Raw genomic sequence first — 136,653 nt, 5'->3', positions numbered from 1 at the left:
TTATTTGGTTTTCTGAAAACTGACTTTGCATTTCTGATGTAGTCATATTAATGGAGTCTTATAATTTTAGAAACCAATACATTGGCCATAATCACAATGTATGATAATTAATTGGCAGCAGAGGATGAAGGTCTGATGTGACAGGTAGAGGTTTAAAATGTATTAGGCCCATTCATATATACACGATATATGTATATATATAATAATCATATATACCTTTCAAATACACATACATTGTTTTTTTGTTTGTTTCTTTTGACTTTGTTTGGTAAAAGGCCATGGCTTTCCAACTGTTAAAAGATGAGGAAACGACCTATCATGAAAGGCTAATTCAAATCTGGAGAAAGGCCTTTCAAAACTAAACTGTAGGAGGATGCTTCGGGTCAGAAAGAAATTTTTAAGGAATACAGTTAGTTTGAAAAACCTTAAATCTAAGTTTTAAATCTATTTTTCTAAATAATACTAATATTTATAATATAATAATTTTTAAAAATAAAAATAATTCAAAGTATATACAATATTTAATATAAATACATAAAGTTTAAAAATAACAGCTTACATTTGTACCGATTGACCGGTCAGAAACCGGAATCGACCGTTTTTCGCATGATCGGCTGTGACCTGCCGGTCAGTCTCATGTCTTGCCGATTCGAAGCAGATCGTATGTTGCCAGCGACGCGGTCAATAACGTCAAATACGCAAGTAAACGTCCGTTCAAGCCAGCTGTCTTTCACGGCTCATTTACGCTCGTGATTGCGTTGTTCCACCAAACTGCGCGAGTCTCCGCGCGCGTGCACACATATCATGTAGTGCACAGACAATTTTTGACTGTCCAGTAGTTCACCTTCGTTGCCGTCTACTTCGGGTTTGTACTACATGCTAACTGTGATGCTAAACTCCGACACATGCTAAACTCATGTTGAAGTCGTTCACTATGTGTAAAACAAATGTCCAATGTTGAATTCCATTCAACCAGATTAATTGTTTTACGTTAATTTTATGGTAATTTCTCTGAGGAAAATGAAAAAAAAATCAACCAATATTTGTGATATATTTTATTTAAAGATTATTTCATTTTAAAAGGTTAAGTCATACAGTTTATAAAAATATTGCGATGGGTGAGATTGGATATGTAATTTCAATATCTTCAGAGAGTAAGTTGCTATGGTTACTTACATACCCTGAAAGTTATCTCCTTTTTTTGGAACGGAAAGTTGGGGATACCAGTTAACTTACCCTTAAACGTACCTGGGTATATCACATAACCAGCTTTCTGATAACATATGATCTCAAAATTCTAGTTAAATATATTGTTTAACGACAATAACAAAATGAAAAAAATCTTAAATTAATTGAAAGACTACTCAGTTTAGGTAAAGAATATGATGTTTACAATGTACAATTTTGTTGTTGTCGTTAAACAATATATTTAACTAGAATTTTGTTGCTGAACATGTTATTATATATTTACAGTATATAACAGAAACAGAATATTTACATTGCTAAAGGTGTGCAGTGATAAACGGAATCGTTAATAATTTGTGAATAAAACAAAGCTAATGACCAATCAGAATCAAGGACTAAAACTATATGTATTTTATCTCAATTGTTTATTGTTGGAGTTATGGATGTATTATGGGGCTTCTCATCATCCTCCATCACGCTTCTCTTTATACGGACTGTCTGAAGTGTGCAGACTCCCTTCTTAAAGCCTACACAGTTTAAACTTCCCAGTCTGACGCATTATTACAGGAATTCTGATGTATTTTAACCATCCTGTACGATCCAATATAAAACGAATTCTGCTGATTTTTAACCATCCTAATTCCGCTGCATTTTAACCATCCTGTATGATGCAATACCAAATTAATCCTGCCGAATATTACTCTCCCAGTCCGACGCACAATATAAAGAATTCTGCTGTATTTTAACAATCCTGTGCTTTTCAGTATCAAATTAATTCTGCTGTATATAACCATCCTAGTCCGATGCACTATCAAACGAATTCTGCTGTATTTCATTCTGCTGTATTTCATCCTTCCTGTTCTATGCAACAAAAAATGAATTGAACTGTATTTTAACCCTTTTGTACGATGCATGATAAAACAAATTCTGCCGTATATTACCCTCCCAGTCCACCGCACCACCAACTGAAGTGTGCAGGTTTACTACGCCTGACACATTACCAACTGAGGTCTGCTGTATTTTAACCTCCCCATCATCGTTGAAGCCAGCATCATCTGGACCCTCAATGATATCATTGCCAGTGTGGACAGGAGACTGGAGGCCGTCTGCAGGATCTTCCTGCTGAAATTAACAGTAATATAAGTGATGAATTGTCTAAATAATATGCTATTGACACATATTGACTTTCCATCTTCCAGATATCATTATTAAACAAAAAAAAAAATCCAAAAAATGTGTCGGGTGTATAAACATGTCAGTACCTGAAACCACTTGTGTTCCAGGATCTCTTCCAGATCGATACGATCCTCTGGATCTTCTTGCAGACAGGCTACAATCAAATTGCAGCATTCTGTTCAGAAAGAGCAAACTGTGAGTTTTTCTGAATGTCACTTTAAACTCTCATTCATCATCTTATTCAATTCTTTTATTAAAGCACTTGTTTTGTTTTCTATCATTCAGAACTACAGTTGGTCTGATGAAGATCTCACCTCCAGTCAAGCCGTTTTTACTCCATGAGTACTCGTTGATCTGGTCCAGGTCCAAATCAGTGGGAAATCTCCCGCACACCATGGCGAATAGCAGCACACCCAGCGAGTACACCGTCGCAGGCTTTCCATAGTACTCCCCCCATAGTAAGTATTCAGGGCAGGTGTAGATCATTGTGCCTAACGAAAAAAACAAGCAAAAAAAAGTGAGCAGAAAATCTTCATCTTAGTATTAATGTTAACACCTGTTCATTAGGTAGTGATAAAACATACCAATATACTCTTTGTAAGCTGATCTTTTATGCAGATCACCGCACCCGAAGTCAATCATTTTGACCTGCAGGGTTAATCAGGGGTTTTTCCAGTTTTATGTCTCTGTGGAAAACCCCCCCCTGGCAGCATTGCATGCGCAATGTATTCTGTCACTCTGCCTCTGTTGATCAGGTCAGGTCAGGTCCATGCAGGGAGAAGGGCGCTCCAGGACCATGATATATCCGTCCGAATAGTCCTGCCAGTCCAGAAACTGGATGATGGCAGGACCATGTTCTCCCTCACAGGCAAGCATCTGAAGACCGACCTCTCGTGGAAGAGGCTCAGGATGACCCGGCTAGAAGAAAAACAATTGTTGTCATGAATAGATGAAGGTGGTTAAACAAACAAGGATTTAGCTCAGTCTCAAACAAACTGTGAAGATGTTTTCAATTAAATATTAACACAATCTACTTACAATGTTGATATAATCCTCGATCACATCTTTGGTCTTGACCACAAGTTTCACTGCCACCTGATCAACAAAACAAAAAAATTGATTTGTGTAAGCGTTCATCATGAACAGAACTTTGCAATAATACATTTACAACAGTAAAGAGCAAGTTTGGTCAGGTTTCAGTAGATCAAGAACTGAAATCCTGGACACTGGATACATCAAGGTTTGAGAAGAAGATGAGCACAAAACTGAAAAAAATAGAAATAAAATCAAACCTCTAAGCCGTCCTGCAGACGCGTCCCTTCATAGACGGACCCAAAACCACCTTGACCCATACTCATACTGACAGCCATGGATTTCTATTAAAAGAGAAATGCAGCAGACATGAATCTCCAAACATTAGCAATACTTAAACTAAAACTATTTAAAAAGTATCTGTTTAACATGTGAAATACTGTAATGTGTTGTAATACAGAATCGTTGTGTGGATAAAAGAGAGCTATAGACCAATCAGAATCAATGAGTGAAACTATATCTGTTTTCATACGTTTTGTTATGTTGAACTTATGAAAGTAACTCGCATTCAATTCTCACGCCGGCCTTCTGATCATTCTTTCTATCCTTGTGGACTGGAGTCTGCAGACTGTCGGCAGGAACAGGTGTTCCAGGATCTCATCCAGATCAATACGATCCTCTGCATTCTCTTGAAGACAGGCTTCAATCAAATTGCAGCATTCTGTTCAGAAAGACAGAAGAGACGATTATTACCTTAAACTGTGAGTTTATCTGAATGTCACTTTAAAATCTCATTCATCATCTTATTCAATTATTTTATCAAAGCACTTGTTGTATTTTCTATCATTCAGAACTACAGTTGGTCTGATGAAAATTTCACCTTTAGTCAAGCCTTATTTGAACAAGATCTTTTGGTCGATCAAGTACCGGTCATTACAGTTGGGAAATGTCCCACACACCATGGCGAACAAAGTGCCCCAAGTGAGTACACTGTCGCCGGTTGTCCATAATACTCGCCCATTTTGAAAAACTCTGGGCAGGCGTAGTCTCTTGTGCCTTAAGAAAACAGATTTCATATCATTTAACCGTATTTATTAACAAAATATTTTGAAGCCTAAGTGAGCCTAGCAATGACTCTGAATGCTGTCCTCTTATTTATACAAATGTAAATGATGTGTCTGAAATGATAACACATACCCATAAACGTCTTGTAAGACGTCCTTGTAAGCAGATCAACGCACCCAAAGTCGATGAGTTTGACATATAGGGTGTCTGTTATGAGGGGGTGCTCCATTTTGATATCATGGTGGAAAACCCCTCGTCGGCAGCACTTGTAGGCAGCTGTGGTCGCCTGTCACATGATGTCTTTGGCCAAATCCTCATTGAGTTTTCCCCCGTTGCTCATAGCAAAATCAAGAACATCCACGCAAGGAGAGGGGCGCTCCAGGACCATGACGTAGTGGTCTGGATACACCTGCCAGTCCATGAGCTGGACAACCTCAGGAACGATTTCTCCCTTACAGGCAAGCATGTGAAGAGTCACCTCACTTGGAAGAGGCTCAGGATGACCCGGCTAGAAGAAAGACAACAGCATCATTACCGGAGTTTGGATAAACTGAAGACAGTGGAATTGTGTACTTGAAAACAGTGATGAAGATTTTTTCAATTGAAGAATAGTAGGTACTACTTACGATTTTGATATAATCCAGATGCTTAGACGTATTGACACGTTTCACTGCTACCTGAACACAAAAAAACAAGGATTTAAGGTTAATTTCATTTCATTCAAAGCATTCATACTGAGCAGACATGTAAGAGATACATCACACACGAAACTGGACATAAGATTCAGACATTCAGAGGTGTGTAAAGTGGCAGATTGAGATATTAAATAGATGAACACAAGACTATTTGTAAATTATTGTGAGCAAAAAATCAAACCTTCAAGCCATCCTTCACCCGGATCCCTTCATAAATGGCTCCAAAAGCGCTTTCAGCCGGTATTTCACCGATCTCATACAGGCATGAGTTGATTTCTATTAAAGGAGACATGAAATTGACGCAAAACACTTAAAATTAGCAATACTTCATCCAAAATTATTTAAAAAATATTTGTCATTTAACAAACGAGCAGAAGTGTATAGTTGTATGTTGTTGGAATTATGGAAGTAAACTCACCCTGAATGACCACGCTGGGCTCCTCATCTTCCTCCATCTCCTCCTCAGCCACACTGACTGATTCTGGCTGGATTTCTTTATCCCAATCCAACTCTTCCTTCCAGTCCGACTCAATAGCAACTGGATCCTGGCTTGCATCCTGATTCGAGTCTGACCCTAAATGCAACTGGACAAGGGACTCAGAATGGACTGGATCATGTAGGGAATCAACAGTCGAGTGCGACCCAAATTGCACCTGCACAAGGGGTTTAGAAAGGACTGGATCCTGTACGGAATCAGCAGTCGAGTCCAACCCAAAATGCACCTGCACAAGGGGCTCAGAAAAGACTGGATCCTGTACGGAATCAACAGTAGAGGTCGACCCAAATTGCACCAGCACAAGAGGCTCAGAAAGGACTGGATCCTGTACGTAATCAACAGTCGAGTCCGACCCAAAATGCACCTGCACAAGGGGCTCAGAAAAGACTGGATCCTGTACGGAATCAACAGTAGAGGTCGACCCAAATTGCACCAGCACAAGAGGCTCAGAAAGGACTGGATCCTGTACGTAATCAACAGTCGAGTCCGACCCAAAATGCACCTGCACAAGGGGCTCAGAAAGGACTGGATCCTGTACGTAATCAACAGTCGAGTCCGACCCAAAATGCACCTGCACAAGGGGCTCAGAAAGGACTGGATCCTGAGTGCCGAGGATCTTCAGGTCACAGGTGAGAGTTTCCTGGTTTTCCTGAAACTCTGTAGTGACAAACACACAAGATCAAGTCAATCAAATGATATTCATGAAATAATCAACATTTAACGTTACATTCATGAATCCAACACGATACTGAAATGGAAAAACTTACTCAGATTTTCAACAAAGGATATGTGTTCATCCTTTGATCCAAAAACCAATTACAGTAGGTCATGGCAAACACCATTAATAATAACCGCAGTAAAGATAGTTTAGCGGTGTGACTTTCGGACGTTTATAAGTTGTGAATCTGCATCGCGCTGCTGTGTACATGAACACATATTTAAATTTTGCACACAATGATTTGTGAATTCATGTGAATCGGTTTCCCCCTCATGATATCCACTTGTTTTCAAACGCCTATAACTCACGAAGCTGAAGACCTAAAAAGACCATCATCTTGTCCACTTCAATTTGTGAATTTTTTCACAGCAAAGTTTTTCTGCCAAATCGTGTTAAGTTGTTAAATACGGAGGATGACAAATACACAGTCTTTACCATTCACAGCTACTTTCAGTGTACATACACACAAGTTTATGCCAATTTACTTGTTAACTCAGCCTAATTTGGGATAACTTTCACAAATAAATTTGTCTTTTTAATATAATCTTACACCTGTGTTTATTATGTCCTGTAATACTAATATTAACGGTTTGAGATATTATACATAATAAGCCTGTAAATTAAACAAGACAAATGATTCAAGTCTTTGACATGTTGCTTTACTTTATATAGTTAGTTTCACAAATGGCATTAAAAATTTTCTCATGTTCTTATTCATAAAAAAACGCTGCATAATTGTTAGTTCACCATAAAAATGTTCACAAATTGACTTTATTACTTAAAGTGGCTATATAATGCATAACAATACTGAATTGTGGCTTAAAAAGAAACCGAAGGCATACTATTCCTAAAAATGGCCTGCGGTATCCTATCCTATGTACTTTAGTTTAAAATGACTATTTAGATTTGTGAAACATTTCACAGATTAGTATTTGCCCAAAAAAACATTCCTCGAGTCCTTCAGGTGAAAGGAAAATTAGTTAATTCATTCGTCACTTAAAAACCACTCTTTTCAGACAAAACTTTATTTGTGAAAGGCAGTTCAGACGCGCCAAGCGTCCTTCTAACAAGAAACATTACAGCATACTATAGGATACAACCACAATTGGCCCCACTATCAATTCAAGGGATCTTTGTTCTGGAAAAAAATGCACAAACGACTTTATTAGAAAATGTTTTACTGATTATCTTTACCCTTAAAGCCAAAATAAAAATAACATCTTACAAAAATTTGATAAAGACTCAATCACTAAACTAAGAACAATGTATCTAACACTCCCTATTCCTCCTAAAGTGAAAGAAACACACTTCATAGTAATGAACAATATTTACCCATCTAAAAATTTACTGAATCTTCGCTTTGGTATAGATGACAATACATGTACATTCTGTGAAAATTATGTTGAAACTACGGACCATGTGTTTTTTTCATGTAATGTGATACAGACATTTTGTTGTGATATATATAAATGGGTAAAGCAACAGGTGTCTTCATTCCCAACCTCTTTCTCCAGGGACGATATAACATTTGGATTGATATTGCAAAACAAGGGTGATGAGCTCTGTACTAATACAATTGTATGTCTAGCTAAATTCTTCATCCACAAACGCAGAGTTGTGAAATCATTTTTTTTTTTTTTTTAATGAATTTAAACTGTATTTGAAGTCTTTAAAAATGTTGAAAGGTCAACATGAGGTTAATAACTGAACAATAACAGAATTCTCCCCTTATGTCATGTTGTAATTCTCTTAAATTTAAATTTATTAGGGTTTCGAGCACGAAGTGCTGAAAACCTATTGTATTTGTAAGGATTTTTCTTCTTCTTCTTCTTCTTCTTCTTATTATTATTTTTCCGCCTTAAAACCGGTCGCCCAGCCCAAACCGTAAGTCGTAGAAACTTGAGGCTTGGTCAGTTGGTTGTATCTGTGCAGGTTACTCAGATACAGTGACCCAGCCATATCGGCCCATAGGTGGCGCTACAGCGATGCTGAACGTGTTTGGGCTCGTTACTCCTAAACCGTTTGTCGCACACCCAAGTGTTTTATATCATTGTAATCATTGGCTCAAAACTTAAAAAACTTATATCTCCGATTTCATTTCCGGTATGCAAATTTTTCCGCTAATTTGCATTTTATGAAAAAAATAAAAAATGAACTAGTCCCTGGATTTTTGCCCGATCGGAACCAAACCAACGCTGATAAATTCTGTGGAGTGTGAATGTAAATATTCATTGAAAATTAGTTGAAATTTCGATTCAGGGTCGCTAGGGGGCATCAAAACGTCAAACCCGGAAGTAGCCTATTTCATTAAAATGGCTATACCTAGAGAATGGTTTGAGATATCTTCACGGGGCTTAGACCATATGTGTAGACCCTCAGTCCGGGGTCACAATAAAAAAAACTCGGTGTTTGGCCACTAGGTGGCGCTATAATAGCAAAAAACTCGAAAAGGGCTATAACTACGCAACCGTTTGCCCGATCGACATATTTTGTACAGTGTGTCTTTGTGTCGTGAACCTTGACTGTATAAAAGGACATTGGCGTTTCTCAAAAAACATGTCTGCCATCGGCCAATGAAGTTTGAGCACTCATTAGACCGGGTAAATAGAGGCCGATCAAAACGACACTCGCTGGGATTATTCGTCTCAAGGTCCTTAAGGTCTGTAAGAAATGTGAACTCATTTGGCCACCGGGGGCGAAATAACGCTTTTGGAGTGCATAATCAATTCTGTATCACGTGACATTTGACATATACAGACACCATTGGTATCATAAGATTGCTCTTCTCATTCTGAACAACTTTGCCTCTAGACACGCTTCTGTCGATCAAACGGTTCGTGAGTTATCGCTGATGATGTCAAAAACCTACTTTCGCGAACTAGTTCCTGGTTTTTCAACCGATCGGAACCAAACCAATGCAGATGACTCCTGTGGAGTGTGAATGTAAATAATCATTGAAAAAAAGTTGATTTTTTTTTTTCACCGTTGCTTAGGGACGCCAAAACTTAAAATGGGCTGAGCCTATCACATTAAAATGGCCATAAATCCAGAACGGCTTAACATATCATCATGGGGCTCAGATGATATGTGTAGACCATCACTCCAAGGTCACCTACAAAAGAAGGTGGCGCTAAAACGTTAAAAATGGCAAAATGTACATGTCTTTTGATGGCCTAGACAACTTTGTGTCACGTGACAATTGACTAATACACAAACTATTGATATCTAACGATAGATCTCCTCATTCATAACAACTTTGCCTCTTGAACCATTGATGTCTATCAAATGGTTTGTGAGTTATTGGTGATGATGTATAAAACCTACTTTTGCAAACTAGTTTTAGGACTTTCAAGCAATTAAACAAATTCCACCACAGTACATTTCTTTGGACTCTCTAGGTCAATAATCATCAAAAACATGTTGAGTTTTTTTTAGTTTTGTGACCATAACAGGGTGCTTTATGATATTAGCTTGAAACAAGTATGTTGAAGGTCGCTAATCCTAAATAAATAATCCAAATGATTTGCCATTAAGTACTATTATACATATTATGACACTGAACAAGCATTCAAAATGTGATTCTCATTGAAAGAGGCATGCCTTCACAGCAGTCAAAAAGGTGAAAAATCATTCATTTAAATGACTTTGTTAAACATGTCTTTAAAAAATACAAAATTTTCTAATCAAATTGCTAATCAGCCAGTCACATGGCATAAAAAAGTGAACCACTTGCTGAAGTTCAAACCCAGCATCAAACTGGAGAAAAATAAGCTATTTTGAAGAATGTGCATTGGATTAACAAAAAAGACCTATATATCTGCAATAGAATGTGTTAAAAACACAGGAGTTGCTTTGTTTTACAAATGGCTTCGTTTTTTTATCAATAGACAGCTGCCAATTCACGCCATAGCAACCAAACAGATTATTTTAGCAATCGTCTGGCCAGTCCTACATCTCTGCAGTAGAATATCATAGAGACACAGGGCTTGGTTCGTTTCACTTGTGGCTTAGTGTGTTATCAATTGACAGGTGCCATGCCACACCCATAGCAACTAAACAAGTTAATTTAGTGACCATTAGGCTAGCCCTATATCTCTGCAATTGAACATCATAGAGACACTGGGGTTGTTTCGTTTGACTTGTGGTTTGATGTTATATTAATTGGCAGGTGCAATTCTTCGCCATTTTACAGAAACGGTGTTATCCATGCATAATCCATACTATTTATTCATAATTAAATAAACTTGCTCCACTTATTTAAGTCCTCAGTTCACATGCATGTAACATCCATCATGTTCAGCGGTTTCAAGGTAATCACGCATGCTCAATCTCATAATCTTACAGGATCACAAATCAAACATGACCAAAATCCTGATTCACTGTATTGCTGATCCAAAAATTGTTACAACCGATTCTTGACTCCGAGAACAGTGGCATGTAAGTAAAGTGCGCTGCAGATCTGTGTTCACAGTGCAAAGACGCAATTAAATTATACAGTTTATTCTAATTTTCTAATGTATTTTATATTATCAGAATTCTTATATTTAATTAAATTTTCTGTCTTACAAGTTTTTTTATTCGCTTTAAAGTTATACACATTCTCAATATCACCTGCTCATCGTTTCTCAATCAAACACAACCAAAACAAACAACTCTTTCATCTCATCAATTCTAAATCACATGCATCCAAATAAGGGGCCCATTCTTTGTAACTCGCTAACTCAGTTAGCTGGATTTGATCATTGACAATTTCGCACAATCTTGGATCGTTAGGCTCTTCTGCGCTTATCCGGGACTTGATGTCATATTAACGGTTCCGTTAGCTTAAACCTGCTCGGGAGCAGGCTAACTTCATGTTAGCAGGATTAGATCACGCTTTATAAACGAAGGTGATATGGGAAGTTTGTCGCAGCCATGTCCTGTCCATTTTTAGGAGAGCAACCTATTGCTAAAGGTGCAAGGATAATTCGGAGAGCTTTCAGGATTAATAACATATTGCGATATAGACAAGATCCTTTAGCGCAGCGGAACAGTATTAGAAAGATATGGTTTTTCACGTGAGGGTATAATTTATCTAGTTAATTTGTCGGATCCTTATGTGAAAAGTTTAACTCGTCGTAGCCAGGCTTTAACAACAGCACAAACTGTGTGTATTGCCTTGTGCTACTTTGCGAGTGACACCTTCCTTTACATGGTTGGAGATGCAGAGATCATTGTGAAAAGTGCTGTATGTCGTGCCATTCGCAAAGTTTACCTGGCACTCAAGCGGTTTTTGGGTGTTTTCTTGGTTTTTCCAAGCCACTTAAGAGCCCAAATTGGAAAAGAGAGCTTTTTCCCTATTGCAGGTATAATTGATCATAGAGATTATGAAATGACCATGCCAGTAAATATGACACAATGTCTCCAGGCTTCCCTAAATGTGATTGGTGCCATAGACTGCACACACATTGCCACCAAGGCACCCCCAGGCACCAATGAACAAAATGGGGTTCACAGTATAAATGTGCAGGTGAGATTCATAACATTTAGTTTGATAATTATTCAAGGGAATGTATTCAATTATATAACAAATCTCTTAGATAGTGTGTGACTATGTACCATATTATAAATGTGGTAGCGAAATGGCCTGGCTCTGTGCACTACTCAAGTATCTTCAGAGAGTTATGCACATTATTTAAACGTGGCAAGTCAAATAGACTTTACAAACTAACTGGATTACTAATTTTGGGCCTAACAGAACTGCATTTTTCTATTATACATGTGACTATGATGGAATCCTGCTAGGGGACAAAGGCTATGCCTGCAGGCAGTATTTTATGACACCATTACCTGACAACAACCAACTTTGAATTAGATTATTTTGTTGTTTTATCGAGAGGAAACAGCTAGTCATGGGTGTGTAAAAGCATGCAACGCTTCTTTGAGCTGATACTGATAATTTCTATCATTTTTCTGTGTGTGTGGGACTTTGATCCGTCGTGGGTTCGTTGGGGTTTGACCCCTTAGCCTGTTCGTGGATGCATAACTGCATTGAATGGCGCAAATACTCGAAACCCGCTTAAAGGCTGGGTTAGGGTTAATTTTATTTACTTTTGTTTTATTTTTTCTAAGACTGCATATATAATTCCTGTTTGTATTAAGAGCTGCTCCCTCAGGCTATATCTTCTATGTATTATATTGTGAAGAAACGAATGTTATGCAGCCATGTTTGTTTGTAAATCTTGATCATTTCAATAAAAGTTTTTTTTTTTTTAATCCGACGCGCCAAGACGCGGCAGCCTCCTTCCTGCCTGATTCAATCTATACGATTTACGTAAACCATGTGCTCATGTCGAAACAAGACACGTAAGGGAAGATTTACTTGAGGTGTGAGCATAACAACTCTATTTAATAAGTGTATTGTAGGCCCATAGAAGTGAACTACATAGTTTAATTAACTTTACAGCACAAATCCAACATCTGTTCTGCATTTTTGAAGTAGTCCCGATCGAATACTTAAATTAGCGTGGTCAGGTGTGTGATTAGGGTTAAGATCACGGGCCTTCAAGAACCGGATTTCAACAACCCAGCACTAGTTTGATGGAGTGTATTTTAGGTTACCTATTAAGTGTGCTCCGAAGTTTGTCTTACGAAGGACTTTTTTTCCCTCCCGTTCCACACCAGTTGAGTTGCCGTGCGACGTCTGTCGTGAAAACTTTGAAGCAAATCATCCACACTGTCTTCTTCATATTGGGCCATCACTGAGGGATGATCTGTTAACCTTCAACAGGTAAAATTTAAAGTTAAGTTTGAGTTGTAATGCTTTTAATGTATGTCTCACCATGCATAATATACAATATTGTAGGATGTAATAAAAAAACATTATTGTGGATTGATTCTAAATCTGTATTTAAAATCATAGTGAAATTAAAGATATCGTTTAAATAAATGGTTCATATAGCATTAAACATACATTTTTGTGTGCACTGTGCACAATAAGCTTTTATGTGTTCACAGAAATCTGACGTACATTTGAAATTCTTGGTAATTACTGTAAGCCTGTTTGTTATGGAAACTTGAATTTTGCAAATGGCACAATGCACTAAGACTTATTCCACCATTAGCCTATTTAAAAGCTCATTTTATGGTGAAAGCAGACACTGTAATAATGTGCTCAAATGAGTTTGAAAAGAAACACACTCTTAGTCAAATGTGTAAGAAACTTTCTCATGCTAAAGACGAACAGTTTTGCGTATTAAAAAATGTGAAGCTTCAATTGTTTTTTGACAATCATTAAAGAATCACTAAAATTTCAGTTTGGACAGCTCTTGTACTTCTTTTAGTCTAGGACTAGTCTAATCCCTGTCTGGGATACCACCCCAACATGTTTTTAAAATGGAAGTTAAGAACCATTATTAATAATAAAGCGCAAGTAGTAAGCACAAGAGTCCTCGTTCTAAAAGTCTTAATAGTTCAAATCTTTGTATATACAGTGCTGTGCAAGTTTGGGCACCCTTGGCTCTTAATACTGTGTGTGGTTACCTGGATGATCTATGACTGTTTTTTAGGGTTCGAGCCCGAAGGGCTAGAAACCTATTGTATTTGTTGGTTTTATTATTATTTTATTTTGTAATGGTTGTTCACAACAAGTCCCTTTTTTGTCCTGAACAGTGAAACTGAGCACTGTTCTTCAGAAAAATTCTCCAGGTTTTATTGTTTTCCAACATCTTTGGCATATTTGAACCCTTTCCAGAAGTGACTGTATGGTTTTGATAGCATGCTTTTTGGTATGATCTCTCTTATTTTGTTAAAATTATTCACATTTTCACAGATTCTGCCAGGAGTGCCCAAAATTTTGCACAACACTGTACATGCACAAGCACTATATGTTTATGTTTTGAAAATGTCAACGATTCTTACCATTCTCTGCATAAATCCTTTTTCTGCAAGTTTTTCCTCTAGCCTATCTAAATCAGCAATGCTTGCTAGAGGAAAGACAACACTCTCTTCCTCTTCGGCCACATCCATCTGGGGTAAAGCGCGTCTGTTTCCTGTTATAGACTGCACCAGTGAAGACAGGTGGTTGATCTTCATGTCCATTTTCTCCTGCTTTTCCATAATTGCCCTTTCTACAGCTGCAATAAAGAAGATAATTAAATTTGGTATGTAGATTTCATGAATAACAATGCATTTAAACTGAGAAATACATACATGTACATTGATTTCGTGAAGGACCCAGGGCTGCAATTTCCTGTCTTGCAGCATCTGTAAATATAAATTTACTGTGAGGTTTAACATTTAAGATGTATTTTTACAATTTGTCTTGGTGGATTTTACCAAGAACGTGTCAAGTTATTTAGGATGAAATGTAACACCTTTTCATAAAATGATCCAACCTATGTATATTAATATGTTCTAAAACTATTAGGTCCAGTCCTTAATCCTGATTAACAAACATTAACAAAAAAAAACAAACATTCTGTTGCTGTTCATAGTCTATCAGGGACTGTTTTTTCCTGCGGAAGGGAGACTTAGTGATTTTACTTCATGCAACTTGTATTGATGCATATTTTTGCGTAAATAGTATTTGTATTTCATGATAACCATTTTATAAACGCAAAAAGATACTCGAGGCTAATGCTTATTGTAAATAAATTATTACTGAAGGGATTGCCTACACTTGTGTTTTGCATAAACCACGCACTTCAGGTGTGACTTTTTTTACAGACTCTTGTACCGTATTACTTCCTTAACAATTTTTCTGGTAAGAAATGTGCTGGAGTGAAAATTGGTGTTGAAAAGCTATTACTGATATATTTGTATAACATAAAAGTTACCTTGTGGTCTTTCTTGGTGGTCCGCCAAGGGTCTTGGGAGAGAAAAGGCGTGGTCTGTTGAATATAATGTTATATTAATATTTAGTTTAGAGCATGTTGTGAATGGTGTTTCTTTTTTCCTCCATCCTATTCAAATTATTGCACTTACCTTGTGTGTTAGGCAGTGATGCCTGTAACGCGTAACGCGTTAGTCTAATTTGACGACATTTTTCAGTAACGAGTAATCCAACGCGTTACTTTTTCCAAACCATTAGTCAGATTAATGTTATTTATCCAAGTCACTGTGCGTTACTATTTTGTCATTTTTCTTAGAGAAAATATATATTTATTGCTTTCTTCTTGTGTCTCAGGGAGTGAAGTCATGTGCGACAAGTCACGTTTTCAGCACGAGGACAACACACGTGTTATAGTGCCTACCACACAGCGACACAAACGTAAACAACAATGGAGGGAGGAGAGAGATGCGCATTTCTAGCTGGAAATACAGTCACGAGTTTGTGTCCGCTAGATGACAATATTAAGGTTCGTTGTGCTCTCTGTGCTGGTGACAAAGTGCTATCTAGCTTCAAAAACACCACGTCAAATTTGAAGAAACCATTTGAGTCGAAGCACGGCACATTCCAATTTACAAGTCCCGCCAGGTGTTGCTAAGCAGAGAGCAGCAGGTCCCCCACCTACCAAACAACAAATGCTGGACTTTGATGCAAAACCAGTAAGTGGTGGAGAGTTGAAGAAATTGGTCGGGCAGTAGTGATGCGCGGATGGCGGTTAAATCTGCGGGCGCTGCGGATGATCCGCGCGTCGGGTAATTGAAAAATACAATCAGACTAATTGCGGGTGGGTCGCGGATGGAAGATATCATATACAATTTTAAAAACATTTCTCTTAAAATACGAATATGTTTTAAATGCATTTTTCATCAGGCGCTAATTTGCAGTAATTTAAAAGAAATGGAGGACGGTTCTTTTTTTAAAGCACAAATGGGGATAAAACAGATCCGAGAGAAATGTAAAAAGGGAGAATTAAAAAGAAAAAAAGTAGAAAAGAAAAGTACCGTGTGGGAGCGTTTTAGCAAAGTGGTTTTAACAAGGATGGATCACGTGCTGGGCATGTAATATGCAACGACTGTGAGACAGGTACATCATGTGTGTGCTACATCGAAATATTATATTTAAGTATTTATAAAGGACAGTGCTAGAAAATGTAGTCAGTAATTTAAATGACGTCCGGGTCCGGTGGGGATATCTATATGAGAGAAAATTATACGTGCGGGTGTTGTGCCGAAAAATGCACCCCTGCCAGATTAAGCACCCCCTTCAAACACACGCTGTCTGATTGGCTAATTCTAACCACTCCCCTCCCCACACCTCATCCTAACCCCTCCCCTAACACCTAATCCTCACCCTAACCATTGTGGGGATGAGGGGGTGCATAATCTGGCAGGGGTGCATTTTTCAGCATAACACGGGCGGGTGGCGGGTGGATGCTCGTTTCGTGCGTTTTACACTTGTTTTGTAAAACCATTCCTTGCTGCTCTAATGCTGTGAACAACAGGTTCAATGTTCATAAAACATGTTAAAAAGAAATTAATAGTTACATTTATAAATAATGTAGATTATAAATAGTATGTTTTGCCATTATTAAAGTGTTAACAGTTAGTAAGGTCAAGAACGAGTCTTTATCTTGAACACCATCTAGCTAACAATGGGGTTTTGTGCTTTCTAGCTTGAAGAAAAAACACAAAACTAAACACTTAGCCGTACAGCTAAATTATATCCGTTAAGTAAGGAAACCTAGCTGAGGTAACGTTGTAAAGGAAGTTTATAAATAGTGTAAACAAAGCTAAAATTAATTAACCTGGATATATACCTCAATAACATAACTAAGTTACAAAATAATCACAAACAGTTAAACCTTAATGGCTTATTAACATCCGCATTTGGGTAATTTATTAGCCAACTGTCCGTCCGTGTGGTGGATGTGGACACTCGTGGTAGAATGTCTAGATAGCTACTGCTACAGTAATTACGATTACAATAAAAAAAGGTTTGGTTGAAATAAGGTAAACGATATTTAACGTTTACATTAATTTTGCTATCATATCTAATTATTTTGTCATAGCTACTTACTTTACACAGCTGCTTTCGTGAAGAGCTTTCTGGAATCTGGCGGTTGGCTGGGCTTTTTTCGCGCAACAATCAATCACGCGCGTCTTCGCTTCTTCTTTCGGTTTTATGGCGGTTGGCAACTATCTTTAATGGTGCATTTCCGCCACCTGGTGGGGTGGGGTAATTATTGCAATGTATGAATCCTCATTGCGCCTCAAGTTTCAATGTTTTTATAACTTTGACGGAATATGTTAAACTCTTTACATTTATTTAAGATAATAATGAACATGGTTTGGTAATTTGTTTTCTCCATTGTTTTAGCATGTATAACAGATTATCTAGCTGTCTTTAGATTACCAGTTGAAAACATGATCAGTTGAAAACACGTAGTCAAACAGTCCAGCCTAAACTACTTAGTTGGAATGACGTCGTAAACCAGTCCAAGGCGGACCGACTTATTTTCAACCATATTTCAACGTTGAAAGACGGTAATTGTTTACTGGGTATATTATTAACATTTTTAAGGAAATAGTCTTTAAGTTCAATTTAAAATGTCAGGAGATACATTGTTGACATTACTGTTAAAAATACACTTCCAATAAAGTGAGTGATGGCAAAACCGATTGTCATTTTTATGTTGAGGCAGTGGGGGTGTTGGCGGCAGCTGCTAAATGTAACTGATAAAGTAACGAGTAATCTAATTTAGTTACCTTTAAAATCCAGTAATCTGTACAGTAACTAAATTACTTTTTAGAGGAATAATCAGTAATCCGATTACTTCTTCAAAGTAACTATGGCAACACTGGTGTTAGGCGGATCGAGATACCAGCTCTGATGGTGTGCCTGGGAGATTCCTGGAGCTGCAAAGATGGATTAGGTATGATTTGATTGTATCCAAGACATGTAAAAACAGTTTAATAAAAAAAACTTATAATAACAGTAATCATATTATGGGTGATTTATTTTTAATATTAGCTACGTTTCCACTGTGAAGATGTGTCTTTGTTTTGGCCTCTGAGGTAGAAGTCCTAGGGTATTGGATCGACCTGAAAGCCCTGGTCCGCACATGCTCGACACTGGAAAAGTGCCTATTGACATTACCAGCAATCTCAAGTAAGTACATCATTGTTCTTTTGACAACATAAGGATTCTAATTGGTGTCAAAAGGGGATGCAATGTGGATGCTTGCTGTAGTCCAAGTGTTAGTGTGAATGTTCACGTGCCCAGGAAAACCGTAAATTATAAGGTTAAGGGACCCTTAGTGAAACATTGGTTGCAAGATCAAACACATTTCCCTGCCAATACCGATAGCCAGCTATTCATGAATGTGCTAATAGTTTGGTCATAACAACCATATACAGCATTGCTTCAAAAAGGAAAATTCTGTTGTGAATTTTTTATTCTTTATTCTGCCAATTCTTTAGCCTAAATCACCCCAGGTAATATGAGAAAATAAACAAAAAACATTTGTCCCAAAGTGATGTGCTACTACTAGGGATGAGTCACGAATTTCGAATATTCAATAAGTTTTTTAATTATACAATTTCGAATAGTGTGTTATCTTAAAAAAAATCGCCGTGTTTTCATGTGTAACGTGTTCATGTAACCAAAGGGTGGCGCTGCCAATAATGACGCATCTTAAACCTAAAGGTTGTCAATCAAGAGACAATAGAGGAAAACATTTTCTCACAACAATTGTTAACGAAGTTACGCACACTGTAGACCCGCGCGGCATAACCGATACGATAAATTGAGACTGTGTCAAAAATGAGTTCTGTGTTGGGGTCCTTTAATAAAATGAATGAGAATAAAGTGCAGTGCAAACTCTGCAATGCAAAGCTGCCTCATAATGGATCAGCAACTAATTTTCACAGTCATTTGTGGGCGAAGCACCCATCAGGTCCATCCACAGGTCAGCAATCAGTTTCTAGTTTTATGGTCAGACCAACCAATTTGCATGCTAGACGGGCGGAGCAAATAACGGCTCTAATTACTAAAATGATCGCTAAGGACATGCTTCCGATCGGCTTTGTCGGAGGAGAGGCCTTTAAAAATCTTATGGAGTTCGTACAGCCTTAGTTTACTGTTTGTCTAGAAAAACGATCACTGCCAGACTGGAGAAACTTTTTCATGACAATAGAAATGGAAGCATTTTGAGCTGTTAATTTATGAATTCGTTCCGGACTGTTAAAAAATGCCTTCATTCGGTTAACATGTTGTAACACGTTTTAAGTCTGGTCTAAAATCTTTATGGCTGTATTATGTTTTCCTTGATCAATCAGAGTGTTTTTTAGTTGGTATCAATGTGCATGCTCATATTTTACAAGGAAATGTCCTAGCATTATGAGTGTTTGATGCTGATCGACGTACTGTTAATAAATGGCGTCATTCGGTTGTTAATATATTAATGTTTCGGCACGTTATCTTAATGTATAGCGTGATGTAAGATTGCCTATTCCAAAATAAATAAAGCAGTGTGTCGTCATACAAATTTAAAGCGTAAATGGTCTCATTCTCTCTCCGTTTATGTGTGTGTAATACTGTAATGCGCACATGTGGGGGTTGGGTGCGAATATCGAATAATTTTCGAATAGTTCTCATCGATCTTCGAATATTATTTTTGCTTTAAATGCCCATCCCTAGGTACTACATCTGTTCAGTCACTGCCATGCAGCTCATGACTGGAACAGCCATAATTGAGGAGGAGCGCAGTAAATTAATTGCAATTAGGGAACACCTGTCACCGGTGGTAATAAAACGGCTTTAACAGTCATCAATGCTTTTTAAACCGATGTTTTCCCCTTGTCCATTTACCAAAGGTATTCTTGTTTTTATAAGAAGGACATACCAGACAGCTGACATGCGAGTGCAGGGTTCCTCAAATCTTACCCTTGAGGGCCAATTAACTATTTAGCTCCAACCTTGATCAAACACACCTGAGCAAGCTGATCGTGGTCCTAAGGATCACTAGATAATCACATGAGAGTGAGGTTGATCAGGATTGGAGCTAAACTCTGTAGTGGATTGGTCCTCCGATGTAAGATTTGAATTACACTGTGCTAGGGTATCAGACCACTCCCTGTGAGACTTTAAATGCTGAGGCTAAAGTGTGCCACTATTTCCACAGTGCCTGTTTTTGATCATTTAGCCTCCCATTTTAAAGTTAGGTATTGTTTTTATTGTTTAAACCTCCTCAGATATAAATTTAAATTAAACTAAAGGAATAAGCCCCGCAAAGCGGTGGGTTACAGTGCATTTTCACAGAGTGCCTAAAACCCCCTTAGCTGTTATAAAATGCACTGTAACCCAATGCTTTGTGGACTTATTGATTGATTTATAAAACCGTTATTCTATATGCGTAGCAAGGTTTCATAAAATAAATAAAATGATATTTAGGCTATGTATGCGGTCAGCAGTTATAAATCGGCGTAGTTTATAATGGCTTAGAACTCGGCTCAGCCGATCAGAATCGAGGACCAGAACTGACTGTTTTATAATCGGTTTTAACTCGCATTAAGAATTAAAGTAAGCATCAGGGTTACATGTAATTTATGTTTACTGTAAAATTAAAACCTGGATCTAGTTACGGCTCAAATGTAACCTTGCTTATTTTTAAACAAGGTATTAAGTTTGTTGCAACAGAATGATTAAATAAAGCTAATTTAATCCATATTTAAGCCTAATCAATACTGGTGCAACCCAGCCTAATGCCTGCTTCATATTGTCCGCAGCACACATTCATTTTAGCATCCATATTAACCATGGGGATACATTTGATACCAGTGGCTTGAGTCTAGCCAAATTTAGCCAATTTCGAGGTTAATGCTCGTTGAACACTCTCAACTGAAATGCTATAATTTTGTAGGTCCTTAAAGTGATAGTTCACCCAAAATGTTTATGTGAACAGGAATGTCATCTGTGTGGTCAAACAATCAGAATAAACAGTTTCTGTAACGTTTTTACTGTAACTAACAGTATTGGTGTCAGTAACAGTTGAGGGTGTCAAATCGTTCTCATGTTTTTGTGCAGTTAACTAACTTGGTGTTCTTCCTTGGTGGTCCCCACAGGCTCTCAGGACAGAAAAAGTGTGCTCTACGAATTAAATACGCAATGCATTTAGTTTTACATTGTATCTACATGTTGTGAATTTTTCTGATTTCTTCATCCTTAAAGTTCCCTTTTAGTTCAAAATTACTCCACACCTCAAGGCATTTTAGGAGTATATGACTTTCCTCTTTTAGACGAATACAATCAGAGTTGAAATAGCATTTATTCTGGCTCTTCCAAGCTTTATAATGGGAATGAATGGAGGATGAGATTTTGAAGCTCCAAAAAGTGCTCCATAGGATTAATAAAGACCTTCTGGAGTGAATCAAATGTTTGTTTAAGAGGAACATACATATTTACAACTTTTTAAACCGTAATGTTTCACTTCTGTGCACTGGTGGTCGACAGATAACAGAAATTAAACATAAGTTTGAAAAGTTAATGGAAATTTCTTTAAAATGCATCGATTCATTTCAGAAGGCCTTACTTTGCCCCATGGAGTCGATTTTTTTGATGGATGAATGCACTTTTTGGAGCTTCAAAATCTCACCCTTCTTTCATTCCCATTATAAAGATTGAAAGAGCCATGCTTCAAAACATGAATTAAGAATTATAATATAAAAATAGTGCAAGTGAATTAAACAGCTTAATCTTAGCCATTTGAACACATCGAACACACCTGAATCATCTACTCAAGGCCTTCAGGATAACTTTAAAATTAATGGCAGGTGTATTGGAGCATGTTGGAGCTGAACTTTGCAGGACAGTAGATCCAGGAACCAGATTGACTACCTCTATTTAAATCAGAGTTTTGTGGCATTTATTTAGTCCCTAAACTCGCGCGCGTGAAAACCACACGCAGACGTGTGATTTACGCATGCAGAACTGTTTCACAAGCAGAAACCCTTGAGAGCACACGCTCGCGAAGCATAAATGGTCTCTCGCAAGTTTTTTTTTTAGCTCGTACAACTGTTCTCTACGCCTAAATCACACGTACGTGTGTGTTTCTCATGCTCGTGAGTTTAGTGACTAAATAAACGTCACAGGGTTCACAATGTACAAATTGAATAATTAAATATGCCCAGGTAATGGTTTACAAATCGCTACTTTAAAAACATGAATTAAACCACTCATATGTATTACATTAACAATCTCTTTATGAATTTGGAAATCTTTGTAGGATTAGAAATCTCTGTGTTTATAAAGGGGATAATTCAACCAAAATTGAAAATTCTGTGATGAATTACTCACTCTCTACATGTTCCAAACCTGTTTACATTTCTTACAGTGCTTGTAACTAAACAGTTCTTGGACCCCATAAACTACCATAGTAGGTAAAATGACAATCGTAGTCAATAGTTTCTTCAAAATATCTCTGTGTTCAGCAGAACAAAAAATGATAAACAAATTTTTCCTACTATGGTAGTCAGTAGGTTCCAAGGACATTTGGGATACAAACATTTTTCCAAATATTTTCGATGTGTTCATCAGAACAAAGACATTTACTTACTTTTGGAGTTGTTCCAAATCTGTAATGAAGACAGAATCTTTATTTTTCAGTGAACTATCCCTTCAAACCCATATCTTAGTTTCAGAGCACAAATAGTGTTTAGAGTAACATGACTGTGATTAATTGACAGTTCACTTTTCTCACCAGTCAGATACAAGTAATAATTAACCTTGATAGCTGTGGAGACTTTCAGACCAGGTCTGCTCTTGTTCTTCCCTGATTGACAGATAATGTTGCTGATGTACAAATGCTGCTGAGAGTTAAGGAATCATAAGTCACATTCATTTTAGTGAGACATTTTGATCTTTACACTGTGTTCGAAAGTAGGCAAGGATTTTTTATTTCTCACATCTCAGACAGCTTTTCTCGAAAGCTTTTTGGAATAAATATTAGTTGTTTATATGCCATTTCCAGGTATTTGCATTCTTTCATGCTTTTTGTCTTCACAGAGATCTTTCTTGCTCCTCACCATATTGCATGAGAACTATGACTTGCTTAAACGACCTCTTTAAGTAAGTTTTTCATCTACCTAAGATGACCGGGCAAACTATTGAACAAGGTTGTCTGAGATTGATAACGGTTATCTGAAAAAATATGAGAAATATAAACAAAGCGAGCAAGCAAGAATTGTAGATTAGGATTTAAACGGATTGACAAAAGATAGCAAATTCAGACTTACTGCTGCCGAAAGAATGTGCAGCTTTGCTCTGCAAAACAGGACCTAATAAAAGGGACATTTGTTTTGTGTATTCTCAGTTGTGTATTCTCAGTTGTTGTTCATTAATGTTCTTTTCTCATTCGGAGTCATTTCATGTCAAATCAACCAAAGTTCAGAAACTTTTCTGGCTCAGTAAGCTAAAATATGAAATGTAATGGTTGAACTAATATTTTGGCTATCCGCTCAATTTATAGATTTTTCACCAGTAAAGGTGATCTTTTTGTCAGAGCTGGTTGCCATGGAATGACCCTACATTTATTTATATCATTTATTACTTATCACCATTAAATGTATTAGCTTTTTTCTTGTTGTGTTTTGGTGGTTCTAGAGGTTTTGGTGCTGATGGTAGGATGGCTTTGTGTGTGTGTGTGTGTGTGTGTGTGTGTGTTTTTTAGGGTTATGGTTTCTTCATCTGATAAATACAGGTTTTTCTAGAACAAAGAAAAGAGAACAACATACATGCCATTGTGACTTCTGTGATGTAGCTAATACTCTCATAAATGGACAATTCATGGTAAGCTATTTATTTCTCTTGAGACCTGCAAAAGTCAAACTGCTGTATTTGAAACATGAAGGTAAATGATGACAGTTTACATTTGTTAAACCGTTTCACTGGAGAGTACGTAATTATGAACCCTTTTCCCAAGAAGTTCAGGCTCTGAATTGATGTCAGATGGGTAGCTGGACTTCTTCCAGTTCTTGGCAACATTGTCAAAAGATGCTGATACATGAGATGTAATATGGTTATTTTATTCGCAAAAAAAACATGAAAACATGTACCATTTCATTTTGTTTTTTAACAATTGGCAAAATCATTTCATTTCATTCGTTTCATTTCAAGTAGAAAATGTTCTCCTCCTACCAGACTCATGAAGAATTCTTGCTTTGTGTCGGGTCCCCCCTTTCTCGGGCTGTAGTTCCTCCATTACTTTAACACAATTCAGCAACTTGTCAATGTTCTTATATGGAGGCCACCAGGAGTAGCCATCTGAATACCAGGACTTTGCAGCTAGTCCAGTCGTCCCCTCTCCCTCAAACTCCACGATTAGGTACATTTTTTATTTTATTTTTGTAAAGTTGAAGGGACGAAACCTGTATTTTTATTAACATTTGTTTATTATTGATTAATGTTTAACTATGTCTATTAAATGCAAACTATGTTACTTTAACTACACTATATTGCCAAAACTATATGGCCCCCAACCTAATGAACTACTTCAGTCATTCCCGTGAGTACGAATCTTAATATCGCAGCATATAATGATATTGGAAATTGTCGGCTTCTAATTTATTAGCGACGGAAGGGCCACATTTCTGCACCAACCTGACAATGCCCCTGTGCAGAAAGCAAGATTTTAAAAGAAATTCAGTCAATGGGGATGAACATAACTGGTCTGCATAGAGCCCAGAGCTAAACTCAACTGAACAACTTTGGTGTGACTTTATACAGAAAGTTTAAGCAAAAACTCAACTTGAGCCAAAACTCGACCCAACATCAATGGCTTGTGCACAGTAGTAGTCATTTTGGGACAGAAAAAGACACTTTCGAAACTGTTCAAAATTGTATTTCCCAGACCATGAATGTTCTTCCCCATCGACTGAATTTCTTGCTTTGTGCACAGGGGCATTGTAATGTTGGAATAAAGAAGGGCCCTTCTCAAACGGTTGCTAAATTCGAAGCACACAATTCCCTAGAATATCATAATTTACTGTGGCATTATGATTTGTACTGACGAAAATGACAAAATTAGTTAAATCAAACTCTAACTACAGAAAACAAGCACAGACATAGATTTACTCTTTATGTGAAAGGGGAATTGAAACAAAGCAACTATGGTTTTTTTTTTTGCACATTTTGCTCTCTATTTCTTCAAACTTGCAGAATTTGACAGCTGTGGAGAGGTTGTCAACTATGTAGATGCCAAGTGCAGAGGATGGTAGGGGATAGTCAAAAAAGGATTCCTGGTGGTTGAAGGTACTGTAGGCAACATGCATTTCATCCCTGAATGAAATGATGTTGTTCAGTTTAGCAGCTTTACCACTGATGTAAACGAGATGCCTAATCCATCTTGAAAGTGAAAGTGCTTTTTCTTTATTCTTTGTATTGTGCTGCTTCATGAAAATTTGCAGGGATAGGACCAGTTGCATGCAGTTTTGTCAACGCATATGGTTTGGTTTTGTGAGTTTTTGTACAGCAACTTTGCATTTCAGAGAATCTTCTGACTATTTGACTCAGGGGGCACGTTGGTTTCCTCAGAAGTCTTTTCAGTTTGTGCAGGTGATTCTCGTATTTAAAAGCGCTGAATTTGTCCAGGATGCCATGCTGTTTGCATCGACTGCAAGGTGTACAAGTCAGTGTGCATTGTAGGACAGGAATTTTGGACCATACAGCTGACCAAAGTGGGTGACAAATAGAGCCAGTATGTCATTGGCATACTCACAGTAATGTTCTTTAAACTGTTGATACAAAGGATGAAAATTCCCACATAAAGCAACATGAAGTTTTTGTACACTTCTGTGCTGAGGAGATCTTTTAACATGACCGGTCCAGTATACAGTACAAACTGCCTGAACTCCGTTGCCTTCCACCTATCAATTTCCATCAGTGTCCTTGGTTTCCTTGCAAACTCCATGAGTAAATTACTCTGAGCACTCACCAACCTTTCTGTTGAGGTGTTTATTTGAAACCCTGACAGTCTACAGGTAAGAGGACCTAACCATTAACTCATTCCCCGCCAGCCTTTAAAAAAAAATAGTTGCTAGCCTACGGCAGGTTTTTTTTACATTTTCACCAACTTTTAATGGCTCACAGTAAATTTTCTGGAAAGAATATATGGACAAACGATAGGTCAAATGAAAGAACAGAGTCTCAGCTTTTAAACAAAAGAAACCGTATTCTTCTATCTTCTATCTTCATTTATTCATTTTTTATCACTCCGTAGATGAGGGTAGGTTTCTTCAAAAATGTATCACTTTGATTAAACAGCTGAGATAATTAACGTTTTTGTCAGTTTCTGCCCAGATTACACTCATTAAAAACCGCTAAAACATATACGTTCTAGGTTCTGGGATTCTGTACTTTTTCCCAAAGGTGTGTAATAGCGCCACCTGCTGTATAACAGTATAACATTTACATTTATTCATTTGGAAGATGCTTTTATCCAAAGCTACTTACAAGTAGGGTGCAGTGGGCAGCTATCACTGCAGAGCAAACAGGGGTAAGGTGCCTTGCTCAAGGACACTTCATTTCATTTCCTGGTGGCACTGAGAATTGAACCAGCGACCTTCTGGCTACGAGTCGAAGTTTCTAACCACTAGACCACAACTGACCCTGATAAACACTGATTGCCGTACTAACTCGTCTTTGGCGGGGAACCATTTTTTTAAAATGACGAGATAACTCGTCAATGGCGGTGAAAGAGTTAATTACAAGTGCAAAAGCCGCCTCATGATTCCAAGACATACAAGGTGCATGTAATCAAGGGGAAACCCAGAGACCATATCTAGAGAAATTTGTTCTAGAGGTGAGGTACCATGATGATGATCTGAATCTGTCCTGTTCCTTTAACTCTCATTGGTTCTTAAAGGCATGTCATTACTTGGAAATGTCATTCTGTTTTCCAGGTACATGCCTTCTTGTGTGCATTTTTCACATCCGTGATAGCCTGTGTGTCCTTTTAAATTTTGAAGGAATGCACAGGCAGTTGCATCGAAAGCCATGCAAGAGAGCTCTAAAAACAACTTCACACCTTCAAATTCAAATCCCTTAGCAAGTTCATTGACTTCAGAGATGAAGTCTTCAAGATACTCATCCAATGAGGTGGGTTTACAGGTGCCACAAAATAAACCTATTGTCACAGGTTCTTTGTGAGGTAGATGTTGCACTGTACCTAGAATGGGCCAGAACTGTTTTGCTGAACTTTTGAAGAGAGGCAAACCATCAATGTTGACCTGAAGCTCCAACTTGTTGATGTTGCTCAAAATGTAGATGTTCTGGTGTAGCACTTCAGCAAACCATAATGGTAATACTTGCCACTAGCCTTGTCCTGTAGTTCTGTGGAACGCACAGTTCCTAACAATGTTAGAGTCTTTTGGCATAGTTAAATTGTGTTTGATTAGTATGTGATGTAGAGAATTCAATGCCACATGTGTGATTTTGTGTTCAGTAGCCCAGGTTGCCAAATCATCTTCCAGGGAAGTTGAATCAGATTCTGAATCAGTGTCCGATTCGCTGTCATCAAGAACACTTGAAATATACTCAGTTTAATCGTTTGAGAGAGACAGTCCATAAATACATCATCGTCATTTTGACAGGTGCTGCTGCCAGACTCTTCTGGCCTTGGTATTGCTTCGATTGACTGCAGTTGCTTTTACAGTTTGCCCTTCTCCTTAGTGTCCAGTAAGATGGTTTATTGCCAACTAACCCTAACCATACTATTATGATATTAACATTAATACATTGCTGTTGTTTTTGTTTAATTACTGACCTACCAATGATTGTATATGTACACAAATGATCATCATACCTTTGGTAGGTGGATTTGTGGCTGTGGATAACCTTATGCAGTCAGACAGTGCTGAAATGTATATTAATTTGTATAATGTATATCATTTTCAATTAGGTTTTGATTTTATGCAGTTTTTTTTAGACAGAGAATTATGCACTTACGGAAAGTATTCAGATCCCCTTAAATTTTTCACACTTTGTTATATTGCAGCCATTTGCTAAAATTTCCTCATTAATGTACACACAACACCCCATATTGACAGAAAAACACAGAATTGTTGACATTTTTGCAGATTTATTAAAAAAGAAAAACTGAAATATCACATGGTCTTAAGTATTCATACCCTTTGCTCAGTATTTAGTAGAAGCACCATTTTGATTTAATACAGCCATGAGTCTTTTTGGGAAAGATGCAACAAGTTTTTCACACCTGGATTTGGGGATCCTCTGCCATTTCTCCTTGCAGATCCTCTCCAGTTCTGTCAGATTGGATGGTAAACGTTGGTGGAAATGTGATATGGTCTGTTTGACATGTGGCGCTGGTCAAACCGATCGGCCTGTGCTGTCACAGTACCGCGAGAGGAATTTCAGAGGCTCGGGCAGTGTGCTTTGGAATCGCTCTCGCGTTACTATGATGTCATATTCTGATCGATCTGCGGAAGGCCTCAAGAAGTCTAAACACAATGACGTACCATGTGAATTTCCATATGGAGTAATGCAGAAACGTGCTTAAAACCCGCCCCCATTGACCCAGAAGAAAAACCTTATATTAGCCCGCAGGTAACAGCCCATTATTTTTATGCTTCAGAAACAATTACAATAAGGCATATTGAATTTGACATTACAATTTCTAAGAAAGACAAGAGCACAAATAAAACAAAAAAGAAAATACATTAAGAAATACACCCATCCAATTACTGAGTGAAGGATAAATAAATAAAATCAGACACAAAGATAGAAAAAATAAAAGTGAAAATCTATTAACCTACATAACATCAGGGTTTTCTAAAAGCTCAAACACTTCAACCAATTTAAATAGTTTTCTTCCGACTTAAAGATTAACAGTAAATCCAAAATTCTTTTTGAAAAATCTTACACTTATGAATATCGAATTTCCCCAAAATAAGGATACTCCTTTATAATAACTCCAAAAAATATATCCCTTTTGGAAAAAGCCAATAGATCAATTGAATTATTTAGACACTCATACAAATCAGACCAAAAAGCTCTACTGTATTGACAAACAAAAAATAAATGTGCTGTTGTTTCAATTTCTGAATCACAAAACTTACATATATTATGATCAATAATAAACCTATATCTAAGAAATTCCAAGGAAGGATAAATATCATTAAATACTTTATAATGTACTTACTTGGCTTTGGGATGTATAGGAAAGGAAAGATACATGGTTCTTAATTTTTTAAGAGAGCTCTTTGAAACAAACTGAATCACATTATTTCGATTACACTGAGCTGAAAATTGATCATGAATAAGTAAAGTTCGTATTACTTTGTTTGGAAAACTACTCCAGTGTTTGATGCTAAAAAGTTTTTATCAGATTAATTTTTTGGGTCAACAAAAGTATGTCATATTTACCTAGAGAATAAATAATTTTGAGCTCAACTGTACGTGTAAATCATAAATTATCATAGTATGTCTTTCATTGATTGACAATCTATTCACCTTAAAAATATCATTTATTATCCATAATAACGGTTTTCACGATCCATAATTTTTTTCATTACAACACATTTGAACAAATGCTAATAAATACTTTTACTTTAAATAGCCAGGTGTTTTCTTGCTCATCTGGCTGAAAGTCGATGGTACATCTGGAGCTGAGGTTAGTGGGATTAAAAGGTTTTGCTTGTAACTTGTTATATCAGTTCAATATTTTATATTTAATTACAGAAAATGCTTTTTGTAGTTAGTATTTAATTATGGATGTTAAAATTCCTGGACATTTATCCGAGTTTCATTTGTCCAAATGATAATATACATTTTATTTTGGTTACCCTTAGAATTATGGCTTGATGTTTGGTTCACCCATTATCTGGAAATGGTGCCTCCATCTGGATATTTCCGCAACCAGTCAATGAATAGAGGGTATGGATGTGTCGTCACTTTACCACCTGAGCACGCCGGAGCGCGCCCCAATGGGTTGCAGAACACTCAGCTAAATAACTGCTTACAAAGGAATCAGGTTTTCCTGGACACTGAAATGTTGCATGGAATTGCTTTTCCTGATATTGTAAGTCGTAGCGAAGAAATAAGGATCACTGTCAAGTCCAACTGCTTGCAATTTCAGCTTATAATTACGTGTTTTATTCCCGGTTTCTTTGTTTCTCCTATTCTCCTCAGCCATTTTGTTGCGTGTTTTACCACTCAGGGGAACATGTCCTGGACCTCAAGGGGGCGTGTCCCGTCTATGCATACCCTCTATAGAGGACACCATCAGTGGCCATTTGAATACATCAAGTTTGCGACCGGTCCGGTTGTCTAATTATCAGGGACATTTTATGTCTTATAAAATGGTTAGTTCTGGTCCTTGGTTCTGGTAGTGCTCGGTTCTAAGCCATTATATATTTTCTAAACACGCACAAATGACCACATTACATACAAATCACCGTGCCACTGTTTGTTGGTGTGTCTGTGTTGATTTCGACCATTTTGTTCTTTCTGTTTTTCAGGAACTACATTGTTTGGCATAGTAATATTTATTATTAATATAAATACATATACATATATCCATGTAAATCTAATTATTAGAAATGCATGTAAACAAATTACTAGAAAGGGGTGCCATGCTTTCAAAAAGTTTGGGAACCACTGATTTATCCTGACATACTGTACATGTTTACTACAAATATTTTGTGTTGCCTACTTGGAACACTGCACAACCAATCAGAATGAAGAACCAAAACTAACAGACAAAATATTTTGCAGATTTTTAACTGATCTTTATTCTACAGCCAGCACACTACACTTCTTGGATGTTTTAGCTGTGGAAAGTGCGACACATCCACCTCCCAACCTCCTCCCAGGTAATCATTTGTTTAATAGGCTGGTTCCTATTAAAGTCTGGGTAAAGCAATTTTGAATGTGTTCTGAGTATATCGCACCATAAAATATTGTGATATTGACCACTTGGCGGGTTTTATAATCATTCATATTTGGCCAATTAAATAAAATTAGTTGATCAATACTCTCTGCTCTCAAACGCTAGGAGCATGTCAGCTAGTGCGCTTGAATGTTAGGGGGAAGGCCATGCATGCTCAGTTGCACCAGTACGTCATCAAGACCTGATTTCAGGACCACCCAGCAAATTCTGAACAGAAAAACTGTTAACGGTCTAACTCTAGAATTCAGAACAACATAGTTCAGTCTTTGTAAAGTGTTTCAGCAATACATGTATATTATTTATAATGTGTTCAGAAACAATTCTTGTAATTTCCTTTACCCAGTCTTTAAAGAAAAGGTTTATTTTATTACAAATGTATCCTGTCAGTAAATTGGATTTGAAAGCGATTTTCTGGTGAACATGTTATTCCTCATCATGCCAAAGGTTTATTAAACAATGTAGAAGAAATGTTGAATGTAGGCTATGTAGTACATAACTTATAAATAAAAATGCTTAACATCAGGTGACCGTAGTATAAACAGAATAATCTATTGCAGGGGTGCCTTGTCCTGCTCCTGGAGATCTACTGTTGGGGTTGAAGCTGAACTCTGCAGGATAGTAGATCTCCAGGAGCAGGATTGGGCACCCCTGATCTATTGTTAACAGGGTTATTTATATCTGCCGTACAAAATATGATTAGACAAATAAAAATTCCTTCACAACTAGGAGTCATTAGATCTCGACAAAAAAACATGTACTATAATCTATGACTAAAATATATTTATATTGATGCTAAACCAATATCATGACAAAAGCCTAAAACAACAGAAAAAGTTATCTGAGTACTATCTTAATGCTACAGCATATAATGACATTCTAGAGCAGGCTTCTCCAACCCTGTTCCTGGAGAGCTACCTTGCAGACTACAGCTCCATTCCTGTCTCGGCACACCAGTCTGTAATTATCAAGCAACCCTGAACACCTTGATTAGATGCTTCAGCTGTGTTTGATGGAGGTTGGAGCTTGAGAACCATTCTAGAGGATTGTGTGCTTCTAATTTTGTAACCGCAGTTTGGGCAGGACCCTTTTCTATACCATGACAATTCATGATTTGTCGGTCTGGTTTCACTGGCCCAGTTGTCAAACTCAATTCCTGGAGGGCTGCAGCTCTTCACAGTTTAGTTCCAACCCTAATCAAATACACCTGATTCATCTAATCAAGGTCTTCAGGATTACTAGAAACTTCCAAGCAGGTGTGGGTTGGAACTGGTTGGCACAAATCTCTGCAGACCTGCTGCCCTCCAGGAACTGAGCTTGACACATAACTCATGGTAGTTGACAGTTATGTTTGCATGTTGTTTCTATATGATGTATTGTCATTATTTTTAAGTTGGATATAACTATATCAATTGTGAGAGGGAAAAGTATTTAGTAAAAAAAGTGTTTATAAAATGCTCTTACATCTTTAGCAACTTCACCCTACACTTTAGGAAGAACCAGTCTGTGATCTCCTAAAATGCATAGATTCAACTCTGGCCATCTGACCATCACCCTACCTCATCTGCAAACAACGTTTCATGCATGATCTCCATACTGTTCATGGCAAATGTAATTTTAGTTCCCTTCGAGCCTATTAAAAACTTGCATCGAGTTCTCTTATTTGTGACTATACACATGGTGCTTTCTGAAGTTGTAATAGGCTTTATTGATTTCCTTTTCCAATACTAAAAGTGTTGTGATGATGCAGTAATAAAATGAGCAGGTTATCAATGTCAGCTGTGCTGTGTTTAGACACATGCTGCCGTTATGCATTAATATGCAATCATAAACTGGCAGAGATATGGCAGACATCTTTATCAATGTTCAAAGCCAATCTTCACACAATGAAACGATCTTAAGCTGACGTCTCCACGAGGAACGTTTGGGAAATTTATTTTACTTTAATTATGATTCCATTATTAAATGTTTTGTTATTAATATGTAACGATTACAGTTAAAGCATTTTGCATGTAGTTATGTTTGTTGCTGCATGTATTAATTTCAATAAATATAATAGTAAATAGTCGTTATAATGCATTTAATGGTATGTATTAATTATTTGATTTTAATGCGTTCAATTGACTGTGTTAATTGTTTTAAAATAGTGTAACGTTATTTGAAGAATAATTTAAGATAGTTGTCGTTTAAAAGCGCTTGTCTGTGGTCATATTCCGCCATAGTGGACCTCACGTCTGGTTTTAAATATTAAAATACCATTTAATAATTTAAAATAATGTTTTTTTTTTTGATTGAAATTAAATCACGGAAGTGACTAAAAATGCAATTCATCGACTGGCCGCTGGAGACTGGCTCCAAAACAGAGCAGAATCTCATTGAGCCCCATGTTAAAATGGCCTACTATACAACATAAAAAACATGTTTACAGCCTGGTACAAAAAATGTTTTTATAATTCATCCGTTTAGATTATATTACGCCTTAAAATTCTGCAAATTAGGTTCTTGGCCACTTGAGTGATAAGTGGTTTCAGCAACCAGGCGCCTCCGCTCGGACGTAGTGTCCGTGACGTCACCCGAAGGTTTGTGAAGAGTGTAAACGAAGCCTAAAGTAGGCGGAGCCGGCTGGCGAAGGACACTGCGTCCATATTGTTTTTAATCAAATACGGTGCCAGAAAAATTAGATTTTATTTTCGAGAATATGACACATTTACGTAGATTAAAAAAGCCCAACAGTATATTAAATTAACCAACCTTACAAATTAAAAAAACACAATAATGCAATGTTAATTAAAAACCTCACATATAATATTAAAGCACTGAAATTGACCGTTTTTGTGAATTACATACGTTTATTCAACTAAAATATCGAGATTGTTGTGAAGGATACGTTCGTGCTATCCTTAAAAACCGGCGGTAATATTGTCGCATTTTGGGGCTGCTTCTGAAGTAACCTTTGAATTGAGACCGTCTTCAGTCCTGCTGATGTTACGCAATCGGTCTTAAAATGCAGCCTACAAAGCATGCACCCTACAAAGCATGCACCCCCCGAATTGGGCCACAGCCCTCGGCAATTTTAAACCACGAGATGACACATTTACAACTTCTAATGTCAGACATTTCGACCTGTGATCACACATTATTAAATAAATATTTCTGTCCAGAACGATTTAACATGATTTCGTTTAGTGTGCAGTTCTAGTGAATGCAAAAGAAAACTTCACACTATAGTTTCAAACAAATGTTTATTTTTAACAAGTTGTTGTACAATGCTTTAATGTTTAAACTAATGTCTTTTAGTATTATTATTTTTATTTTTTGTTACTTTTATAATGTTTACCTTTTTTTCATTTGACAAAATTAATTTCTAGTGTTTTAGGGGCTGTTGTGATGATTTCATCTACAGTTGGTGGCATTTCAGCTATTAACGTAATTTCTCTTGAATTCATTCACTTTTACTCAGAAATTCCTCTTCAAAGGAACTTTGTCGTCTTCTGAAAAGAATCTCACTGAAAAAAGACGGACAAATTACATTAACATTCAGTCATTTAGCAGACGCTTTTACCCAAAGCGACTTACAAATGAGGGCAAATGGAAGCAATTGGAACAACATAAGGAGAACAAAAAGCATAAGTGCAATAAAAGAAAAACTGGTCTCATATAGCCTACCACAGTATACAGAGCTAAAGGTATTTATATATTATTCGGGGGGAAATTATATGTCAATAGCTATAACCTGATTTAGAGACACCCTTTTGGGGCCATTTTTATTTATTGGGATAAACACAGTAAGGAACTTGGGAAGTCAAAACTGTGTCTACATGCTGTGTTAACCATTTTTAACAGAATTGGTTCTGCCCCAGAATATCATAAACAAGAGCGAATGTCTTCTGTTGTCCTAGTAGGCGCAAGAGGTATGAATGGGGTTTAATCTATATCTCTTTATTCTATTGACAAAACATGTGAAAGCACTGACCTTGCGATTGTGACTGTCCTGAGTCAGAAGAAAGTTTTTCAGAGTCCGAATCGTCATTCTGTAAGAGAAATATCATAAGTTCACAGAGAACCTCAGGAGACTCATTGAATACCAGGATTATCTATCAATCATTGTATCCATGAAATATCAATTTCTAAGAGTTTTCTTCATTAAATAACAAGATAACTTAAATCTTTAATTGTAGGTAAACATGTTTTTGTAAACTGTACGCTTTAGGTGAGATTTGCAGGCTTGTGATAATAACTCACTTCTCCATTGGCTCGCAGTCTCCTCTTCAGCTCGGTGTTCTCGCGCTGCAGTATCTTATTCTGTACAGCAGAGGGAGCTCTCAGACAGGACCTTTCAAAAAATCAAACTGGCTGAAAAATGGCTTAAAAACTGGTTTAGGAATTACCTTGTGTCTCAGGGCCTCCACAACAAGGTCACGACCCCCTCCTAGACTTTCATTCTGTTTACAAGCCTGGAAGGCGTCACCGATTACAGACACCAGCAGATGAGACTCGAGAGTGAGAGAGAGTGAGCAAGATTATCTTTAGAAAAATATAACTCAAACATTTTTCAAAGTTAGATGATATTGTAAGATTTCTGGAACTCACAAACTTCTTGCTTTGTAAGATGTAGCAGTGGAACATGTCTGCCGCCGGGTGCTTGGCTACAAAGCCGAGGATTTTGGGTTGGGTCGGATGAACGGCACAGAATGAAACGGAGGCCAGAGGGCATGTGTACAGCATGAACTGTGATAAATAGAAAGCGAGTCAGTAAACAAGGGTTAGACACTGACTTAATTATATGACGATACTCATCATGAGTCACACCTTTGTCTTGTGTTCCAGGATGTCAATGGCACTTCTGGTAAGAAACAGATGTACTTTATTTTTAGACTTCTTCATTTTCACATCGACCTCTGTATTAGGGTTCTGAAAAGGACAGTGTAGATACAAATATTGTATAATGTGAACATGTTTTTATGTTATGGTACAGTGACATCTGTGGTTATATCACCTGCAGGGCTTCTGCTGCATCTGTGAGAATCTGCATCCCACCTGGACGGACCACCTCGATACGTCCCAAAAACTACACACACAACCCAGAGACCACTATGTATTGTAAGTGACGATCCCCACTATATAACCCCTTCATTGCAATAAATTAAGTAATTTGAAGAGGATTATTCAGTACAAATACAACGTCAAATATTGACTATGGTTAACAAGATGCTTTCCCAGCTAACACACGACGTACCCGTTACGTAATTTATTGGTCATTTTTGGTAATTTCAAGACTTGCCAGCTGACAACGTAGCTGGCACGTCCCATGCTCTTTATCATTAAATGACCAATTCATGACGTCGCCTAAACGAACTCATGACGTTACAAGATAAACAAGGACGATCCAGTTACTTAAAACATCTGTACTATTTTGGTAATAGCATGACCTACAGGTAAAGTTAATGGCACGTTCCTGGCACGTAATGTCATTACCAATAATTTGTTGATTTACATTAACGATTTACATGGCGTTTACTTTTGAAATGTGTGTCTTTACAACGTTTTTAGTCAGGATATTGTACATCTGTTGATTAAATAAGCCAAGCGATATTTAATACGCCACATGCAGGCAGCTCTCTGTTATGGGAATGTAACAGTGCGCGCCTCCTTAACACTCAAGTTCATAACTGGCGCGCACCTCGATCTTGCGCGCTCAAGTTTAGAACAGCGCGTGCCCAGCAGAGCTGCGTCCAACAGTTTCTCCGAAGTAAGACATGTTTTAATTTCTCATTTGTCGTTTAGCACTTCAATTGTTAAGTTGTCGTTTAATACTTCAATTAATAAGTTCAATTGATTTTTATACTTAAATTCTGACAGAATGTCGTCTGACAGCAGCAACAACACTTTTTTGATGGGCTTTCGTACTGACAGTAATTAAAGTTCCTCTGACAGGAAGTTTCTTTTATCAGGTAATACTTATTACTGCTCAATGAATAAACGGCTTTTCCGTAACTAAAAGAGAGTATACGTGCAAAAACAGTTGCTTAAGGTTTCATTGTATTATATTTTATTAAAGTTCAGGTACACAGCAAACAGGTACACATTACACGGCGCCTGGAGATGACGTATGATAACTCTGCATAAAAAGACCAGCCATCACATAAAGTATATTTGAGGTGTTTTTTGCTATATTTATGCTTCTGTAATTATATCTGTCGTGAATCATTCTCGATGCTGTTTTAAATAAAGTTTTAAATGAGTCTGTTGTATGAAGTTAAGTATCTGAACAAACACTTGTTTTTCATTGTAATGATTTAAACATGCTTGTATACTGTTTTAAACGCGATTTGATATGTCGCTGTTAATATGGTTTTATCTATATAAATGAAAAGTTTTCCAACTCTGAGTCTGTGTCATTTTATGTTATTTTATGTTAAGTCTCTAATATAGTTATGGGCAAATAAGGACAGGTTAAATTAGTTTTGCTGCATGTCCGCCCAAAGAATATTAGATCAAATATTTAAATTACTAACTGGTTCCCATCACATTTTTTTATCCATTACGTTGTAACGACATGACCAAGAACGGCAGTATACGTCACGAGATCACTTTTCGGTCGACAAGACGTAACGTCGCCACGACGTAAATTTGGTCAAAAGATAACGTTGACGTTACGTAACAGTCACGTATTTTGGCTAGCTGAGTTAGCTGATACTCACTTTGACTGAGAAGGATATTTCACTGTCATCCTCTATGTCACTCATTTCTATCACTGTTTCACCGTCACACCTGTTTAAATGACAAAACAAAGGTGACTTATTCCATATTTTACTAAAACAACAGCACAATAATTACTGTGCTGACGCATGATATTTGTTGTCATGGTTGCATTCGCTTTTAGATAGAATGCATCGTTTGTTCCGACACTTAAAAACTGCATTTTTGCAATTTTACGTGTCTACTTTACGTGTCCAACTTATAACACAGCGAAGACACAGAAAAACACGTATTTCCGCCATATGACCCCTTTAAACGATGGCTCAAAAAGAAAAAGCATAAAGACATAAACGGAAATGGAAATAAAACATGTTAAGACGTGTAAGACCTGGCAGCCAATAAGAATAGGTTGAAACTTCAATATGGTCAAGTGTGAAAAGCATTCCAGGGTGAAAATAACAAGAGAACATTCCTGGAAATTCTGGGGAAACTGCACTAAATATGCTAAAATACAGTAGTTTTGATTTATTTAGGATTTACTAAAGTTAAATTCATTTTATTGTGTTTAATGTTATGAAAATATATAAATAATAAAAATGTTTATAAAAAAAATGAAATGAAATAATAACGGAGTATGTGACACTACTTTTGATTGGTGTATATTTTAGTAAATGTTATTCCTGGGCCTTCAATTTTCAATTGACAACTTTATGCCACATAACTTTTGTCCATTTTGAAAGATGTGACTGATAAAAGTAGAAAACTTCTGGTGGTGTCTTCTCAAATATTCAACATTGAAGCAAAACAACTGGGAATGTGGCAAAACTAGTTTTATACAAGACAATATAACAAGCGTTGTATCTTTTAGGACTAGGTTAAACGTTAAACATTTTTGTTCCCTTTTACCTGTACACCTGGAGCTTTACCTCATGAGATGTAGATATTGGAATATATATTTAGATTACACGCTAAAGAAGAAACAATAGAAGTACTTACGTTTCTATGAGATCTTTGTAACGCTGGGGTTCTCTTCCGCTGTTTCACAGGGTAAAGTCATACAATGTTAATGGTTAACTAAAGTGCTGCTTTTCTTTATGGCACATCAAATCTGATAACCGGTCATCATCATTTATATTTGGATCATGATGTCATAGCCTTTGAAACACAATAAACCTAAACTTATATTGGGATCAAAGTTTATTTGAGAAGTTTAGGCCATTTTTGATGTGAAATTGAATTTATTGAATTGGTATAGATTTTCTATAACCAGTAGATGGTGCTGATGTCAAGAAAATAGAAAATATTATAATATAAAAAAATGAATTTGTAATTTGTAAATAAATCATTACAATGTTGTAAAATCTATAGAGATTCAAATAAAGTGAATGAAAATCAGAACATAAAAGTCAAATGGTTTTACATAGATTGAAACAACTGGTTTGAGAGACAAAATATGTTGTAAAACAAAGATGCATCATTCAACAGTGAGTACAAGAAATTACCTTTATCTAATTAGTGTACACATAATACAGGGTGTCAACACTACACACAGGGAAACCTGCATGTTCAGTTCTTTTATGTAAGATCTGGATGTACCATTGCCTTTATACTGACATTCACTGCCAGTTTATTGGAGGAAGAAGTCACAAGAGACAGTTTGATTTGTCAGTCCAGCCTGAACAATGTAAAGACTTGGATAAAAGACGATCAAAGGAGTTAGTGAACAAGTATTTCTGGTTTTGGAGTTTAAAGTGTGTCGATACAGCACTGGTGTTTTTAGAGATAAATATTATGCTTGAATAAAGATGCAAAGTTACAACATTCACATACGTACTTCACAAACTCTAGATGTTTTAATTCCCACTCCTTCAAGTATATCATTGTTAAGGTGAAACATTTGAAATATCCTCAAGCTGCTATGATATCCACTGCTAAAAAATCAACTGTGCCATGTTCATAATTGAAATCAACAATATTCCAAAAAATTCTTCGATCTGAATTAAACATTTTGTATTTATTATTTATTATATGCACTATCCACTACAATATTTTGTAGTCTTAACTATAGTAATTGGATAAATGATAGTAAATACTGTAGTATACTAAAAAAAATTTTTTTTAAAGAAAAGTTTACTCTAGTAAATAGTAAAGTACATTTAAACATTTTCTAGGTGGGAACTAATTCAAATGTGTGAAACATTTTACTTATACAGCAATGTTTATAAAAGGAAATGTTAGGCTTAAAATGTGAAACTAAAACGGCCGAAGGTGATGACAATTTTTACAGTCAGTTAATCAACTAGTTAATCCAAAACGATTTATGATTTATTCAAGAAAGAAGTGTCTTGATAAATGATTCAATGAATAATGATCTCATCCGAGTCGTTCAAAAGGAATTTGTTCAAAATGTTCAAATGAACGTTAATGTGCAACGTTACTTACGGTACTACTGTTAAGAAATAGACTGGCATTGCAATGCTTCCGTAGCACCGGAACACCTGCAACCATAGAATGTACTGTTTCAGAAAACGGTTTCTTTTCAAATGTTTGAGCATTGAAATGTTTTGCCATATTTGTTTCACAAAAAGCCAAACAAAGCATTGAAAATTAGGCAACATCTAACAGAAAGTGAAAAATAAAAATCTGTGTGTGTATGTGTCTGTTAAGCTGCACTTGAAATAGTTATCCAAGATTCCTCTGAAGCAGAGTGGATACCAAACGCTGGATACACAACATCTTTGAACAACACACTGCACGTATGCAGATGTTGCTTTCGTCCTCCGTGACCTGTGCTGTGGAACGCCACAGTTCCTCCTTCGTAATCCAGGGTCACTTCCACCTTCTTCGGGGGTACGATCAACCCATCACCTATGGTTACGTTAACCGAATCGTAGCATGCCGTCAGCTTCTTGCTCTTCCATTGCAGCCTCCAGGAACTGCTGTTATGGCCCAGCTTGCTGTGGTCACCTTTACGCGGGATGCTCTTGTAGCACAGTCCAATGGACCACATGCACCCGGGACCTAACTCCACCGTCCACATGTGGACTCCATTGGAGAAACCCTGGGAACACATGACCTGAGTGGCCGTGGTGAAGCGCTCGCTGTGATCTCCAGCATTGCTGCTCTTCCCTCCACCACACTGCTTCACTGTTTTGAGATCAGTCGACAGCAGAAGGCCAGGGTGGGCTGTGGCCGGGTTGAAGGTCAGGTCTAGAGGGTTCATCATTGCATGGAGACAGTCCAGCAGGAGGCTCATCTCCGCACGGAAGTTGTTCGTTTGGAGGGTGGTGCGCAGGTGTTTGCCATTGGACCACTCTTGAGCAGATATGCCAGGGATGGGGATGTTGGCAGCCTGGCGCACCCTTGCCTCGATGTTGAGGTAGTTCTGGATGAAGACAAATTCAGAGGGCTCGGAGAGAACCTCTTGGCTGCTCTGGTGGGCTTCCCTCAGCAGCTGTTGACAACCTTCCAAATTGCTCAGATTGGCCTCCCAGCTTTTGTCGCGCAAATGAAGCTCATCTTCCATCAAAGTGCTCATACGACTCTTAAGAACATAACATATAAACAGTGGTAATGTAAGTTACCGCAACTTGATTGGATGTCATCAACATTGGTAAAGATGTGTTTTCTACATAAGTGATGGTGATGTTTTGTTGGCATCACTATTACAACCAAAATAGATGACTTCCACACCACACCGTACACATTTTTGCTAAACTGAACATTCTCATTTGTTACTTGTTTCTAGTAATCACTTGAGCTTACCTTGTATGCACTTATAAGTGTACTCATGTTTTCCAGAAGAATGTTTGCCCTGCCCACCAGTTTGTCTTCTAGATTGTCCAATCCTTCCCTTTCCATGGCGTTTCTGAGCAAAGCTTCGGTCATCTGAAGCTTGTCAGACACAGTCTTCCTCATCCCCTCCAGGACTCTCTTCATCTCCTCCTTAGCGACCTCAAATGTCTGCACATCATGGTTCTGGTGGGCCCCCTCTATCAAACAGTCTGAGCAGAGGAACAGTCGCTTTTTCATGCACAGGTATTCTGTGGTCTTCCTATGCACCGGACATCTCTTCCCGCCCTGCTCCATGGACGCCTCCACTAACACGTGATCCTTGTGGCACTCAAGGTGGCCGGAGCACAGTGACATCTTGCAACACGTGCAGAATTTCACCGCAGCCACGGGATCATCCAAACATTGGTCACACGGTATCAAAGGATCTGCTCTCAGTCTGCCGCCGGACATGGCTGCCAGGTATCCATCCACGATGCCACTTAGTTTGAAATTTCTTGCCAGCGTCTTTGGGCTGCTGTACTCCTCTCTGCATTCCGGACAACACATTGGGTACTTAGGATCCCCTGCGTCGGCTGCGTTTTGTATGCAACCCAGGCAGTAATTGTGTCCGCAAGGAAGGGCCACTGGGTCACGGTACAGCTGCAAGCAGATGGGACAGCTCAACTCCAAAGTTAGCCTCTCCTCAGGTTTACTTTGAAACATGTCGGCACGTTCTCAGCAAATGCACGACTGCATGTACACAAGGAAACGATCAGACCTGTTACCGGCTTACCTTGTTGTAAGCCTGCAGAGCGACATTCCAGATCTGACAGACCTTGCCGAGAAATGCTAATGTAGTTGTATTGAGTAATATGAGAACAGCAACAAGATATTTATAGTCAAGACGAAAGTTAAAGAGATGGATGCAGTAAACACTGCAGACACTCAAGCGAGTTAGTTAGTCTTACAAATATTTTTGAGATGAAATGATCAAGGTTAGTAGTGAAAGACATTCCGATAGTCACTTTGAAACCAGAGGAATAACATAAGAATAAGCGCTTATGTTTCACAAAAACCAGTGCTATGCTTCCTGTTTATAGTAAACACTATTTTCTCAGTGTGGGGCTTTATTGGGCCACATCTAAAAACCTTTAGAGCCCTGCATCCTGTTGTGCTAACCAGAAAAGTTTGGTACTTGTTCCCGAATAAAGGATATGACTTTTTGAAACTGAGTCACGCATGGCCCCTTTGAAAACAAATTAACGTCAAATGCCTTTGATCGTGCTGAAAGATTTGAACTTATACAACATTATATTACTTCAAACTTAAGGTTTAACAATCCCTTATGTAGCATTGTTGTAATTTAAAGGTAAACATGACAATATTCGTCTGCAAAGTGATGTTTCTGCTTTCCTTAATTGTTATAACGTAATTCGCAAGCCAGGTAGTGTTTTTACAGCTAAACAGAAATATACATGTAGTATCAACAAATCAAATTGTAATTGTAAAAGTCTGAAAGACCATTACAAATGTAAAATATATTAAACCTCTCAGTCATTTTTGTAAGCCGCTATTGTTTGATATGTGGTAGACTTCCACATGTTGTGATCAAAGAGGGGAAAAAACTCTCTTGTCAGACTCTGGCAAGAAGAAGTAGTGTGAAATAGCTGCAGGGAATTTTGAACCAAAGCCCTACAGATTAACAAAACCAGAATTATTGTACATGTACACTGTAACTGTATAAACCAATGCAATTCTCATTTAAAACGATGAAGGGACGTGACACTGTATATTTAGGACCAAAGTGGATTTTGAATGTAGCTGAAAACATTCGTGATACCCGAAAATCTTTTCGTCGTCATTTATTCACCTGCATTGTACCAGTGGTTTTGTGGAAGTCAATGGGGGTCAATGTTGTTTGGTTACCAACTTCTTAAAAAACGATCTTCTTTTGGGTAAAATATATCTTTTAAGTTAATGTAGATAAAATATTAGTAAAAATGCTAAGACAGAACTCACTCATTTCTTTAGTTATCTACATGTTGTTGTTGCGGTCTGTCATCTACACACCTTCATGTGACGTCACTTGTGTCATTTTTATCTGTGGTAGGAAGACTTGTCTATCTTACATAAAAAATCCATGTAGAATCACTACCTGTTTTGCTGCAATTTTGTGCTCTGTTAATCAAAACTCCCTTGAACTTGTACCAGCATGAAGGTTTTTCATGAATTGGGTACTTCATTTACACCCAAAGCTATTTCATGTAGACTTTTTCATGTGCGTGTTTGTTGGATTTGATGTTTATGTATTTTGACAGTATCATCTGTGTTTTATGTGTAAATAATGCCATATACACTGTTTCGCAGATTTTATTTGACTTCAGAGTAATGGAACAGCCAGGAGTAAAGGGTCACAGACCGAATATAATTGTGAACATCATGTCTGCCATCTTGTGGTGTAACACATTAAATATAGTACATTACAAAACACATACACATTTACTCTACGTGGTATAAGTTAACCAATTCTGATTATTATGAATATGTATATATATAAATATATAATCGCAAAAAGCATACGCATTCGGATATTCTTCAATTGGTTTCAGGTCTTACTTTGGAAATAAATCTGATATAACTCCAATTTGTGCAATTGTGTCAGCCATGTAAGCAGACCGATCCAAAGTTTGTGTGAATATTTTGTCTGCGTCCGTTGCAAATAGCACATTTTACTTTCTTTTTCCTACTCTTTACCAGGTAAGTACATTTACCTTGGATTGTGTCACCAAGTGTATTGTGCAAATGCAGATATCGGATACAGGACTCTTATAAGAAGACACATCCATGACAATACACAGTGTTATTCTTGTACTTATTAGAATATTTATTTAACTTGTTTTTTTTATAAATGACATATAGAAACAAATGTACAGCGGGGGTTCAAAAGTCTGATACCACCAATGAAAATTAGAAATTGTCAAAATTATTCAAATTAAACTTGCCTGAATTTTCATTAGATTTGGTTGTTTTTGCTATAATGACAGGTTTGTGAAATCTGAGCATGCTGATAGGAAAGTGAGAAAATTAAGATGATCAATATCACAAATTTACTTGCATTTTTTTTTTTAAATAACATTTAACTTTCTAAAATATTACAAAAATGGGATGTTGCTCATGACTACTCCATAGTAATTCATTTAAGAACAATGGGAGGTCTTCACCATAATATAAAAGCATATGTGCATGTGTTTATAAAGATGGAATTGTAATTGTTATTTAGAAGCCGGTTCTTTTCTAAACGCTTGTTAAAGCATCCGTGGGCTGTGCAGGTAATGGGACCCAAACCAAGCAATAACAGCCGCTTTGAAGTGGAAACGCTATTAAATCAATGTATGGTTTCCCCTCCTCCCACAGGAACAAAACGCGAGCATGCATAGACCAGGACTTTTCCCCAGAACCTACCTCGTAGCGCTGGCTCTTAAATTTAATTAGGCTGTAATAAAAAAAAATGTGAAACAAAGGTGCATTAGACAGAAATACGCTCTGTAGTTTAGTCTGAGTAAATGAGTTGATTGTCATTAGAGTTTTAAGTGGATTAAAAAATGGAACTCAAAATGGATATATATATTTGGTAGAGTAAAAATGATACAATAGGTGGAGAGATTGGAAAGGAGCAGACCTTTTTGGGGAAAATTGGACTGACACCTAGAGGTGAGGAAGGATCACACAAAAGCAACAGATAAGTTAAACATTTGTAATCAGAAAAAACGTTTTGTGGAACTGGTGAATTCATCTTTAACTATTATATTAGTTCGGTAAGCATGCAGTATGTTTAATAAACAGTGGAAAATGCTACTTTTGGTGGCAAAATTCAAAACCCTAAGGGGTCATTCACATTTCCCGTGTTTTGTACATGCAAGTTCCTTATCTTAAATGTAGATGCAACAGGCATGCAAAAATAGGGAGCGATGCATTTTTTTAGGCATGTTGGTGCGGCATCGAGATGGAAATTCAACTTTCAGAGTACCAAACGCGCACCCGCGGGTCATGTGACAAAAGAAAATTGTGCGTCTGGTGGTTTAGACGCGAAATGTGAATCGCCCCTAATATGTCCTTTAGAACAGATAACTGATTTAATGTCTTTCAATGACACATTGTAGTTGAAAAAAGCTGGCCTGTGGAAACAATAGTAAATAAATCTAGTGTTGAATACCACTGCCTATTGTTACCTGCCATTCTGGAATATTCAAGTGATGCATAACTTATGTGAAAGAAAATGCTAAGATGAGAGAGGACATATGGTGTGAGGGGGGTTACTGAAAGAATCCGAGGGTCTTGCAGTTATTTTGGTCCAATAGCATTTACATAAGACATGAATGAAAAGAGCCCATCTTGAATCAGGCAGAAACCAGATGCCCATGCTGACATTAAAAGATCCTTTGGAGACGCAGCTTCAAAAACGAATTTAAGGAAAATCTGTGAGTGCGGAACTAAAGCCTAAAGCTATTTATGCCATATCCATCAAACTTTACAGTTCTGTTTAGATCTTTTAAACTCTTTAAACCTGTACTGGGTGCCTTCGCTTTATTTTGTCTGTGCATTAGATATTTGGTTGAATAATCAACATTATGTTTTCATTGACTTGCCATTTGGACAGTCTGTACAAACTTATCAAATATACAGTCAAGCCAAAAAACTATTCAGATATAATTTGTGATTTTTTTAATAGTGGGTGCAGGAAACTGTACTTCATTTATGTAAGCGAGGATAGCAAAATACAGTAAAATGTGTCATACAGTATCATACCTCCAAACTCTCCATGTAGTGGACTACCGGTAAAATTGATTCAAATTTGAGACTAAATTTTCTTTGATCTCACCATGTGTTTTTTTTTTCATTGCTAATGTGACCTTTACACCACAGACTGGACAAAATGAAGCATTGCTTGGTATTATCTAATTGTTTACTTAAATTTAACAGCTATTCAACCTAATCCATTAAATTTTTTCCATCAAAGTTATCTGACATTATCAAGATGAATTTATTTTAACACAGAGTTCTTGTCATATTTTAATACCATTTTCTCAACAAGAGCGAATAAACTGTGATAATGTGAGAAATGTTGAATGTGTCTGAATAAATGTTAGTTTGACTCTATGGCATTATTTGTGAGGAAAGTTTAAGAGAGATGTTATTTCCACTGATGGCTTTATTTATGGATCTGGGAATGGATATTTACAATCCTTTTCTTTGATCTAACATCTGATCTAAGATTTTGTTTTATGTACGTTTGTGGACAATTCTGTGTTTCACAGCACAAACCATTTCTTATAAAAACGAACCATGATTTTATTACAGTAAAAGGGTGGTAACAATAGTTTTGTTTTTCCATATTGGTTACCATTTGTATAACTATGCTTTCACCACAAATACCATGCTTAAGGGATCATTTTTCCACGGTTCAAATTTGACATATCTTATACTTTCTTACCCTAAGTTCATATAGTAGGCCTATTGGCCAAATGTGATGTCTAACTTTAAGTTGTATTAAAGATGCATTATAAATGATGTGTGCATGTTGCATTGGTGTGTTTTGGGTATAAGCTAATGCTCAGCTTTGAGAAGAATTTGAGGAGCCTTTGCCAAAAATGACATAAGTTCATAGACAACCCTGCAGAATGACTATATGATATTACCGCAAAGGATGAAGAAATATTAATAACAGATAATATTGTATGCAAGGTTTGCAGGTTATACAGAACAGTGAGTTTTTTGTTTTTCAAAGATCGTTTTTGTATAAAAGGGTATCATATGAAAGATTCTTCCCTCAAACGCTGTGGTTTTTGTTGTAAAAGTTTAGTGTTTTGTCTGTTTTCTACCAAATAACTCATATTTTGATGGTTTAATGGGAGCTTGGGGGGAATTAAAAGCAAATTACTTGGCTTTTAAAGTGATAATTCACCAAAAGATGAAAATTCTGTCATCGTATCACCCTCAAACCTGTATGACTTTTTTTCTTCCACAGAACAAAAAGAAGACATTTGTAAGCAAGTTGGTAACCGAAGAGCACTGGACCCCATTCACTTCTATTGTATGGACACAAAAACCAATGCAAGTGAATGGAGACCAGTTAATAACATTCTTCAAAATATCTTTTTTTGTGTGCCATATTAAAAGCTTTGAGTACTAGACCTACAGTATTTAGGCATTTGTATTACTGTTTTCCCTTTACCAAATCAATTTACACAAGTGATGTTGACACACTAAACAAGATTTTACACCAAAGAAACCCAAACTCAATTGATTCTTGTGTCATCAGTGATTACGGAGTGAAAAATGGAACGTTCAACATCGATTTCTCCAACAATGCAACCTCCTCCATGTTTCGTCATAGTAGAGGTCAGCCTTAGAGTTCTCATGACCTGGAACTGGATCAATCTCACCTTTTCTGTGACCTCTCACAGAAACACCTCCATGTTATGCAGAAGCTTCTCCTCCTCCCTTTCGCCTGCCCACAGGAAGTGGGTCCTTTGGGGTGGAAATGGCTCCCAGATGTGTGGAGGTGACCCAGAGCTCTGGAGAGAGAGGTGAGAGAAGGTCAGTCCTGAGGGAAGACGAGGAGGAGGACAAGAGCGTGTCACAGCCCACCTTCATCAGGGAAGTGAGAGTGGATTGCGTTCGCCCTCGGGGCTAAGATTGTATTTGTAACTTTAATCGAAAACTTCAAGGGCCAATTCATCTGGTCATACTCTGCTTATAAAAACAGAAATCACAAGTCAACGGTTTTTATACATTTCTGATGATGGTGGTCCACATTAGTCATAGTTTACAAAATCCCTTTCAACTAGAGCATTGATTGGAGCTAAACAGGACGTTGCTAGCTGATGTTTCATTTTAAATCTCCCTAAAGCAAAAGTGGAGCATATTTAGATCTCTCGGACGTGCTCCTTCCTGAAGCTGGAATGAATGTGCAAAAGCAAGACTAAATTTCTAGTTTAGATTCGCACGACAACGTCGCGTGGTACTGGGAAACATTGAAATCGACAAAACAAAGTTTAAAGCCATGTATAACTTGGGACCTAGGTGGGAAAACCGGTTTAGAACAGCCTAAGGTTGTTTGCTGGTCTTAAGCTGGTTTCGCTGGTCTTCTCCAGTAAAACAGTCCACACTTCATCAGACCAGCTCGGGACCAGCTTGGCCAGGCTGCGAGACCAGTTAAAACCAGCTGAGAACAGCAAACAACTGGCCGTTTCTTTCACCGTGGAACTTTATTAAATCCAATCCTAATGCTAATTTGTAGAACGCTAACAAAGACATTTTGTTATGGCTGCGTTGTCAAACCCGCTTGCAAACACAGATTGCTATGGCCTTTATGACACAGCTTTTCCGCACGAAGAGCAACAGTGAGGTCATGGCAGTCGTATCAAACAAGTCTCGCAGATGTCCACCTTCAGTTCCAGAAAGATTCCTCCGAATCCGTATCCTAAATAGATTTGGCTTTCCGTCATGTCATGTTAGCGACTGTTTGATGGTCGTGTTGATTGATGCGGTGTTGAGCGAGGCACAGACGTTTTTGTCTTCTTTGTTCATCTGCGTCCCTGAGCGCTCCGTGAGGTGGCAAAGAGGGGCAAGAAGTGAGGGACAGAGATGAGGAACAGAGAACGAGGGGGCTCAAGTGTTAGTGAAACATTATGTCACGGCCTTGACGAGGAAATGAAATGCGCAGCATCAATCAGGCGGTGAGCCAAGATCAAAGGCAGCCCCACACTCTCCCATATGGTTCTGTTTGACCAGTGCTTTGCTTTTTTCCTCTTTGGTTTTTTCTCGCTCTCTTTGGGCGTTTTTTTTCTCTTTTTCTGAGAGCGGCCCTTTTGTTTTTCCCCGTCAGAAATTCCTGCATGTTACTGAAGCAACGACGTGGTAGCACGCAAGGTGAGAGGTCTCGGAAAACCATACCTGCATCAAAATCTCCTGCTTTTTCTTTTAGCGCTCGCTTTTTCACGCTTCTTTTATACTGCTTTGCAGATTTGGATGCTACAGATATATGTGTTTTGTTGACTCGTTGCGTTGGTGTGTCGTAATTGAGCATAACACTTAGCATGTGTCTGTGTGTGAAAGGTTACACAGAGACATGCGCGAAATTAGAGGCACATGTGATGTATGCGCATACTGTATGTTCATATCATTGTGTTAAAAACAACATCATCTGTCCTTAACCCAACACATGGGCAGTTCCAGCCTTATGGTGTGACATAAAAACGCTCAGGGAATGTATTTGTTACCAATATACTGAACCTTTTGTTTACATTTTACTGAACCCTTGTTGATAGAGTTTAAACATCAGAAAGATGTCTGTTTATGCACAAGTTTTCTATTAAAAAAAAGGAAATAAATATGCGTGATGGATGTGGCAAAAAAAAGGACACGTTTTTGGGGGACGACAAACTTTGTAGGATTTCTGTGAATTAAAATGCCAAATTATTCCCAAAAAAGGCAGAAGGGATGTCGCTTCATAAAACATAAAATATTTCCCATTTATGAGAAATATGTACCGATCTGAATGTGACAATCCTAAAAATGGCACCTACATGACTATGGAAAATCATGCACTAGAAATAAAACAAATGCTTTAAAAACTTAAAGTGAGACCTCACAGGGGTATTTGAACCACCAAATGTTAATATATGTGCTGTTATCATAGTATAGACCTTTGGGAAAAACATATATAATTTACCTTTAGAATTTCTTCATGGTAAGGTTGACAATTTCATGGAACATATTACACATATAACACATTATGTGTTACTTTGAACTCAACCTCATGTTGTGTCTTTTATTTAACAAAATCAACACAAAATGTCTCAGAATGTGTTAGAAACACAAGTGATTTTACATGTGTACATCGCCACGGATGGGTTTTGTTGTATCTGTGTGTATTACGGGGCTCTTTGGAATACTTGATTCTGATTGGTCTATCTCAGGGGTTCTCAACCTTTTAGACTCCAAGGCCCCCAACTGTGCTCCATAATATTCAAAGGCCCCCTCCCACTTATATCTGCAAAACACAATATCTGCCACATAAAATATTTTGGAGCTTGACATTACCTGGATTTTTTTTATTCATGTTAAAAATGACCAAATTAAAAGTTTTAAAATATATTTCAATGCTTAATTTTCTAATTTGGAATTATTGGTCATCTTGAGGTCCCCATGGAAGTCAGCGGGGGCTTCCTTGTGGGCTTCGACCCCCCTGTTGAGAACCACTGGTCTATCTCAACATGCAATATATGTTATTATAACAACCACCAAAAACTATGAGTCATCTTGACCTTACAAATAATTTGCTTAAAAATAAATGATTTATAAATATGCCTAATGTATAACATGAGGTATTTACAAATGATTGTATCTTCGTCTGTGGTAAAAAGTTGTGTCTTGGCTAAAAGGTGATAGGAAGCTGTTTGCTCACGGAAGACAAATAAACTAATAAAATATGATTTTACTTGTGGCAAGTAGCAGTAAAGTAATTTACATCCAGACTATTGTTATTCAATTTGAATACAAGACCATTCTTGACAGGGGTCCGGATCATACTGTCAGGGTTTATTTTGCAATAACAACCTTTATATAACATCAACAACATGGGATGTTGGTACATTATAACTAAGAATAATTCTGATTACACTTATGATGATTCTGTACCCTCAACCATATAAAGAACCAGTCTTAGTGTTTTCTATGTTAGACATACAAACCTTACATTGTGCAAGATGCCCATTGACGAATGCTGACATTCATGAACCATTAACAGAACCTCATCAACATTTTCAGATCCAGTTCCATAGAGAAAATAAGTTCCTCTATTGATGATTCATTTTTCTATGCCCCGCTGGAATCCTGGCCAGAATGGCAGAGTGTTCTGAAGTTTAATTCTCATCAGAGGAACTTACGATATCGTGACCCCTATAACTCTCATTCACTCCAAAACTCTTCCAGCGCACCAGTGTTTATATCAGTCGTCGTATAGCTTTCCCATAGTCGGAGTACCTCTGGGCTGTTTATTTCCTGTCAAAGAGCTTCAGTGACGTTGTGGCGTATAAACGCCTTGATCAGACGCAGGTGCGCGGTATGTGAAGGACATGTGATCAGATTTGCTCTGGGGGCTGATTTTGACAGAGACCACCATGGTGAAAAACCAAACAAGCAAAAACACAAGTGAAAGTGCCTCTATGTTATTGTGTAAGTCTTTGCGGCAGTTTGAAGAATAGCGGAATCGGCTACATTACATGCACTGTGTAGATTCTAGATTAAATGAGATATACTGTCATTTGGCTGCAGATAGATGCTTTTATTCTATTGTTTTCTGTCTTTTAATCTGATTCAATCTTCTCATTTAAAATTCAGAGGTAAAGTAAGACCTAGAGGAAATTGTAGATCTGTGGGTCTGACTATATTTTAGATGACTTTTACTGTAGTGGTTTAATAGAGTTCTAGTATTGGACATGCTTTTAGTAATAAAAATATCTGAATATATAAAATATTTGTGATATTCCATGCGATGGTCATCCTTACCATGAAAAAAATGTCTTAGGTGTCAACACTTGGTGATTTAAAAACCATCTCTTAACCATTTTAAAGAATTTTTTTGTCGTAGAATTTTTCAGCTTTTCAGTACTCACATCCACAACGATCCATATTCCACATATAAATAAAAATATAAGAACAATTATGTAATTTATGAGGAGCAATCCCTTCTACATTTTTGGAGTATTGTTGCTTCTGGTTTGAACACAGTATTGTTGCTTCTGGTTTGAACATTAATTCACATAAATCCTTAAAGTATGTTGTCTCGCAGAAAGGTGCATCCTTTTTTGTAACAGCTGTAATGCATGATTTTTTTTAAATATAAAAACTCTGCATAATTTGATATTAGTTATGTCTAGACTTCATCAACCGGGGGTTTGGAAAATATAAACAGATGGTTCAGTAATAAATACATTCTTTGAGAGTTTATGTCTCATGTTTTGACTCAAAATGTCACATCCATAAAACAGGAATTTACCCCAAAATTTACATCTTTTTATTGCATTTTTAAACCATCTGTTTCTAAATAGCAGAATGTGCGTTTGTCAGTGTGTTTTTAGATATTAGTTTTAAATGCTTAAACCCTTAGAATTTATTTTGGGACCATCTAAATGGATCAGTAAACTGAATTACAACTTGAATCGATACCCTTCATCCTGACCATCACAATTACTATTCCAAGCTCCTGCTTCTTAGTTTTTTTGCCACGTCAAAAGTAATATGCACTTGAATAAAATGGGGGCAGGATAAAAACAAAAGATTTCTCATCAGAGAAAATACATATTCAGATTTCAAAAAGCAAAGTTGGTAGGTGTAGATTAAAGATGGTTCTCATTCGCGTCTAGTAGCGTTTTATCACATTAAGTGAGCAGTCCTTTATAACCATGTTATAAACAAATGTCATGTTATAGTATATACTACAACATTGAATGTTTTAGATTTCTCTCTTATATCACCGACTTTAGTTCATGGCGTCTCTACAAATGTACTGATAAATTGAATCAGGTGTGTTGGAGTCGGGAGACATCCAAACTGTGCATTTCTATGGTGGTTCAGGACCACTACTGAGAACCGCACAATTAACAAACATACAAAGAACTGTCTATGGGCACTCTGTAAAGTGCACCACATTTTTCTATCACCAAAAAAAGAATAGAAAAACAAATAGGAAACAATGACATTACATGGTTGTTTAAGCCAGCATCAGAAATGCTGTTCTTGAACATTCAGTCCCTCTAACATCTAAAGTGATTGCTATGCCCCTGGCTACAATCTAGATCTGCCAGCTTTCTTAATCTGATAGATTTTTTGTTTGTTTCCTCTGAAATGTTGAGAAATGAGAACCATTGTAAAACAACGCCCATTGTGTGTGTTTAATGGTCGATTAGAGCTCATTCTTTTAAAGTCGCTTGCAAAAATCTGATCTGAAAAGCATTCAGTTTTGGACCTTCATAGACTTATATAAAGGGTTTTCAAATCAATTTTAAGTTAGTTGTTTTATGATAGTTATGCAATGGCAGAATGCAGCAGAGGCATGTTTTCGTTACATTTTACTTGTAACCCCTTTACACTAGATCTTGTCTCAGACTCAACAAAAAGCAACACTAGTCTGTTTTACAACAACTAGGTCACACATTACATACATTAAAATACAATTTGTAATGAAAAAAATAGTATTCAATCAGAAAATGTGCAGATACAATTTTTTTTTTTTGGACTCAGACTTTTAGACCCTTCTAAAAATGCACTTATCCATAGATTCAAAAGAGGAATCATCTTACTAGCATATGGCTTCTAGGTTCTCTCTCAGTATGCTGGAAATAAATGTTCAGTTTACTTTTGCAAACCTGTCATAAAGTCAACAGGGATAAAAACAGCAATCCTGCCTATGAGCTTCTCAGTTTCCTAGTGTCTGTGTTTAGACGGAAAAAAGACGTGTGGGGTGTTGGGTTGGTGGAAATGTGTATGGACCAAAGGCTTGTTTGGGGAGAAATCTGGAACCAATATGCTTCAGACAATCTCAAGAAAACTCTACAGCAGAGTCTTCGCCCCTACCTTAACTAGATCCCCCACCCCACGACTCTGTCCTCCAATCGCTGCGTATATCACCTTCCTGTTTCCTTTGAGGGGATCCACCCCTTGTCCAGTTCCCCCAACCAATCACCAATCAAAGTAGGTCGGGCTTTGGAAGTCTTCGCTACTGGCCTTTATAAAAGACCTGACAGCCCGAGAGTGATTTGAGGTTTCAAGGGCAGAGAACTACATTGACTGTGAAGACAGAAATTGGGAAAGACGGATTAAGACGTTTGCGAGAACAGATGAACGGCCATATAACAGCTCACATTTTTGAGTTCAAAGAAAGTTTATTACCTACCAGTTTTTAGTTTCGGCTTGCTTTGCTTGCCTGTTGAATTGTGCTCAAGACAAAGAACCGGGTGACAAACGAAAAGATTTGGGAGTGGAAGCACAGGATCGTCGAGCGATGCGAGAGGAACAGTCTTGCAACGACTTTCCCGAGGGTGGGGTTCTACCCAGCGACGAGGAACAAGAACGTCGGGCCAACAAGTGCCCAGTCGTTGTCGCACCGCCGCCGGGTGCACGAAAGCGGTTGACGGGTCCCAAAAAAGAACCCGTCGGGCCGTTACCTGACGAGGATAAAATTTCAGAGGGCCCGTCTACACTCGTTCCTTCTGGCCCCAAAAGACCCAAGAGAAGCTCTCCCTCTTCCTCCTCAAACTCTTCCTTAGTTCCCGTCGTGAGTGCTGTGTCACCTGTGCCCGGACAACCCTTCGAAGACCTGCACACGCAACGAGTGATCGCCAACGTACGAGAGCGTCAACGCACGCAGTCCCTAAACGACGCATTCGCCTCATTGCGGAAGATCATTCCCACATTGCCCTCGGACAAACTTAGCAAGATCCAGATCCTCAAACTCGCTTCCCGTTACATCGACTTCCTTTACCAGGTGCTCCAGAGTGACGAGATGGACGCCAAGCTGGCCAGCTGTAACTACCTGGCCCACGAGAGGCTTAGCTACGCATTTTCTGTATGGAGGATGGAGGGTGCTTGGTCCATGTCCGCCACCCATTAGACTCCCATCTAACATCCAAAACTCCAACCAGCCTCTGAACTCTGAACCTGAGAAACTGACTCTTATTAAATCCATCGCTGACTTTCTGCTAGCCAACGTCCTTATTTCGCCAGCTATTTGACCCCTGCTTCTATGACCTGACCCTGCCTAAAGCTGACCTCTGACCTCCATACTGATCTCTTCTGTTTTTGTCAACACAACCCTCCACAGGTATGTCTGACCTCAATAGAATGTTTGAAGTGTAAAAATGAACTACAGATGACGTGAGGACACGGTTCCTGTTTTGATGGTTGGAGTTTGAGGTGATTTAAAAAAGATCTGTTCACACTTTTCTATTACAAATACGCAATGATGCGTGTGTCTACTAACTTGTTGGGATTATGTTATTACGTATATCACAACAAGCAGGATGTTTATTCAACTTTGTTTAACAACATGTACGAGGACATGGATCATGTGGAATCGTGTGTATTCAACTTGCATCCAACACTGTTAGAAATACAGATGTCACAATCTCAGAATGAACACAGTTCATTTATATTTATCTGAATTTATGTAGAGGTTAAAAAACAATAATAGAATGATAAACAATGAAAGTACTGATCTGAAAAGGTCTGGCCTTTATTATGGATTGGAAAAAAACAGAATCTTATTTTTATGTCTTGATCTTCATCCAGATGGACCAAAGTCTTAGTTTACCTTTTTGGGGCTCTTATTTACAGACCAATTCATATGGAACAATGTAAGTAAATATATGTATAGAGATTTATTTAATACAGCATAATCTTTCCAAATTCATACTGCTATCATAATTGGGATGTCTGTATGACTGAGCATACATTAGAAGCAGATTGTTGTTATATTAAAATATTTGACGTTGCCTATGCATCAAATGATAAAAGAGACAAAACACAGATAACAGATGTCTCAAATTGTGTGCGGAAGAAAGCATTTGAACAATGTTTTAGAAACATTTAAATTTCCATATGATAATGTTGGCACCAATAAAATATTATATTTTTAAAATGTCACCAACTTTAAAATAAACCCAAATGTTGATAGAAAATAAGTGTCCGTTTTTAAGACTCCAGCTGTACAGATGCGAAATGAGTAAGAATGCTGTAAAAATCTGCAATGTGTGATATATTACCAAAATTGATCGCCCAGTTGAAAAATCCAAAAAGAAAGAAATGAGCAAAACTAGAACATTTTCTCTAGATTATTTTGAGGTCCAAAAGCTAAATATCTCTTATTTTACACACACTAGCAGAAAAACAACAATAATGAAACAGATTGAAGTCGATGTCTTTACCTGCCAGGTGCACTTATACGCCTCAGCATGTTTACTCTCTAATTTCTCCAGATTTGCACTGCGTCCTCTTCTTTGGGTTTCATAGTGTCTTCTGCCTTATTTTTATTTCAAATACGTTAAACAAATCTTACCGAGCACAAAGAAATACCATCTTGCTTCTTTTCCAAGATAACTGTTCTTTTAAATATTGTTTGTTGGGCCTTTATCAAATAAGCTGTTATCGTATAATAATTACAAGTTAATACATAAACAATAACAATGTAACAATAAAACTCAACGTTGCTGCCTACTGTTGTTAAAAACTACGCACAAAGATTAAAACACTGTATGTCTAAAACTTTAAACGGGTCCACTCAAAGGCAGGGGCCACGTGTGCTGTTAAAGATAAGGTTAAAAAGCTAAAAAACTTGAAAGAAAGAGAGAAGCTGAAGGAACAGGAAGAAAGGGAAAGGTGTACACGACTCTCCTTTAGCCCCCGGGTGGAAATCGCCCTCCCTCTGCCCTTCATGAGATCTCGTATCCAGTGTCGTGCAATCAGAGGCGACTGGGCCTAGACATGCAGGAACCTAATGATTGGAAACAGTTGTGGGGTGTTACAGAGGTGTGTGTCTCTCAACACACACACAAATACACACACTCATTCACTATGTCGAGATAAAACTGCCATGGATATAAGTTTGATGTTAACATATACAGGGAGCCTAACAAGAACATTTCACTGATGTAATGCGTAGATAGTTAACTTCGTACCCATTTGAAGCACTCGTTGTTACATTTAAAGCGTATATCGCAAAAATTTGATTTGGTTTGGTGTTATATTTGGATGCTGAAACAAAGCAATGCAGATACGTTCCGCACACATTTTTCTGATTTTAAGCGGCAGTTTTGGGGAAAATTCTGCAGCGTTTGTTAAACAGAGCTGAAAATGCTACATCCTTGTTGGAAGCTGAAAATGTAGTGAAGTATACAAAATGACCTGATAAACAAAAGTTGTGTAGGATGTAGAATTTCCCCCAGCAGTAATAGACAGGTGTGAATTTTGCGTTTCATCTTTTTCTGCATAAGAGATTCCAAGTGCTGGAAGATCCTCAGCTCATCTTGTTCTGTTTTTGAGTAGATTTATGTTTTGAATAATGTGAAATGATCACTAAATAAGACTTAAAAGAAAAGGCCTGAAGCTGTTAGATGTGGGGAACTTAAAAGGTTTATTATTAAATGTTACTGTTGGAATTGAATGGGGTGTATTAAGTTTCTCTTCATACTGTACGTTTTCGAGAGAACACACACTATAAAATTCGGTTACACTTTATTTTACATGTCTTGAGTTACAGTGTAATTGTATATTTAAGTAGTGATTTATGATAATTAACTTCATGTACGTACTGTAGGGTTAGGGTGTTGTTTAGGGTTAGTTATATGTAATTATGGAAATTTATAGTTAATACTACAGTATAGTAAATACATGTAAATACATGCCACTGTAAAATGAAGTGTTACCAAAAATGTTGATAATATAACAAGGTACATACAGCCCACCCTGAGATTCATAATCGTCCAAAATAAAGAATCTTAAAGAACAGGTTGCAATATTCAAATGCAAAGACGAATTATTTGGAAAACCTTGAATTTCAATGTGAACTTGTTTGATGTTCATTTGTGAACTATTTCTGTAATTCTGTATCTTCTAGTAAGAGAAACACGGTGTATACTTGTATTTACATGTAATAATAAATTATGATCTTTTAATTTAAGTCCTTTTATTGAACAAAAACACATTCGTTTTTATGCACTCATCCAGACTTTACATGTTTGGGTTGGAGAAAAGTTTGTGCGCTGTTTATGGAAACAATGTACAGTCACTCTGATTCTTGGTCAAGATTTATTCTAGACTGTGGTATCCAGAACAGACTGAATTACTTTAGAGCATTCTCCTTCATTCATATGGGATGACTAAATGTGTTTGCCGGTGCTCATGGGAATGTTTGCTTCACTTTAGGCTGCAATGCATGCAGAATCCTGCAGGATGATTGGACAAAATAAAGCTGAATAAGAGCAAATCCAATCTAATTACACCAATCCGAGCATTAAATGCATCTCCTGCAACCTTAAAACAATCCTTCCTGTTTTTCTAGACGTTGTATGCTTAACCAACCTCTTTGCTTTATTGTATTCAGTTACATTTTGTTTTAAACAATATTGTAGACAATAAATACAAAGGATATTGTACATAGGTCATGTGACTGGTCAAGCTCTTTATGAGTGAAATGTTTCTGCAATGTGACTTTAGATTTGTAATTATTTACAATAGTGGAATACTTGTCACATCGGCAAGACGCATGTTACATTGTTAAATGTATTAGCTCAAATACATACAGTTTTCTATATACATTTAAAAACTGTTAGTTTTAATGTCATTTTCAATTTAAGGAACACATTTCTAACCTCTCTACCTCTTTTGTCTGTCTCAACAGATTCTCGATGATCCCTGGGGAAATTCTTCTTTAACTACAAGCCAAAAATGTTTCCCTTCCACTATCGGAGCTACACAACAATGCAATATAACCATTGTTTGGTATGGTGATAAAGTCACGTCATGACAACTGCAAATGACTCTGGATCAAAAACTCTGGAGTGGCAGATTGAATCATTTGACATCCGTCTTTGCCGACCTTGACAGACTATTGGTGTGGACTCACAAGGGCCGACACCGTTATGATGTAACGAGGCCTCTATAGAGAAACCTGAATAAATGCGATGTAGACTCTTCGACTATATTCTCTGTTATAACCATCACATCATTACAAAGTTGTTGCGCTTGTCATTTATGCTGTATATTAGCCTACATTATTGCTTCTGTGACAGTTTAACAATTTCATCATGGTATACGCATTTTGTTAAGGGTATAAAGGTTGTCACACTTTTTAAAGATTAAAGATGCAAGAGAACAATAGGACGACATCTCTGTGAATAACAAACGCATTATGGTGAATGCACAAAGTTAAGTTGAACGGTTACTTTATAACAAGGTTTTTGCTCGTTTTTTGAGCAATACAAAAACTTGGAAAGACAAGTTTGAGGAATACTGATATAATCGATTTAAAAAAGGACAAATTCAGAGGAAACCCTTAACTCTGAAATTTGCTTTTCGAAAAGCTCAAGACTTTTTTTAAGCTCTGCTTAACATTGCATCAGGATCCAGACACTGCTAACGAATTACAATAAAATGTCGTCTAAACTTGGGCAGCACATAAACTTGATTTCTTTGCCTTTATGTCTGCGTGGCATGAAATAAAAAGGATGCCTGACCACAAAAATGCCTTTTCTCCTGTTCAGTGTGTGAAATTATCCATTAGAATATACTGTAAATGTGTTTAAACTGACTTTACAATGCCATGACTAAAGCAGGATTCTTTTCGAATAGGAAGGCAATGGTGTAGCTACACTTACTGTGAAAGTGAAGCTGTTGTTACCCAGTGATCTTATATGGTTTATTCGAACTCATATGACTACAAACCTATTATTTTCTTTCTAGCATGAAACACCAAAAATATGGATTCCTTTTAAATGCAATGAAAGTAAATTGGGACTGAGTTTTCTAACATTTCTTTTGGTTCACATCAAGAAAGTCAACCGGGTTTTGAAACAACAACAACGTTTTCATTTTCACGATTGATTTGAACAGATTCAAAAAGAACACCATAACAAATATTGACCGTATTGTGTGTCAAAACAGAGCAATAAGTACAGTTAACCTTATTACTGTAAAATCATAAATTAATCAAAAGTGTTGATGATTATGAGATGTGGATAATACCAAATTACACAGTTTTACTGTAGCAACACAATACATGTGGTTATTGTGGTGATCTCTGGCTGAAGCTATGTTTCCATTGTATGTTTCAATAATGGCAATAGCGTGTAAGAAAATTAAAAGAACATGCTCAAAAACTGTCTGATAATTTGAGAAATAATAGAAAGCAAATGGATAACTACAGTCAAGACATTTTCTTTAAATGCAGAGAGATATTTCATCCATCTGTTCGTTTTTCTTGCTAGCAGAATAAAACACGTGCACATAAAATGACAACACCAAACACGAATGAAATTCAGACAAAGAAAAAATGCTTTCGTTTTAATTAGAAAGATAGAAACGGTACAAAATAGACGTTCTTTTCTATACACAGAGAAATAAAGAAATCAGAAATAAACAAGGGAATCATTAAGTACACGAAGAATCGAAAACACAATTTCTGTTATTCTTTGTTAAGCTGATCCAGTTAGTGGAGAACGTCAGAACTTCAAGGCACGTAAGAAATCTTTTGGTCGTAGGTACTGTAACTATTTACATTGTCGATACAAAAAAGCGTTCGATGGGAATAAAAGGAATTAAGACTTTGCCGCATTGCAAACCATGCGCTCGGCACACTTTTAAAGGAGCGGTGACAAACAGTCCATGCTCTCCGTTTTCTTTATTAAAGGGTTTAGAGAGACAAGAAAATACAAGGGCTTCGAGAGGTATATCAAAACAGTACAAATGCACAAAGCTATTGTAAGAATACACCATTACAATATAACCGTATATAAGGCATCCAGAACTGATACGGAATGTCGAGGTTTGTTTGTAGTCACAGTCCAAACCGCCTGTAACTAAGTCCTGTCAAATTTAGCCGGTAAGTAGGTCAATCTTTTCCAACAGTCGAAGGTGAACGGGCATGATTTGGTGTTGGTGAAAAGCAAGTGCACTGTTTGATGTACTACAGTATAAAAACACAGCGAGATCGCCGGTAGTTCAGATAGGTTAGCTATGACTTCATTAACAATGAACGACTACAGTCTTCATGGGGGTCTGGTGGGCAAAGGCTGCCCAGGGTCTTCACCTCACCCATAAACATAAAACAATGACGATACATGGGGTGATGGTACTATATACACAGAATCAAACGCGTAACTATCCACAGTGGTTTGGTGCAAGGCAATAAAGGGCAGAAAAGACTTGAGTTAGTCGGCTTGTACGGGCAGGTGCAATGCTGAGCATTTACAACGGTGGGTTTTTATTAGGAATGTAGCTCTATGACCAAAACATACTCTACGCAAGTTGAGTATCACGCACACGTTACATTCTCCATGTTACCGTTAGGGGTGCTATAGCAAAAAAAGCAACTTTGAGATCGAGCAATGTTATGCAAATTGAATTTTGTTTATAATCTCATATATCCGAAGATAACTGACGACCCCTCGTGTACTAAGGTACACAATATCGCACACCAAGCATTTGCATAGAGAATGTTTTTGGCCTGATTAAAGGCACAATGCAAACCTAAAAAATATAAGGAATCCCTCTGAATGTGTTTAAGACATTAGAAATCACAGCAATTTGTCAGGTCGTGATTGTTCCTTTTAGTGAATGCAAGAAAACATCAAACTAGCCTGTCTTGGTGTATTTGGTGGTAGAGACGTTGAGATTTGGTCATTGATGTATATGCAAGTCGTGCAAAATATTGGTACAGATTTGCACAATGCATCAACTCTTGAAAAACGTGCAGAAATGGAACCAACATTCTTAAAGTTTTACAGATTACCTGCCATGCTTTTTTTTATAATTTAAGAAAATTAAGAAAATGCAAAAAAACATCGGCAGATTCCATCTGGGCCTGTCAATGGCTGACTCTCGATTCGTCTGGAAGTTCGTCAACCAAAAGCACGACGCAAAAGTCAAGCGAGCACCACGCACCGTGTTGTTGGTCGAACCTTCCAGACAACCGTCGAGCTAGACAGCATGCCTGCATTTTAAGATACCATTACAGCTTGTGGGATCACAATACAAATGTCGTCGATTTGGCCCTGCAGGACTACGCAACTGCTCAATTTGGCGAACTAGTTTCACATGTAAATGTTTTTTAACTGCTGCCCTTCCCCATCGGCGCCACTCAGAAAGGCGGTAGGTTGCATTCTGGTTGACTACCTACTTCACAATGTAGATGACGTTTGTTGGCCAACTTTTTGTTTATAAACAACAAATAAATATTAGAAATGATACAGTTGTTTTCAACTGTTGGATTGGAGGCACAGTGTATGCTCAACAGTGACCTGCATGGTTTGAAGAAGTATGTTCGCTTTGGTTAACTGCCGGTGTGATATTCATATTTGTATATTGACGATGGCATAAATGTGAATCCCAGCGACTGAGAGCCATATTTAACCACTATAAACTTCATCCGCACAACTGGTGTGAATTAAAGGTCTCTGCACACGCGGTGGAAAACAGAACGCCATCCAAAAACAATGCATCCCTCGTAAAAGTAAAATAACTTCGTAAGTTCAGTGCACGGCAATGAAAGACAATTATTAAATGTGCACCAACTTGAGACACTCTCCTCCACAGGTTATAAGGCTTTTATAAAAATCACAAAAAAATACAGACATTGTTTGAAAAATATTTTGTAGGATCCGAGTGGCTTTGACCGGCCATTCAAATGTCATTAAGTTTGATTTTGAATAGAGAATGAATAAAATATGACTGATAGATTCACGCGAAACTACAGTTTGGTCTAAAGAAAGACTGATCTACCTCAAGCTTTTAGTCTGGGGAATGATCAGCACTCCCTGTGTCCTCGATATGATGTATAGTGGTCTATCAAATGTGTTTGCGTGTACAAAAACACTGTTTGTGTGTGTTTTGGAATAGATGTGTGCAATAAACTTTCTAATAGCTGGTTTGTCCCTCTGGCCTTTAAACAACACAACTCTTAATACAAAATCAGTACAAAGACGTATATCTCGAAGTATTCAAGTATACAGCCGTCATGCTGGGAATGCAGATAGAACGCCAATGAACTTGACACGAAAGCAAATGTTTGTTTTTTTGCTTCATTTGCTTCGTTCGTTAAAAAACGCATGTTAAGCGTAAGACTAGAAACACAATTAGATCTTTCTTTTCCCAGAGGTTTGGAAAAATTGTTCACATTATGGAATGCACAGTGCAAAAATGACAATAAAAATCCCCCACAGTTGTAGAAATCAGACCATTTTTCTTCTTTAGTGGTTAATAGTAATGACATCATCGAGTGGAGCCATTTTGTGGTTGCCAGGTGCAAGGAAACCCCTAATTTTCTATCAGCGCTTCAATACTTCGCTTGTCAAGGGTAGTAAAGTGGGCTGTCTTTGAAAGGTAAAAAAAGCCTCAACCGTTCTCCTTATTTTCCTCTTAAGCCCCAGTGAGCTGTCTCTTTTGAGGCACCAGAGGTGAGTATTGCGAGGGACTGGAATTCTTGATCTCATTCTTGTGAATGTTTAAAACACAAAGCTGGCATCATGCTTTCTAGTGTATCTTCTTTGTCCGGTTCTTAAGTGGAGAGGATGTTGTGTATCCCAGAGCCGCAGCAGAATGTAGCTGTTGGTTGTAGCCGCTCTGCGCTGGTGGTCAGTGTTGAGGTGGCGTCTCGGGGAGGGGCCGTGACGAAGAAGCCACGCCCCCTTGAGGCAGAACTGGTCTTGAGGCACGGCTCGTTCGTGAAGTGCCATTTGGTCCTGGACAGTTTTACAGAGCTGGTTTAAAGGGAGTCTTCATCATCATGCTCCATTGGTTCATCAGCAAGGCTGTAAAAATTAGGTTTATATTTAGCATCAAACAATCACCATATGACGTTTCACTCGAGAATGTGTAAAAAGCATCATTTTCTACAGCAGGGATGTCCAGTTTATGTTAAAAGGGAAATGAGCACCTGTAAAAATATTAGCATGCCAAGTATAAAACTGTAAATGCATGCAAACTGAGCTTGATTTTTTTTATGGATGTCTTTTGATTGAATAAAAATATCTATTTAATGTGGTTTAATGCACATAGACAACTGTATACACCGCAATGATTTGGGGCAAGTCTAATTTAATTCAATTTTATATATATAGCGTTTATTTTGTTAAAATTTTCATTGTTGCAAAGCAGTTTTATTTGCAAAAAACATTATTATTATTAATAATAACAATAGTAGCGTTTGAGGGGAAAAATTAATTAAATTCAATTCAATTCAAGTTTATTTATATAGTGCTTTTCACAATTTGCATTGTTCCAAAGCAGCTTCACAGGGGCAAACAGGAAAATACACCACAGTGCATGGTGTTTATAGAACAAGCAAGATCATTCTATTAAATCATATCTAATTAATAAATAAATAAATAAATAAATTAAAGACAGTATATGGTATTAAGATACTGCATTATTTTCTCCACGCAATGCATACTGATGAAACTTAACTGAAATAAATGCTATGTTGTATTGTCATAAAGTGTCAAGTATATTATTTAATTTAGGTATATTGATATTTTGAATAATGTTATAAGGACTGGAAAGATTAAATGACAAAAAACAGAACAATTTACTATAACACCAAAACGTGGAGAAAGAATATATTTGTCCAAGTGAACGTATGTTAATGCAAATGTAAGTTGTTAAGCATCAATTATTTATATTTATAAATTTAGCCATGTCAGCAGTCTCCCAGAGAGTAAGCCAGTGGCAACGGTGTTAAGGAACCAAAAGTCCACTATAGATATTATAGTACGTATGTGTTTAGGAGTGAGGAAAAAACCTTGGGAGAGACCAGACTCATCCGGGAGAGCCAGTTCTCCTCTAGCATATTATGTGTCTAAGGGACTATGTTAAAATTTCACACATTATATAAAAACGAACATGCATTATTCATAGTGATGGTCATTTCATGTCACAAGCAACACTACATCTACTTTCTGAAACGTTACTAAAGGTTGTAATAAACTGCTTGCATTTTTTCTTCGTTTTTTGAAGTATTATTAAGTTGCTACTAGTAAATGCACAATAGTTGATGGTAATAGCCACAGCAATGTTTTCACATCTGGCACATCCAGCACAGACAAACGAATGACATAACATGATGTCCAATTCAACAGCGATGTGCTCAATTGTTGTGGTTCTTTTTAAATAATCTGTCAGATTCAGATCAGACTAAACACAATTTTACAGATTGCTCAGCTCACTGCAAAATGAAATCCTGGAGTAAAAACGATGATTGATGACTGTCACTATGTTTCTTTTTTGGAAGTGAATTATGTTAAATCTGCTGTAGTGTGAACATGCCCACATTTACACTTCCTTCAGCTGTACCCACCTCTTGCTGCTCAGGACCCCCACAGACAGAGACGCCATCGCATTCACTGTGTCTGTTTCCTCACACTCTTTTCTCTGAGCGCCCAGAAACGACATGCCCACTGTGCCCATCAACGGCTTTAGTGATGACCAATACTGACCTGAAAAACATATGAAGATGCAAATACATACAGATCAAAATTAAGTTGCTGTTTGTGAACATTGTGCATCCCCATCCATTTGTTTCAATTATTATTAAACAAATATTTAATCACTATTCAGCCATAAAACTCTTCATGAGATTGTCATGTGTGATGTAAGATGTTTGCAATGACGTAAGGATGTATGATATTTGATGCGTATGGCAAATGGTTGGTGAGGTGGACTTTGAACATAGTAAATATAGTATTGGCAACTTTTTTTACGACCCTAAATAAATAACCTAACTTCATACTACAATACTTTAGCTGTGTAAAAAGCAGCATATATGAAATTCTTCAAAACTTTTTTATTTAAATTCTTGGTAAAACTTTCCTTGAAGCATGTATTTATAATGCATTATAAAAGTAGTTTTCAAGCATTGTAATGCACCTTTTAATGCATTGTAATGTCTTATAAATAACAATAAATAATTGTTAATACAGTTAATACAGTAAAACACTAAGAAATTCATTGTTACACTACAGATTTTAAATTGGTTATAATTCTTTACAACTACATATAATGCATTACAAAAACATTATGAAGAAATATAATGCATTTTACACTTTTATAACTCTTTTATTCGCATTCTACATACATGCTTCAAGGAAAGTGTTACCAAATTCTTCTTAACTTTTCTATAACATGGAAATAAGAAAGTCGTACTACTTTGGAACAACCTGACAGGAAATCACAGAATATGTCAATTTTTTTTTAAATGAACACTTTAACCAAAAATGTAAAATACTATAGATTGGAAAGCATGATATGAAGAATCAAAAACAAAACGCTCCTTCGCTGTAGTGCGCCACGAAGTGCATCCCATAGTTTTGCTCATAAAGGAATGTTTTGGCGGAGCAGGAAGCATATGGTGAAAAATAATGATGATCATGATTATAATTAATTACAAATAATTAAACAAATGTGTGCTATCAGGAAGCTGGTGCATTTCAGGATAATGAGAGGCAGGCTGAGAGAGAGAGAGAGAGAGAGAGAGAGAGAGAGACTCACTCTGTATTTGAAGAACCCTCTGGAGTGAAAGAACTCCGTTGGCACTGGGCGTCTGCAGTAAAGTAGACTCAGCAAGAGGCTCCTAACAAATAACAACAAGACGAAAAAAATGTCTTTGTTTCTCTTTTCAAACATTGAGCAAACCATGGCAGGAAATTCATGTTAACACCCTTACATAACCAGAACTCTCAGTCTCTGTTTACGGAAACTATATAACAGCATTATAAAGATATAATAATTGTGTAATAAAGAATCCGGGGGTAATATTTCGACATATTTTCGTGTGAAATCTGACCTCCAGCCCCAGCAGAGCACTGACGCAGGCCTCAGAAGCGTCGCATATGGCCGTGAGGTCGTGACCTCCCTCTAATGCTAGAACCACGCGTCCTCCTGCTAACGTCATCAACTGCCGGGTCAAAAATCCAAAACCTGCCAAGAGTAGAACAATAACATTACTGTCACACCAGAAGCCCTGAGGAGATAAAACGAGAACTGACGAAAACAGAAAACTAAATTTAAACAAATGTAATTAAATGATAAATATGTTATAAATAGTTTATAACAACACAAAACAATAATGTATCGTACATTTAGCGGTGACGTTGTATCCTCCTAAAGGAGTTGAGTGTCCTTCTGCGGCATCAAAACCTGAAGACACCAACACGACGTCCGGCGAGAACTCTTGAGCGATGGGCATCACCACCGTCCTAAACATCACGACGGGACATAGATAACATTCAGTCAATTCCACATGTATCTGTGATAGCTGCCGTCATAAACAGGACTTCATTAATGTACTCTGAACCGAATGCGTGTTCTTAGGCAAAACACAAACTGTTTTACAAACAATGTTCAAAAACTTTGCATATATGTAATATGTTTTATTATCATATTGGTCTTTTCACACCAAAACGGTTACGATAACTATAAGGAAACTAAACTATTAATTTTTTTTATAATAGTAGAGTTTAAACCATTTTTGAAGTTGCCAAGTAATCTATCAACAGTTTTTATAAATCCATTTTTTTGGACGAGATTTTAATGCAGCTATAGATATTAGAAATATTAAAGTCGCAGTTGTTTTTTGAACAGCTATTTTCAAAAACCTTAAAATGCGGATCATCCACAGGTTTACTATCGGTTTCATATACCTGTTAGATGAAAGTGATTTATTTCGTTTATTTCACTTTAGAGAGTCGTTTCTCCAGGTGTATTTGTCAGTCCATTGAACCGTTCAGTTCTGATCAAAGCCTTGACAGAAATATGTTTCACATGAGAAACTGTTTGCCCAAAGCACTAAATTGTTCGAAAACGTACAGTGGCCTGGCTCTTCCACTTGACAGATTCTACGAAACCGGCCAGGACGCAGCGCGACTGTCCAAATGACTAAAGTGTTTGAATTAGTCTCTGGTAATGACTGTTCCTCTCGCTCTCTCTTCCTTCCTCTTCTCTTCTTGTCTCCCTCTTTTTGCGCCGGCCCTGCCAGCGATTTCGCCTCTTGAGCGCATCACCAGCGAGTTCAAAGCGACCGCCGCTGCATCTGGTTCCTATTTGGAGCTTGTCGTTCTCCTCACGTCACTGACAGCCCGCCATCTGGGAGCCATTTGCCTTAATTACCCAGGATCCTCCACTGCTCCCCCCACCTCTCCGCCTACCCTCACCGTTGTTACCAACTCCGCCTCCCCTCTAGACCAATAAAACTACCCACGCTCCCCTGTGTGGAGTGGAACAATTTTAGTTTGGGTGGAGAGAGAGACCGAGATTGAAAGAGAGAGAGTAGCGTTCATTACAGACCAATAAAAAGAAAAGAAAAAGGGTACAAGACACAGGAAGTCAAGGAGAGACAGCCTGGTTAAAGGCATAACATTCCCAAAACTTTCAGTACTGAAAGATCTTAAAGGTCTTTTGAGACGCCCACCCAGTTTCATACCGGGACCCTGGTTAACATGTGGTTGGAGATGCCTGCCTGGACCCAACCCAAAAAGCCGAAACAGGCGTTCTTCAAAAAAACTGAAAGAGGTTTAATAAAGCCACCCACTGAGGGCGATTAATTGGCCCGAGGAAGTGGCCGAGCTTGAGTTTGATCCGAATGCAGTGAAGAAGCTGGAAATCATTTGAAGCTCTGCAAACATTTGAGACTACAATAAACACCTTGACTGATACACACTGGCCAACAGCCAGAGCCGGAGTGTGTCCAGCTGGGATCAAACCCCGATCGGAAATCCACTTCCACACTTTTATGTCCAAAGGAAAGAAACGACCTCAAGGATCTTTGAGCTTTATGATTGCAACCAAACATCATAACTTACGACGGTTTAATTACAGTTTACAATAAAACACTAAACTATTTTATTGCTGTTTCATGGGTTGATTTGTAAATGAGGATTCGCGTTAAAAGGTGAATTCACACTGAACTGACCAGCGCCGTTGTCTGTTGGAATTTATGTTGTTGGAATAAGTGCTGTATTTACCCTGAACCAAAAAACGTACAACGCGCCAACTCACACGCTGTGAGAGACAAGCATGCAACATGTTGAACACTATCAATGTTTCGAACACAGTTTTGAACACTGTGAGCACATCTATTCTGCCCTGCAAAGTTAGTAACTTCGTTTTTAGTCAAAAAATTGTTATTGAAAGTTTGGGACATTCAAATCATGTGGATTAATATCTTGAGTCATTTTTTGGGGAAAATAATGGGTTGTAACTTTGAAAAGCCAACAAATAAAAACATTTAAAGTCCTTTCTCTCAGTTGCACACTCAAGCGAGTTAAGATGTTTTGCCTTTGTTTGGCAGTATTTACAAGATGGGACAGCAGGTGTGCTGTGAAATTTCTTTACACACTTAACAATAATTTGCATAAAATAAATGAAAAACTGAAAGTCATAGTGCAATGCAATTCGGTGTGAAACTTAAATACAGGTGAAACCGTTTCCTTCATTTTAATACAATACATTGTGTTATTATAGATTTTTAAAGATTTTGCAGAGAACTAGATTTTTTAATGTATAATGTGCAAAAAAACTGTAAAAATTGTCAATAACAGAAAAGACCACAAATTTAAAAGAAAGCAGTGGAAATGTAAACTAAATGTAAATGTACTAAATATTTCTGGTACCCCAGCTGCCAGAGAATTTCCAGAGATTTTACCCTATACATGTACCCTCTGCATTTTGATGACTTTGATGATACACAGAATAGAATTTATGTATATTCTTTCTAAAGAAAACAATTAAATCAAAACCTACTGAGCCGCGCTTTCATGTCACGTTTCTGTTTATATTTCACGACGCATGTCATCCACGCAAACTTCAGCATGTATTAGTTTATTTTAAATTATTATTAAATTATACATCAAAAAAACTTTCTTTCTTTATTGCACGACATGGTCCACTGGTCGTATCGGTTTCATTTACATCTTTTATTCTATTTATATTTATTTCTTTAGCATCAGTAGCTGCACAAATAAGTGTATATGACATAGTTATTACTATATTGTGTATTATACTATTGACCAATCAGCATCCAAGAACAAACTATTGTGTTCTTCAAGTTTCAAAACACTTGCAGTGACTTAAGATGTGTCTTAATGCTCTCCTAAAAGCAACAAAGACAATGTTTTGATGACATTAATAAGATACAGCATATGATTCATGTATTTTCTGTCTGAGTAAAGCAAAATCTGCTGAACTGTGTCTACCTATCTCTTAAAACTCTCCATTAGCACGTGTTCTTATCGGCCAACTATTGACAAAAGCACTTTTTAAAGCCTCTGATTCGATGTGAATCAACAAAAAAACTTGTACACAGCAAGATCAGATCTAAATGGAATGCTAAAAGCGCCTTTTCTCAAGATCATTTAATCGCGGCAGCTGTCATCTCAACTTCTGTTATTTTTGATCAATTGTGCAGGCCTTATCGGATGCCCATTTGACAGAAACCTCCTCTCATAGATCCGTTCTCGAAGACCATTAGCAAAACTGATGATGTAAGGTCAAACACTTCCTCTTGAATTCTGATTTGATGATGATGGAGGCATGTAGACACTTTACAAGACATATAAAGTGGATGGCGGTGGGGCTGTGGTTAAACATCTGGACGAGGGGTGATCCGTGAATTACAGAATCGCTCCCCATGCACCATTGTGCCCTTGAGAAAACATTTAACACCACAGACAGCCTGCTGTAAATTCACGGTTAGCTTAAAATGTACGAAATATTAGCGCAGTAAAAATCACAAGGATTGATGCAAACTTGTTAATATGACGGATGAGTTGTGAAAGCTAAAATGACAGAGAACTTTTTCTATGGTGGTTAATACACCTAAACTAAAAAAATCGGACAAATCCGCATTAGACAGGAACTTTTTCTTCATCCCAAAATAGCACAACCTCAATGCCATTTTGCTTTACCAAACGGTTACAACATAATAAATGTAATATAATAAATGAAACATTTGACTTTAATTTGTCAGCGTCAACGGCTATTCTATGAGTGAGTGTTTAACGTCATAACTGTAACTATTTTATGTATCATAGTATTGACCAATCAGCATCCAGTAACACATTGAACACATTATTATTCTGGACTATTGAACACATTATTATGTTCTTCCTGTAGTGTCGATTCATATACTTTCCAAGTAAGTTTGGCTAAATAACAACAAATAATAAAAGTAATACCTGAACGCTGCCAGATACTCTGCATCACCCATGGGGGGCTCCAGACCACCGGTCCATGCCACATTAACATTGAAACCCTCTCCAGATCCAGAGCCCACCTAACATAAATCAACCACAACACTATTGTCAAACACTGTTAATGCTTCTTTCACATCTATATGATCTAAAAGCAATAGACTTGAAAAGGCATATGGACTGAAAGTCTACAAACAGCTGAAAATGAGTTCAATTCTGTGACCCAAAGAGTTCAATGTGTGCTGACCTCTGCCGGACCGCCACTCCCAGGGAAGAAGTTTCCGTTGTCATAGCGATGTAAAGAGATGTAGAGAACGCTGGGGTCATTGTAGAATATTTCCTGGGTGCCGTTGCCATGGTGCACATCCTGCATGGCGTAATAGCTTGCTTTTATACAAAGAATATCTCAACGTTTTGCAACTTTGATTTTGTTCTATGATTAAGAAGAGGCTTAAATGAGTTGTGATTCAGTTTGGTTATTTCCTCAATAACCAGTATAGTATATTAAAATTCTGTTAATTGCGACTGGATAACTTATTTGCTTATGTAGGTTCAATACATAACCTGGATTCAATTGATTCACTGAAAATAATACCTAGACTTGTAATTGAATTTACTGCATTGAAGTAGAGAGATACTAGAACAATATTGAGGACTGATAATAAGCAACAGTATTAATAAAGTTTACGTTTCTTTTGAACTGATGTATTGCCGTTAACTGAGTTAAGAACTCTCACCCAATCAACGATGAGGATTTTACTGACACTGAGCTTCTGCTGGAGCTGTTTAGCAGCGATCGCCACCGAGTTAAAGAAACAGAAACCCCTAAGAGAGAAAAACAGAGATGGAGAGAATGTTAGAATATTAGATCAAAAATAAATATGTGACCCTGGACAACAAAACCAGTCTTATGGGTCAATTATTCGAAATTGAGATTTTTACATTATCTGAAAGCTGAATAAATAAGCTTTCTATTGATGTAGAATAGGACAATATCTGACTCAGATCAACCATTTAAAACTCAGGACTCTGAGAGTGCAAAAAAATCTAAATATTGAGAAAATGGATTTGAAGTTGTTATTCAGAGGCACTGTGGCAGGCCATCCCCTCACAAAAAGAAAGTTTTTATACATTTACGGCAGGAAATTTATAAAATATCTTCATGGAACAGGATCTCTACTTAATATCCTAATGAATTTTGGCATAAAAGAAAAATCTATAATTTTGACCCATACAATGTATTTTTTTCTTTTACTAAAAATGTTCCACTGCTACTTATGATTAGTTTGTGATCCAGAGTCACATATGATACCCATCATATTTAACAATGTCAAACATAAGAACAAAACCAGGCTGGAGTAAAAGAACAACATTTCTCAAACTATTGAATTGGGTGAATAACCAAATAGTCAACTAAACAATAAAAAGTCACACATTTGTGATTTTAATATTTAAACAGAGAAGGATGACAAATTTCAATGTTAATATTTTTTCCATTTATTATTTTACAATGCATTTCTAATGACTGAATAACAGTTTTAAACACATTGTAACACCAGTCATTTTATTAACTTATTTAATTTAATAATTTGATATGAGCTTCTTCACTGCATTCATTTCTAATGGAATTAGTGGTGTCAGATTTTTGGATCCACTGTTCATCTATACAAATAATAAGCATATGAAAGAGCAGAGCAGAGGGTTTACGATTAGATATGCACTGGGATGTGACAGCCAGTAAGGGAGCGAGGTGAAACGCTGAGATGTTTGAAAAGAGCGAACTCAGCAGGATAATAATGGCTGAAATAAATCAGCGTCTTTCTTTCTGTTCCCTCCAAACCTTCATTATCAACCCATAAATATCCGCACACACAGACAGGCATGCTGACACCGCAGCACACACACACACACAAAGGCGACAGTGTGCACATGTGCGAATGCAAAACACACCGGGAAAAAAACAAAACACTTTTACCGCACACACTATCATTCACAATACAAGAAGAAGAATTTCAGAAGTGCAATAAATGAACCTCAGCTCATATGCATGTCAAGCCTCCACAAGAAGTGTATTTTTAAATTATTTGTATGTCTGTACATAAAGTAAGTGTATTCAGTTAATACAAAATAATGGGTATAGAGGGTAAGTGCTACGGGAGACTGACGGGTGCCAGACTCAAACCCCCGTCTTACATGAGTATTGCAGCTCAATGTGTTAGCACGGCTGCTGACTCACAAAAGAACCTCAAGTGAACATGAAAGGACACTTTTCTGAGAAAGTCTGATGTATTTCCGAGTGAAACAGGATATTCAATGAGAAAAGTAAGAATGCGGAGCAGGACTTGATTATATTTATGAGGAATTGATTGGGTCATGAAATGTTATCTCTCAACGACGTGTGGTTGGAGGGGAAGAACTGAAAAAAGTCATTTCAGACTTTCAAGTTATTAGAATTTGATGAAAGATTACAAAGACTTTTGTTTTGAATAACAGTCACTGATGAATCAAGCACAACAAAACTAAAACCAAGATGTATTAGGGTGTACTCTCACTAGGCAATCTGAACTGTGCCGGAGCACTTTTGCAGGCCAGCGTGGAAGTGGGGAGGGTAGACAATCGTGCTCGGGCACAGTGGAGAGCAAGCGGGCTAAATGTGAGTACGCCCTTAGAGAAGCAAAGATGGTCCATTTTGCTTTAATTCTGGCCTGAGTGTACACACTAGCCTGTATAACCATTCAACATCCAACAAACGCACAGAAAAGACTTACATGGGGTTTGACGGGTCTGCGTGATGTCCTGGAGGCCTGACCACAGCAAAGCCATTCTGAAACATGGAAACCAACATGTAATTAACTCGCCGTTTACAAGCTGCCTCTCACACAGAAATTATGTTTTCACCCAAGTGCTTCAACAAAAGGCCCACCACTGTCAACTAAAGCAATAAAGACACTTCTGTGAAATACTCTCTAGGACCTTCATTACTCTTAATGACCAGCAATCGAACAACACAAAAACTTTGACTGTTAATCGGTGTGATCTGTTGCATACTTATTCATTTATCAAACGATGTTAGGGGTAACTACATTTCACGTCTTTAACCGGTCGGAAAACGCAAGCTACACTGCTTTGTTATGTGGTGCGCATGCGGCATTCTGAAGAGTTGAACTGTTTTCAGCTTGGTGCAAAAAATGAGTGTCGCCCCTTTTTGCGCTATAAAAGACGCAAAATGTGAATCGGCTTTAAAGGGACAAGTCACCCAAAAATGGTGAGATTTCTTTCTTCATTTATTCACCGCAAAGTTGTCCCAAATCTGTCTAAATTTCTTTGTTGTGATGAACACAAAGAGAGATATTTGGAAGAATGATTGAAAGTACACAGTTCTGGAGCACTTTTGACTACCGTTGTCATTTTTCCTACTATAGTAGTCAATGGTGGTCAAGAATTGTTTGGTTATAAGCATTCTTCAAAATATCTTTCTCTACGTTCATCAGAACAAAGATGTTTATACAGATTTGGAACAACTCGAAGGTGAGTAAATGATGGTAGTATTTTCTTTTTTTGGGTGAACTGTCCCTTTAATAATGACATCATCATGACATGGAGTTCAACGTTGTTCAATTCTTAAATTCTGATTCGTTGACACCCAATCTAATGGTTTTAATTGATGTTTTGTTCAAGTTGAACGCACTAATCTGGGTACATTTAAAAACGATGTTCTTGTTTTAAAATGCTCTGTATCCACACTGAAAAGCTTACATCCATGTACTTTACAAGTGAAACTTTTGATGCTTTGCGTCATATCTTTCTATGAGTTTTTTCCTTCCCGTCTCTTTGAAATGGAATGGCAAAGTGGAGGATAAGCACCATTAATGAACAAAGATGGAGTTGAAAACCGAGTAAAATGTTCTTGTGTTCCATCGCCAAACAACAGTTACGAGTAAAAATTCTGTCTTCTTTCAAGAAATTCAATTGAAGTAACATGACGACAAATGCTTCAATGTTTCCGAAAGCCTTTGAAAACAAAGTACTACCATGCCAGAATTATGATTTTTAATTTATCCAAGCGTTGTTTTCGTTGACAAAAATCCCATTCCAGTGTGAAAGTTAGTCAAAACATAGAAAAACACTTTTTCAAATGAAGACATAGTATTCATGACAGTAGCACACACGTGCACCCTACCGGCTTAGTTCACTAAACAGAACTTGATCAATCTAAATATCAAAATTTTCAGATATTGTTTTGTAGACGGACCTTGAGCTCTCCTTTAGCCACCCTGAATGCCAACTCTGTAACGCTCCCGGCCGCCATGCGAGACGCTGTGGAGGTGTGCATCTCATTCCAGATGGTGTCATTGTCCACCTGTCGAGATAAAAACATTTACAAATATTGCATAAATGTATTTAAACAAATCAAAAAAAGGTTATGCATGAGAAAGTAACATCTAAAATGTCAATCTATTCATCCAACAGAGCTCTCAGTATATCTGTGGCAGATGTGGAATGTCGCACACGATTCACATGGACTGCTTTTAAAGTAATTTTGTGCATCAAAGAGAAAAGTCAATTCAGTAACGGGTTTGTAACAACATGTAGATTAATGCAGATTTAAAACTCAAACGTTAAAACTACGAGTAAGCGCCTCCACCCAAACCCTGGGTCACATAATCCCTCGGCACCACGTGTATGACGAATAATCGATGTCAGTCATCCATTCTGCCAGAATAAAATGATGTCGCTGATGTATGTAGCTTGGCGTGCATTAACACATTCATCATTATGACAGCCGTGAACAACGTTCATAAATCTGCAAAAAGCCACAAACAGCGGTTCAACAGAGGGGCACAGCGAGATGCCAGCGCTGCGAGCGGTGTGACGGGCAGTTTCGATGAACGCGCCCTTGTAAACAGATGATACAGAGATGTGCGTACCCCATAGAGAACAACCACAGGCAGCGTGCCCACAGACTACAGACATTGAACTTTAAGGCACTTTGACTTTTAACAATCTCATTTTTAATTCTCCTGAATTCACATGAATAAACCGGACCATAATCCTATTCAAAATAATGGATGAGTACACAATGCTTTCAAACAGATGTTATGGCCGGAGAACTATGATGAAATGATGTTTATTCAAGCCTATTTGTATGAAGACCACTCATGCTCGCGAAAGTATTTAGATGCTTACTTTTTGTTAAAAGCATCCACAAGGCAAAGTGTGTGTTATAAATTACAGAAAATAAACTTCATTTGAAGACAAACGTGAAGGAAAAGAGGCTTGAATGACGCACGCTATAAATAGAGTTTCTGTTATGTGTAAAACGAAAAGTATGTTTAAATATTCTTTCTGTGTGGTCTACATGTTCCTATAAACATGGCTTTTCATACCGAAATCTGCATATTATCAAAAGGACAAAATGAAATCACCTGTTGTCTTTTAAGTGCGTATTTTTTTAAAAGTGCAGAACACGCCACCTCATTTAGTCATTTAGTGTATTGGTACATGGTTGCTAAGGTTTTCTGATGGGTTGCTAGGGAGTTGTTTACTTGACTAAAGCCATGGCCACACTACACTTTAAGTTCCATTTGACTTCAATTCACATGCATGCGACTAGAACACATTACAATTTCTCTACCCTGACATGTGAATTCATCAAACATGAAGATGTGTGACCAACATTAGATCGATACGTTTTTAGAAAATCCAATATGGAGGAAACTAAGGTTGTGACAATTTACCAGTATTGCCTGTGACCACGTCCATAATAACGTATTATAACATCAACTTTTCAGCATCTGTTCGAAATGCTGCCTTAAGAGTAACAGTGGTTACAAACTCTCTGCCTCCATGCACTTGTATTTTGGCTGTGATTCATTGACCAAAAACACAATATAAACAAAATTGAAGATAAATATCACGGTGACAGCCTTAGAGGAAACACTGATGATAACACTGAAAATAGCGATATTGCGATATCTGGGTTTTTCCTGCATGATTTTGCACTCTGAAAAGTCTAGTGTGACCTTGGCATACCGCATTTAAGCTGTCAATCATTACCGATTTTTTTCACACATCTGGCAGTGATCTCAACTTGCTGTATGTAAATAAAACTCAGAACCTGCATCTAGACACTTCAATGTTTGCATGAATTAGAAAATATTACTATAAAATAAAATGTGTGTATTTAGACACACTCATACTTTTACGATTAACCCCAAAGTATTAACGGAAACACAGCCAGTTTTGGAAAAAGGGGAAATTATTTCATTATTTATTCACCCTCATGTAATTTCAAACGTGTATGACTTTCTTTTTTTCTGCAGAACACAAAAGAAGATATTTTGAAGAATGCAGGTAACCAAACAGCATTGAAACCCATTGACTTCCATTGTATGGATACAAAACCATTTCTCACAATATCTTCTTTCCTATTTCACAGAATAAAGAGTTGTTTTCAGCTTTTAAAGGATGATGAATAAATGATGACTATCCCCAAGTCAGATATTAAAATTAGAAAATCAATGAAGTGAAAATGGACAATAGCACACATGTCCATAACAAGCCACAGAATTTGAGACAAATTCTTAATAATGGGAATGTTGTTGTCAAAAAATAAGGAACATCACGAAACTGTTCACTGTTATGGATGCCTTCTATAAAAGTCTGTTCATAAGGAGCAGGAGATTGCGGGGTGGCCACGGATGAGGTTATACATTCCCTTCTCTCTCTGTTGTTTGTTGCCCCGTTCCCCACGTCTTCCTTTTCTCTTCTCTCTTTTATTTTCCCTCATCCCTTTTTTCACAGAACTTGCATTTCTTGTGGTTTGGCACTGTGAACAATGAGAAGACTGGAATTCCTTTTATCCTTCATGGCACATATTGTTCCAATCATTCCACATGGACCTGCTCTGAGCTTCATCGTCGGAGTGAAGTTTTCAACATTTTCTCCAAATTATCGACTGGGGTGCTGCCTGCATATGCTCTCAGACCCCAGATTTGGTTGTGGAGGGGCCCAGAGTTTATAGAGCACTGATCTAGGGTCATCAATTTACTGCTGTGTTGTATAACCCTCACGCGTTAAGAAACAGTACGTCTAAAAATGATATATTTATGACTATTCTGTTACTATTCAGCCTATAGGTGATTTTAAATAAAAGTGAAGGGTCGGATGCTTATAAGCTCCACAAACGGCAAAAGCAACATTTGAGTATTATATGCCCTATGAGTCTAAAGTCATCCAGTAGTATTGTGTAATGAATGTACCGCAATTTTAGTTGATGTCATGACAACTAATGGCGTTTGGTGTCAAATGGCATCATCGCACATTTTTGTTCAGACCTGCACAAAGAACTAGATTTTTGGTGAATTTCTCACACAATTAATTCATAAGACTTTAGAAGACGGTGAATATGCGTCCCTGTCTGTGAAATCGAGATTAAAGTCGCATGATTATAAAATAATAAAATAAGGAGCATCAAAATAGTCATATCCAAGAAAATAACGACAAAAGTTATTATTATGTGTTTACTGCTGTAAATGACATTGTATGATAGATTTCGAAATAAAGTACTCACATTTTCATTTATAATATTATAAATACTCAAATGAAAGATTTTATTGACACTAATAAGACTTTTATTTATAGTTGGCTTCTAAAAACATTGATTTCAATGACAGATGAATAATCGGTATCGGTCTTTGTTCACACTTTCGGCTATCAGCCGATACTTTAAAATCAGCCAATGATCAGGGCCGATATTTCTGTCCATCAAAAGAGGACAAAAAATGCAATGACTTATGCTCTGTGTAAATAAAGTGTTGAAAAACATCACCAGTTTGATGTTCAATATTCATAGTCATTATATGAATTAATAACATTTGGAAAATTAGGAAATATTCATTTCATCTTCAGAATCTGTTTCGGCAGATATCGAACAATCGACTATCGGTATTGGTCAAGAAATTTTGTATTGAAGCATCTTTAATTTCAATCATTGATATGGCCTTGGTCAATAACATTAAAGATATTAAGGACAACAGTTAATAACTGTTAGAAATCAGTAAATCACCAAAAAGTCAAAATTATGGTCTTAAATATTCTTAAAAATGTATTCTTCTGCATTTCATTCGTCAAGCCATTCGGGTGTGAACCGATAAATGTTTATCACACCAAGGTTTTCGGATTTAAATGAACTATTCCTTTAATTTCGCATCTGATACTGTATCTTTGCCCAACTTGTGTGTGTGTTTTCACTCACCCCCACTCCCCCGCAGGGCAGCATGACAAACATCCGCTGTGACAGTATGCCTGTTGGACACACAGAGACGTCAAGTGAATTAACTGTCATTCTCATATTCAGCGATTGACATTTCCAACCCTATCTTTGAAGTCGCTTGTGTTCATGCGCTGGCACTAACTGAGTGTTAAAAAATGAGGTGCTGTGCTCGCCAGACTGCAGTTGACTGGTTTCTATCAGTCCTGAATGATGTGTTTTTGTGAGATGTGTTACCGGCCAGTTTGCGGTTGTCCAGTTTGAGGCGGTTCAGAGGGTTGGTGCCGTAAAGCAGAACGTGACGTTCCGTGTGGACAGACTGAAGTTCCTCTAGGGTCGCCTTTCTGCCTCGAATACTCTGCGTGAGTACAGAAAAACATCAAAGATGACTGTTGACATTAAAGTTATTAACATAGACATCTTTGAGTTTCCTAAATGTAAGACATTATCCAGCGCCCCCATTAGGAAAACAGAGACAGTGCAGGCTGAAATACCTCACACTGGCCTCGGAGGCCTCGCTCCTGCAAGCGTGACCAGATGCTCTGGATTCTCCCAGCATGCTCTGGGTGATTACTGTTGTCTCCGCATGTGCACTGATGCTTCAGCATTTGAGAATCGTACACCAGCCCTGCACAAACATGAAATATTTAGTCAGTGATGTTGAATTTACTCTTGGGATGTTAGTGACCGTCATTTGCCATTGGTTGGGAATCGCACCTGTAGTGAAGCGGGGTTGGCTCTGCGGCGGCTCTGTTGCCGTGGTGAGGGGCAAGGGTTTGTCCGGCAGCGTTAGCGAGGTGGAGGCTGGAGATGATTGAGTGCGTGAGAGGGGACGATGTGTGCCGCCGAGAATCATGGGTACAGCTAGCGTCTCCATGTGGGCTGTCTGCCTGCGCAGGTGCTGCAGTTGTTTCTGCGTCTCCCACAAACGTGACTGCACAGGAAGCGTTTTGTAATGAGTGATGAAATAATTAAATATGTTTGTATGCAAAGCTGTTTCTATAAAAGCATATAATACTTTAAATAAATATAATTCAGTATAAATGTCATTCTTAAAGGGATAGTTCACCCAAAAATTTAAAATTCTGTCATCATTTACTCACCCTCTTGTCATTTCATACCTGCATGAGTTTCATTCTTCGCAGAACACAAGATAAGATGATATTTTGAAGAATGTTGAAAACCAAACAGCAGCCATTGACCTCTATTGTATGGACAGAAAACCAGTGCAAGTGAATGGCTGCCATTGCTGTTCGGTCAACGACATTCTTCAAAATATCTTCTTTTTGGTTCTGCAGAAGAAAGAAACTCATACAGGTTTGAAAATACAAGAGGGTGAGTAAATGATGACAGAATTGTCTTTTTGGGTCAACTATCACTTTAATGCAACTCCAAAACTATTAAACGATTAAATTATTTATGTTACTGTTTCTTATTATAGTTCTAAGTTGTTAAATAATGTAATTTACAGATTGAAGTACAGTTTTTATTCATTACAGCACTGGAAATTTGTGGGGAAAATGTTCTTCATTGTGATAAAAAATAATTTCACAACGCCAAGAATCTGAACACTCCTAAAACAGGCTTCCTCTATTTATTTATATTTTTTTCTTAAAGGGATACTTCACTTAAAAATGAAAATTCTGTCGTCATTTACTTTGAGTTGTTCCAAATGTGTATTCATTTGTTCTGATGAATACAGAGAAAGATAATTGGAAGAATGCTTATAACCAGACAGTTTTTGCCCCCCATTGACTCCCATAGTAGGAAAAATTACTTGTTCTGTTGAACACAAAAGAAGACATTTTGAAGAATGTAGGACAGCAAACAGTTCTGGGGCACTTTTGACTGCCATTTTCATTTTTCCTACAATTGGAATCAATGGGGGGCAACATCTGTTTGGTTACAAGCATTCTTCCAATTATCTTTCTCTGTATTCATCAGAACAAAGAAATGTATACAGATTTGGAACAACTCGAAGGTGAGGAAATGATGACAGAAATTACATTTGGCTGAAATATCCCTTTAAAGAAAAACATTTGGTCATCTGAACATCTTTTGTGAGATTCACTTATATATGATTAATTTGTGGTTTTAATCCAATCTTGCAAACATTTAAATTTTAATATATTTAATATTTTTTACATTTAATGTTTGATTTCAGTTTTTATAAACATATCTTAATATAATTTAAATTGATCTTACAACTCAAAGCATTATCACATATCAACTTTTTTTTAAAATATCTCATATTTTATTATATTATGTTTATTATTTAATATATATTTTTGGTAACGGTGTTTTACCTGGTTGAGGATGAGGGTGTGTTGTAAGTTAATTTGATCCTCTTGACTCTCCATCTCTCGCTGTGATTCCGTCCTCAACCTGCTCTGATGGGCGTCACCAACCGATGGCCCCACCTCCTCTGAATCCATGTCCTCTGAGGGGATTTGCCGGAGACGCCGTGGCTTCTCACTGGACTTTGACATAAGCTGCAGGACATACAACAGATATCTTTAGGAATTAAAGTCTTTGCACATACAGTTCAAATTTTTCATATGCATTTTTTCGCATTTGGCGCTGTTTAGTACATTGTTTCTGAATTGTCAAAGCATCTCAAAATAGGAAAACCACAGAAAATCGAACCCAGAGCAATTTTTTTATGACGGACGAAAATACGGGAAGCAGTGTTTAAATGTGATTGACACGATGTGAGTTTTTTTTTCACATGCAGAAATTTTGGATGCAAATTTCGGACTCAATGTGCAATGGCTTTCAGTTTCAAATAATATATAAAAACAACTCTGTCCATTCAGACTGAAACACATTTTCAAAAATCTAGTTTTAATGAGATTTCAAACCACATATGTGTTTTGTTGCGGCTCAGACTACAAACAATGTCAGTCGGATTGAGTCGGATATGCCAAAAATAAACGTATTGTTGCCTGTCTCAACAAAGCACCATTCAAACTGTTTCAAAGGCATTTCAGTCTTAGGTATGCCCTCTATTTTTGTTTCATAAACGTTATACTTCAAATGTCATTTAATGTTAAGTATGAAAATCTCCCGGTTAAATCTATGTGGGGGTGATGATATCATGGAAATGTTTGCATAGTGATTTGTAACTGGTCTGAAACATCTACTTTATTAATAAATAATAGCACAAACCAACTTATGATCTTCTAATATTAATATGAATTGTTATGAGTATATTTTTTCTTAATTTGTTATTGACATTAGACGTTTTTTATCCAAAACTACAAATATTTTTAACAGCATGACAGGTGAGACATGCACCTTGCCGAGGTGAGTCTGCTGTTTGAGTCTATCCAGTAGCTGGGCGCTGTGGTGTTGCTGGAGCAGGTGAGGGTGGAGGGCGCGAGGGTTCTGCGGCAGAGGCTCTGAGCGCGTGCGGCTCAGCGGTTTATGAGGACCAGACGCGCTGAACTGCAGTGGAACCGGACCCAGACCTGGAATTGATCACAAACAGCAGACGCAAATCTGATTATAGTTTCATAAAAACAGAAGTAGATGAAAGCATAACATTCAAGCTAGATATCAAAATATCATACCACATAGTTAAGATCATACGACATGTGAAATAAACATATAAACTGAGTTAAAATGACTTAAAAATAACAGTGTATTTTAACGTCATCATGAATTCATTAAACATCACACAAAAATGATAAAAAGAGAATGTAGGTTCACCATAGTTGAATATTAAACAATCAAACTAATGCTCTTATTGTAAGTGCTTTATTTGCATTTCATTATGAACAAGTAATTAATAAAAAATGAAATCTTTTTAAATAATTAATAAAAAGGGCATTTTATAATAAAGAAATAAATGTACACAATGTCAAGTACAATGCATATTACTATATTTACAAAGAAGACATCATTCTTACATATCTCTATTACATAACTCTGTAATTCTGCCTATACATTTTATTTTTAAATGTGTGTCTATTTTGTATATTGTATATACAAATCAACTTTATCATATTTACTTTATTTATGGTATAAAATTGTTTGGTTTGCTATGGTTACTGTACCGTGGTGTATGTCTCCATTTTTGTTATTAATTATCAATAATTATAAATAAATATAAAATTACACTAAAATAATGATATAGTTTTGTTTTACATATTTTATATTATACATATATTTTAAAGTAAATAAAGGAAAAATGTGCAACTTTAAGTTGTAAATGCAGTGAAACGGGCACTCCATTTGTGATTCCTACACGCCTGTGTCTCAAATTACCACCAGGGGGCGATAGTGTCAAGCCAAAAGTGTTTCCAATGCATTTCCTCAGATTGATTTGGACTGCAGTGCTCTTACCTGCCAGTAAGGGGGGATGTACGAGTCCAGAGGGCTCCAGAATGATGACAGGCTGCATAAGGGACCCAGTCTGCTCTTCCAAACCCAGAGGAACCAGCACTGGAGAACCGCCTTGAACCATCGGTACTCGACTTAACTTGAATGAACTCAGCTCACTTTCCTAAAGTAGCGGAGAGAGGACGATTGATTGTTGCTTGTCAAGGTTATTCCATATGTCCAAGGTGTTATTAATGTAAGAATGTAAGGAAATGAGAGGATACCCTTGCATTGGCAGGGAGTCCCAGCGTGATGGTTGGGAGACAGGATGGATTTTGCACCGTGAAGTGCGCTAAAGACCCATCCTGCAACAGCAACCTCTGAGCCTGCAAAAATAGAAACAATTGTTTTTATACATTGTGTCGACTTCCCATAAACATAATACGACTTTTATACTGCAAACTTTATACTACGCAGCCTGTACACACATCTCCACTACACAACACACTTTGTTACTGTATCAATGACGTGATCTTTTTTGTATCTAGATCTATGTACACATTTAAAAATACAGAAAAAACAAGTCACATAACAATCATTTCAATGATTTAACATGTATTTAAACTTCTGCACCAAATTAAAGGCCTTTTGTTGTCATGTGACAAGAAACCATCTTTCAGTTGATGGTAACAGTACTAGTTTTTCTGCATTTGCATGTGAAAATAGATTTCAGGGTCTTGCGTGAGAACGGACAAGGTTCCTGCGTGCAACCCATCAAAGTGTCTTGCATTAATGCAAGACCAAAAATGGAGGAGCATACACTCGCACAGTAACGAAGCGATGAGGAGGCTTCTGATGGAAATGAGAGATTGGGTGTCCGGGCAGCTGCCTGCAGCTGTTCTTCTCCAGTGTCTTTGTTTAAAACATGTCATTATGTGTCAGGAACCTCCTGAAACAAGCCCCGTCGAGCTTTGGTTTCTCAACAAACAACCCCTACCGGAGGAATATTAAATCCCGTCATGCCTCTGTGCGCATGTGTGTTGGTCGTCTTCAACAAAAATATATTCGTCTTTTTTTCCAAAAAGCGAGCAACTGACGTCAGATAAATAATGCGAGTAACTTTCTCTAACCACTTGACTATCATTACATAATCACCTCAATTTTCCTTAATCATTCACTTACTGTTTATAATTCAGTTTGAGATTGTCATGAATCATGACTAATGCTAGGTTCACACCAAATGCGAATTAAGCGATTTGCAAAAGTAAATTGCATACAAAGTCAATGCAGATACACGTATAGATGTGAACTCGCAGCATGCCATGCGAATGTTCTGAAACGTGTCTTCCGCGCATGTCGAAAAATTCCGATTTGAGATAGAAATTTGCACGAAGAGCGAATTGACATCTACTGTTTTACTCCCCGTCACATGATGTTCTTTCGCGTCACACACATGAAAATAACAAACTATTCCCGCAAGTAATAAAGAGCGTCGAATGGCTGCGTTTGGTGTGAACACAGCATTAATATATAAAACTATTGAAAGAAACATCTATAGTAGTATATTAAATACCCGATTTATAACTGCTGACCGCATTACATAGACTAAATATTTACTTTTTTCATGAAACTTAGCTACGCATATTGAACAACCTTATTATAAAAACAACAATTCCCATGAAGCTGTGGGTTACATGTGAATTTCCGCTTCGCGTCGTACCACAACACCCTTAGTCGTTATAAAATGCACTGTAACCCACTGCTTCTTGGGGCTTATTGTTTATTAGACATTTAAGCATATGTCCTCAGATCACATATACAGTATAAGCTGGTCTACACATCTAAACATGATTGTGCAGTTCATTCCGTGTTACCTCGTGTGATAGGCTGCCACTGGGGGGCAGCACACCATTCTCATTGGGTAGACTGTCGTTTGGAGAGCTGCACCCGGATACTGGTGTACTACTGCTGCTGGGGGACGAATCTGAGAGCAGGATAAAGACTTGATCAGATAACACCATTCAAAACCTGGCCAGCACATCAAAGTATGTATTTAACTCATTTAGTCATTCATTCCACTGTCAAGGAATATAAATGTGCATGAATGTTGCTCTCCGGGAGATGATAATGGTCAAGTTACCCAGAGTGTCAGGCACCCGGTGTTTAACGGTGGGCGGGGCGCTCTCTTTGCGGGTCAGCGGGCTCTTACGGGTGTTCAGGTGCTTTTTTAATTTATGCTTCACCTTCAGGTTGGGCTCTGAAGCTGGAAGAAGACAAAATACTATTAACAAAAAAAGACAAAAATAATGTTGTGGACCGTAGTGTATAAAACATGAATTAGACCAATGGTTCTCAAACTTTTTCGTTATTAGGCCCCCCCAAATAAAGGCTTCAAATCTATTCAGTTGTAACATCAATTCTTTTTGATGGTGGTCTCATTTTTCTGATGGTTGATTGCATAAAATGTATTATAAATGTCAAAATCTGTGCCCCCCTGGATCCATCTTGGGGCCCCCCAGTTTGTGAAACCACTGAATTAGACACCACGTGAAAGTAGTTTGTGTTGTGTGAATTTATCATGTAAATACAGCATGTAGTTCCTCTGTGTTGGAGTAGTTGATGGTTATTCAGAAAAAGAAGGAGTAAACTCTCTTCTATACTTCCTGATGAATAATTTTTCATTGTGAAACCAGCATTTTACCGCAGCTGTATTTACTCATCTTTACCGATCGGTAAATACCATCGCTCTGTCCCGAATCTTGGGTTGGGTTAAATCTTGAGGCTACATTGTTAAATAAAAGTACAAAGTGATTTGGACAGACTGAACTGATAGGAAGTGGACGGGTCAAGTGTATGGAAACTCCGTCAAGGACTACTTGAAAATGATTATTTTCTTCTGCAAAAAGTGTTCGGCTGTCCAAACCAAACATTTCTTACCGCCCGAAATCCAGTGGATTCAGTCATTCATGTCAAAACACTGAATTGAAGTGTTTTATATAACGTTGTGCATTACAGAACACGTCGTGTACTTCAGTAACTATGACGACAGAATCGTCCTGTTGTCGACCGTCCAACCATAGCCGCATACTTTGCGCCCAATGTCATGTTCATGCCAAACATGCCAAACTTAAATATTTATTTGCTGTAATGTAAGCTTGAATACTTTTCATGAGCATCTGACATCTAGTTTGGGTTATCATGACATAATAAGCAGTAGTCTGGCCGGGGTGAAAGGGGTGTGTCCTTTGAAGTCAGAGGTAAAGGCTTTGTTAGAGCCGTGCTGCCTTGAGGCAGAGCGACAAATAGGGAGTGTGTCTAAACATAGCTGGAACGAGTCCATGCAGCACACCTGCTAAACATCGAGGTCCTGTCTATTACCTGACACACCCCTTCTCAGGTGAGGCAGTGTGACTTTTTTTGTAGACAGAGATTTAATGCAAATCTTGTGTATGTTTGTGTAAAAACCCATGACATTTGAACTTTACATGTGTGTTGGACAGTGACATACTTGCTCGTCTCAACTGCGGCTCGTCGGCTCCTTCATTGAGAGACGATTTCGGAGAGGACAGAAGTGGTTGTAGGGTGGCGCTAGGATCTGGAACCAACTCCCTGTGAGAAGACGAAAGAAATGTTTAAAATGAGCAGGTAAATGTTTGCGAGCTGTGCGTGATGGTGAGAGACGGTTCTCACCGGTAAGGGACTGATGGGGTGCTGAGAGGATTGGAGTTGGTTCTATCCAGCACCGCCTGCTTCTGTTTCTTCAGAATCACCTCTGCCAGCTTCTGCTTCACCACCGCACTGGCCACCGCACCTGTCAATCAACACAACCAGCCAATGAAATCACAGGAAAATATTTCATTGGTTGAAACAATGACGAAACGCAAACAGAAATGTTTAAATCCCCCCCAAAAAAGATGTGTTAGATGTTTTTGACACTTTTGATTAATTTTAAAGCTGCAATTCGTAACTTTTGCCTCAGCATCGCCATCTCTGTTAGAAAAATACAATTGCAGGTTACTTTATGTCTATGCGGGGTCGAAAGATATCCGACATGTTCTGCAAAATCTCACCTGACTGCTTAATTAATATATTATTTTTAAACAAAAAAGTTACGGGTTGCAGCTTTAAAAGGGATAGTTTACCCCAAAATTAAAATTCTGTCATGAAGTTCTCAGCATCAATTGGTTCAAATCTTCAATCATAAACTGCTTTGTTCTGTTGAACACAACGGAAGATACTTGGACAAATGTTAGCAATAGACATTTCTGTGGCATCATTGATTACCATTAAAATGGTTGGCAAAGTTACCCCAGCACGGTTTGTTTTCCTTAACTCTTCAAATGTTTTCATTTGTGTTTAACTGAACAAAATGTATATGTAAAAAATTATTTTCTACTATGGAACTCAATGATGCCCCAGAAATCTCAGTTGCTAACAATATATTTCTTTGTGTTCAACAAAGAAATGTATACAGATTTGAAACAACTTGAGGGGAAGTAATTTATTACAGGATATTCATTTTTGGGTGAACTATCACTTAAAACATTAAAGGCGGGGTAACCAATTTCCGAATTACGCTTTAGACAACTGAGTCGGGCCGAGAACCAAAACAACCTTGTAGCCAATCAGCAGTAAGGTGTACAGTGCACAGGACGGACATTAGCCGAGCTCTGACTAAGGCGAAAGATGGGGGTAGGGGTGTGTGTTTTGGTGATTTGAACATCAACAACGGCTAAGAGAAATCGCACAATATAATTGTAGTAGAGTAGGCGGGGCGAGACCGTGGTTCGAGTCAGTGAGTAATTGTGAATGAGCGCCAGCTGTGCGCACACCGGCCTCGAATCACGTAGGAGATTGGGAGCATATAAAAGGAACGAGCGACCGGACCGTCGAGGAGAGAGGACAGGGCCCGAACATGTTTTACGTTTGTATTTATATTTGTGTTTGTTTATGTTATTTTGCCGGCGGTCGTCCGTGAGGGGCCGTCGGCTGTTATTATTTATATTAAAACTTTATTAAATGTTTGCCGGTTCCCGCCTCCTTCCATCCCTATCTTTAATCGTATTACAATAATATTTATACATTTAATATTTTTCTTAAATATATGCATGTATGTATTTAGCTTATAAATACAAAATAATTATGCACAGTACTAATACATATATGACTTAAACACAAACTTTTATTCTGGTTGCCAACAATCTTTTGACAGCCCTAATATAAATATTATTAACGCTAAAATTAAAGTTTAAAGTACTTAAAGAATCCACTAACCGAGGTCCATTTAATTCTGTTTGATTTCTATATTGCCCTTGCTTTAGAGAGTGTGACCCCAGTTTTTTTGTTCAGGGATTTATTATATTTATCGTGAGCATTGTCGTGAGGTTGCTGTGAGGTCAGGGGAAGGAAACTGTATGTTGACTCAGTTACTCCTTCACCTTCCAGGACGGCCATTATGTGGCAGCAACCTCATAGTGACTCTGACCAACATGCTCAATATTGACACGGTTGCTGTTTGCACAATGCAACTAATTTTAACTCACGCAAGGTACTTTCTCCCGCCACAAATTTAGCACCAAGGGTGGCTTTATCTTTATGCGTGACACCTGTACACTTCCAACCGCGGTAGCCGCAGTTAATAATCAATCATAATAGAGTGTTAATTATTTTTGTTTTATGAGAACAGCCTGCAACAGCACAACGTGTATTGTTTGCTTAATGCTTAGAGTTAGTTGATAATAGCAAACCAGATATAGCTTTCACATGAAGACATGGACAAAATACAAAACATTTTCGGCTTAAAGATCAGAGTCCACTTGTACAAAAGCTGGTAATGTGTTGATTTACAGGCTTTGATTCTCCAGTGTAATGTGATTCAAGAGCATAATTACAACCCTCGCTAAATGAAAAGAAAACAACAACAGTGGTATTAATGTTTGATTCCTGCGTGACCGAGTGTTGCAGCATGACACAGCTCCGGTGGGGCAGGAGACGGTCACAATTACAATGGTGCTTTTTGCTGCTTACACATGGTTCCTTTATAGTCACACAGCGGGCAAAAGTGCACAACCTTTCTTGCAAACACACAATATTAATTTAATCTAAATACACTACGTTAATACCATTGTAATTTATTCTTTTAAAGAATCTTAAAAAAAGGTGCTTTGAGGTAATAGAAGAACATTTTGGTTCTATAAAGAACCTCTAACATCTGAAGAACCTTTCTGTTTCACAAAAGATTCTTTGTGGTGAAAAAAGGATCTTCAGATTATAAAAAAGTAAGAAAGATATGGTTCTTTAAAGAACCTTTACCTGAATGATTCTTTGCTAAACCAAAAATGGTTCTTCTATGACATCGCTGTGAAGAACCTTTTAAGCACCTTTACATTTAAGATTGTAGTATAGCCAAAAATAAAATCATTTATTAACCCTCATGTCATTTTAAACCTGTATGACTTTCTTTTTTCTGCAGAACAGAAAAGAAGATATTTGGAAGAATGTTGGTTACCGAACAACGTCGGCTCCCATTGACTTTCATTCAAAACCAGAGACATTTCAAAAATGTCTTCTTTTGTGTTCCACTGAAGAAAGTTAGACATATTTTGAATGGCAGGAGGGTGCCATTTTTATTTGTGGGTGAACTATCACTTCAAAGAATACATGGATATGAAAATAGTAAATCTCTCAGTCTATAGATAAATAAACAATAATAGGAGGATTACATTGCAACAGATACATGCTTGATTCAAGGACATGCTAGAGTGTGTAATTGCTGTATGCGAGATACCATTAAGCGGTAGTATGACAACACATCCTTTTATAGAACAACAGGGTTCCCATGTACATTGATAGAAACTCCGCCCATATGTTTTCAACCGCAAGGTTTTGTTTTTACTCTGCGAGTTATTTCCTGAGGCGACCGTGGCTGTTTCTGAAAGGTGTTCTATTAAATACAGCAGTAGCACAATGTTCCTTAATCTTGTCAATATTTTTTTAAGGGTGCAGTTATTTGCTTAACTGTTTGGCACCCACTTTAAGTGCCTGCCATGATTGGCATTGTTAAGCTTTGTGGGTCAGAAAGCACAATCTACTCACATTCACATTTATCAGTGAAGAACTAACATGAGAAACAGCTGTTATTCCTGGAGCTGGAAATAAGTCGCATTTGAGCGGCTTATTATGCAAGTGCTTTCCTGAATGAGGCATCTCATGAAATTAAATAAGCTTAAAACAATAAACATGAAAAACTAATAAATGATCAATAAAACACCGTTTTTGTTGCAATTAAAACGTGAACAATTTTCATAAGACAGAAACAAACAACTATAGGGATCGCTCCATAGATTGCAGCAGTGGTGATGCATTTTTGTAGCCAAAACCCGGACAATCCATCGCACCAAAGTCAATAGGATTGGTTGTAAATATATTATTTTATTCTTAGGAAAGATATTAATAATCATGATTTTTTCAAGCTTTACCTTGTCTTCAAAACTGCGGTTGCTAACAAGTTGCTAAATGCGACTACAGACATTGTCGGGGACGGTAAACATCATCAGGCGGCATAAACTTCTCACAGATATTGCAACATGGGCGCAGATCTCTAAAATGGGGATTCATACACAGAGGTGGTGGTGACGTTGATGTTAAAGTCACAGGAAATAAGAAATGACATTTATTTTTTTTCATCAAATATTGCAGCGTTTATGGTAAATAGCTTATCAATGTGGGTCATGTTCTTTTTAAAATTCACGTACCCTCATAATCTTCAGCTAAAATCTGAATGCACTTCTGCCCTGGAATGACTATACATCTCAAATGACGTAAATTAGACAGCTTGCCCAGAGCATCTGTTAACTCCTCCCCTTCAACTGTCCGTCTGCTGCCAGTTACATTTCAAAATCAATGGCCGAATCCGAAATGGCATACTCTATGAGTGGTACTCAATTTCAGTAAGTACCTACTTAATGAGGGCTAAATGGGTACGTACTGTTTTGCCTAAATGGGTGTAGTATGACTGCGATCGGCCGTGTTGAACGCCATTTGACGTGATCATCTGACATAATTCTTATTCTGTTCCTTTTCAAAGGCGGGTGGCTGGCAATTTAAGTTTGAGGTGCATATCCGCAATCCCTGTACTGGAGTGTGGGCCAGAGATTTACCATGTGATGGAATGACAAGCGCAACAACGTAAATTATAAAAGACAGGTTGCATTAACAACGTAACATGGGCTTTGTACAAGTAAACAATACAAAAAACAAAGCTTTCAATTTTCTTCAAATACAGCACATTCAGATCTTTTCATGTTCATGTATTTTCATTTTTACCACGTAGGGCTATATGCTTTTGATCAAAGTAAACAATTAAAAGGAATACAGCAGCTTTGTGATTTTTCGATGTGTTTTCTCAGTTAAATTTCGGCAATAACAGTCCCATCCACACTTCCCATTGTGAAGAACGATTATGCCGATGGAATGTTCTTTTTATAAAAGAAACATGCTTGACTGTAAACTGCTACTAATTATTCTTTTGTCTGTATTCTGCCTATTGTCTGATGTCTCTCACGTAGATAAGTTGCTGCAATATGCATTGTATTGCAATATTAAAAATAAACTGAGTAAATCTCTTCTGTGGCGTTTTTATGTGCTAAGTATGTTTTAACATGGACGTTATCCAAATGTTATCCGACCACGCTCTCGTTTAACTTTCACTTTCTCCTCATCTGTTCTTTTCTTTCCATGTGCATAAAACTACACAATTTTGTATGTCTCTTCATTAACAAATAATTTCATTTTACTAAGTAATTGGTTTAGGGTGTATTTGTGTTTTTCTAATTATTTGTTTATGAAAGGTGATTAAAAAGTTGAATTGCGGCAAAGTGTATACGTTAAAACCACCTGATTAAGATTTTTGCTGACATAAAACAATGGTTTTAAACTTACTCTGTTGGCTTTTGTCCTTGTGTTTGAGTTGTTGTAACTGTTGTTTCGCTTGCTCCTGGTCTCGTAGACGCTGCTCCATGTTAAACTGCAACATAAAAGATAGAATGCAACAGGTTTAATAAGTGGCAAACCACATACAACATCAAGACAGCTGTGTGCATAACATAGAAAAGTACCTACTTCAAGTGTCATGTTTGTGTATAAACACCTGACAGGCATTTTAACAAGAGGATTTGCATGTGTAGAAAACAAGTGTGAATAAGAAAACTGATATTGTTCATATTAATACAAACATATCAAAAGTAAATCTGTTTAATAGCTGTCGGAATGTGTACAGGTGTGAATTTTTTTGTTGCAAATACCTGTTTAACTATTCATTAACACAAACATGTAATCAGCCAATCATGTGGTAGCGAATTTGAATATATGAACCATATTACTAAAACTCGTGAATGATGAATAAAATGATGAATAAATGCAGAATATTGGGTGTGTCATTATTATTATTATTTTAAAGTTGAATAATGTCACACTTATGTCGCTTATATTAGCTGGGATCAGAGTGACATCACAGTGAGTGTGTGTGGCTCATGTACCTGTATATGCTGCATCTGTGTCTGGCTGTACTGGGAACAGTGCTGCGTATTGAAGGGACTGAGCAGCAGAGGGGGGTGCAGAGGGGACAGGATAGCTGTGTCCGAAACCGGACGCACCATACGGTCACCTATACGCAGATCCATGGGGGCGGGGCCCGTGGGCAACGACAGTGATGTTTCTGTGTGGGAAGAAAAGGAAAGTCAGTCAATGTACATTTATTATCATTTTCACCACCATTAGTATTTTAGTCATGAATGTAGGATTGATAGCCATGAAAATACTGCTAAATATGCAGACATAGAGACAGAGCGCATTTCGGCCACATCCACACCTGAGGGGAAAACAATCCAACCCTCTCGATTTATTTTTCTATTGGGGGAAGCTGCCTCCTTGTCATTTCTGACCTTTAACATAAAACAGAACGATGTCTAAAAGCTGCTGTGTGACAAGGTGGACAGCAAACAAGCTAAAAAAAAGCGTTAGCAGGAAAAATGGGTAAGATCCTGACACACTAAGTATGCCTAACCATACGAGTGCAGTAAACATTTTATCAATGCTAAGTCAAATATCCAAATGTCAGTTTTATATTATATTTCTGTGAACTAAGCACAGAGCTGAAGCTTTTCGACAGAATGCAACTTGTTAGACTTTGGATAAAGCAGAAAGTTATGCAGTAACGGTATGTTTGCAAGAGCTAATATTTGCTTATTTAGCTAACAGCTTTCGAACAACTTGTCCCACCATCGATTTAGCAAAAAAAGTGTCAATATGACACGTTGCGCACCACTATGGCCTTAAACATACGTTTTTTGGGATTGGCAATTTATAAAAACATAGTTCTGGATTTTTTACTTGTTTACCTGGTCACATAGTACTTTATAAAAATTGTTCGTTTTTTGTTACAAGTCAGAAATGACAAGGATGCAACTTCCTGCAATAGAAAGTCAATGAGAGGGTTGGATTGTTTTCCCTCTGGTGGGCGTGGTTTTCAGATCATAACGCATTGTGACCTGTCTTGAAATAAGCTTTGATCGTTTAAAGCTCCAATCTGTAACCTTTGCCTCTATATGGCCATCTCTGTTGAAACATAAAATTGCATTTAAAATTATAAATCATTATTATACACTCAATGCAGTGAATCAAGATAAGTTAAGACGGCAGTTTTGAACATTGGTTTTTGAACCAATAAATGTTACAGACTTCTTTAATACTGGGGTAAAATATAAAACAGAAATAAAAAAGTAATGTTCTTTAGCCCATTGTTTATTAAATGCTATTTAAAAAATGAATGACAACAAATGTTCCAGAGGAAAGCAGGTGAACATGTGGAGAAGAAAAAATGAAACTAAGCAAGGAGTGTGTTTGTGTGGAAGAAAGCGCATGTTCCAGTTTTCCCCTTACGGCAAATTCCACGGTGATATAAAGATGGGCTCATTTCCATAACTTTTGCAAGCTGCTTTAAGAATATTTGCATAGTACCAGTGACTCAATGGGAAGGACTGCCTCACCCTTACAACAAGCCTTTCATACAGATCAGAATGAGGAAAATCAAACACACACACTAAAAACAGCCCTGTTCATCTTGGGATGTATCTACAATAGCAATGATATCAGCACTTCCGCTAACATCTTTGATTTCCTTTAACTCTATTTCGCTCATTTCTCACAATGTCTCTAAAAACGTCTGTTTCTCAGCCGCCCAGCAGAACGCCTGACTTGGAATTTGTGACTAATGCCCTTTCGACACCCAAAAGCACACTTACTAGTGTGTTCCTGTGCATTGTGACTGCTTTGTCACCGTTATTCTCACACAAAGTCGTAGATCAAAAGAGCTTTCTACAGCACACCAATCATCAGCCTGGAAAATGACTCATGAGTGACAACAAAGCGCAACCGAAGAACAATGTGTACCTCCGAGCGGCCGTGTTATGCAAGAGGAACAAAACTTGAAAATGTGGTCAGTAGAGAAGATATGAGTTGGTAGATGATGAAAGGAGCAAGAAAACCATACGACGATAATACGCCCAAAAGTGACCCTCTGTGAGTCCAGCATGCCTGTCAGTGTTGTTTACATATGTAGCCATGTCCTGACATGTTCTGACACAGTCCAGGATCTCCTCAGCCCCATTTTAGGATCCTGTAATGAAGAGGAGGAACATCTTGGCACCACAGCTCTGGATGCCAGACGTGTTTTGGGCTATTACATCCCCGAGCACTCGACATCTACCATATTCCCATCCAGACTCATACTGAGATCTGCAGCGGTCAACTGTATCGCAACGGAAATAACATAACTCCCACATTTTTTCCTCAGCATTCCCTTCCTGATAACAGAACATTCGCTATATTCCGGCCTGGATTGTCGCAGCTTCAGCATTACGCTGTGTTCTGAAAATCAACCTCTACGGCGACTCAAGTTTGACAGCTCCAGGAAAGTAACTAAACTCCCAGAAGAACATGAGAAAGAATTGTGCAATGTGGTTTTTTCTTACCTCTAAGTGCTAGAGAATACCTTTAGAAAAAGTAGTACAATGGTAAAAACGTAGGTCTATTTTGAAGGTCTTTGTATAAGCTGAAGGAAAAATGTGAAAGTCATATGGATGGTATTATGGATGGCATCGTGGTATTACTATCTGCTACCATGACTGTACCACAGTACTGACTCAGTACATTAGGGTAAGGGTTATATGGCTGATATTACACCTGTTAAGAGTTTAACATGTACTGTACTTTACATTACCTAGACATTATGAGTGTGCTTAGGAAAAATCATTTTCAATAATGTTTTGTTCTGTTTATTTGGGCGTTCGTCTTGTTTTTAGCACCCAGTTCACTAAAGCAATTATATAAATCATGTTATGACACAATCACACCCACTTTACTGGCATAGCGTACTTCTCCATCTTACACACGGCTTCTGAGTACTAGGTTCAAAATATGCAGCAGACAACTGGCATACTTTACAACTGGCATACTTTACTAGGACTTTACTACACCATAATCTTTATTCCCGAATTGTCCCACTCTGGAAAAAAACAACGTATTTTGACAGAATTTTCAGATATTGCACATAAAATTTATAAACTGTACTTATAAAAAATGTTTCTGTTTTTTTTATTTTAAATATCTTTCAAAAACGGTTAAAGCTGTCAAATTACAGAAAATACTGCAAATTTACAAGAAAACCAGGACAAACTTGTAATTTTATGGGAATATGCTTCATTTTTACGGAATATTTCTGGCAACCAAGCTGCCGGAAAATTTCAATATTTATTAGGATTTTTTTACAGTGCAAAACCGCATGACATATACACATAAATGTCTGCTTATAATACTCTTTTTTTCATTTGATAAGAAAGTTAGACTGCCGTGATCACTAGAAAGTGCACAGAAACAGTTGTTTACGAATATTAAGAAGGTTTTAAAAATTATACAATGTTGCATAATTAGCACAAAAAAAGTGGAACGTTTGCTTTGAAAAGAATGACAATGACTTGTTAAACTACATGTTGAGCTGTTGTGAATACAGCTTGACTAAATAACACTTTTGAAATACTGCAAAACTGAAATACTGTGTGAAATCCTGTATTTGTGTGCATGTCTTCAATATGTTTGTACATTTTGAGCATGCATTTTTGTACTCCTACCCAGACAGCAAAACAATACTGTGTTTCTAAGCCAGCCCAACATAGCGCCAACAAATACACTAATAAATGTGACAGACAAGCAGATGTGCGCTGGAATGCACAGAGGAATGTATGTGTGTGTATGAATATGTGTGTGCGTGTATCTGATTCTAAGGAAACCGAGTTGGTGAATATGTTGGTGTGTGAGAACTTGCAAAACAAAACTGGTTGTTAAATGGACAGCTCGACCTAAAATAGACATTCTTTCATCTCTTATGCACCCTCCCCCTTATTGTAAACCTGTTTGAATTTCTTTCTTCCGACATATAGAAGAATGTTGTTGACCGAACAATGGCGATACCCATTGCATTGGTTTTGTGTCCAAACAATACAAGTCAATGGGTGTTAGGGCTGCCCGATTATGACAAAAATCATAATCACAATTATATTGGCCAATATTGAGATCCCGATTATTTAAAACTATTACTCACTAACATTATAAACATAGGACAAAAAAATTGAATTCAACTGAAAAATAAATGTAAAGAAATAGCAGCTGAACCACTTTTAAGGAAAGGGGTGCGCTGTGGTCTTATACCACAAGAAAAGATAGAGAATCCTTGCGGAATGGAATGTGGCACAATAATCGTTTTAGGTCGATAATTTCGTTTTTGTAATTGTTGAAGGCCAAAATTGCATTAATTGCACAACCCTAAGGGGTGCCGCCATTGTTCAATTACCAACATTCTTCAAAAATGTTGAAAACATTTGGGACAAAGTAAGCAAACAAGAGAACTAACAAGTGACAATGTGGATATTAAAGCAAAATCGTTCATATTGTGTCTTTATGCACAGCCAATATAATAACCTGTTATTCTGTGTATCACCAATAGTTATGCCGCTCTTCTTGCCTTTGTAATGCGATTGAATGCTCCTAAAATTTTTTAAGCTCGCAAAGCTTTACCATGCCATCGTGTGATAGGTCAGAGGTCAAGATTACACTTGAGCTAGTCTAATACTGTAAATACAGCATTTTGCTGACTCTGCGCGGACAAAAGATGAAACACATGAGCATCACTGTCTTCACTCCCATTGGTAGTCGCTCCTAAAAGTTGCCCAACATGGGCATAAAGTTTAACTTTGACACACCCACATGACATCATCATGCACTTACTGTAAATGAATGGTCTCCTGATGCTTTCGGAGTCATTGACAGGCATAGCATTGCCTATACTGTTCAATCCGAAGAGACCTTTGTTTCTCCAAAAACAAGTTAATGATGTAATAATAATCCTGTGCTAATCCTTCCGTTTTTCCTTAGCATCAGCGTCACAGAAAAAAGTAAAGTTCATGTGTATAACACACACCTACTTCCAGCCATCTCACACCCCGACCTGTCAAACCAGCATAACCAGTTAAAAAAAAACCTTCCTCAACACATTCTGGCTGGAAGTCAAACTGAGCGTGTGTAAGAGAGATTGAGTGGGTGTGTAGTGTTATAGTTAGATGCTGACTAACTACAGAACTCGCACGGATCCAAAATAACGTTTACAGGTGCTATTATGTGTAACTTTCTCAATGGAGGATCTTTCACAACCGGGAATGAATCACACAATTAAAGGCTCCTGTTTGTCTGACTATCGTCCATTTTTAATCTTAAAAAAGTGTATGAGTCATGAAAACTTTACATGTTTTACTTTGCCTTATATACAACAAATAGATTATAAATACAACTAATAGATCTAATTCTAAAATATCATTGGATGTGGGTCTTGTTTCAGCCTGAATGGGTTTATGTTGTGATAATGACTAGCTTACATGATCTAACTTATTACACAGCTTCGTCTTACCAAGAAAATAAATAGACATTACATGTCACAATACGTTACTGCTGAGTCTCATATCTATATCAGCATATCTATGAAGACAATTGGTCAGTATTTTGCAAAATTATACGAAAAATTGTATGCCATAATTGACCAATCAGAATCAAGTATTCCAAACAGCCGTTTAATACTGTGGTGCCCAACCTGGGCTCCCCAGGATTCATAGACGGGTGCAAAATCACATTTTGTGGTCAAATATCAATGCCAAAAAAACGCAGTCCACTATTCATTTACATAAATATATAGTTTTGTAAAAATTATGTGATCACACTTTATAGACCTCTTCACAAGAAGCACCTCCAGTTTCATTTTTATTCATTTTATTATTAAATCTTACATATACACATTATTTCTACCTAAGAAAGGTATTTTTTAACATGTTGATTTGCTTATTAATGTCCTGTTGTTTGTATTTTGTTCAAACATTTGTGTAATAGTAAAAAACTGAAACAGGAAGTATTTCTGGACCAGCATTGGATCAGATTTCCTTAAGTTTTCTTTCGAAGTGGTCTATAAGTGTAATTTTAAGTTACCGCAACTTATCACAAAACTTACCTAAATTTTGGTTTAATATCAATTAATATCAATAACTTATCAATTCAAGTATTTAAAACTATATTTAAATGGTTGTATATTGGGGAAATGAAGGGTCTGAGAAAAAAAGACCACCTCAGTATTGGTCCAGTTTGGTTGGGTTGTTTTAGGTTGTTGGTCACTGATGTCTGGCCTACAGCACTCAACCTTCACATACAAGTCCGGTACAAGAACACCAGCTGCACGGTTCAGGCTGTGTTAAGCTATACAACAACACACAAACACTTCTGCTGGCCAGCGATGTTGCCTCAGTCACAGGAAAATGGGAACTCAAGAACAATAGAAGGCAAGCTGTCAATGTAAATCAGGAGCCCAGAAGAAGACCTGGTTTGTGTATATGTTTGTGAGTGTGTGCTGAGCTCAAAATAACACCAGCCAGCAATACAGGAAGTGTGGAACGAATGACATCTGTTTGTACGGGGTCAGATCCCTCCGCGACTCCCCTGCTGTGAGATTTTGATGTTAAGCTGCAATATTGGCATGTGGCTCCACATCTTATCTGAAGTGAGAGGGAGTGACGATAGTCATTTTTAGTTTACTTGAATGGCTACTTCTGTTAGTTATGTTCGCCGGACGGTGTTACTTCTGTTTAGGTAATAGAAAAAACCTGATACCGTAATTGACCTGGTTTGTAAAAGTGAAAGTGGTGATTGTCTATGTGTGTGTACACAGGTTGGGTGATGGGTGGTGTATAAGAAGAGGCAAGCATGTTGTGTGCAACTTGAGTCTCTGTGCACTCCAAAGAGATTGAAAACAAGTCCTGACCACTGTGTGGTCTGTCATCAGTTTCTAGGAGTGTGTTGAGTGACTGGAGTTTTTTGGGTTCACACACACACAGCTACATGAGAGGACTTCTACAGATATCTACAAAGCTTTTGGGATGCGTGTTCACACTATCAATGTGAGATTACATTTGGAGTGTTCCCTCTTGACTACATACCTTTTTGATGACACACGGCCAAAATAACATTACATTATATACATTTATCTACATATATCTACACCTGATAAAATCCTCTTTGATTTAGACGTTTAAACTTTCCCCACTATATGGGGAAAAAGTTCATAAAAATGAGTGAATGATTTTGGACACCGACGTAAAATATCTTGGGTCTTTCGCAAATATTCGTCATAACCCTCATAAATTCATTTTCACCTTATTTGTCACGCTTATTGTATTAGTTTGTGTTAGTAATAAATAAAACAAAACGATTGTTTGCCACGATTGTTTACTATTACGTTTATTGCATTTAATACAATTATTTAATATATTTCAAATAAAACACTGCTGTGTATAACATTAATCAAATCTGGTCATTCTCAAAAAGTAGAAAATAACTGTCAATAAGTACAAAACATGCATTTGTGGTATTAACGGTCACACAATTCCAGCTGATTCTAATCAGAAGGTTGATTCGCTCTATATCATGGGAAATAGTGAGTGACCAAGTGTACATCGGATGTACATTTAAAATCTGAATTCATTGTGGTTAAAAAGTAGTGAATAAATTATGGTAATGTCTTGTTCACTTAGAATTCGGACTACACTACAAAATGGCGGACACCCGATATAGTGCACTCGGAAACAGGGAGCGAATTTAGACACAGCTTTTGTGCATAAAAAACAGGTACTTACCAGAATATATATTATTCTGGGGGTTGTTAATGTACAAGTACCCACAAACCACAGCTATGTGTTAAAGCAGCCTCATGCACAAGTTTTACATACTCACATCAAAGCAAACAGATTACAGACTATAAATAATCAGGTCTGCTAGTGCTATCTATCAATGAATTCTGAGCTTTAAAATCAGTGGCTGTATTTGAATATTGATCAGAAATAAGTGATACAAATCTTGTTTAAGTGACATGAAACTATCCAATTCACTTTTACGATCTATGAACTGTCTATGGACTACAACAAATTACAAAATCCACATCAAGCAATGTTGCTTAGGACAGAAAATAATGTTGATGTGAACGGGTCAAAAGGTCTAGAGGATTTAACAGCAGAAACGTGAAAGTGATATTTTGTTAAAGTTGTAATGTTATCTCAATTTTCTTTTTGAGGTGGGATTACTTTTCAATCGAAAAACTTCAGGTTACGTGTTACTCAAGTAATTCCTAAGGAATTGAGTGTCATTAAGTTCATGTAAGGGATAATGTACAGGCAACCAGACATGAAATGTGAATTTGAAATATTTTATTATCTTATTTTTAACGAATGCAGACCTTCTGCGAGGAAAGGCATTTACTTTCGGTTTTAAGGTATGAAATGTCACAACCAGGCAATTTGGTTTAATCATTTGTAAAAGTAATGTCATATATGTTATTAAAAGATATATTACATTTCAATATTCAATATCATATTTACAGTCAAAATGATTTGCTGCTTCCGGGCTACCGTTTGTTATTAGTTTTGAGAGGTTGTTATCTGGTTATAACAAACCTGCAAATGTCGTGTCAGGACATTTTCATTAACAACCAAAGTACTAGAAACTATTTTTAGATCCAGCAGCTCTTACATCATTGTACATTTTCATTAGTTTAAAGGCAAGATTATTTTCTGTGGAACAGCAGGCGTAAATTTAGTGTGCTTCATTTTTTAATCCAGGATATTCCATTAATAAATGTGTGCCTGATAAAAGAGCATTCCTGTGTCTTCACTAATCTCACAGTACTGACCTCTGTCAGGCCATCTCTATGTCCACAGATGCTGGAGATGAAAGCTTTCTCTGCGTGTGTGTGGGTTCAGAGAGAGCTGGGGGGTATAGGAGAAAGAAGCTGATTTGAAAACCTGACACTCCTGAGAAAGTAACTCAAGAGGCCCCGTTTAGCTACGACTGGAGCAAGAATCTTACAAAGCTCCTGTCTGAGAGGCCAAACGCAAACCACACATGAAAGCGGTTGTGTTCGTATTAAATGTATTTAATGAAATGAAATCGTTCCTTTTTTCTAAAATAAAACTTTTTATGTTCGTAAAACCCTATGTCAATCGTCTCCGCACGCATTCTATTAGCACGAACCAGCCTCGAAGCATAACTATAACTGTTATAGACCGTGCTTAGAACGGATCGGCGCAATGGTTGAAAAGCGATCTATGTTAGTCATATGAATTGCCCATGACAACAAAATTGTGCAAATTATCTCAATCGGCACATATCTAGGTGTTACTATTCAAGTAGCTAGCTATAAATATGTTGACAGTTTAGCTATACTTTTAAATTCCTAAGGAAATGTAGCTTTTGTAGCTAGCTTATGGTTAGCATTCATGTACTAGTGTATTTTTTATTCCCTCAGATTCATAAACTACAGTAAATTTACAACTGAACTACTAAGGTTAAACCAGCGCTAGATACTTTTCTAGTGTATCCACTGACCTGCTGAAAGAAAACACGGAACAGGTAAGAGAGAGAGAGACAGGACGAGCGACTATGTAGGTAACATGATAGTAGCTTTGGCTAACTTAACAGGGCAGAGTTGTATACACAAACGCTTTTCAAGCGCATGTGTGTATGTTTGGGGTTATACTGTACATACTTCAGATGTTTGAAGTAGAGGGGTCATAACTTTACATAAATAGTCTGGTATGTTCGCAAACCTGTTTTCAAGGCAAGTGCCCTAAAGGTGATAAAACGTCATGTTAGGGGATCTGGTTTATTTATTGAGCAGGAGTTTTGGCTCTAAGTCTATTTTTACTGTGCGTGAAGACACTGTGTGTGTGGTTGAAGTTGTCAAAAGCATCAGCGTGCTTCAGTGTTTGTGGTGTCTGCATGTGTGTGTCATTGTGCATGTGTGCGAAGCTGCGGGACGTTCGTACTTCGGTTCTTGATTATAAAGATGCAAAGGCTGCATACTGTTAGGTACTTTGTATGTAGCTAAACAATAGAAGTCTGATATTTTCCCATTTAGCCAAGTAAACAAGTGCATGTGAGGTCACATTTAAGAGTGTGGAACACAGGCTGATCTATAATGCATTCCGAGGATAATATTCCCACACTGTCCTGACACTCACTGTCCTTCCAAAACTGCTCATGTTCTCCGTGCGATGGGTCTAAACGGCACCACTGAAACATTCAAGAGGAACACGAGCCACAAAACAGCACCAAAATAACTGCCCGTCTCCTGTTTCGCTCAGCCATAACAATAACTATTAACAATCGACCAACCGATATGATTCATTAATATTCACAAAATCACTCATGCTTGAGGTCCTGTCCGACAGATATTTGAGAGACGACTGTGGTGCAGATAGTACTCAGTATTTAATGCAATACTTTAAAGTATGTCTGACGTTTCTTTCTTTCACAGTCAGATATTTGGAACTTATTTATTTGTAAAGAATATATGTGATTCTGTCTTACAATCTTGCCAAAATAAGATATTTTAGAAAGTACAGTCTCTTTTGGGAGGACCTACCTGTATACTGCTTTATGAGACGGTTCACCCCAAAATAAAAAAATATGTCATCATTTATTCACACTCATGTTGTTCAAAACCTGTAAATGGCTGCTGTTTAAAACTCTTAAACCCCATATTTTGAGCTTTTGTTTTTTTGCCATAAATCATTCTTATTACGTTTGTCACTGGGTTTTTCAAATATCTAACCAATAAAACGTGACAACTTGTCAACTTTGACAGCACAGCATTTAATCATTTAAAAAGGACATTAAATGTCACTGTAAAAAGGTGTTTTTTTCACATTCCCTAAAAAACAGCTAATTTGTACATCATAGGTTTTGGAAGGACAGTGACGATATGAGTGAGAAATATCTCATTGGTTTTGAGTTCATGCAACAATGGAGGTCAGGTAATTTAGCTACCAACATTCTTCAAAATATCTTCAATTGTGCTGTGAGGTCAAATTGAAGTCATACAGGTTTGGGATGACTTGAGGTTGAGTAAAGGATGAAAAGAATTTCTATTTTTAGATACTTTAAAAGTTCTGTCTATGTAAGCAAAGGTGTGGTTGTTTCCTGTTTAAAAGAACAAAAAAACAATCTCTGAACAAACGAAAGTTAATAAAAGCATGGAATGCAGAACATGCATTCATAAAATACAGTTTATTATTTTTAAGGAATGTTTGAATGGGGTAGTTGATCTATGTTGACTACATCTCTCTTTGCCTTATAGGTTTTTGTCTGCTTGTGTAATAACTACTGCAAGTGCTTTAAATAAGTGTCAGAGGCCCCAGAGGCCAACACGGAGAACAAGGGGAGGTTTAATAAACAACAGAGGAGACCTCAGCCATTTTAATTAGCCACGCACACACACACACCGTTTCCCCTGTGTGCGCCGGCGATAGGGCCTGGATTGTTTGGTTTCCTGCTTGAGTGAGGAAACACTGGTGATTACAGCTCCAGTCATGCCTACCTCAAAACAATCTGTTATTTTATATAAATAGCCAGGGGATGAAGTCCATTCTGCACTCTAAAGCAACACTTCTCTCTCTTTCTTTTTCTGAACTATTATTAGTCAAATGTTTTGCTCCCATGTGGCCGCCTTAAGTCAGTATCAACATCCTCTTTTACGAAATACCCGTTTTGTTTGCGTCTTGCACTTTTTTAACGTCACGCCGGTTCGGGGCCACGGGTGCAATCCCATGAATGCGCCAAGTTAGTGTCGCCAGTTGCTATAGAGACCTTTATGTGTACATGGAAGAGAGCGAGAAAGAGTTGGTTACTAGCGTAGCGATACAACAGAAGAGCGAGACACTCTTCCTGTTTGCAGACTTGGGCTTCGTTTCCTGTTCGTGACTTCTTGTATGCAGCTATTTTTGTTCCTACCAGTTTCTATTGAGGTAGAGGGCAACAGTTCGTGTTGCATTGCTGAAACACTTACTAGCATGCTAGCGCAGTGACTTAAAGAAACCTGTAGATTCCTTCACCCTGCTGTGGTGGTTAGTGGATCTTTTTGGCTGACCAATCTGTTTAGTCTGGTTTGTTTTGATGGTTTTAGAGGGGGGTTTGAACATTTGTAAGTTGGTTAGACACACTGAAGACCAGCCTGGCTGGATGAAACCAGAACTCCAGTAGACCATCTTAAAACAGCAAAGACCAGAAAACCATACCAGCTATACCAGCGAGCTATAACCAAGTGCAAAAAAGGAAAGAGAAGAATTCAGAAAACTATTTGTAGGAAACAAACAGCATTTTATATTCAGTACAAGTTTACATTACATTACACTGCATACATACAGTCAGGTACATAAATATTACGACTGAAGCACATTTTCTGTCATTTTAGATGTGTATCAAAATGTATTCGAGTGACAGTTTTATAAAGGTTATTGTCTTAAAGTGCACACTTTCAGCTTTATTTAGAGTGTCTTCACATCCAGATTAGCTGAAGGCTTTAGGAATTACACCTCTTTAATGTCAAGCTCCCCCTTTCATTTAAGGGACCAAAAGTAATTAGACAGTTGAATCAAAAGCTATTTTATTCACAGGTATGGACTTTCTTCAATATATTTTTCATAAATGAAGTGTGTTAAAGGTCTGGAGATGATTCAACGTGTGGTGCTTGCATTTGGAAGCTAACTCTTTATGAGGTAAATATGTTAATGTTGTCAATCAAAACAATAAAGTGAATAAAACAGGGTTCACAACAAGGTGCAAAGGCCTCAGGATTAGGATGGGTCGATTAGACTTCTGAAATAGTCGAACAAGCTCTAAAAAGCATTTTTTGGACATTAATTTCAGCCTGCGTAAGACAAAAAAGAAGAAAAGATAAGGAGAAGGCTTGGAATATCTCATGAGCAGACAACATCTTCAGTTAAATTTCTTCAGCCATTGTGATTCCATTTCCATGCATGACTTCCTCAGGCACTGGGTCACTGGTATCTTTGGTGATGTAACAGAAGAAAGAAGCTTCCGGGTTAATTCTTCACTTGTAAGGACGTTGTGAATGTGTTTTTCTTCATCATATAGAGGATAATGTCATCATTCACCACTTTTATCTCATATGGACACACAGGATCGTTTTGTTGCTTAGCTCAGCCGTGTTTTTTTTTCCTTCTCAGAATGTACCAAATGGTTGATTGTCGCTCTTGATGTCCCTGGCATCTTTCTAATGAATTTGTTGTATTTTTGGAATCTACCAAGGATCTGTTTCACTTGTATGGAGATCTCCCTTAACCCCATAATGTGGGTTCTCAGCAACAGCTTCCAAATGCCAACACCACACGTAGAACCTTTAACATGCGTCATTTATGGAGATATTATTTAAGGAAAAGCCCATACCTGTGAATAAAACAGCTTTTGATTCAACTTTCCAATTTCTTTTGGTCCCATGGAAAAGAAGGGAAGCTTCATATTAAAGAGCTGTAATTCCTAAAGCCTTCAGCTTCAGAATACTCTCTAAATAAAGCTGAGAGTGTGCACTCTAAGACAATATCCTTAAAAACTGTAACTCAAATACACTTTGATATACACCTAAAATGATCAAAATGTGCTTCTGTCCAAATATTTATGGAACTTACAGTACATTGATGGAGTGATGTACAATGATGTTTCAGCTAATGTTGTTCCATAAGCATGCATTCCACATCAAGCTTCAAACCTTGTTTTACAACTAAGAAAAACCAGACAAGTGACAGTGCTATTTCTGTCCGTCTGAAATGTTGCAAAAAACCCACAATGTGAACAGTTGAGAATAAGAGCTGACGTTTAACAGTTGACTAATGGCTAAAATAGGCTAGCGTCTGATTAGCCCTGAGGGTTTAGACCCAAATCAGTCACTAGATGGAAAAAACATTCAAGCATGAAGCATGTGAAGGCCTTTTCCGGTCAACATGATAAACAGTGGGCTCCAAAAATCAAGGACCACCAGTAAAAATGACCACCAATGTTTTTAGTATACAAATTTAAGTAAGACTAAAAGGGATTGTTTACCCGAATAAAATCTCTCACCATCAAGTTGTTTCAAACCTGTATACATTTCTTTGTTCTGTTGAATACACAAAATAGAAGAATGTGCCAAACCAAACAGTTTTGTGTGACATATTCCTTTAAAGAGGCAGTTCACCCAAACAAAGAATTTATCCTCGATTACTCACCCTCGAGTTGTTCCAAACCCGTGTAAATGACTTTGTTCTGATGAACAGAGATAAATAAATTCGAATGAATGGTTGTAACTAAACAGTTCTTGGACACCATTGACTACCATAGTTGGAAAAATTACAATGGAATTGTCCAAGAACCGTTTGTTGCTCTACATTCTCGCTTGAGGTGGTTTTTATTTTTTACTAAAAAGGGTTAATGCGAATAATTGGACATGTAAACGCATTTGCCTAATAAATTCCTTAAAAAAGCCACGTAACTGCACTATGAGACGGCGTAACCTGACTAACCAGAGTACTGATCTTGTTACACAGCATCTGAAGTGTTGTTATGGTCATTCTTAAATGCCCGAGCAAAGTCGTCAAAATATTTTTGTAATTGCCTTCCAGAACTGTCAAGAAAGCGTTTTCCAAACAGCAAGCATCCACAAAAGCACCATTTATTGTGTTTTGTCTGCTTGCCCAAAAATTGAAAATTATTATATTCAGTGGCTTCTCTTACGGATGTTTAGTGACAGTTTATTAGGAAGAGACAGTTGACTAGTTGGATGGAAACTGTGCTTATTTGCAAATGTTTTATGTGATATTTTCGATATTCTGCATAAGCTAAATTTGCAACTTTGGATGGTAACCCGGCTAATGGTGGCAAAGAAATGTTTGGTTACAAGCATTCTTCCAATTATTTTTCTCTGTGTTCATCAGAACAAAGAAATTCATAATGATTTGGAACGACCTGAGAGTGACGACATATTATACAATTTTCGGATTTAATGCCACCTCCGGATTGACAAAATGATTTGGCAACTACAGCACAGGGAATATGGATTTTACTTGAATATGTAAAAACAAAATGTATAGAAAAATATAAAGCATTCACTGACAACAATTATTAAACCCTTATTTTTAGCAGCATACTCCTTAGTTGTGACTCAATAAGCTTTGTGCATGTGTTGATGTTGTTTCCTTAAATTCTTTTCAAAGCTGAGCTTCAGTTCACACCTAAAGAAACTCAAACTACATGACACGCACAGAAAATGTTCAATAAATCCTTAAAATATTAAACACCCATTTTCCAAAGTTTGAAAGTCACTTTTGGCCACTACCGTACATATGTCCGTATTATTTACTTGTTGCTTAGGTGACAATGACTTGATCTACCGTGTGATCCCATCATGAGGTAGGAATGTTCCAAAAAGCATCCTGTGTGCCACAATAGATCAAAGACGATCTGACCTTTTTTACAATAGAGTTAACAGACTCAATTAGTAATCTACAAATATTAGTGCAGAATATGAAAAATTCCTTTAACGGTTTACAGAATTATTACTGATTCAAATGTGATTCAGTCTTGTCTCAGTGCCTGCAAGATATTATGACCTTAACTCTTTTATGTTACAGAACATTGTTTTTCTCACTGTTTTTACTTCCTTTGGACGTAGAGTAAACACACAAAATAGGCCTCCCTCTTTCAATTCTACTCTTGCTAAATCGACCTTGTGCAAGACAGGATCTCCAATTTTAGACTCATCTGACCGCATTCGCATACACCCTCTCTCTCGCTCTCTACTAATCTCACCATCTGCCTAAACTTTCTTAATCTTGCCATCTATCATTGTGTCCTGATATTTCCCCATTTTGCCCTCACCGAGAATTCTGCTGTGACATAATTTATGCCTTTACAGTTATTTATCTCTCTCTGTCCTGCACACACATGCTTCTAGACTACTAGGCACTGGCTTAAAAAGCAGCTGTCTTTTAAGGCGAGATTGAATCTCACAAGTGACTCGTTGAATCGCTCAGCGGCAGTCACACAAATGCGTGTGATGCATACAGGAAAGCTTCTCTTGCTGATCTAACTGTGCAACTTACCAACAGGCATTAAAATGCATTCAACAAATTGGATAAAACATGAACATTTTTACACTGATCTCACCGTGAAGCATGTTGCCAAATAACTGAGACAGCATAACCGTGCTGGAAACCTTTCGGAAAAATCCCCTATTATCCCTTAAAATACTGCCTAGGAGGGAAGCACACTAGGTTTAGGTCAAATGAAACCTTACATCAAAAACATCAATAGGTTTAGTCAATTCACTTAAAGCTGCAATCCATAACTTTTTGGAGGTCAAAATCAACAAAATCTATACATTTGTGTATAAAACTGTCTTCTAATGATTTATAATTTGAGCTCTATGATATGAATTTGCAGAAAATGTCACTTGGACATCATATGATTTCAAGCCACATAATGATTTGAGTTTTAAACAGAGGTGGTGACAGCTTTCACAGATTTAAGTCTAAAATACATTATAACACTTTTGCTCAGATTTTGCCATGCAGATTTTAGTCTGGACTGGTTGCAGAAAGTCTGTACCAGTCTGCAGATTTGATCAGTTAGTGTGTTCATATGTGAAACTTTCAAAAAGTCTGCAAGTGTATGATGTCTAGTTGAAAAAAAAATAGACATGTTTAGATTTTAAATCTCGTTGTGTATTCCAGCCATTCGTTTCCTTTTGTTTCAAGAATCGCAAGTTTTTTAAGCAACTTCTTCCCAGATTTTTTTATTTCTAAATGTTGTAGGAATTTTTTTGTAAAAGACTTTCAAGAGTACAAGACAATTAGGTCAACTGGTTATATAATATGAAAACCGTATATATTTTGGAAGAACCTAATTAAAAAGTTTTATATTGACATTTCAGACTTATCATTGTGGACTTTTGATGTCTTGGCAAATCTGAGCACAGCCTGAGATGTTGTTGAGATATCTTCTGAGAAGACTGCTTTGAGTTACATTTAACATCTTAAGAGATTTTAAAGAGATCAGGGGGTGTATTACAGAAAGACTCTTATTTTAGGTTTTGAATTAAATTATGATACGTTAAATTAGGATTTTTCACAAATCTGTATTACAGAAGCAAATCTTAACTTGATTTGGGATTCCTATCGTATCTTACAAAATCGTATCTTATCTCTAGTTAGGAAGTCTTAAATTGTACCATCAAGCTCGGCAATCCACTTTCAGGTCTGTTACCGAGCAACCAACTGATGCGAGCTGCTGACAACGTAAACAAAATCGAAAAACAAAACCGGCGAGCCGGTTTTTTCTATTAGTTTTTAAAAAAAATTGAAGTTAGGACAGCTGTGGGGTCTTCCTAAAGTTATGACACTTCTGTAATACACCTTTCCTATATGTTGTTCAAATAAGATTATGCACTTAGGAAGTGCTGTTCTGTAATAGCTTTTGTCCTAAATGAGGTCCTATCTGATGGTTACCAAACAGATAGGATAAGATTTTCAAGTTATGATCTTTCTGTAATAGGCCCCCTGATTTGTAACTTCCATCCTATTTCCATTTCACTACATGTTGAATAGGTATATACTGAGTGTGTTTGTGACAAATACAATTTTAAACGAATGAATCTGCTGCTCAGTTTAAACAATAACAGACTTCAGATTCACTCTCTGGTGTTTTCTCACTATCGCTTCGTCTCGAGCGCTGCAGCACAATCCACAGCTGTCTGAGTTATTCAGACCGCTTGCTTCCGCGGCAGCTGCTCAGGACGTCCCTGCAGCCAGCGTGCGTCTTTGTGTATACGCGCCCGTGTGTGTGCTGTTCTGTGTATTTATAGCTGGTCGCAAATACTTGAGCTTCTGCAGATACACACGACGTGTGTATTCCTGTCAGCAACATGTGAAGCGTGTGCACGTATGTGTAAAGGAACGTGGATGAAGTATTCGGACACTTTTGGAGTGTTTGTTATTCACTCGCAGAAGTGGAGCAGGTCCCACTCAATCCTTGACTCTATCTCTTAACAATGACAGCGTGATATTCTGGGAGATCGGGCCAGTCCACAAGTAATTTTACTCAGATTAACTCAAAACGAATCTGAAACAACAAGCTGAGATTAAAAGATGTCTGTTATTAGTCTGGTAAACATGTAAGGAGCTTGTGGTTGGAGAGTTCAGTCAAATTTAAGGTTCTGACAGACCTGCTATGCATCACCTTGAGTAAACTCCTTGCATGGATATCAGTTGCTTCATTTTAAGTAGGAACTTCTGGTTAAGATGTGATGTTACAACCACATCACTGTAAAACAATACTTTGCTGCCTTAAATTTTTAAGTATAATCAGTAATTTCAACTTTCTATTTTAAGCTTAAACTAGTGGTGAGTTAATATAACTTAAAATCAAGTGGATAAAACAAACAAATATAAGAAATTGCTTAAATTATTTTGATGTTCTTAAGTAATGTAAAAAGCTCAAATGACTTCTAAACCATGTTGATGGTACTGATTGTGATAGTTCGCCCAAAAATAAAAATTCTGTCATCATTTATTCACCCTTTTGTCCTTTTAAAGCAGTATGACTTTCTTTATTCCGCATAACACAAAATAAGATATTTTGAAGAATGCTGTTAACTGGCACCCATACTTGCATTGATTTTGTATCCATTCAGTAAAAGTGAATGGGGTCCGGTGCTGTTCGCTTACCAACGTTCTGCGGACGAAAGTAAGTAATGAAGGATGAAATGTCGTCAGAATTTTCATTTTTGGGTGAACTATCACTTTAATAATTACATTTTGGTAATACTTTACATTAAGGTGCTATTTGTCAACAAATTAGTTAATGCATTAGCTAACTAACAACGAACAATACTAATACAGCACTTATTAATGTTAGTTCATATTAATTTCAGCATTTACCACGACATTATTCAAATCAAACACTGTCGCTGTTATCATTAGTTAAAACAGCATGAATTTACATGAATAACTGTATTGACTTAATAAATGCTGAAAAACGAAATTGTTCATTGTTAGCTAATGTTAGCTAAAGCATTTACTAATGTTTACGAATAGCACTTCATTTTTTACAGTGTGAATAAATACTGAACAGGATGAATAAAGCCAAACTATATTAACTGAATTAAAGTAAGATAATAATAAAGCTATAAAACCTAATGTAGATATAGCACAGCCCAAGACAATGTCCTGAAAGAAATGCTAAAAAAACAGTTCATACTGCAATGTCTGGCGTTTGATTTTTGACACATTGATTTCTTGGCAAATCTCAAAGTTTGAGACATGGATCACCTGTGAAAATCTAGAAGAGACACATGACAGATGAATGCGGTCTATTTCTCAGGAGAAGCATCTTAGAAGTCTTAATTTTTTTCTTGCTGCTTTCAAGAAGAAACAATTGAGACGTATCTACCACTAAAAGCGTCACATATTTGACATTTTCCCTAAACACATGATCATTGTCGGAAGAAGTTAATAGTAACTCAACTATTCTCTAACTGGCTAGTTGTTTTCCAGCAAATTGACTGCCGACCTACTTACTGCATGCAAACCATGTGGTCTTCATACTAGCGTGGACTGAGAAGTTATTAGAAGATTGTGAAGTCATACTGGTCAGCTGATACTACTATACATCACCATGAGTGTGTGCATGTGTATGTTTTTGTGTGTGAGACTGCAACTGCAATTTATCAGCAGAAAGGCTGACCGCCTTAACATAAAAAAGAAAAGAATGTGTCTGAAAGAAGACGAAGGTGAAGGGGCAGGAGTGCCTCGGGTGAGGTCACGTCTGTGCATGTGTACTGTTTTGAATGGTGTGCCTCAATAATGGAGAACAATGTATAGCCAAACATATTCTGTGCATGTGTGTGCCCACTTTTAGTTACGCAAGCTTGATTGCATGAACGTTGTCTAAAGTGCCTTCATCCAAAAAGTGTTATCATTGGGCAACAGTCTAAAGAATCTTGGTTAGTACGTAACAAAGAGTAACACGTAAAGCTCAAAGTCAACAGGAAATCTACATTTACTTACTTTCCTAATACACACACATTATTCCAAAGTTAAAATACTGTCTTTATAATCTTTCATCAAATAACTTGTTCCACCCCGAAATGAATATCCTGTTTCGATCACCAAGCACTCCTACTGTAGATTAAACCCTACCTTCCAACTACTTGTCTAATGTGTGCAAAAAATACGTCAGTTTGTTACCACCACCCCAATGCAAGAACAAGCACGCTTGGAATGCGTCGTGCAAGCTGTCCGGTAACCGGCATACCTTCGTACAGTACCTTTCTGGGATGTGTACGTATGTCCAGGACATTAAATGTAACTGTGATATACAGTAGTTAAGCTCTTTGGTAAATCAATAATAACAGACGGACACGCTGGAGGTTACGGCTACCCGCAATTTACAGCGTACTCAAAACGGCGCCACTCGACAGTGTAATTCGCCGCTTGAGCTCCAGCAACCCTCGAGTGGACACAAAAATGCACATAATGACACCTCTCTGAGTATATTTCGTAGCCCTCCTCTCTCCGTCCCCATTTCATGAATTCTTTTCATTTAACAACCGTTCTGGGAAAGCGTTCGCCAGGAACACATCTCATACATATGCAGCCTCACGGACTACTGTCCGAGCCTCCAACAATGAGGGAGAACATTAACATTCCCCGTAACCCCAAACGCATACAGAGAGAGCGACTCACACTGGCTCACTGAGCTTTTTTTGTCCTGTACGCTCTAACAACTGAGCACCTTTGTGTTCGAACACTTCCTTGTCTCCAAACATTCATGGGGTCAAACACAGCGTTCTGATCCTCGTAGACCTCTGCTGAACTTGCTTCTAAAAACAGCCGGCAGGCGTGGGCTGCTCTGGGAAAACGAGATTAGTTCATTCCCAGCGACTTCAAAACACTGGATGGAGTCGACACAGTTTGTAATGTAGAGTATATATGCTATCTATTGTGTGTAAACAATATACACAAAATTACGTATATTTGTACTAATCACCAGGGACAAGTTGCTTAAACTTATCTGCTAAGTTAAGACTGTGTCTTAACAACGAGTGTCACTGACTAGCAGATAGTTAGGACCCATCAGTCTTACTTTTCATATTTCAATTAGACCAATCTACCTTTTTATGTAACTGATTTAAAGAATTGATGAGCAGTCTTGGATAAAAAAAAACTTCTAAGACTAGTCTAAGCAGTTTATGGAAGTGGCCCCACAGGGCTTGACATTCGGGAAAATTATTATAAATCAATAAAAGTCAACGCTCAACCCACGTGAATGAAAGAATGCATGCGATAAACTAAAGCGTGTGCTACTTGCAAATGTCATGAACAGTGAAACTATCATATGAATGCTACAAAAACATTGCATAGTCAATTATCATCTTTGTAGGCCTCCGAGTGAACATCTGAACATCTGAAAAAGTCAAACGCGTGTTTTGCGTGCAACATTCCGAATACTCCAGTTTTGATTTATTTTCACATTAAAATGTTTCCAAAGAATTGTCCTCCCTCTATTCCCCATTGAAGTCACATGATCCATGACTTGTCAAAAAAGGCGTCATGTCATTCATTTTTCTTTCCTCTGCAGAACACATAAGAAATGTTTTGAAGACTGTTAATAACCAAACAACATTGACCCCCTCTGACTTCCATCGTATAGACACTACTCAAATATCTTCTTTCGTGTTAAACAGAAGAAACAGTCATATTCGGTTTTTGAATAATGTGAGGATGAATAAATGAGGGGAGAATTTTTATTCTGTCTCTTTAACTTGACTTGTTAGTAGTAGAGTTCAGGGACAACTGAGAAGTAAAGTAGATATTAAATTCGGAAGAGAAACTTTCACAGTACAAGTGACCTCAAATACAAAGACTGAAAATCACACTTAAAATCAGATACGTTTCAGAAGCGAGCGGTATCACATCCTGGGCCAATCATAAAGCTTTGCTTTACAAAGAATCTTCCTCACGCTTTATTTTTGGACCATGATCAACATATGGATTTTGACATGGTAACCGTCTGACCACAGGTCGTGTGAGTGATGCTTGTACAAGTTAAGAGTTAACTCATGCCCTGAAGCTGTTGTGTCTTTTTTTTCTTCTGAGTGGTGATGACAGTCACAGCGGTGAAGGAGGCTGGTGTCAGCTGACCCTGCTTTCAGCCTGCAACAGGAAATGTGATCTTTACTGCAGCTCCCTGAAAAACAATCTCGCTATTGTCGGCTTGTCTCTCGCGCCCCAACACAAAAAAATACCTCACAATGAACGTCGCCATGCCATTCCTGACAGCTAACAAATAATCCAATGCTTCTATTCTGCCCTACAGGTAAATCAATTCCAGGAAACTGACACAAAATCCCAACATTAAGCTGTGAAGTAAAGTTAAAGGTTCAATTGCCTTAAGGAATATAGGGCAAAGTCATGAAAATTCTTTCATCACTCAATCGCCGTCGTGTCATTCAAAACCTATATGTACTTTCTTCTCCAAAACATAAATCGAAATAGTATTTTGAAGAATGCCGGTAGACAAAAAAATATATTGGATCCCATTGACTTCCATTGTATGGGCACCAAACCACCGAGCCATTTCTCAAAATATCTTTTATTACATACAGGTTTTGTTTAAGATACAGACTGCAGGGTTTAATGAGAACCTGTAACTCAATCGTGATTTATGGATCTAAATTACATTGAATCATGATTAGAAGCCTTCAGTTAATTTCCAAGCAATTAGGACACAACAAAGTGTGATGTTCCTACATGTCAAAACCACTGTTGGCAAAATAGAGCAATTCCTTCTAGATAAACTGTGGTTTCCTCACTGAAGACATACGATTTCAATGTGTATTATAAACTTTAACGATAGTGAGACCCTCTGTCATTTTTAAACCATCAGATGCCGCAGGGGCCACATAAATCATATCGTGAGAATGATCAGCGGGCTTCACAAGCGGTCCACGGGGCCCGGTTACAACCGAACAAAGGAGAAGGAGCGGTGTCGAATCCCTCTCGCCGGCACGGACGAAACTTTATCCGCGCAATGCTGGCCATGACCTCATCGTGTTGTTTTTCCCGCGAATGTTCGACTCACTGCGGCGCGCGCAACCTGAGCTGCGAGCTATGCGACCCCAGCAGATTTCGTGAACGTACAGGTTTACTTTTGTTTGCAATGACACCCACACTATTCATTTTTGAAAACTATAACATGGTACATCTACAAATAAAGATGCTTAAAAGGTTCTTCACAGCGATGCCATAGAAGAAACCATTTTTGGTTCCACAAAGAACCATTCATTATCTCTTTCTTACCTTTTTGAAGAACCTTTTTTCGCCACAAAGAAACTTCAGATTGCATGGCATTTAAGAACAACTTGATGCATCTTTTATTAAGAGTGTTAGAAAATGTATAAACATTAGACTAAGACAAAACTGGAAAATGGCAAATTCGATTTAGACTATCTTGGGTGCTCATCGTCAAAAAAAAGTATTATTTAAATGTTGGGTTAAAAAGTCATTTATCTCTGAACAAATCCATCATTAGTCTTGATTAATTAATCATTAAGAGATAGGAGCCATTTTAGGCTTCACTTTTGCATTCCTTCAATGATCCTAATGTAAACTTATTCAAGTCTGTATTAATTCAAGTCTGCTCTGAAACTATGGATAAAAACACATCAAATGAGTCAATGGTGGGGACTTAGTCAGACTCATGTGACAATGAAATGTCAAGCAGTGCCAAGTCATTTAATCTCCCTGTAGTGTAGAGCGCAGGTTACACAGTTACTAGCAGACTCTAGTATCAGACTCCAAACAAGGTCTGTTACGACTGATGCAATCTAAAGACATGCAAGGGCCACATCCATTCCGCACTGTCAACAAGCCGAACACGTCTTAAAAAGATGAGCATTGCCAGACCAATGCTAATGCTCATTTTGACTACTCACATCCCACACTCCTAACACTTCTTCGGTTTACAGTTGAAGTTCCTATTCAGATCTTGCACAGATTTCCGTATGACATGCGCTGATTTGTTGATGAAGTGACTAAAAACATTTCTCACAATCACAAATAAATTAATCACGATTAAATAATTGCAATTATGGCGATTAATTGTCTATTTTAAGGCTTTGACAATATAACTATTAATAACAATTAATTTATTAAATGAAGAAAATATTATCTCTAGAAATGTGAACATTTTGTAAATAACTAATAATATTTACTATAAAGTGAAAACTAAAACTAAATATGATGTTTGTAGATCACAGTTACAAAACAAATCAACACAAAAAAATACAAAGCTGATCCAACTCAAACGATGGAGAAATGTCACTTGAACGTAACAGTGAGTGCAGAACAAGGACGGTGGATGTAAAATGTTGCAGATACTGCAGATCACCCTTGTTTAAGGATTCACAATTATTGCGGTAATCTGTAATAATTGCGATTATGTTATAAGACAATTATTTCATAATTGTGACAGCCATATATAAAGCCGTGGAAAAAATTGAGAGACCATACCAAATTTAATTTCATCAGCATTTCAAAATGTGTTGTGACTATTCCAGTCCTGTGTCTGTTAAATTACAACAAAATCAAATGTCAAGAGTGACATAAAGTCATCCCAGAAATTTGAAAGTCCGGCAGCATAATAAGACAGATGAAAACTTTGAACTATTCCTGAATACATGTAGGAATATAACTGTTATATTGCTTGAAAGTAAACATGAACTTGTTTTCTTTGTAGTATTTGTAGTAAAATACAGAGCATCTTTTTGGGTTATTTTGACTTGTTTCTCCAGTTTTCATTTTCTGCAAATCAATAGTTTCATTTGAAATGTGGGTGAAATATTGTTAGTAGTTCACAGAACTATGTTTTGCCATATGGCATGAAGGCAAACAAGTGCACTTTCGAGACGTAATAAAAAAGTTAATCATACCTGCCACTCCCCAGCAGCGAGTGTCCCTGCGATCTGACTCTACGATCAGTCCCGCTGCACAACTTCCATCTGTGGGATGAGAACAAGTGGGGATGTTTCTCATTTCTTTCATTTCCTGTCTTTCACACACAGCCTTATTAAAAATCACCATGGTCACCATAGTTGATAAAAAATAAGTGGGAATACTACAATTAAGCGAAACTTTTAAACTTTCAAAAACTTCTTATACAATGAGAAGTTCGTTGTTCGTTTTTATTTTAACAACAGGTCAAATAACACATGAGCCTAAATGATATATAGGCGGAGAGGGTTAACGTTACCATGGTAAGTTTTTAGAAGCGCATAACTTACTGGTCCGAGCTCGTATATTTGGATCACACAGACATTAACAGTGAAAAACTACATTGAATGCTCAGCTTTGGGACATTTTAAGTGCATTCAAATGTGTCTCAGTCAGTTCAATTTAAGTTAACAAACAGAAACTCATAGGATGCGATTAATGTCGGTTCCTGAACTACAAGAACTGAGAGAACTACAACTCTCATGAACTGTGTGAGTCAATCTATGTCTTTACACGCTGTTTCTTTTACTTACTTAATGCATTTGTTCATTTTACTGTAAACGTATCCATACATGTGAAGTTTTTCACGTGTTAATATCATTGTTGAAAGTCATGCTTGATATAACAAACGTCTCAAAATGACAACTACTTCAAACACGCAAAAACAACAGAGATTGACAGCGGATACAAAACAAGCGATACTAAAATTATGCAAAACATTCAAGCTGGGCGCACACACACTCAACGTCAACCAATCTACACTTCCTTATAAAGCAAAACAGCACACACATGATAAAATGCCGCAATAAATACAGCTGTGTACCTTCAGTGAAAGAGAAAAGCGTGCAACAGGTTGATATTCCCTTTGAGATTCCTTCTGCAGACGAGGTTGGAAATCTTCCGGATTTATAGAAATGTTTAGATACTTCCTCTGTAAAATTTCGTGTTAATCCTGAGGTAATGGTCTGACATCCATTAAAAAGAGCAGCAGCGGTGTTCAGCAGTGGTGCGAGAAGGAGAAAGTGAGTTATTACAAGTATCTCGATAAGCCCCGCCCCCGAGGCGGACGAAAATAGAATTGTGGGCGGGCTCCACCAAAAATAGCGTGTGACGTCGCTCGACTGCCTTCACGCATTGTTTTCTCTTCTATTATTTTATTGGTTGAGGGTGCAGCCAATCCTGTCACACACATACACACTGCACTCTAGTGTACTTACAAGTACTCAACTCATAATTTCATTTGCCACCACTGCAATAACAAACCATTTATTGACCCCATTGAGAAGCATAAACATTCTTCTGAAGTAAGTTTGTAATTTTCGTCAGAATGGGCAAACGGCCTTTTTTTATTGTTTACAGATTCAACATTTGAAGAATTTTCAAAGTGGCATGTGCAAATATTTGAAGAATAAATTTGAATACATTTATTTAAAAAACTAACATATAGTCTAATGTATTTAGCAGAAATGATTACTCTTGTTATTGCCTTTAAAGTTAATATGATTGTATACACATTTTTAGTCAAATATAACCGCACATGATCGCACATATAGTCAGCTATCTGTATAATTTAAAATGCATTACTGTCTTTATGAGTAAAACAGAACCCGGCCAGCGTTCATGCGCCACACGTGCTCTGAAACCACTACCTGACCTGTTTCTCTGAAACCAGGGCATACAGTGACGGTCTCCAGTGGGTTTCTGATTTCCTTTGTGAGGCCCGCTCGCTCACTTCTCATCACCGGCTTACACTCAAAATTTACTGAGCAGCCTACCCAGCTTGTGGAACGGGTCTGTGTTCCCCCCCAAAAATGCTGTCCAATACTCAGCTCGCGGTGTTAACAACAATTATAAGCAATCAGGTTTGACAAAACACAGTGGTAGGGCAAAAGGTTGTGGGTTTGATTCCCATAAAAAATGTATGGCTTGGATGCACTTGTAAGTGGCTTTGGATAAAAGCGTCTGCCAAATGCACACATGTAGGGCCTAAATGTAAGAAAGTAAGATGAAGTCACAGAGCGACTGATGTTATAAGAGAACTATTACAAAAGTGATGTCTTGTAAATTCATGTTCAATTGATAAAGTCAGTTTTGTGAAAGCTTTGACAGCATAGCGGATTCAAGGGAATAGTTCATGCCTTTTACGTACTTTAAGTTCTAGTGTAGAGGAAACAGAGACCCCCTTACACACACACGCTGTACACTTATAACGAAACTAAAGCAGTGTTATGCTGCACCTAAAGCTCTTCCAACAGGGGGATCCCAGCAGTCTTACCAGAAACTCTTGAGTGTATGTGTGTGTACGTGCGTGTGTGTTATAATTACACAGTCCTTCAGTCTGAATCATATCCGGCATAAGCTGAAAATAACAAGACCACGATCTGACACTGAAACAGCACAGGAGGGGAACAGACGATATACAAACAAACACACACACACAGTTGTGTCAAAAGCGAGGTCCCCTATGCTGGCAGCTAAACATAATTACATTCTTGCATATGCTTATAATACATCCAAACTATACATTTTATAGAGCGTGTGAATCCCTGAAATCAAAACCATGACCTCGCCGACTGCTTTCTTCATGTTGAGCTACAGGAAACTTCAAAAGGTGCAACATTTTAAGACGCATAGAAATGCACATCTCGGTGCTTAATAAAGTACTTATAAACGTTTATATTGGTTTATGGTCTATTTACACTATACTATAGTATGATAACAATCAGGGGCCTTCTTAACATACCGGTTAGTAAAACCGAGTGTATTTTTTGTTCTACAGGAAGTGGTCAGCCACCTAGTCTTACATTTCTGAGACACACAGACGCATTCAGGTACAGTTGCTTCCTTTTGAACAGCAACAATGAACTTTCTTGCGAAGAGATAGGAAATAAAAAATCAAGAGACAGAAAATCACAACCTATGTTGTTGAATCATGCAACTTTATAATACTTTGCAGTTTGCTGTTATATTCATGATCATAAAACCATGTTTAAGAGCAACAAAGTAATTGCGATTTCGAAAACACTTCACAAAAGATTAAAAACTTGTCATTACCTTAAACACAGGTTGTTCACAGGTGAGAAATATTTTTTGCATGCAACACAAAAGGAGATTCACACAGATTGTTCAGGCTGAAGTGAATGAGGACCTCAAAAAATGCTCTGAAAAGTGTTTACATTCTGACCTTATGTGTCTCTTAATGGTGTTTTAAAGATAGAATCATGTAGCCATTATTCATTACATTTACATTTACATTTACATTTGGCAGACGGTTCTATTCAAAGCGACTTACATTGCATTGTATTATACATTTGTTTCTGACTATGTGCAATCCACTGGGATCGAACCCATGACCTTGGCTAGTGCCATGCTCTAACCACAGAGCCACAGGAAAGCTTCACATCTCCAAAACCTCTCACATGCCAACAAACACAAACCGAAGCTAAGGGTTCTGACTAATGAACAGTCTATTTAACCACCCAGCTAGTGCACAAGAGAGTTCTTTTACACCACACTTTGAACGCCATTACTCAATGATATACATGGTGTTAACCATCGATCGCAAATTGCTTGAGATTAAAAATCATGGTTTTCACGCAAACACAAACTCACAACATGATAGCAACTGCATGCCAACCACTAATTGTTTTGTTTGAAGTTTTATTGTAGTTTTAACTTGAACTATCTGTTATATATATATATATATATATATATATATATATATATATATTTTATATATATATTATTGTTTGTGTGTTATTTTAATTTACATTTTCAGAAACTTTGTTTTGTTTCTTTTGTTATTATTTGTTAAATTTTCATGTTGCGATTTGTTTATTTAAATTTTCTTTAGATTTTTCTTTACTTTCATTTAATACATTTTGTGCCTCAGCGTTTTCACTTTCAGTTTATTGCTGAGGCAACATTTTTTTATATTTTTTTATTGGAATTTCACTTCTTTAAATTTAGTTATTGAGTTTAGCTGTTTGAGCATAAACAACATCAATCAAGTCCCCACGGTCAAAATTCACAGAAAAGGAAGATATTTTCTTCAACAGAAATCATTTTTTAGAGATTACAATGAACGGCTTTGATTTTTCCTGGTTTAGTGACATCATGGATTCCAAAATTTACATTGTCCCAGGACACACACGCTATGGGGTAGACCCATCACAAAAGACTGGCTCAGCTTGACCAATCCGAGCGTTTCGGAAGTAGGGACTTCATAGAACCAGGAACTCAACAGCATGTTTTCTGAGAATGGAGATGACAGTGTAAAACACATGTACAATATGTAAAATATAAAGCAGAAAGTTTGAATCCTTTATTTTTTGTAAACTATAATAACCTGCCAACGTGCTAACAAAAATGTACAACGCCTTAGTAAACGTAGAGTTCTTGGCATAGGCACGGAATTTGAAATCTATTGATTTGTGTTCATGGACACGAATTTCCCCCTTATTTCGTGTTACTCAGCATGACTTTTAATACACAGACTGCGTGTGTATTTACATTTGTATATTTATAACCTGATATCAAAATAAGTTGTAGATATTTTAGGAGGGGGCTAACCAACACGTTACCTCACCCCAAACCCTAAAATCACAGCCGCAAAGCCCAATTTTGCTAAAAAGGCGAGTTACACGAGGTGGCAAAGCAATGATAAATGGCTACTCTAACACCAGGGGCAAGTCAAATCATTACAAAACATACGAGTGAGATCAAGGAAACAAACGTTCACACGAATGAGCCCCCTTGTAAAATAGCTATGAATTCCCATCAGATTGCATTGGCTAATTTGTATGAATTTATACATTGTGATACTAAACAAACTATACTATTACTAGAAAAAAAGCAAGAAGCTCCACCATCAGCTCCACCTTGAACCACACAGCACTGGCGCAAAAGCAAATTGTACTGAAATATTAAAATAAAATCGTAAGAATTCATACGCATTAGCATCCTCATAAAATAGTTACGTTTTTGCGGTGAGTTTGTGTTGAAAACCCCTAAGCAACTGCATAGCAAATCCTTAGAAATCATCCACATCCTAGAGATGGCATGTCAGTGTGCTAACAACAACCCAGAACACCTCATAGCAACCCCCTGGCAACCACCTACATAACCCCCAATAAACAAAAGTGTCTCAGTTCCGCAGTTTCTTCTACCTTGACTAACATTTGGCATTAATTACCCTGTTATTGTGTGACAGATCGTAAAACACAAGGTTTGTTCTCTCTGCTACATACAAAATCAGCTTTCTCACTTTCAAATTCCTTCTCTCACAGACAAATGCGGAAATGGGAAACCGATGCTGAGAATGCCAGCAAAACTAGTCATATGAATCAACCAGATTTGATTACATCTCTGGCCTCAATGTGCTCTTTCAATTTCTGCTGCACTACCTTCCTCTTAAATAACCTCCACACACACAAACACACTATGAAAGCGAGTCAGTGTTCGGCTCCTAATGTAGCAGGTTTGATTGGGATTTGTGCTGATATAATGGCAGCCATTGATAAACTTTAATCGGATTCTCTATGGCATTTAGATGGACAGTAAGAGAGTCATGCACAGGCCCGCCTGGGGTCTGTTGTGTGGAAATGTCAGCATCTACGGCTCTGTTCAACTGTCAGACTCACCCTTTGGTGGACAAGTTTGAATAAATCCTTATATTGATGAAGATTGCTTGTTCAAAGCACTGTTTCTATTGCTTGACTTTGTTCAATTTGCTCTACGAGTTGTTGTATTTTAACTATTTTGCGATTTGGCAATACAAATATTAAGTCATGCAAATGAAGAAAAGAAAGAGAGAGAGGTGGGGTCACAGTGTGCCAGGAGGGTCTGTCCCTCAAGAACTCTAAAGGAATTTAGAGAATGTTGGATAAGAAGAGAGACCAGTAAGCCCTGACGGAGAGAGAGAGTGAAAGAGGGCCAACGGGCTTCATGGGAGAGGTTTTGAAACAAACAGATGTAGCTGAAGGAAAAGAGAGGGTGCGGAGAGAGAACAGGAGAGTTTAGGAAAAGGATAACGTGTGTGTGATGGGAACAGGGATTAACAGGGAGGAGTTTTAAAGGGTGGGACGTGGAACGCGTTACACTTTAGATAATGTGACTCATGGATGACTAAAAGAAGGCAAAGCAAACACAACACTGCAGCACTTTGTATCTGACAGTTTACTTTGGCTTCCAGGCTGAGACTGGCCTCCAGTCGCTAATTAAAAATACCATGTCAGGAGTTTAGAAACTTACAAAAGCCTCGTGGGAGGTTCAGCATTCCAAGAATCTTGGCTGCGCTTTGGGTGCTTTGAATTTGGGAATGTTCAGGCACTGTTTCGGCACATGCTATCAACTTTTTGGGTTTTGGTTCAGCTATAATAAAACCAGAAGCCGTTTTTGGTTTGCCAGCCTTGCAATAAAAGCACGAGACAAGTGGTAAAAGTTAAACATAGAATCTCTCATTCACAATGACTGTTGTAGAGATGATTTATGCATGCTGTGAGGAGCCATGTGATTTGATTGTGTGACCTGTGGTGTACAATTCACACAAATACAACACTTTATGGTTTCACTTCTTTTAGTGCATTTACATTACTTTATATGAAGAGTTTGGTTCCAAAATGAGATAACTCCGTTTTTCTTTACAAACTTAATTATTATGTTCCTGGTTCTGTCTATTTGGCAGTAACACAATGTCTTTACATATCCAGGAGCGGTTTTACATCACACCCTTTCACACCCTTGTTGCTGTGTTATCTGAGATTTTTACCTTCTCATAATTAATACAATTTCAGATACATTTGTTTAACATAGATTAAATGTGTAGTTTAGTTTTTTCTAGGCATTTCTTTTTTTAAGATCAAAAGTTTGTTTTTGCGTTTATTTGTGTTTGTTAAGGGATATTTGAAAATGAAAAATTCTGTCATGAATTACTCACTCTCTTTTGGTACCAAACCTGTATACATTTCTTTGTTTGGTTGAACACAGAGAGAGATTTTTGGACGAATGTTTGTAACGAAACAGTCATTGTCCACCATTGACTACCATAGCAGGAAAAAATACAATGGTAGTCAAAAGTGCCCCAGAACGGTTTACTTTTCTACATTTTTCAAAATATCTTCTTTTTGGTTCAACAGAACAAAAAAATTATGAAGTACATTTTTCCAACTATGGTGTCAATGGGGTCCAAGAACTGTTTGGTTACAAGCATTTTTTCAAATATCTTTCTCTGTGTTCATCAGAACAAAGAAATGTATACAGATTTGGAACAACTCGAAGGTGAGTAAAAGATGACAGAATTTTCATTTTTGGGTAAAGTATCCCTTTAATATTTAGAGGATCAAACAATTTCAAAGTCCTACGTCACAGAGTAAATTTGATCACATTAGATTCTTAATACTAAAGCTAATGAGTATATGGTTGCAAAATATTGTGCACATACACAAGAAAACACACATGCGCTCGCTCAGTGATGCACATGTCACTGGGTTTAGGTACTGGAAATGAGGCCACAAAACCGTCTCTTTTTTTTTAAAACAGTAATGCACAATGCATATAGAAAACAGACAAAAGATGAGGTGCGAAGTACGACGCAGATGAAGTTTCCACACTCTTTCCAGTGTTTTTGGGGTATGTGGGTAAGTGTGGGCAGCAGAAAGCGTAGCAGAGCGACGCTGAGAGTTCAGTTACTGCTGCCTGAAACCGCTTCAAATGTGATGTTCATACACAGTACATCAGAGACCCCAAACACCAAATTACAACATGGCAAGAAACATGGGAGGCAAGGCGGTGGGCTTATTAACACTAATACTTCATTTTTGGGAAAATCCGCAACTTGACTATTTATCTTCACCAAGTGAATATTCAGATAGGTTTAGATAATGGTCGTTTTGCCTTTCTGTTTATTTGTTTTAGGTATTCATAGAAAAAGATGCTGTTAGTTTACACCTGAAAACCGTGAAGGAATTCATTTCAAAGGGACAGTTCACTTCAAAATATTTTTTGCATCAACACAAAAGATATTTTGGAGAACATTTCTCAAAATATCTTGTTTTGTATTCCACTAAAGAAAGAAAATAATACAGATTTGGAGTGATACCGGGGTGAATAAATGATGAAAAAGATGTGGAAGTTAACTAAATCCCTTTATTTTCTATATAGTATAAAGTATATGTAAACATAAAATAAATTGTGGTAAAACTGAACCACAGCAAAAATAAGTATATAAATCATCTAAATAAGGGCAGGTATAATTCATTTTTTGCAGTAATAAAATTGGTCAAATAAAAGCAAGTATGATGGAAACTTTTGGAGCCATAAGCGTCTTCATATGAACTGCAGTGGAAACTGTAGTGAGAATTCAGTTTGTAGCCCTATATGAACAGCGCGAGCATCAAAACTGATACTGGGTAATTCCCACCAAGCTTTGGGGTGGACGTGCTGCATTGACAAGCACCCACATTTTTCAACAACAACAATCCTGAAAAGGTGGGCAGAAGAGGTGGAAACAGAAGCTAAAAATAACCTCTGTCTTTACGTCTCGCGCAAACTCCCATCCGTTCCTTTCTGTGGCTGCGCTGTATGCTCGTCCCCTTTAGATTTCGGTTCTGAACTCTGTCACATAAAAACGTCTATTAGATGCTGTCTCAAAAAATAGAGCTTAAAATAGACGACCACATAGCAAGCAAATGTCAACCTTAAAGTTTGTACATGTTAAACTGTAGGTAACTGCTGTGTGTAGGCTAAACATTTTTGATCTAAGTTTAAAAGCTTGAAACCTAAAAATATAAACAGAAGTGTGTTTTCTTGAGATCTACTGAATATCAAGTTGGTACAAGACCATAATGTTCTAAAAAAATAAAAAAATAAACCTTTTACCATAAACCATTATTGTTTGACACCCTCTATGTTTTTTTCCAACCAATAAAAAATGCTTGTCAACTTTGACACACAGCATTTAATCATTTAAAAAGTATATGCTGTTTTTACAATTTCCTGAAAAACAAAAAAATGTGAACAAACGAGGCTTCAAAAAGACAGTAGCCTACAGCAAGTTTTTACATTTGTATAATTTTTAAACCAGCCATGTCAAATCTTTAAAGTGATACATAAAGTCTACAAGGAATGTGTTGGAAATCTCAGAGGTTTTCAGCTGAGTGATACTGAATGTTTCCAATCTAACCCGAATGTGTGTGCAATACTATGCGATGAAAATATGCATAGGAAAATTGACCAGCGTGGAACAAAAAGGTCAAGCTAGTGACAAAATGGAATTGATGATTTCTATAGATGTCAGTCTTGGTATATCTGTGTGACAGTGTGGTCATGATGCACTGCAGTCACAATGAAGACCCTCAAAGTGAAGCGTGTGAGAAACACATGGCGCTTCCTGTCAGGCTTTGAGTCTAATGCAAGAACGACATGGAAACTCTAATAGTCACCACTAAGCAGTAGGATTGCTGAAAACATAATTACTGTGAGAAGTTTAGAATAAAGTGTGCATAGATTTGGGGAAATGTCAACCTGTGAAGAAAGACTTGCTTAGACCCTGTAACTGGTACTGGAAAATACCTGAGCAGACACAAACAACACTGGTCCAAAAGCACTTCCTGTTTCAGGTTTCAATCCCAAAATTACAACCAGAACATTCCGAACCAAACCGAATCGTGTCAAACTAACATCTTCAGACTAATCGAATAAGGCTAATGGAATAATGTTCCAAATTCAGTCCGGTCTGCCACATCTCTCACATTCTAAACAACTATAAACCATCTTTATGTGAATACTTTGCAGGAACACGCAAACTGCTCTTCTTACTGTTAAAATCCTGGTAACTCACAAAAACACTTGTTGCCTTCTACAGCCGCTAAAATAATTAAGAGATCCTTCCAAATGTTCCTTTCATTAGGATTTCCAGAAATATTGTGCCCATTCCAGTCCAGTGTTTTTTGAATTTCAACTAAATCAAACCAAAAAATATTGTTAGTAAAGCGAAACAAAAAGGATTGTTTGACCTAAACACATACTGTATCTACAAATAGTACATTTGGAGAAACTTAAATGGTGCTTTAAAAGGGTCTCTTAATTATTTCGAAGGCTGTAGAGAATATCTCTTCATTGTATCCTATATTTTAAAGTATCTTCGGACAAAAGTTACTGCTAAATACCTAAATGTAAATTTGAAAACGCATAAACTGAAACAGGAAGTGCTTCTGGACCAGTGTTATCTACAACTCGCAAATTTAACTACTGTCAAATTGTTGGGCCAATGTTTATTTTTTCTTCAAACCATTGATCAAGATTTACCAATCCTCCTAATTCTGAAATATACACTTGTGAATGTGTCTACTATAAATGTAACCTTATGACCTAGACCAAAACCCGCATAAAATCCGCCATGAGTAGCAAACCTCTGGACTATCTTCCCGAAGAAACCAACAGCATAACACTTAGCTCTCATAACCGCATTACACTGTGTGGTAAAACAGATTAAAATCTGGCCTGGTTACCAAAGGTTTCAAACTCTGCGACACATTTAACCTCAGGTTGCTTTTGAAGGGGTTTTGCTGTAATAAGTCTCCTGCAAGTGGTTTTGGACCGAAAGTGTTTGTTAAATGTTTGCTTAAACAAGGAAAAATCAAACACAACCTGGCTTGACAATACGTACAATAAATGTCCGATCTGTAATGATTTCAGCTGCAAACATTAATCATCACTGGGAGTAATTTATTAATAACAGGCCATAATGTGTGTTTTTCCAGGAAATGTCTGAATAAATGGGAATGTTTGGACTGCCAGCAGCAGGTTTTTCCCAATCGGCACTATTTGCTTAGTGACTAATGGGAAAGCGCAAAACATAGACGTATGTTGAAATTCAGTAGGAGATTTTATATTAAATGACTAATTTTGCGAATAACTCCACATATTTAAGTAATACATCCCACAGGATCATTTTATCACTCAGGGTTTGCTCTTTCGTGTCCCGGGAGGCATCGAGTTTGTATTTATGTTTTTTCTTATAAAAATGCATCACAAGTAATAAAAGTTGACAGACATGAGAGTGTTGACATACAGAAAGAGTATAAAGCCAGTTAATGTTTCTGGGATGGCTGTTAAATGAGCATCTTTATATCTTATGATTTTATACTGTAACTGTGCTCAGTTTATTTAGGCAGACGTGAGCACAGTTTGCTCATTTTGAAATAATTTGAGAAGACACATGAGATTGTTTGGGAGAAAAATCTGAAAATCAGCAAACTTTATTGTTTTAAGACTTAAATATAAAGGTCTCATTTGTGACCTTACAAGATAATATATACTACACATACACACAATAAAAAGCCAGAACGGGACACCAGAATTGATATTCCAAATATACGTGTCAGACATTTACTTCATGTGCACCACTAGTAACAAAAAGAAATGGATGGAGACAAAGAACTCTGAAATAAGATTAAAAGCAATCCACCACATGCTTGAAAAGTATGTAGCTAATGTAAACTTCTTGCCTCATTTTGAAGTTTGAAAGCACAACACAAACAAAAATCTTTTCCACAAACTTATTCATAGACATTGTCTATTCATTCAGTTCACTGAAGTCACCAGAGGAGGGCATCCAACACATGACCACATCTGAGAAGAACCTTCGCTATTACTCTGTAAACAAACCACTCATGTGGATAATCCCAAAATTGTCGAGAACAAAAATAGTTTTCTCATATCCTGCTCGGTATGGAGCTTCACTGTCATGCTATGCACGAAAGACATATTTTCATGTCTGAAGCAATATGTCAAAGCAGCTCATGTAAGTGATTACAGCTGATCAATTCCAAGCAAACTGGGAATGTGGTCTTGGTTCCTGTGGTTGGGGGGCTAAATTCAAACACACTGCTGTGAGAATGGGTGGGGATATATTTATAAAGGTCCCGTGTCCTATAAACTCTTTAAAACAGTTAAGTAATGCCAAATAAATATTTAAGCAAGCATCCTGCAGAAAAAGCTGATTGCTTGAAAAGAAAAGACGCTTCGAGTGTTTTTAAATAACTTGTCTCTTTTCGGCGGTTAACATTGATGATACTGACATGTGGCGTTTCTGGGAATGGAATAGTTTAGAGATCAATCTTTGTCTGAAAGGATGTGCAGTCAGGTGACCTTCTTACCCCTCTTGACCTGAGGGCTTCATGCGAGTCGGCCTCTGGGAGAACATATTGGCGAGTGCTGGTTGGAGATCAGGTTTCCTGTGACCCATTTCCAGGGTTGAGCGAAATAATTAAGGGGTGCTTGTTAAAACATGCATCTTCATTGCTGATGCTCATTTTTTATGTTCATGGTTTTTCAAAGCCTCTAACCAGAAGTATATAACTCTGACAAGTTTCCCATCTTGTACCATTTGTACCATAAAATGTGCAATTACCAGGGTTGCTCTGAATTGAATTCAAGGGGTAATTCACCCAAAAAGAAAAATATTCTGTCATCATTTATTCATCTTCATGCCATTCAAAAACTGTATGACTTTCTTCAATCGGTGGACCATGAAAGAAGATATTTTGAGAAAATTCTCAGTGGTTTTGTGTCCTTGTAATGGAAGTCAATTGGTTCCAACATTGTTTGGTTATTAACATTCTTTAAAATATCTTATTGTGCATTCTGCAGAAAATGCATTGTAATATGTTTTAAGAATGCCATTTGTAGTCCAATTAAATGTCTGTATATTGCATTTTTAATACAGCGAATAGGATGCAGACCTGCTATTTGAATTTGAACTAAAAGAGGCAGAGAAATCCAGAAGAAATTCATAAAAATGCAGAAATATTTTATCTAGAACGTTTAAAAACAAACTAGAAACTGTATGCTTGTCGGGACAAAGCTTTACATGTCGGCTTGAAGAAGTTTAAAAAAGAGACAAAGATACAAGCCATCTAGATACTAGAATTTTGTCCTCATTATCTTATTCGGCCAATCGCCAGCCACCCACAACGCCTTAGCAACCACATAGCGACACACTATAACAAGTTCCAAGAACTTGCAAACTGGCAATAACCTGGTAACCATCCACAACACCATAGCAAGTGCGGTGAATTTTATAACAATCAACCAACAATTGTCCAGAATATGTATAAACTGAGTTATGTGATAATCTGACTGTGAAACCTATACATTGAAAACTCCACTGTGTTTATTTGCATGGGTAAATCCAAATAGACAATAATCTGTGGTTTAGAAACAAGAGTGAGTTTGCATGTGGCAGCCCATGGATTGGCAATGGATTGGAACAGCTGGATGATCCGAGGTCTGCCCTCGACACTACAGTGATATTCTCAATGGATGAGAGGACAGATACAGGACAGGCCAGTGGCAGAACAGAGAGTACCACTTCCTGTTCAGGACAGGAAGGGCTACCGCTATTCTATCTTATCACTTATAGCACAGGCGGTCCGGTGAGACAGGGGTACAGCAGAGAGAGGATAATGAGAGGAAGAGAGTTTAACTCCCTGTTCAAATGAATGCTCATGGACAACCGAAAATCTTAAATCAGTTAAACGCATCTCGAAGGGAATCGAATTGAAGGGATTTTGTCCATTGTTTTCGTGCCAATTGTCACGTTTCAAATGCATTTAGAAATGCATCAAGCTTACGGCATGCTATTCATTGACTACTTCAGCAGAAACTGGCAGCGTTCATAACCGAAGCTTCTCTATTTAAAGTTCAAAACTAAAGACTTCAACATATAACATGTGTTTACTTCCTATTTTCGATGTTAAAATGGGCATATCACATGGACAGACGGACAAAAGTAAGCAGCTAATGAGGTTTTGGGGAAACAGACGACAACCTCAGACTGTGGGACTAAAGCATCACAAGGCCGGCCACAAGGCCACTTCCTTGTGGATGTGAGAAGAGGGCATTTCCTCTCAAATCTCCACAATTAGCCTGACATGTCCACAAAACCATTGGATCATTAAGCGGACTCTGACGGAATTAGTCTTCTTATAGTCTCAATGAAGAAACTACTTGGTCCTAAATCCAGAATAACAGATGACTGACAAACTTCAGACTATAAATTATCTCCTTTTAGCAGGCACACTCCCAAAACACGGTTAAAAATTGATTTTACAACCTGAGGCTATTGGAAAATCTATAAAGATCTACAGAAAACGTGTATTGTGAGGTTGTTCCGAAAACCATCCCAAGAAGCCAAGAATCAATACCAATCAATACATCTTTAACCTATAATGTATCACCAAGAACCAGAAACCCACAGGGAGAAAATGATCCTTTGAAAAAAGAAGAACAAGAACTGAACAACCATTAAAGGATCATTGAAGAACCTTTTTTTATAGTAGCAGACACTCAATCATATTCCACCCACCCAAAAAACAAACATAACCATCCCTTCCCATCAATTTCTTCCCCCTTTCCACTTTCTGAACCCAAAACATTGCAAACATCACCAGAACATGCCTATAAAACCCACTGAGAATTCTCCAATTCCCTTTCCAACATCTACAAACATTTCTCATTTTCCTTTTTTAAGTCATGAGACTGCTATTTGTCCTAGACTGACACAGATGCACATGTGCCGTTTGACTCACTTTAGCTCTGGGTGGGTCTGTTTCCAATTTTCTCACCCCTCCACCCATAAAAAGAAAAGGTACCTCCAAAAACAACACAACAAGTGAAGAAAACGGCTCGCACAACGCTAAAAGTTTCCCTCCTTCAAAGACACGCGCACACTCACACACGTATCGAGGCAGCAAACAAAAGCTGCGACTCCTAAACTCTTATCAGCGCTTTCCTTCCCCTCCGCGAGAGCGTGGGAGCAGGGAGCCAGAGCAGAAACCTGCGACCGCAAACAACAGGAGGAAGCCGGTAATCTGAGTTCAGACCATTCCAGAGAGAGGGGAAGAACGAGACATGCTGAGAGGAAAATACCGTCTGGATCACACGGAACCGAGAATAAAATCAAAACCAGAGGAAGCTTCAGAGTTCAGAGGACCAGAAGCGAGCTTGTCGTCGGATCCTCTGTGATGCTTCTTGTCAAATGAAACCAAAGCTGGAAAACGTGACTGAATGGAGATGAGAGAAATGACAAAACAAACACTCACCAGTGAGTCGAGTGTACATCCAGTGTTTAGGGCTTTACAATGCCATAGTCACCAAGTGTGTCTCACGGTGTCCAACCAGTGCAGTCAGTGTCCTCAACAAAAGATAGAAAGTAAAGGAGAGGGGACACGCTCTCTCTTCTCCGCTCATTCAGACAGTACTTGCTAATAGAAACTGACAATGCGTCTTTGCAGTAACAACTTGTTTGAGGATTCCCCAAATGTCTGAAGCAGCAAGCGGAGGAAGAAAAGAGAGGAAAGAGAGTGTGAGAGTGAGTGAGAGAGTGTGTGTGTTTGGTGCTGAAGGGAGGGCTGGGGGGTTAGGGGAGGTGGGAGGTACACGCTCTGAGGGGACCGGAGCCATCTATAGCAGACAATAGCAGGAAACTGAACATCAGGAGCTAAATAGCAACAGGCAAATTATTAGAAAGTACAAGAAGAAACAATACAATTGAAGACTGAAGTAAAGTTAATGTTGCCACTTGCATTTCAAGTTATTTTCGACAAATTTTAAGGCGTGTCTGGAATATTATAGCATCAGTTTGCTCAAACATTTTCCAACTCTGTTCTATTTTATTTTGTTTGTTCAACACAAATAGGAACGCTTAGGCAGAACATACGAGTTGACAGAAACATCTCTGCATGGATTGTTTTCTTGTCAATACTATTTCTTGACTTTTGTCAGGGGAAGTGTTTCAAATAGAATATTTTAGTCCATAGTTTTTGCAGACTCTGTACTGCCTGCTATTTTTACAAATTTGCACGTGAAGCAATATGAATTTTGCAAGGCTATGCTTTTTAAACAGTTGTAGGTTACATTATCACATGACCGTATCAAGTGCATCCCATATCAAGCCGCATGTCATCAATTATCATCACAAATGAATCTAAACTTGTGAAAAATTTTACTTATTTTGATTGTAAAATAAAATGATCTAATAAAAGATTTTAGGATAGAACTTTATTTTACAATCCTATTCTATCGTACATGTATTACTGTATATTTACTGTGTAACTATTTACCGTAAACCAAATACCGGAATGGTCAATAACTGTGATATTAAATCAAATATCGTGTTAATTTCAAATATCATAGAATCTTTAATTTTTCAAAATATTGCTTTATCAGCCTTGAAGGGATACTTCACCCAAAAATGAAAATTCTGTCATCCTTTACTCACCCTTAGATTGTTCCAAACCTGTTTACTTTTCTTTGTTTTGCTGGACACACAAGAAGAAATTTGGATGAACGTCAGATCTCATCCTCCATTTACTGCCATAATAGAGAAAAAATAAGTACTATGGGAGTCAAAGGGGGATGAGATTTGACAATCTTCCAGATATCGTCTTGTGTGTGAACAAAGAAATTGATACAGGTTTGGAACAATCTGAGGGTGAGAAAATGATGACAGAATTTTCATTTTTGGGTGAACAATCACTTAGTTGCAATCTCTTTCATACAGTCTCACTAGAATCTTATTTTTTTTGTGTGTTGCAATGGCCAAAAAGGTGAAAACTATAAATAAACAAAATAGATGACATTGATTGTGTTATGGTTTTATAAAATAAACCTACCGATATCGTGAAAAATCATCATCGGACGGTATGTTGCATAAAATAACAGTTTAATGAAAATCCGTTATCATGACAGTCCTTTTAAGTCATACCTGTCAAGAGTCCTGTTTACCCGGGCGACTACCGTTTTTCAGACCCATCTCCCTCCACCCTCCTGTTTTGTTATATACTCCCAGTAAACCACCGGAATGGACGGACGGGGACCCCCCCAAGAGCAAAATCGTGAACAGATGGAAGGGGACAGCTTTAGGTCTCTGGCACAATGTATAATGTTGAGAGGTAAGTACATGTAAATACATATAAATACTGGTATTTTGTTGTTTATGAGCACTTTAATTACACATACTGTAAAAGAATGAGAATGAAAATGAAAGAGCAAGTCAGGTGCATTTCATATGGGACAAAGTATTCCAGTATTCCTCCACTTTGTGAAACGCTTAACATTTTTTTCAAAAGGTGATCCAGGTAGTCTCTGCTTACGCAATGCAAATTATACATTTGTGTGGCATGTAAATCTGTATGATCAAGTGTTGAAAACCTGGATGACTTTTGACACAATGTATATGAAACAGTATGACATATCATACTGTCAACGCATTTATATATGATACATATATATAATTTAATCTTATAAGTGAGATGTTTCACAGCAATTTATTGTCTTTGTTTTATTGATGTAAGCAGGTTTAGTTTGGCTTATGTTCGGTTTAGATTGTTTTCTATGCAATCTGCATAAGGTATACATTTTATCAGTATGTGTATTCCCAAGGAATTTTAACCTATGACCTTTCCACATGCTCTATCAAGCTAATGTACAGGAACAGTTTAGCTATGTTTTTTCCTTATTTAACCAAGTTATCCTCAAGTCAACAAATGAGGGCAGTATTTGTTTGACTGCACAAATCTACTCTGTCTAATCCCTTCTTTTTGTATCTGTGTGTGTTTCTGCATGTACACAGACAATGACAATGTAACATAACGTCCTGTGGTAAGGTCTTTAGGTCACAGCCTCAATACTACAAACGTCTGTATTATTAAGTGTTCTGATTGGAAACACAACGAGACACATTTCACCACAGTAATTTAATTTCAGGGGTCTTAGAGAGGTGAAGACAGTAAGACGTACATTTTTCTCTTTCTTTACAAAGACCTACATAATTTATAATTTTCATCTTTTTTAC

At 37.4% G+C, this 136,653-nt stretch overlaps 4 protein-coding genes, 3 long non-coding RNA genes and 1 pseudogene across 15 annotated transcripts; 3 read left to right on the top strand and 5 right to left on the bottom strand.

Moving 5' to 3' along the window:
- Positions 1 to 1,591: 1,591 nt before the first annotated feature.
- LOC130409312 (serine/threonine-protein kinase pim-2-like) lies at positions 1,592 to 4,744 on the bottom strand (annotated as a pseudogene).
- Positions 4,745 to 6,062: 1,318 nt separating this feature from the next.
- Positions 6,063 to 17,370, bottom strand: LOC130409316 (uncharacterized). Its single transcript, XR_008904847.1, has 6 exons — positions 17,313 to 17,370; positions 15,184 to 15,237; positions 14,558 to 14,611; positions 14,267 to 14,481; positions 12,968 to 13,127; positions 6,063 to 6,306 (listed from the first exon to the last, which is right to left on the bottom strand). It is a non-coding gene; the product is annotated as an uncharacterized LOC130409316 (long non-coding RNA).
- A 272-nt stretch (positions 17,371 to 17,642) lies between these two features.
- LOC130409317 (uncharacterized) lies at positions 17,643 to 18,404 on the top strand. The gene is made up of 3 exons (XR_008904848.1): positions 17,643 to 17,779; positions 18,080 to 18,168; positions 18,311 to 18,404. It is a non-coding gene; the product is annotated as an uncharacterized LOC130409317 (long non-coding RNA).
- A 5,710-nt stretch (positions 18,405 to 24,114) lies between these two features.
- On the top strand, positions 24,115 to 37,869 carry LOC130409314 (uncharacterized). 5 transcript variants are annotated; one of them, XR_008904843.1, is made up of 7 exons: positions 24,115 to 24,301; positions 24,432 to 24,615; positions 25,449 to 30,327; positions 30,438 to 31,120; positions 36,197 to 36,943; positions 37,054 to 37,145; positions 37,253 to 37,869. It is a non-coding gene; the product is annotated as an uncharacterized LOC130409314 (long non-coding RNA). The 5 variants fall into 5 exon arrangements; XR_008904845.1 differs by having other exon boundaries at positions 24,115 to 24,615; positions 25,449 to 29,919; positions 30,098 to 30,327; XR_008904846.1 differs by having other exon boundaries at positions 24,115 to 24,615; positions 30,438 to 30,565; positions 31,049 to 31,120.
- Positions 34,430 to 40,511, bottom strand: LOC130409313 (PTB domain-containing engulfment adapter protein 1-like). Of its 2 annotated transcripts, XM_056733219.1 has the most exons (10): positions 40,336 to 40,511; positions 38,890 to 38,928; positions 37,896 to 37,965; positions 36,191 to 36,262; positions 36,004 to 36,105; positions 35,785 to 35,922; positions 35,583 to 35,687; positions 35,437 to 35,496; positions 35,168 to 35,225; positions 34,430 to 34,700 (listed from the first exon to the last, which is right to left on the bottom strand). In XM_056733219.1, exons 1-10 carry the CDS (start codon positions 40,509 to 40,511, stop codon positions 34,651 to 34,653), a joined length of 870 nt encoding a protein of 289 aa, XP_056589197.1. In that variant the 3' UTR covers positions 34,430 to 34,650. The 2 variants fall into 2 exon arrangements, with proteins under 2 accessions (XP_056589197.1, XP_056589198.1); XM_056733220.1 differs by lacking the exons at positions 38,890 to 38,928; positions 40,336 to 40,511 and adding an exon at positions 38,282 to 38,476 and having other exon boundaries at positions 34,431 to 34,700.
- A 36-nt stretch (positions 40,512 to 40,547) lies between these two features.
- Positions 40,548 to 42,459, bottom strand: LOC130409311 (E3 ubiquitin/ISG15 ligase TRIM25-like). The gene is made up of 2 exons (XM_056733218.1): positions 41,659 to 42,459; positions 40,548 to 41,437 (listed from the first exon to the last, which is right to left on the bottom strand). Exons 1-2 carry the CDS (start codon positions 42,388 to 42,390, stop codon positions 40,556 to 40,558), a joined length of 1,614 nt encoding a protein of 537 aa, XP_056589196.1. The 5' UTR covers positions 42,391 to 42,459; the 3' UTR covers positions 40,548 to 40,555.
- A 12,050-nt stretch (positions 42,460 to 54,509) lies between these two features.
- On the top strand, positions 54,510 to 60,379 carry twist3. Its single transcript, XM_056732996.1, has 2 exons — positions 54,510 to 55,552; positions 59,126 to 60,379. Exon 1 carries the CDS (start codon positions 54,734 to 54,736, stop codon positions 55,340 to 55,342), a length of 609 nt encoding a protein of 202 aa, XP_056588974.1. The 5' UTR covers positions 54,510 to 54,733; the 3' UTR covers positions 55,343 to 55,552; positions 59,126 to 60,379.
- A 375-nt stretch (positions 60,380 to 60,754) lies between these two features.
- Positions 60,755 to 134,172, bottom strand: hdac7a (histone deacetylase 7a). Of its 4 annotated transcripts, none has more exons than XM_056732991.1 (26): positions 133,901 to 134,172; positions 118,736 to 118,804; positions 93,813 to 93,991; positions 93,217 to 93,301; positions 87,967 to 88,087; positions 87,785 to 87,885; positions 86,417 to 86,539; positions 86,151 to 86,260; positions 84,561 to 84,662; positions 84,301 to 84,460; positions 83,251 to 83,423; positions 82,260 to 82,445; positions 80,671 to 80,887; positions 80,448 to 80,581; positions 80,191 to 80,311; positions 79,939 to 79,988; positions 75,934 to 76,041; positions 74,450 to 74,505; positions 72,419 to 72,506; positions 71,929 to 72,048; positions 71,667 to 71,764; positions 67,573 to 67,691; positions 67,280 to 67,413; positions 66,985 to 67,066; positions 65,795 to 65,933; positions 60,755 to 64,250 (listed from the first exon to the last, which is right to left on the bottom strand). In XM_056732991.1, exons 1-26 carry the CDS (start codon positions 133,917 to 133,919, stop codon positions 64,205 to 64,207), a joined length of 2,940 nt encoding a protein of 979 aa, XP_056588969.1. In that variant the 5' UTR covers positions 133,920 to 134,172; the 3' UTR covers positions 60,755 to 64,204. The 4 variants fall into 4 exon arrangements, with proteins under 4 accessions (XP_056588969.1, XP_056588973.1, XP_056588971.1 ...); XM_056732995.1 differs by lacking the exon at positions 133,901 to 134,172 and adding an exon at positions 119,620 to 119,857; XM_056732993.1 differs by lacking the exon at positions 118,736 to 118,804.
- Between the last annotated feature and the right edge of the window lie 2,481 nt (positions 134,173 to 136,653).

This window comes from Triplophysa dalaica, chromosome 20 (assembly GCF_015846415.1).
Source record: "Triplophysa dalaica isolate WHDGS20190420 chromosome 20, ASM1584641v1, whole genome shotgun sequence".
In the NCBI taxonomy this organism is placed as follows: domain Eukaryota; kingdom Metazoa; phylum Chordata; class Actinopteri; order Cypriniformes; family Nemacheilidae; genus Triplophysa; species Triplophysa dalaica.
Note: the sequence above shows the minus strand (reverse complement) of the source record. Positions and strands in the feature narration are given on the sequence as shown.

Excerpts from the sequence above, each read along its gene's own strand:
- LOC130409311 (XM_056733218.1), bottom strand. The coding sequence starts at position 42,390 with ATGTTTCAAAGTAAACCTGAGGAGAGGCTAACTTTGGAGTTGAGCTGT. Across the intron at positions 41,438-41,658 it reads CACTTATAAGTGCATACAAG|AGTCGTATGAGCACTTTGAT; the intron begins GTAAGCTCAAGT and ends TATGTTCTTAAG.
- LOC130409313 (XM_056733219.1), bottom strand. The coding sequence starts at position 40,511 with ATGTTGCCTAATTTTCAATGCTTTGTTTGGCTTTTTGTGAAACAAATA. Across the intron at positions 37,966-38,889 it reads TACAAAGATCTCATAGAAAC|GTGTGACGGTGAAACAGTGA; the intron begins GTAAGTACTTCT and ends TCATTTAAACAG. Across the intron at positions 36,106-36,190 it reads ATGCAGCAGAAGCCCTGCAG|AACCCTAATACAGAGGTCGA; the intron begins GTGATATAACCA and ends TGTCCTTTTCAG.
- twist3 (XM_056732996.1), top strand. The coding sequence starts at position 54,734 with ATGCGAGAGGAACAGTCTTGCAACGACTTTCCCGAGGGTGGGGTTCTA.
- hdac7a (XM_056732991.1), bottom strand. Across the intron at positions 80,312-80,447 it reads GCCTCCGAGGCCAGTGTGAG|AGTATTCGAGGCAGAAAGGC; the intron begins GTATTTCAGCCT and ends GTACTCACGCAG. Across the intron at positions 72,507-74,449 it reads GCAGACCCGTCAAACCCCAT|GGGTTTCTGTTTCTTTAACT; the intron begins GTAAGTCTTTTC and ends TTTCTCTCTTAG.